Consider the following 144,179-nt stretch of genomic DNA (forward strand, 5'->3'; position numbering starts at 1 on the left):
CTCAGCTCACTGCAACCTCTGCCTCCCGGGTTCAAGCAATTCTCTTATCTCAGCCTCCCGAGTAGCTGGGACTACAGGCATGCGCCACCACGCCCGGCTAATTTTTCTGTTTTTAGTAGAGACAGGGTTTCACCATGTTGGGCAGGCTGGTCTCGAACTCCTGACCTCATGATCTGCCCACCTCACCCTCCCAAAGTGCTGGGATTACAGGCGTGAGCCACCACACCTGGCTTGGACTCATTCGTAAATCTGGACAGCAAGATGGTAAGTTTCTTGAGGCAGAACATGTTATTATTTATCTCATACTCCTCATGGTGCCTGACTCAGAGAAGAGTCTGTGAATACACCATTAGATACATTTTCTAAGTCACCCCTAACAATTTTCAGTGTTAGGGATTATTAAGACTAGACTAGAGTAGGACCAGTAGTTAAGAGACTTTGGTAGGCTTCCCCTCTGCCATCTCTCCAAATGGACATGGCTGTGGAGTGTGTCTGAATGGGAACTCAGGTGTTGGGTGCCCACATGGAAACATGGTGCTTAGATTTTCAGCCCAAGTATTATTTTATCTTAGAGTTGGAAATTCTCAAGAAGCGTTTGCAAAGCCCCACAAAGGGAAAACTTGATGTGTTCAGGGCTTGGATGCCATTCTGATGAGCTCTTTGGAGAGATATGGAGGGGGAAAGTGGAACGTTGTGAAATCAAACCAACAATTACAGTGTCTCGGAACTTCAACGTGGTTGGAAATTATTGATTCAAGTCACGCTCTCCACCGGGCCACTGTCTGTGAGCAGTGTTCTTTAAAAAGAATTATATAGCCACTTGCTAAGTATCTATAAGTCAGGTTTATTTCCAGCTACTCCCATATGTGTCCCCTCCGCCCCAAATGGCTGGCCGTCCTCTGCTCTCGCCTTAGCCTCATTTCTGTGGCTTTGCTGAAGCTGTTTTCTTGCCAAGTAAGCCCTGCCGCTTCTCCAGTCTAGGGACATCTGATGCAGCATTCAAATCCTTCCTGAGTCCTCCTTTCTCACGCCTTGGTCTCTCCTTGTTCAGAGGTGCAAGTTTGATCTTCCCAATTACGTATCACTGACGGTAAACCACAGTCTCCCCTTTTCTTCCATCCCTTAATTCCCAGCAAAGTTTAACAAAGAAGAAAGAGCTTCAGATCAGTGTAGTCAAAACACCACCAGTTTCCAGAATCAAGAATCACCCAATGACATTTTTAAAAAGATCTACTGAGGCCAGACACAGTGGCTTACACCTAGAATCCCAGTGCTTTGGAAAGTCAAGGCAGGACGATCGCTTGTGTCCACAGGTTGAAGACCAGCCTGGGTGATATAGCAAGACCCTGCCACTACAATAAAAAATACATTTAAAAATCTAGCCAGGTGTGATGATGCATTCCTATACTCCCAGCTTCTCAGGAGTCAGAGGTGGGGCAATCGCTTAAGCCCAAGAGTTGAAGACTGGAATGAGCTACAATTGCACCACTGCACTCTAGCCTGGGCAACAGAGTAAGACCATGCTTCTTTTTCTTTCTTTCTTTCTTTTTTTGAGGGGGGCAGTTGGGGGAACTTAGTTTCACTCTTGTTGCCCAGGCTGGAGTGCAATGGTGCCATCTCAGTTCACTGCAACCTCCACCTCCCAGGTTTAAGCGATTCTCTGCCTCAGCCTCCCGAGTGCTGCGATTCCAGCCGCCCACAACCACACCCGGCTAATTTTTGTATTTTTAGTAGAGATGGGGTTTCACCATGTTGGCCAGGCTGGTCTCAAACTCCTGACCTCAGGTGATCTACCTGCCTCGGCCTCCCAAAGTGCTGGAATTACAGACATGAACCACCTTGCCCAGTCAAGACCATGTTTCTAAAAAAATTTAAAAAAAATACACTGAATCAAAATTTCTAGATGTGAAACCCAAGAATCTGCTTTTTAAAAAAGCTTTTCAGGGGTAAGTCTGAGGATAAGACAAGTTTTGAGAACTACCAAAAAGATTTCAGAGGAGTTTGTGTCAAGTCAAAATCTTGGTACCTAGATGGTGGAGGCCAAGAACCCTGGGTGTGGTCCCATGAACCCCAAAAAGCTTTCTTCCCAAGAAGCACTCAGCAAGGTCACACCAATGGAGCCCGTGGGCACTTTTTGCTGCTGTAATGCTGTATACACTGAAATAGTGGCTTTTTGCTCCCTGGAGATATTTACATTTTTATTTTTATATCTACTGATTTTTATATCCTGCATCACATCTACTTCCAAACTAAATGCCACTGCTCTTACCAAGAGCACTTACCACTGGTCACCAGTTTTGTATTGAGAAAAACAGACTTGGCAACTCTCATTCTTTATCCCTCCTACTCTGAAAGATGGTGCTTCTTTGGCCAATGTAGGAGACAGATTCTATTCTGCTTAGTGCTTAGCCATGGTTTTGTTCATGACATGCTCATCAGTTCTCAGAAAGCACAACCCCTGACCACTGTCATTGCCACATGCATTCTTTTTTCCCAGGCAGGGTCTGTTCAAGTGTGGTGTTGGGCTGGGCGTCCGTGCATTTATTCAGCCATTGTCTTGGCTGTGGGCTCCTGCCTTTAGATTTGCTGCAACGCTTGTCTGTAGCCTTCCTAATCTGCGGCTTGGACTGCCCCATCTGCCTCTAATCTTGGGCCCCTTTTGTTGTTGTTGTTTGAAGGCACCAAATTTTACTTCCCATGTAATATCTTCTTGTTTTATTTCAAACCACAGGGAGGATGTGATCTCAGTATCAATAAAACAGTTTACTGAGAACCTAATATGTCTAGGACAATTTACTGGGGCACTGGGCCTTCAAAGATGAGTAAGATAAGGATTTTGCTCTAGAGAGGGCCATATTCTGATGAAAGAGACGAAAACCATTCAGAAAAAAAGCAGTTTACAAGGCCAGACAGCAAGTACAAAATGAATGGCCCACCACTAGCCCCTGTCTGACTCTGGAGGAAGGCTTGACCGTGGAGTACTTGAAAACATCATGGGGAATCCGCATAGCTCAAGGCCTGGTATACAGCAGGGGCTCAATACGTACCTACCAAGTTAATACACAAATGACTTGATGATGCTAAGTTGTGTGAACCCTGAAAATTTGAGACAGGTCTCAGTTAATTTAGAAAGTTTCTTTTGCCAAGGTTGAGAAGGCACACCCATGGCACAGCCTCAGGAAATCCTGATGACATGTGCCCAAGCTAGTCAGGGAACAGCTTAGTTTTATACATTTTAGGGAGACATGAGACATCAATCAATATATGTAAGAAGTACATTGCTTCAGTCTGGAAAGGCAGGACAAACTTGAAGCAAAGGCAGGAAGACTCAAAGTGGAGAGTCGCCTTCCAGGTCACAGGTGGGTGACAGACAAACGGTTGCATTCTTCTGAGTTTCTGATTAGTCTTTCCAAAGGAGGCCATCAGATATGCATCCATCTCAGTGAGCAAAGGGGTGACTTTGAATAGAATGGGAGGTAGGTTGGCCCTAAGCAATTCCCAGCTTGACTTTTCCCATTAGCTTAGTGATTTGGGGACCCCAGATTTATTTACCTTTCACAGTGTTAAATTATGCCCTGAAATATATTCAATGTACACTCAGAAAAGAAACAAACCACACACCACACACAACACACACACAGACACACACATTCTTCACCAAGGAAGCCTGAGCCTGTTTTCCCAGAGAATAACATAGTGAGAAATTTAGAAGCACACCCTCTTGTGAAAGTTAATCTTTATGTTAATGTCAGGGGTCATTTATTGAACAGTGACTAAGTAAATAGGACCTACCGGATACTGTGTATACTCAGTATATGGATTAAACACTAGTGGTGTAAATTTATTGATTCACAATATAACAAGGAGACAAGGGAGATGACCATTCTGTCAGCTGAGCTATGCACAGTAACTACCTGATTTATTTAGTAATCAACTAACTTATATCCCACTTCCTTCCAAAACAGATTTAATGTCAAACCATTTACAAGACCCAATGTAGGAGGCAAGTTATAAAAAAGGTGAGAAATGGGACACCAAAAAAATGACAAAGCTGGGTGCAGTGGCTCATGCCTGTAATCTCAGCACTTTGGGAGGCCAAGGTGGGTGGATCACCCTGAGGTCAGGAGTTCGAGACCAGCCTGGCCAACATGGTGAAACCCCATCTTTACTGAAAATACAAAAATAAGCCAGGCGTGGTGGGATGTGCCTATAATCCCAGCTACTCGGGAGGCTGAGGCAGGAGAATCGTTTGAACTCAGGAGGCAGAGGTTGCAATGAGCCAGGATCACACCACTGTACTCCAGCCTGGGGGACACACAGAGTGATAGTCCATCTCAAAAAGAAAAAAAAAAAAGAAATGACAAGAAGCTGGACTAATTGAGTCTCCTTGCAACTTTGGCTAAAAGGAAGTCACACGGGTTAGTTAGAATGTAAGTTTTGGAGAGGAAAAAGAAGAAATTTTTCTCCTAGTCCGAATTTCAGAAGGAAATTATGTCATGGGGCTATTTCTCTAACCCTAGTCCCTTAATGACTTGCTGCTATCCCTATTTTCATGACTAGTGGGACTCTTACTACCAGGTAGGTAGCTAACTTTCTATGTGGTAGGTGTTGCGTGAATTCCTATACACATACTTTAAAAACATTTAATCCTACACCTGTCCTGTGAGGGGTCCTATGATCTCCTATTATCTTGCAGGCAGCCCTTTTTATGTGTAGCCTTCCTAAAGCAGCTGATGTTCTCCATGAGCAGGTTTTCTGCAGCCTGGGAATTAACATGTGGAGAGAAGCCACTGCAAACAACCGGAAGCCTCCCCAATAGCAGATAAGAAAATCCTGCTCCGGAGACAATTTTTATCTAGAGAGAGGGGCAGGAACACACTGTTGTGTTCTGCCAAAGCAACTCAAGGACATTTAGAAGGATGTCTCAAGACTGTTCAAGGGGCAGTGCCACTTCTGACCATTGGGGACACTGATTTTGATCAACCACTACCTTAGTTGTTTAGAAGCAACCATGGCATGGAAACCAATACGCTAGACTTGAAACCCAAGAAGTTGTTTCGAGGCCTAGCTCTGCCATTGCTAGTGGTATAAATTTGAGCAGGTCACTTAACTTACCTTAGCATCAGTGTTTTCACCTGGTCATTGTGGCAAGAAACAGCTTCACCATCTGCTATGCTGATAACATGGAAACTGTAAAGTATTCAAAATGAAAGCTATAATATGTTATTGACATGGTTTGGATTTGTGTCCCCACCTAAATCTCATGTTGAATTGTAATCCCCATTGTTGGAGGAGAAGCCTGGTGGGAGGTGATTGGATCATAGGGGCGGACTTGCCCCTTGCTGTTCTCTTGATAGTGAGTGAGTTCTCACAATATCTGGTTATTTAAAAGTGTGTAGCACTTCCCCCATTGCTCTCTCTTCTTCCTGCTCTGGACATGTAAGAAGCGTATCCTTCCCTTTCACCTTCCACCACCATAATTGTAAGTTTCCTGAGGCTTCCCCAGTCATGCTTCCTGTACTGTCTGGGGGAACTGTGAACAAATGAATCCTCTTTTCTTTCTCTCTCTTTCTTTCTTTCTTTCTTTCTTTCTTTCTTTCTTTCTTTCTTTCTTTCTTTCTTTCTTTCTTTCTTTCTTTCTCTCTCTCTTTCTCTTTCTTTCTTTTCTTTCTTTCTTTCTTTCTTTCTTTCTTTCTTTCTGTCTTTCTTTCTTTCCTTTTTCTTTTTTAATAAATCACCCAGTCTCCGGTATTTCTTTATAGCAATGCAACAATGAACTAATACAGTTGTTTAGCCCAAATTTTAAAATCCTACATGTTCTTCTTCATATGTAGGCCCTAAGAATCACTAAAATTTCATATTATCTAGTTTCTGCTATTTTAATTTTCTTCTTCTTCATACTCTTTGCTGCCTCCATGCCCTCTTCCCTGTGCCCTAAATCCTGGTGATTGGTTGCCTCTCAGCCCTGCCTCTCTCCTTCTTGTTATCACTTAGTATCACAAGACCCTAGCTAAGAAAGGAAAGGAAAAGGACGGGAAGGCGTATTAGTCTGCTTTCACACTGCTGATAAAGATATACCCAAGACTGAGTCATTTATAAAGAAAGAAAGATTTAATGGACTCACATTTCCACATGGCTGGGGATGCCTCACAGTCATGGAGGAAGGCAAAAGGCACCTCTTACATGGTGGCAGGCAAGAGAGAGTGAGAGTCAGCTGTTATTGTGCATTGTGATTGTGCCTGGGCTACAGAGTGAGACTTTGTCTCAAAAAATAAGTAAGTAAATAAATAAATAAAATAGAGGAAATTTGGTAAGTGAATTGGTTACCCAGATGAAGGAAAAGCAGAGAGGTGCACTGGGGATGGTGAGGCAATGAAGAGGTCAGAAATAGCAGGAAGCCACTACCCCACCTCCCTTCAAGGCTGAAGGACAGAGCCAGAAACACTTGGCAGAAGCTGAGCCCAGGGGACCTGCCCCAGCAGAGCTCAAGTCCCAGAGGACGTAGCCCTGCTGGAGACATGAACTGAGGTTACGGGGGGAGAATACCCTGGTTTCTCCCAACTTCTTGCCTTTTCCCCTCCCACCATGTCTCCCACTGGTGGGACTCAAGTGGAAACCACAACACAGTCTACAATACGCAAGGAGCAGGGCCAGCTCACTGCTGGTCCCCAACACCATGACACAAGGCAAAGAGGAAGAGAGTGAAGAATGAGCCCAAAGGCAAATGAGCCAGGCATTGCTACAAAATCACATTGACATATATTCATTCAAAACTGCATCAAAGCCAGAAAGACAAATCCTGAGAGTTGGTCAAGAAAGCAAAAAGAAACTATATGGTTTTGTTTTCAGTACCCGTATCAACCATACACATTTACACTCTTAGTTGCAAATGATACCACTAGCTTGTTGGAGAAAAAAAAAGTTGATCAAAGGGTATTACTAGGTCACAGAATCTCTAGGAGACTAGAGCCAGGCATGGAAACTGCACAACCAGGAGCACTGAACAAGTGACACACTGAGTCCCCTGCAGCCACAGAGGTGGGGCCAGGCAGACACCAAACAGGACACCAGACTGGCCCTTTCTGAGACCAGCCAGAGAGTTGTGTCCCCCTGCCAGATGGCACTGGCCTCCCATAGCACAGATTCGCTCCCTTTTCTGCCTCCTCCTGGTTCTTACTAGTTGAGTCTCTTGCAGTGCACCTGCTGTGCCCCCTGTAGCACTTGCCTGCGCCCCAGTGGCAAATGAGGCTGGAAAAGAGAGTCCTGGCTTCTACTTTGGGGAAGGGGAACTCAATGTGGGAAGTCCAAGTTCACCAAAGGGAAACTGGTCACCAGATGTGAGGTGGCCATATGTGTGATAACTGTGCAATTTTTGTTCACTACCGAATGTTCCCAGGTTTGCCACAACGTGACCATGAAAATGGATACGAATAAGGGGGGTGATGTCACCCACTGAAATAATGGCATAATGCTAATGACAATGCCACTTGCCATGACCGGGCTGGGTCCTTTCATGCTCTGGGCCTGATGGGGACAAAGCTGCATCCCTTGGCCATGTGATCGCTTTGTCTTCTGAGGGTGTCCTACCAGAGAACACAGATTACTACCAAGCCTTAGAGTTAGTTATTATAGAAGGGAACTCAGGGGGACACCCAGCCTCCTTCCCACCAAACACGACCCTCTTCAGAGTCTCCTGAAAGCTTGACAGCTCTAGCTGTTAGAAAGATCCTTTTCCTAACTGTAGTTGATGCGTATTTCTGCAATGAGGCTCTTCTTTCAGGAGCAAGAGTTAGAAGGATAAGGCCAGGTTCATCCCTGAGGAAGACCATTTTAGGAACCTCATCTTCAGAGACTATCAGGCAACCCTTTTATTCACCACCCTTGAGATTACATTCTGGTAGAGTAAGACTGATTGGGTTATTTTTGTCATAACCATTAATAGAGTATCCCCTCTATGTCTTTGACTGTTTTAGATTCTAGGGATAAAAAGATGAATAAGACATGGTGTTAGCTCTCAGGAAACCCACAGTGTAGTAAGAAAGGCAAAGCCAAAAATAGATAATGGGGGTGTAACTAAGGTAAGAACTACAAGAAGAGAATGAGCAAAATATGATAAGAGGCTGGAGGAAGAAGCCTGAGAAGATCCATAGAGAGCTTGAAAGACAAGGTACCCTTGGGAATGACAAGGAGGAGGCCCTGACAGGGCTCCAAGGCTTCTATATGAGAGACCAGTTGAGAGACAGCCATGTTGAGTTCTTGGAGGTGAGGCCAGGTACTCTGTGTCTGTCCATCAGTGTGGCTAGGCAGGAATGAGAGTATCTGTGTAAAAGACTTTCTCTGATGAGTGAACAAGGAAATTGGAGACTTAAGGCCTGAATATGAGTTGGTGGTGTGAGTAGATGTTCCCTCCATAGTATGATCTTTAGGAATTATTGAAAACAACCTCCTTGTTCCTTTCTTCCACCCATTTAAAAATAAAAATAATGCAAAACGAAACAAAAACCCTCTGTAGCAGAAATTTTTTCTATGAAGGACCAGCTAACAAATAGTTTGGGCCTTGTTGGGCCCCACAGTCTCTGCCACATCTATTCCACGCTGCTGCTGTCATGCAGAAGCAGCCAGATACAGTGTGTAAATGAGTGTGTGGTTTACTGTAAATGAGTGTGTCAATAAAACTTTATTGACAAAAACAGTCAGTGGGCTGCCTTTGGCCGGAGAGCCATGGTTGGCCAACTCCTTTTTTTTTTTTTTTTTTTTTTGAGATGGAGTTTCACCCTTGTTGCCCAGGCTGGAGTACAATGGTGTGATCTTGGTTCACTGCAACCTCTGCCATCTGGATTCAAGCGATTCTCCTGCCTCAGCCTCCCGAGTAGCTGGGATTACAGGCGCCCACCACCACGCCTGGCTAACTTTTTTGTATTTTTAGTAGAGATGGGATTTCACTATGTTGGCCAGGCTGGTCTCAAACTCCTGACCTCAGGTGATCCGCGCGCCTTGGCCTCCCAAGGTACTGGGATTACAGGCGTGAGCCACCACACCTGGCCGGCCAACTCTTCATCTACAGAATCAAATTTGCAAACCATTGCTTACCACTTTGTTTGCTGGCTCTTTTCTGAGTGCACATTTTGAATTTGTGTGTGCAGGTAGGATGGAAAGAGTCCTCTGTGGGAGGGCATAGGGCGACTCCGGAAGAGAAGTGATGGGCAGAATGAAGAGGTCCCACTGAGCTCTGTGAAGAAAAGGATCGGCTACCAGAAAGAAGGACAGGCCCACTCATTTCTCCTTGCGGAGTGCCTCCTGGCCGCGTGTCCTGTTGTCTAACCGTGGTTCCAAACTGACTGGTTGCATCTTGGCCAACTGCTCCTAGGCAGGGCTGCCTTTCGTCCCTGAGGTGACAGTGCACATGATAATTTATATTTTGGTGCAAAAGCACCTCAAGCTCCTTTGAGATGAAAGACTCTATATAAAACTGAGTTATGACCCTGCTTAATAGGAGCACTGCTGTCTTTTTCCAAAAGTGGAGTTAAACCCCTCTGGCATCTGCAAAGGGCTGGCTGTAAAGGATCGTTGGCCCTTTCATCCACCCTCATTTTTGCTGTTGATTCTGCGTGCCATAAATCATTCTCCTCCAAGTCCAAAGGCGGCATTTGTATTTGCCAAAATACTAAGGAGGAGGATCTCCAACTGGTTGAAGCTGAGACTGGATCTTTGCTTTTTAAGTTGTGTGGGAGGTGGGGAACAACACACACACACACACACACACACACACACATTAATAACATTCCAGAATAGCTATTCCCTTACCCTATAACTTCCTATGGATTCTCATGACACTGGTTTTGTTTTTGCACAAAAGATTTGACTTGGTCAGTCACGCTCCTTTGTTATTTTGTACCTTTAAGCCCCTTTCTCTGTGGAGAAAGGCTACCACGAGAAAGGTAATTCTCTTGTCCAAAACCCAGGACCACACAGGCTCAGTACCAAGCTTCTTTTGGGACAGTATTCGACAGGGCATACCAACACGTCTTTTTTTAGAAAAGACCATAAGTGTCTTATCTTACTCCTTTGGAATTTTCCGCAGTTATTTAATCTCTAGTTTAGGAAAAGTTGGTTTGAGGGTTCTTCAAATCTCCTCGAACCTCTTACATCAGATCTGTGAGCTTGATTCACTTGAGGTGGATGGGTGCTGTGTTTGCCAGCATACCTCATTTCCATCTCTCCTCCCTACTGACTAGAAACCTTGTGGTTAAAATAACACACAGCCTCTATTCAGAGCTCAAACTTAGAGCTGCTATCGGAGGAGGATTTTAGATTTAGGAAATTCTCAGCAGAGCATCCGAGGGGCTTTTTGAAAAATTCAATTCTTTAGACGCTCATGAAGAAATCAGGGATTTCCTCAGGTAAATATTTTCTTCCCTTTTCCATTGTTTTGTCGAAAGGATGATGAAGAAAATAGGGCCGGTAATCACTGAAAAACGGCAGCTGCTTTCTAGCTTTTTGCTGGTGAACAGGGCTTGTGATGGTTTCTCTGAAAGGGAAATAAAGTGATAAAACAAGGATCTCCTGGAGGGAGAGCTGCAGAAACAATTCTCTGTGGAGAAAGGGCTGGGTGTTTGAGAAAGAGAGATGCATTGGCGGAGTCAGCACATCGTATTTGGTTGTATACAGGTTACAAAGGTAGAAAATACAGTCTATTGGTCTTATTCACTGTCTGGGGCAGTGGCTCTGAGGTTGGTCACATGACCAGCTCATACAGGAGCAGTTCCCAGAACTATCTTTAGCATCATATGTTCTTATTGAATAAAACTAAACTGCTTCTCCTTCCATGTGGCTGCTCTTCAAGTAATTATGTGCCACTGTTTTTTATCTGTTTATATTTCTATCTATCTATCATCTATTATATATCTATCATCTATCTATATTCTGCGTTAAAATTTTTGTGAAATACAGTTCTATTATCTCATATTTTCATATTTTTTAAACTCATGACTTTCTAAGTGATACATCATTAGAGACTTGTCTTAAATCTATCGCAAAATGTGTTAACATTTTCTTCCAATACCAGTAACTATGGTCTCCTGAACTAAAAGAACAGTTCATTTGCAGAATGAGTCATTTTTCTGAAAAACCTGCCACCACACCTCCTGGTCTTTCTTTTTTTATTGTGCTGTTTTGTGTTTTTTGGTAAACATCTGTGCCTGTGAAAGCTTTCAATATATCTCATTGTGGCTGGACCCGGTATTTTCTAGTTTGCCAATCTATAACTCTCCTGAGACATTATCATTTTTCCTTCACACTTGCATTTGAAGAAAATTTCCTACCTACTTGATGATAAAGCCAAATAATCAATCAATCAGTTGTCAGTCAAACATTTATTCACATGCCTGCATTATATATGCTCTGCATCGAAATAGTTACCAGGGTTGGGGGAAGGCAGTTTCAAAGAAATAAATATCACCCTTGGTGTTTATCCTGTATCTCCCATCTACATTTATCAAATAGTTACAAAATATTATCAGATAGCACAAAATCAAGTGCCAAATTTCAAACTTCAGATTACAGGTGAGGTTGAAGTGGCCATACAGCTACCATTCAGGAGAGCCCACTGTGCACAGGGAACTAAGTCAACCACTTTGCAATCATCTTATTTTATTCTCTCAATAGCCCTTATTTTACATATGAGGAAAGAGAAACTTACAGAGGGGGCTAAGTGCCCAGTGTCATACTGCTGAGGAGTCGTAAACACAATGCTCAAATCTTTAATGCACCCAACCTTTATGAGGCCGAGGCTGGAGAATCATTTGAGGACAGGAGTTTAAGACCATCCTGGGCAACATAGCAAGATCCCATCTCTAAAAGAATTATTTTTAAAAGCAAATGCACCTAAGCAGAAGTGGTCCCTGGGTGGGGTGCCAAAGGGTGTTCAAGTATTCAAAGGGCCAGAAGGAGCAGTGTGCAGATGAGGAACAGGTTGGAAGGGTCCATGGTGTCTGGGGGACAGTGCAACAGTGCATGCCCTGATCAGAGGTAAAAAGGGAAGTACTAAGAAAGAGAGGTGGAGGGGGGTGGGCCCAGAAGGCACCCTGTGAGGAGGGTGGAGCTGAGTTCTGATGAATGCTGCTCTGAGCCATCTGTCTGCTTTGTGCTTCCTTCCTCTCTGCTGGGAAGTTTCTTCTTTTTTATTGAGACAGAGTCTCGCTCTGTCCCCGAGACTGGAGTGCAGTAGCACGATCTTGGCTCACTGCAACCTCTACCTACTGGGTTCAAGCAATTCTCCTCCCTCAGCCTCCCGAGTAGCTGGGATTACAGATGCCCGCCACCAGGCCCGGCTGACTTTTGTATTTTTAGTAGAGACGGAGTTTCACCATGTTGGCCAGACTAGTCTTGAACTCCTGACCTCAGGTGATCTGCTGCCTGCGGCCTCCCAGAGTGCTGGGATTACAGGTGTGAGCCACCACACCTGGCCCTGGGAGGCTTTTTGCCTACCTCACTGAGGTTTCATATCATATCCTCCTGCCTCAGGTCTTTGCCCAAATCTCCACTCATTTGTGAGGCTTTCTTTGATCCTGCTATACAAAGAGAACCCCATGACCACCTTCATTGACTCTCCTTAAAAATTTTGACAAAATACACATAATATATAATTTACCATTTTAACCATTTGTAAAGTGTACAGAGCAGTGATATTTTGTACTGTACATTCACGATGTCATGCAACCGTTGCCACTATCTAGTTCTAGAGCATTTCATCACCCAAAAAGGAAACCCTCTGCCCATTAAGCAGTCACGCCCCATTATCCTCTTTCTCAAGCTCCAGGGAACCCCTGAGCTGCATTTCATCTCTATGGATTTTTTGTTTGTTTGTTTGTTTTTGAGATGGAGTCTCACTCTGTCACCCAGGCTGGAGTCCAGTGGCACAATCTTAGCTCACTGCAACCTCTGCCTCCCAGGTTCAAGTGATTCTCCTGCCTCAGCTTCCTGAGTAGCTGGGATTGCAGGCATGTACCACCATACCCAGCTAATTTTTTGTATTTTTAGTAGAGACGGGGTTTCATCATGTTGGCCAGGCTGTCTCGATCTCCTGACTGCAGGTGATCCACCCATCTCAGCCTCCCAGAGTGCTGGGGTTACAGGCATGAGCCACCGTGCCCAGCCTGGATATTTCATGTAAATGAAATCATACATTACATGACTTTTTGTGTCTGGCTTATTTCACTTAGCATAATAATTGTTTTTGTTTGTTTAAATTTAATTTTTCTAAAGAGACAGGATCTCACTGTGTTGCCAAAGCTGGAGTGCAGTGGCACAATCATAGCTGCCTGCAGTCAGCTTTGAACTCCTAGGCTCAATCAATCTTCCTGTCTCAGGCTCCTGAGTAGCTTGGATGACAGGTGCATGCTGTTGTGCCCAGCTAATTTTTAAAAATTTTTTTGTAGAGACAGTGTCTTGTTTTGTTGCCCAGGCTGGTCTTGAACTCCTGGCTTCAAGTGATCCTTCCACCTCAGCCTCCCAAAGTGCTGGGATTATAGGTGTGAGCCACTGCACCCAGCCCAGCATCATATTCTTAATGTTCGTCCATGAGGTAGCCTGCATCGGTCCTCCATTCTGTTCTATGGCTGAATGATAGTACATTGTGTGTATGTATCATATTTTGTTTATGCTTTATCAGTTCATGGTGATTTGAGTTGTTTCCACTTTTCAGTTATTGTGAATAGTGCTGCCATGAGCATGGGTGGACAAGTTTTCACTTGAACCCATATTTTCAGCTCTATGGGGGCATCTACCTGGGAGTGGAATTGCTGGATCATATGGTGAGTCTATGTTTAACTTTTTGAGGAACTGCCAAACTATTTTCCACAGCAGCTGCACTATTTCACATTCCCACCAGCACTGTAGGAAGGTTCCAATTTCTCCACATTCTTGCCAAAAGTTATTTTCCGGTTATTTTTATGATCGTCATCCTACTGGGTGTGAAGTGTGAGCTCACTGTGGATTTGAATCGCATTTCCCTCATGACTAATGACATAGAGCCTCTTTTCATTTGCTTGTTGGCCATTTGTCCAGTCATTCACTTTGTATTTCCTTTATCTGGCTTTATTTTTCTTTATACATAGCTTTATGATTTACCACGTCATGTCACATCACATTTTTACTTATTTAAATGAATAAATGAAATGTTACCTATCTCCTCCTAGAACTATGAAAGCCTCATGAAGACAGGGATTCTGTCTATTACTGTATCTCAGGACTTAAGACTGTTCATCACTGTGGGAACTCAGTATGTATTTGCAGAATAATTGAAGAGCAAATTATGGTTATTCCCCAGCCCTGGGCCTAAGGTCTCTCCCATCTTCAGATGGGTCAATGGTGGGACAGGATTGCTTGAGGCCAGGAGTTAGAGACCAGCCTGGGCAACATAGCAAGACCCCATCTCTACAAAAACAATTTTTTTGAAGAAAATGCACCCAAGAAGAAGTAACCCCTGGGCTGGGTCCTGAAGGGTTGTGAGGCACTCAAATGGCCAGGAGGAGCAGTGTGCAGGTGAGGAACAGGGTGGAAGGTCCAGAGTGAGTGGAGAGCCACAGCTGGTCCAAACATCAGCAGGGCATACATGAGGGGGTCCACACATCAACCAGTCCATGTATCAGGTCGGGGGGAGAGGCATACTTCAGGATGTTCACCCATCAGCTGGTCTATAAGTCTGCTGGCCCATACATCAGTTAGTCCATATCTCAGTGGGTGCATACATCAGCTGGTCCATACATCAGCGGGTGCATATGTCAGCTGGTCCATATATTGGTGGGTCACACATCAGGAGGTTCACACATCGGTGGTCCATATACCAGGGGTCCATACATCAGCTGCTCTATACATCAGGGGGTCCATACATCACCTGGCCCATACATCAGCTTGTTCCTATATCAGAGGGGGCATACATCAGGAGGTTCACACATCAGCTGGTTCATACATCAGTGCATCCATACGTCAACTGACCCATACATCAGCGGGTCCATACATCATCTGTCCTATACATCAGGGAGTCCATACATCAGCTACTCCATATATCAGGAGGGCACACATCTGGAGGTTCACACATCAGCTGGTCCATACATCAGGGGTCCATACATCAACAGGTCTATACATCAGCTGGTCCATACGCCAGCTGGTCCACACATCAGCTGGTCTATATATCATCTGGCCCATACATCAGGGAGTCTATACATCACCTGGTCCATACATCAGCTGGTCTATACATCACCTGGCCCCTACATCAGGGAGTCTATGCATCACCTGGTCCATACATCAGGGAGTCTATACATCATCTGGCCCACACATCAGCTGGTCTATACATTACCTGGCCCATACATCAGGGAGTCTATACATCATCTGGCCCATACATCAGCTGGTCTATACATTACCTGGTCCATACATCAGCTGGTCTATACATCACCTGGTCCCTACATCAGGGAGTCTGTACATCACCTGGTCCATACATCAGGGAGTCTATACATCATTTGGCCCATACATCAGCTGGTCTATACATCACCTGGCCCATACATCAGGGAGTCTATACATCATCTGGTCCATACATAAGTGAGTGCATACATCCATGGGTTTATACATCAATTGGTCCATATATTGGGGGTCATATATCAGGAGCTTCACACATCAGTTGTCCATACATCAGGGGTGATACATCAGCTGGCCCATATATCAGGGGGTCCATACGTCAGCTGGTCCATACATGGGGGGTTGCATATATCAGCTGGTCCATATATCAACTGACCCATACATCAACTGGTCTACAGATCAGCTAATTCATACATCAGAGGGTCCACACATCAGCTGGTCCATACATTAGGTGGTTCACACATCAGCAGGTCCATACATCAAGGGGCCCATATATCAAGGAGCCCATATATCAGGGAGTCCATACATCAGGGCATCTATACCATATTATCTATCCTCCCCACCCCCAGCTGATGCTGCCGTGGCATAGTATCCTTCCGCCGTCTACCCACTCCTTGGATTATGGAGACAGAGGCTGGAGCAGCAAAGCAATTATTTGGATAATCAAGGTTTGAGATCGTGAGAGCCAGAGCTCAGGAAGCCACAAGGAGAGCAGAGTGACAGGGACAGACAAGAGGGAGACACTGAAGGAGATAAAAAAAACAAGATTAGGTGACTGGTTGGTTGAAACAACAGGGGCTTGAGCTGGAGACAGAGGGCCAAAGTTATTAGAGATAACTTCAAGTTTTGAACTTGGAAGTTAGGGGAAATGGTGGAACCATTAACTAGATAGGGACACTGGGAGCAGGAAAAAGAGAAGGTTTGCTTTGTATTTGAGAAGACAACAAGAGATCTGAGTTTACTCCCCCAGAGAGTGGGGGCAAATACGACCCTGCAGCTGACAGTGGGCTAGGACTTAGGGAGACCAGAATGGAGACCCTGGTTAGAAAGTCAAAAGTGAAGGGTCAAAGGGTATCAGTGAAGTTCAGAGAATGGGCAGGGTTTCCAAAACAAAGATGAGAGGATGAGAGAGACAGAGAGAGAGAGAGACAGAGAGATTTGGCAACTAACTTGCCAGTCCACCTTCTCTCTCTGCTCTTTCCCTCCCTGCAGTCTCCTGAAGCACCATGAAACTAGTCCTACCCCAACTACCTGCTGTTCATGATGCTCTGAGTGAAAGGTCCTTAATGAACCAAGCCTAGACTGCATTTCAGAGGGTCTGTGATGATACCCCTGGTACAGGCAGCCTCAGGAATCCACTGTGGCTTCTTTATCCCATCAAGGCCAATTCCACTCTGCCAATCGTAGTCTCCCTGCTTGGTGGAGGAGTGTACAGAATGGCCTCAATGCACACAGACAGATTATCAAGATAACCAAGCGTGGGGGCTGGGGAGGGGCAGCCTGAGGACGAGGGGAGATGCTGGGTGCCAGGGCATGCAGCAGAGAGCAGCTCTGTGGCCCTCTGTCTCCAGCTTAAGCCCTTGTTGTTTCAACCAGCAAGTTGGGCCAAGGACTCCAAGCTCTGCCTCCTCAAGATTCAGGACAGAGAAAAGTTTACTCTTAAAATGTTCACTGTGGAACATACTTACAAAAACTTGCCAAAAGCATGTGAGAGCTACTTTTTCCTTTTTTTTTTTTTTAATGTTGAGCACATAGAAGGGGCCCTTATACTTCAGGAGGATTTCCCTTCCATAGATGTGTAGACTGAAATGCGAGTTTAGGAAGAAGGCATTTGTTACCCAGGCTGGAGAATTCTGACTTAAGGAAGAAGCATGTAGTGGCTGAAATCTCCTCCCACAGACTTAGTGAAAACTCTAGTGAGGGGATGATCACTGCCATCATTTCTTTCTGGCTTTGGACACCACGAGGGTGCTTATATGTGAGAACTAGATGTTGGGATATCTTCAATGAATGAACGATGAATGATGGGATATCTTCTCCTTATAAGCCCCTTACTTTGAGTGTGTACTATGGTTCTGTGCCTGCAGTCTTTCTGGTAAAATTCTCATCACCCCATTGCAAAGCAGTGTTCCCAAACTCAAGGCTATGTGGTATCCCTCTCCAATTCTGAGCTTGAATAAAGAGAAACCCTCGGGGAGCCAAGTACACTTTCCTGACACCATGACAGCCACCCCTGATAACACCATCACTCTTTTTTTTCTTAAGATGGAGTTTTGCTCTTGTCACCCAGGTTGGAGTGTAATGGCGTGATCTCAGCTCACTGCAACCTCCACCTCCCAGGTTCAAGTGATTTTCCTGCCTCAGCCTCCCAAGTAGCTGGGACTACAGGTGTGCACCACCACGCCCAGCTAATTTTGTATTTTTAGTAGAGATGGGGGTTTCACCATGTTGGCCAGGCTGGTCTCAAACTCATGACCTCAAGTGATCTGCCTGCCTTGGCCTCCCAAAGTCCTGGGATTACAGGAGTGAGCCACTGCACCCGGCTGCCATCATTCTTAAGATAGGGCTCCTGAACATATTTCTGGAACATAACCTACTGATTAAGGGATCCTAGACAGAAAAGGGGCATTCCAGGATAGGGGTGCATATTTTATTAGACATTATGGTCATTTTTTAAAAGTTTTCAGGTCGTTGTTCTTTAGGCAATTGAAAAGGAAATAAGTTTCATCTTCATTCTGAAATGGTGGGGCTTCAGGATTGACTTCCTTGGATGATGTGTTTTCTGATTTCATTCAATCATGTGTTAATTTAGATACCTCGTCATGTTACTTGAAAGGGGTCCCAATTCAGACTCCAAGAGAGGGTTCTTGGACCTCACGCAAGGAAGACTTCGGGCGAGTCCATAGAGTAAAGTGAAAGCAAGTTTATTAAAGAAGTAAAGAAACAAAAGAATGGCTACTTCATAGGCAGAGCAGTGGTGTGGGCTGCTCAACTGATTGTACTTATCGTTACTTCTTGATTATTTGCTAAACAAAGGGTGGATTATTCATGAGTTTTCCAGGAAAGGGCTGGGCAATTTCCAGAACTGAGGTTTCCTCCCCTTGTTAGACCATATAGGGCAACTTCTGGACACTGCCATTGCATCTGAAAACCGTCATGGCGCTGGTGGGAGTGTTTTCTAGCATGCTAAAGCAGTATAATCAGCATATAATGAACAGCAAGGATGATGAGAGATCACTTTCATCACCATCTTGGTTTTGATGGGTTCTGGCTAGCTTCTTTACCGCATGCTGTTTTATCAGTAAGGTCTTTGCGACCTGTATCATGTGACCTCCTATCTCATCCTGTGACTTAGAATGCCTAACTTACTGGAAATGCAGCCCAGTAGGTCCCTGCCTTATTTTACCCAGCCCCTATTCAAGATGGAGTCGCTCTGGTTTAAACATCTCTGACAATTAAATGAGTATTTGTGTAAGCCCACTGAAAACTCATCAACAGTCCCATGCGGAAGGATGTGCAAGGCTCTGCCCCAATTCTCTAGTGTTAATAAAGAATCAGGTCTGCCATGGGACAGTAAGTGACAACAGAAGAGAAATGCATAGAAAGTAGTGCTATGAGGACAGGCATGCAGGGCTGCCTGCACCCAGTCGTGGTCTCCCTACATTTGAGCTGGCGGCCTTCTTAGCATGCCCAGTCAGGAGGAGGATAATTGAGAAATCAAATGGGGAAATGGGCAATTTCCAAGACATTTAAGCTCAAAGAGCTACAATGGGCCAGGCATAGTGGCTCACTCCTGTAATCCCAGCACTTCAGGAGGCCGAGGTGGGCAGATCACCTGAGGTTAGGAGTTCGAGACCAGCCTGGCCAACATGGTGAAACCCTGTCTCTACTGAAAATACAAAAATTAGCTGGGCACATTAGCACGCACCTTTAATCCCAGCTACTCAGGAGGCTGAGGCAGGAGAATCACTTGAACCCAGGAGGCAGAGGTTGCGGTAAGCCAAGATAGTGCCACTGCACTCCAGCCTGGGTGACAAAGCACTATAACATTCATCCAAATTAATCTTCTGTGCTACTGTAGGCTTCACAGTGACAAAGTTCTACAGAGACACATCTGCCTTTTTGCGTTGTCCTTTTTTTTTTTTTTTTTTTTTTTAAGAGACAAGGTATTGCTCTGTTGCCCCATGCAGTCTGCAACTCCTGGGCTCAAGCAATCCTCCTGTCTTAGCCTCCCAAGTAGCAGGGACTACAGGCACACACCATCATGCCCAGATAACTTTTCATAGGTTTTATTTTTTGTAGAGATGGGTTCTCGCTGTGTTGCCCAGACTGATCTTGAACTCCTGGCGTCAAGTGATCCTCCCATCTCAGCATCCCAAAGTGCTGGGATTACAGGTGTGAGCCAACGCGCCCAGCCTGCATCTCTTTAAAATGATGAATGAAGTGTAATCTATAATCGTGGTTCTATTGCTCTGGAATTGTGAAGGAACAAAAATATTGGTTGGGGTCTTAGTACTGGAAGATATTTTATCCTGAAGGGAGTGCTGTATTCCTGCCTAGATGTGATCACTAGGAAATAAATGCTTGGAAGAGTTAGCAGAGTTACATTAATGCTGAGTCTTAACCAATTCAGAATATAGGATGCAAAATCACCATTTTAGATCTTTATACATAAATTGTAAAATCAGCTTTTGATATTGTACACTTATCAAAAGCAGCCATGTCAATTAGTGTCGATGCTAATTTCTCATAGCAGATGATAAAAAATAACACTTTGGCATTAGGTTTTGACAAACATTATGTGAATTATTTTACAATAGCCTTGTTCTTCTGATTCTTAATTTTCTGAAACTAATGTGTGTTTTAATTTAAATTAATTTGGCACTAACTGTTTTGATTTAATTTAATGTAACTTAATTTAGGAGAGCTAAGTAATTAAACATGAGGCCAAAGTACATAAGAAAGTGACAGTCTTTTATTGCAAATATGCATACACTCTCGGACGAGGTTCTCTGGTCCTCAGGTGTGGGGGGCCAGGGAAGTCGCGCCGGCGCTCTCGGGTGATGTTCTCCGGTCCACAAATGCGGGGGCCGAAGAAGTCACGCTGGCTCCTGCCAGTGGCAGACTTTTATGCATTGGTACTGGAAGGGGGAGGGCAGTGGGCAGGATAAGGGCGTGATAGGGGCGTCTCCATAGGCGTGGCCGGGTAAGTTTTGATCTCTTCGGATTGACATCACCTGGAGCATGCTCGGTTGATCTGCATCTTCCCGCGCGCGGGAAAGTTGGTGAGGAAGAACCCGGAAGCAACATGGATTATGCCTTCTTGTTCACCTTCCTCCATCTTGTCCTTTCTCCTTCACCCAAACAATGTGAAAATTATGTTGCATTATTTCAGTACATGCAAACAAAAACTGAGGATTTGGACTAGAAAATAGGCAGAAAGGGCTGGGTTTGGTGGTTTACACCTGTAATCCCAGCACTTTGGGAGGCCAAGGCAGATGAATCGTCTGAGGTCAGGAGTTTGAGACCAGGCTCTCTAAAAATACAAAAATTAGCCAGGTGTGATGGCAGGTGCCTGTAATCCCGGCTAATTGGGAGGCTGAGGCAGGAGGATCACTTGAACCCAGGAAGCAGAGGTTGCAGTGAGCAAGAGAACAATACTGCATTTCAAAAGAAAAAGAAAAAAAAAAGAAGAAAACAGGCAGAGAGAAAGAAGCCCCTTAGCGGTTGAGTGTCACAGTTGCAGGGCTGGTGACAGCACAGTCAATCTCTGCCTTTGTCTTCTTATCATCTTTTCAGATATCTGCCATTATAGGGATGTTGAAAAATTATTTTCACCTCTCTCAATGCATACCTGTCTCAAAGAAATCATTGCTAACTGGATTTAGCAATACAGGGCAGGACAGCAGTTCAGTGAAGAGGGTGCATTTAGGAATTAAAGTGACCTGGATGTTCCTACATCCTGCCTCTTTCTAGCAAGTAACTCAAGCTCTCAAACTGATTTCCTGATCTGTAAAGTAAAAATAATAAAAGCTCCTAGCCTGCAGGAATGTTGTGACAATTAAGTGAGCTAATGTATGCAAAGCTCTTAGCACATTCAATCAATGCTAACTATTATTATCACAGGTAACATGCGAATAACAGAATTGAGCTGCCGTTTTTTTCAGCCAACCCCCAACCCTCTGTTCTTCTCTCTTCTCTGAGTTTAATCATAAAACACAGTTCATTAAACAAAACAAAACAAAACAAAACTTTTGACAAGCATATGTTTTTAATTTTAAAATAATTTCAACTTTCATTTCAGATTCAGGGGGTACATGCACAGGTTGGTTACATGGGTATATTGTGGGATGCTGAGGTTTGGGGTGTGGATGGTCCCATCACCCAAGTAGTGAGCACAGTACCCCACAGGTAGTTGTTTAACATTTGCCCTCCTCCCTCCACGCTCTAGTGGTCCCCAGTGTGTCTATTGTTCCTATGTGTATGTCCATGAGCACTCCATGTTTAGCTCCCACTTATAAGTGAGAACATATGGTATTTGGTTTTCTGTTCTGGCATTAATTTGTTAGGACAATGACCTTCAGCTGCATTCATGTGGTTGCAAAGGACGTGATTTCATTCCTTCTTATGGCTGTATAGTATTCCATGGTGTATATGTACCACATTTTCTTTATCAATCCACTGTTGATGGGCACCTAGGTTGATTCCATGTATAAAGTGCAGCTCTAATAAAGTTACTCTTCTGCTCAAAAACCTGCTACTGAATCAAATCCAAACTCCCTTAACACAACATGTAAAGCACCTTGCGAAATTGCTTCACTCTCCCTCCCACCTGCAACAAACTCAGGCCTTACACTCCTCGACCTCTGAAATCATTTTCCTTTTCCTGAATGAGCCACATGCTCCCAGGCCTCTGTAAGTTAACTTCTCAGTTTCCTCTTTCTAATACCCTTTTTCCTCCCTCTCTGCCTGTAGGCTAGTTCCAAAAGGAACTATTCAAACTAGAGTTCATTTCTTTTCATTTCTATGAAATGATAAGAAGGAAGTTCATTTCTGTGATACTTCCTTTGTGCCTTTGCCATAGACTTACCACTCTCCCATTGAATTGCATTTCTTGTGTTATACGGCAAACTTCTTGAAAATTTAAACTAGGTCTTATTCATTTGGGGGCCTCGTGCAGTACTTTGCAAGCTATTTTGCACATAACCATACAGCAGAAAATGTTGGTTGAATTTAATTGGAAAATTGACTCCCTACATCCGGGCGCGGTGGCTCATGCCTGTAATCCCAGCACTTTGGGAGGCCGAGGCGGGTGGATCACCTGAGGTTAGGACTTCAACACCAGCCTCGCTAACTGGTGAAACCCAGTTTCTACTAAAAATAAAAAAATTAGCCAGGCGTGGTGGTGCATGCCTGTAATCCCAGCTACTCAGGAGGCTGAGGCAGGAGAATCGCTTGAACCCAGGAGGCGGATGTTGCAGTGAACCGAGATTGCATCATTGCACTCCAGCTTGGGCAACAAGAGCAAAACTCTGTCAAAAAAAAAAAAAAAAGAAAGAAAGAAAGACAGAAAAAGAAAAGTTGACTCCCTAAATGTTTATTATCAGTAGGTTATTACAGTAGCAATAGAGAAAGGGCTTATTTGGGATCAAAAGAACTGGCTGTGAGTGTGTGTGTGTGTGTGTGTGTGTGTGTGTGTCTGTACGTGTGTATTTATACAGAAATATACAGGCATTTCCTCATCTACTTTAACATTTGAACAGGTATTTTAACATTTGAACAGGTATTTTCTTATCTATTTTAACATTTATTTTAACATCAATTTTAGCATTAACATTTATTTTAACATTTGACATATAACATTTGAAGTTCCTTCTAACTCTAAGTGTATGAATCTGAATTATTTGCCTTTATCTCCTTACATACACCTTTAAATATTACAGGAAAAGAATAACCAGGATTGTTAGATCATATCATAATTCTACTTTCAATTTTTGAGGAACAACCATATTGTTTTTTGGTAATCCTATTTTTGGGTATATAGCTCAAAGAATTGAAGTCAAGATCTTGAAGTGATAGCTGAGGTAATTGAATCATGGGGGTGGGTCTTTTCCATGCTGTTCTCATGATAGTGAATAAGTCTCATGAGATCGAATGGTTTTATAAAGGGGAGTTCCCCTGCATATGCCCTCTTGCCTGCTGCCATGTAAGATGTGACTTTGCTCTTCATTTGCCTTCTGCCATGATTATGAGGCCTCCCCAACCTTGTGGAACTGTGAGTCCATTAAACCTCTTTCCTTTATAAATTATCCAGTCTTGGGTATGTGTTTATTAGCAGTGTGAGAACAAACTAATACAATAAGCCAGGCACCCGAGGGCAAATACTGTATGATTCTGCGTACATAAGGAATCTAAAATAGTCAGACTCATAGAAGCAGAGAGTAGAATGGTAGTTGCCAGGGTTTGGCGTAGAAAGCGGGAGGTATTGTTGAATAGGTATAAATGTTCAGTTTTGCAAGATGAGTAAGTTCTTTTTTGTTTTGTTTTGTTTTGTTTTGTTTTTTTTGAGACGGAGTCTCGCTCTGTCACCCAGGCTGGAGTGCAGTGGCCGGATCTCAGCTCACTGCAAGCTCCGCCTCCCGGGTTTACGCCATTCTCCTGCCTCAGCCTCCCGAGTAGCTGGGACTACAGGCGCCCGCCACTTCGCCCGGCTAGTTTTTTGTATTTTTTTAGTAGAGACGGGGTTTCACGGGGTTAGCCAGGATGGTCTCGATCTCCTGACCTCGTGATCCGCCCGTCTCGGCCTCCCAAAGTGCTGGGATTACAGGCTTGAGCCACCGCGCCCGGCCTAAGATGAGTAAGTTCTAGAGATCTACTGTGCAACATTATGCCTAAAAGTTAATATTGTAATGTGCACTTAAAAATTTAAGAGGAGAGCCTGGGTGTAGTGGCTCAGGCCTGTAATCCCAGCACTTTGGGAGGCTGAGGCAGATGAATCATCTGAGGTCAGGAGTCCAAGACCAGGCCGGCCAACATGGTGAAACCCTGTCTCTACTAAAAATACAAAAATTAGCTGGACATGGTGGTGGAAAGCACCCACTGTGATCCCAGCTAATCGGGAGGCTGAGGCAGGAGAATTTCTTGAACCCAGGAGGTAGAGGTTGCAGTAAGCCAAGATCATGCCACTGCAATCTAGCCTGGGCGACAGAGCAAGAGTTTGTCTCAAAAAAAGAAAAAAATGTAAAAGGGTATGTTAAGATCTTATGTAAAGTGTTCTTACCATGATAAAATAATAATAAAAATCATAACCAGGATTCTTTCATCTAGAGCCACAGAAAATTGACTAGGTGGGAGGTGAGTTGTGGAGTGGTCTGAAGGGTAGAGTACCAGCTTACCTCTGGCCCTCACTGGCCTTTCTTAGACAAAGGACACACTGGCATCTGCTCATTACTTCAGTCCCACTCCTGAGGTCAGAAGGTTGAAGCTTTCCTGTTCTTCATTGCAACACTGCACATGTATGTTAGAACCTTACCCACAGTAGACACCATGCAAATGTCTCTTGAGTGAATGAGTGGAAAATCTCCCCTTTCACTGGGACACAATAAAGTGAAGTTAAGATTTCTTAAGATGTTTCTGACAGGACTTTATACTTGAAAGACTATGAACCAAAAATAAAATTCCAAGCCCCACAACCATCTCAATGGACCCCTCCTCTCAGCCACAGGCATTCTAAAGTTAGCCTGGGCTGGGCACAGTGGCTCAGGCCTGTCATCCCAGCACTTTGGGAAGCCGAGGCAGGAGAATTGCTTGAGTCCAGGAGTTTGAGACCAGCCTGGGCAACATAGTGAGACCCTGTCTCTAAAAAAATTAATAATAATAAAATAAATAAGTTAGCCTGAAAAACTAGTTTAATGCCATGATAGGAAGGGTGAGTTGGACATGCCTCATGATACCCTCCTCCCTTTTGGAATTACTGATAAAACAGACTCTTTTTTTGAGACCGAGTATCGCTCTGTCACCCAAGCTGGGGTGCAGTGGCGCGATCCCGGCTCACTGCAACCTCCACCTCCCAGTTTCAAGCAATTCTCCTGCTTCAGCCTCCCGAGTAGCTGGGATTACAGGTGGGCACCACCACGCCCAGCTAATTTTTTTTGCATTTTTAGTAGAGACAGGGTTTCACCATATTGGCCAGGCTGGTCTTGAACTCCTGACCCTGTGATCCACCTGCCTTGGCCTCCCAAAGTGCTGGGATTACAGGCGTGAGCCACCACACCAGGCAGAACAGAGTCTTTAAGTCTGATAAGAAACATTTATGATCTATTCTCTCTGAAGCTTGCTACCTGAAGGCTTCCTCTGCGTGATAAAACCTTGATCTCCACAGCTCATTAACTTAACCCAGACATTCCTTTTAATTGATAATAACTCTTTCAACCAATTGCCAGTTAGAAAAATCTTTGAATCTGCCTATGACTTGGAAGCCCCCACTTCCAGTTATCTCACTTTTCTGGCTGAACCAATGCACATCTTACATGTGTTGACTGACGTCTCATGTCTCCCTAATAGGTATAAAACCAAGCTGCACCCTGACTACCTTGGGCACATATTCTCAGGATCTCCCGAGGGCTGTGTCAGGGGCCACTGGTCACTCATATTAGTCCCAATTACTCTCCCTAAATCCAATCAAGTCATTATGCCTCGGACTTTGTTTAAGAATAAAGTAGAATAGGCCTTGGGGGGCTGGCTCACACCTGTAATCCCAGCACTATGAGAGGCCGAGGTGGGCGGATCACCTGAGATCAGGAGTTTGAGGCCAGCATGGCCAACATGGTGAAACCCCGTCTCCACTACAAACAACAAAAAATTAGCCGGGCATGGTGGTGGGTGCCTGTAATACCAGCTACTTGGGAGGCAGAGGCAGGAGAATTGCTTGAACCTGGGAGGCGGAGGTTGCAGTGAGCCAAGATCGTGCCACTATACTCCAGCCTGGGCAACAGAGTGAGATCTGTCTCAAACAACAACTACAACAAAAACCCCAAACAAAACAAGAACAACAAAAATAATAAATCAGAATAAATAAATCATTTCAAATATTTTAGATTTTGACTCATTGTTAACAAAACAAAGTCATAATTTCCACCAAGAATTATCAACCCTTCTCTATGTTATAAATAAAGTTTTGGTGCCGCAAAATAAATATAAATAGCACTTGAATATAAAAGTTTCTTTTTAATTCTCAGCAAGGCAAGCTACTTCTATAGAAGGATGTGCCCTTACGGATGGAGCAATGGTGAGCGCACATTTGGACAAGGGAGGGGAAGGGGTTCTTATCCCTGAGCACGTGGCCCCTGCTGCTGTGTCGTTCCCCTATTGGCTACGGTCAGACCGCGCAGGCTAAACTAATTCCAATTGGCTAATTTAAGGAGAGTTACGGGGTGAATGGTTTGGCAGGAAAAATGGTTATGCAGGGTGGAGAATGAGTCAGGGCAGAACAGGTAGCAGGTAATCGGAATGAGTCAGGGTGGAGTAGATAATTGAAAAAGCTTGCTTTATGAGGAAGTTAAGTTTAAAAGTAGAAGGCAAAGAATTGAACATACTGACATATTGATTCTTTGAAAAGAAATTTAGAACTCATATCTAACATCTATTTTAGTATAAATTCAGATTTTTTTCATTGTATATGGCATTTGGCATATAGATTATTTGTAGATCCTATTATTTAAAATTATATTATATATATTCATATGTTTATTATACCCCTTCCCATTAAATATAATCTCCATGAGGACAGGAATTTTTTTTTTTTCATCTTATTATTCATTGCTATTTCCCTAGCACAGTGCCTGGAACATAGTAAGTGCTTAATAAACACTTACTACAGAGTAGTGTTATTTATATCAAGAATTTGGTACTAAATAAAGTCTATTAGAAAGAGAAAATTATTTAACTAGGGAAGAAACTCATTCTAAAGAAAACAAAGCCTGAGGCATAATGACTTGATTGGATTTAGGGAGGGTAATTAGGACTAATGAGAGTTTTACCCCTGATTCTTTAAGAATGAGACAGAAAATGAGAATTTAGGAATAAATCCCCTGAAGGCTTTGGAAATAATTAACTGAGTTTTTTTTTTTTTGTTTTTTTTTTTGAGACGGAGTCTCGCTCTGTCACCCAGGCTGGAGTTCAGTGGCGCAATCTCAGCTCACTGCAAGCTCTGCCTCCCGGGTTCATGCCATTCTCCTGCCTCAGCCTCCTGAGTAGCTGGGACTACAGGCGCCCGCCACCACGCCCGGCTAATTTTTTGTATTTTTAGTAGAGACAGGGTTCACCGTGTTAGCCAGGATGGAAATCTTTCTTTTGCAATGATGTTTTATGTTTCAAAGATGAGGTGTAAGATGAATTGGGATTAGGTTTACGTTTCATTATCCCCATTTTTAAATAATTTTCTTTAAAATAGAAAGAATAGGAAATAGATTCACAGTTTAGAGAAAGTCTATGGAAAAAATAATAGAAAAATTCTGGGTGAAGGATAAACTACAAATCTCAAAAGATAATGCAGCTATCTAAGTAATAGATACCTAAGTAATTAGTAGCAAGTATAAGGAGCTCAGAGGTTATCATATAAACCAAGTGAAGGAAACTGAAAAAATCAAGGCAAGCACATTGCTAAGAAAAGAACCACAGATGTGATTCAGCTTGCAACATGAGCTCCAAAGGTTTAAAAAAATCAGGAAGTTTTGGGGGGACGATATAGTAAGTGGAGCAAACAAAGGAGAAGTAGGTGGAATTTTAAGGTTGAAGATTTCATGATAATAAGTTATTGGACAGTAAGAACTTTGGAATGGCACTCAAAGAGAATATGAGTCATCCTAGAGCTTAAAGAGATTTTTTAGGAAGATGTGAAAGTGTTACGGATTGGAGGACACTTGTCATGTCGAAAATCTTACAAATAAACTGGAGTTCATTCATTCTTTCATTTTGCATTTATTGAGCACGATCCAGGAACTGAGGACACAAAAGCGAATGAATCAGGACAAACACAATCCCAGCTTTCTTGGAGTTTACAGATGAATAAACGAGTTCATCTCATTGATGCGCGTGTATATTCAAGTAGGTGTTTGTGGAGAAGAAATGCAGGGGGAAGAGTGACTAACAAAGAAACCAGGTCTAGATGTGGTGGGGATGGGTTGGGGATTCAGGGGGCCTTCCAAGGAGCACACTTGAGCTGAGATCTGAGAGTACCTAGGAACCAGCTGGGGGAGAAACGGGGGTAGCATGGAAGAAACCTTCTAGATAGAAGTCTTGCGGAGGAAGGATCACGGCACCTTCGGGAAGCAGAAGGAAGGTCAGCCTAGCTAGAGAACAAAGAGTCAGGAGAAGTCATATACACTGAGGCAGGCTCTGTGGGCAAAGCTACTTTAGGCAGACCTGAGGGTCGCAGTAGTTATCTCTCCCAAGAGCAATAGGACATCACAAGGTGCTATTACGGAGGGACTGAGATGTGACCAGCAGCTGGACTCTCCAGATCACCAAAACTCACCCATTTGTGCACCAATACCGTCCATATTTTACCACCTTTGATGGCCAGAAGTCTGGATTCGGGTTGCTCTTTTCCCTCTATCCCTTCCTGGAGCATCTGTTGTTGAACTCTTAACATTTCCTTGATGACTTTGAGGTAAAGGCTGCTTGTCCTTGGGCTCAGGAATCCCAGGCTGTTTTTCTCCTTTGAGTCTTGTTCCCCTTTCAAACTTTTTCACTTCTTGGGGAGGGGTGCTGCCATTGTACCTGCATCTGCGTCTCTTTTCTTTCTTTTTTTTTTTTTTTTTGAGATGGAGTTTCCATCTGTCGCCCATGCTGGAGTGCAGTGGGGCGATCTCGGCTCACTGCAACCTCCACCTCCTGGGTTCAAGCAATTCTCCTGTCTTAGCCTCTTGAGTAGCTGGGACTACAGGCCCACTACAGTGCACCACTACACCCAGCTGATTTTGTATTTTTAGTGGAGGTGGGGTTTCACCATGTTGGTCAGGCTAGTCTCGAACTCCTGACTCAGGTGATCTGCCCGCCTCAGCCTCTCAAAGTGCTGGGATTATAGGCATGAGCCACCACACCTGGCCCTGCGTCTCTTTTCTAATTGGACGCGTCTGATATGTTGTAGGATGAAAAATAGAGAACTCAGCAAATTGGATTTGCTTTGAGCTTTAGGGTGTGGGCTTTATGGTGCCTTGGGGGCCTTTGACATTTCCTCCTTTGTCCCACTAATACCCCAGACTGCAGGGGGCTTAGAGTAAGCACCACTGGTATCTGTGCTGCTCCATACAGTGGTCACTAGCCACATGTGACTATTTAATTTTAATTATTTAAAATTAAATAAAGTTAAAATTCAGTCCTTAGTTATGCTAGCCGCATGTGGCCAGTGCCCACCATATTAGACAGTGAAGATTTGGTTTGAGCATTTCTATTACTGTAGGAAGTGCCATGGCCAGTACAGTCTTAGAGTACTGTGGATAGGATGGTCTACATTATTGTCATTGATGCTCTTGAGCATCATTTGACAGCAACTCCAGGCATGCTCCAAATACAGAACTGGATGTGGCCTTTCTTATTCTGCTAAGCTTACAAAAATACATCCTGTAACTTATTCCTTTCAGAATTGTTATAATTACTGTAATGCTATTGAAGAAATGCTCAGAGATCTATTTCCAGCAGAGAAATGGACTTGAAGCTAATTAAAATTCTACATTTGCTCGCTGGAAAATCTGAGCTCTTGCTGGATTCACCTTCCCACACTGTCTCCAAATAGAATACAAGTCACACACGTGTCGTGCAGCCTTAATCTATTTGAGACATTCCATGACACCACTTGAGCCTTCATCAATTTATACCTCAACCTCAGGAGAACAGGTACATTCAGGGACCTGAGATGTTGGCACAAACAGATGCTCATTAAAAAAAAAAAAAAAAAAAAAATCCCAGCTCATTGAACTGATGAGCTAGTTATCCTATGTTCTGAGCTCAGAATAGCAAATAAGAAGACACAGATCGAAGACACTTCAGCTGAATGTTACATAAAAGTCATGTCAAGGTGTGATGAATAATGCATTAGTGATTCCTTGATTTTCATTATGTGCTAGCTTGAGAATGTGATTCCTGCCTAGAGATTTCCATAATAATAACAATACTAATAGCATTTTTGCATTACCACTGATCCCTGTAGCAACTCTGCAAGATAGGTGGCATTTTCCACATCTTACAGATGTGGAAACTGAGGCTCAGGGAGGTGGGGTTGGTGGTGCAGCAGGAGTTGAGCTCCAGGCTGATTTGGTGGGGCTGCCCATCATCAATGCTGGTCTGGAATACACGTGCCTCTGTCCCCAGCACCTGGGGCAGTGGGGCAGGTGAATCAGGAAGACACAGAGAGGCAGGGTTACAGAGGAGACCTCAATGGCCCAGGCTGATGGCATCTTTCCTGGCACCTTCTCCATACACTGGCCCCTCTGATGGCTGTGTGGATCCTGTGGACTGAACCTTGACTTTTCCTGACAATAAAACAAAAAAAGCGAAACACTGCATTTTTTTCCCTAACTTGTGGTCAGTGGACTTAACATGCCACAAGATTCAAAGAGAAGTTCCCCCTTACTGAAAAACAAATGAGCAAATAGAAATGCACAAAAAACCCCTGCAAAAAGTCTCTGGGATGAATAGGAACAGCCTATCACTTACTAATGTGGTCATTTTTTTATTACCACTGCTCCAGGAGTGAAGTACTGTCTGGGCTTATAGGACGCTGTAAGGATTCTCCTCTGGGGAATTCAGCTGCTAACCTCATCAATATCTCCTGAGCATCTCTCATGAGCCAGGCACTCAGGATTCTAAGATGAGTGAGATATAGTCCTTGACCATAAGGAGCTTGTGATCCGGCCTGGGAGATCCACAGGTGAGCAAATAATTAAAACACAGCGGGATAAATGCTCCAGTACTCAGATACATGAAATGCAAATGAGAAAAGAACAAAATGCACAATTCCAGCCCCAAATTCAAAGTCAAAGCAGGTCAAATGGGGAGGCAAGCTCAGCAATGGGATGAGATGAAAAGTGGGCTATGGGTTGTTGGGTGGAGCTGAGAAAATACCTCCAAGGCACCTGGGACACTGGTGCCCATTGTTGAGGCCACAGGGTCACTGCAAGCCTGGCCCAGGAATTAATTTAGAATAATAGGTTAAAAAGCCATGACTCATTCCCCCAGGGGTAGAATCAATTTTAATGATCAGTAAATATCTATCAACAAAACTGACAGAGAAGTGAAGAAATGGGTCAGGGATCAGAAAATAACATCAAGAGATGAGAGCCATGAACTTGTCTATCATGGGCAAAATGGGAACTGCAAGTTCTATGCAGGAAAGAAAAATAGAGGCATGAACCAGGGAAGGACCCAGAGTTCTAGGGCACAGAGAATAAACATAAAGTTCGTTCAAGGGCCAGAGGGATGCTAAGGAAAAGGATGAGGTGACCGAAGGGACTCAGAACTACACGCTAGCTGGAGGTGCACCGGCCAAGATCCACCCCGGGCTGAAATTTGAATCACTGGGTCCAACGACCAACTCAGACAATTAATGAAACTAATTTCTGGTGAGAACTAGATGTCCTCCTTTGCACTCCCAAATGGAGGACTTGGTGTGCTTGTTTCAGAGAGTGTAGGAGGAGGAAAAGAAGGGAAACGACTCCACATCTCAGCAAGATCAGGGAGACAGAAATTCGGGAGGAGGTGGGGAAATGAAAATGACGGGGAACAGGTGGGCTAAATCGGTGAGGTGTGTGGGGAAGAAACTAAGTTAGGAGTGGGTGGCTGGTTTTCCCAAAGGCAAGGATGGTGTCTTAGTTGGGAGCAGTAAGAGAACTGATTTCTTTCCATAAGGCTGCCATGCAGTCCCCTCCAGACTGCATAAGGGAAAATGCAGGTAGAAGTAGCTCTTCTGCTTTCAACAAAAGGTGAATATTGTATGTACAGTGGCAGCAGCCCTATGGCACCTGGGCGGCTTTGTTCCTTTGTATTTCCCATATTTCATAATAGCCCTCTGTAAGCAGTTTTCTGTTGTTTTGTTTTTGTTGTGGTTTTTGTCTTTGTTTTGAGATGGAGTCTCTCTCTGTCACCCAGGCTGGAGTGCAATGGCATGATCTTGGTTCACCGCAACCTCCGCCTCCCGGGATCATGCGATTTTCCTGCCTCAGCCTCTGAGTAGCTGGAATGACAAGCACCCACCACTGTGCCTGGCTAATTTTTGTATTTTTTTAAGTGGAGACAGGGTTTCACCATGTTGGCCAGGTTGGTCTCGAACTCCTGACCTCAAGTGATCTGCCTGTTTTGGCCTCCCAAAGTGCTGGGATTACAGGCATGAGCCACTGTGCCAAGTCTGCAGTTGATGAACTTTCATCTTGACTTAACAAAGCAATGACAATGCAGGGAGGCAAGTTCCTAATGATTTTCCTTTATCAACCCCAAAAGAGAATCACACTCTTTTCCTTCCTGTGGCATCAACCATCTCATTGTAAGTCTTCATGAGCTGAGCAAAGTATTATGTGACAAAGACAGAATCCCATGAAGGCCCCAACCTCTTTAGAACAAGATGCGCAAGCTCTCAGGAGAGGACCCAATTAGTCCGGGCAATAGTCAGTCGGCCAATATTCTATACAAGCAAGAAGTTTAGCGTTTATTTTGAAGACTCTTGCAAAAGGACTTGGGTCTGCAAATACTTGCTGATTCTCTGAGCTAGACTCTATCCCCGGGATTCCCATGGCTTTAGTGGTGCCAACCAGAATTAAGTCCTGAGAATCAGAGTGAGGCTCTGATAATAAAAGAGAGCCACATGCAGGGGGCTAGAGCTCAGGACATAATTTGGCAGGAGCTCAGGAACAGAAGGCACCAAGCAATCCTGTAAGAGACTCATCATTGATGCAGCAAGTCAGCCAGCCTCTTTCTCAGTTTGTTCTGCAGTCCTGCAGGGGGCCAGCTGTGAGTCTTATGTCTGTCTCACACCCCTCCACAGGCAGCTTATGTGCCCTGAAATGCCAGTTTCAAATTATCCAAACTGATGTGGGTGCCCAGATGTGAATGCTATCTTGTAAGCAACACGAATACGTGGACACAAAAAGTTATCATAGAATGAGTATGCCATTGGGATCTACATGAAAAAACTAGGAGACTGTGGGTTTTATCAACATTTAAACCACGCCCAGTGTGAATCAATTCCCTTGCTTATAGCTAGAGGTAGATTCCTTCCCTGGCATGGTCTCAGTATCTACCTCAAGAACACAGCTCTTTCCCATCTCAAAGTTGGAAAACACAGTGGTAGACTCAATATCTAGAACCTTAGTGTATCTGCAAAGTTTGAATTCTTTCCATAGTCTATTCTATTCTTTTTTTCCAATTGTTTATTGTGGTAAATCCATTATTTTAAAATTTATCCCGAAGCTCTATTTTCTGGCTAAAACTCATGGCCTACTTAGAGCATTCTGCCGTCTTTTCACTTTCAGAATAAGCATAATTTATTTAGGGATCTCTACTGCCACAGAATATTCTATTTTTCCATAAAACCCCTCCAGAGGTACCAAGCAGAAAAATAGTGAATCCTGAGTTGAAGTGGAGATGCTAAGCAGTAAGCGAGGTTCCTTCACTAGCTAAATGATTCACTCTCACCCTCAAACATTGCTCTTGTACCATTCTAGTCCATGCTCTGGTGAAAGTACAAATTATTACATGTCACAGGTTTGGGGGGTTGTTCAAAGATAGACAAAGCTGGGAACGTTAAAGCTCCCGATGCCAAGCATCCAATGTGCTGGCTGGGTGCTGTTATTCATCCCGCCCACAGGAAGGAGAAAACTTCTTTGTGGAGGACTCTCAAGCCACTCATCGTGTGGACTTCCTGACATAAAACGCTGGGCTGGTGCTCCGTGGTGAGATTCTCTCTTGCCCGCTGTTTCCTAGGTTTGGTCAACTAAGAACAACGCATTGGCCTGCTAGCTTCTGTTTGGAGGACTTGGGAACTAGATGGGAGAGTGGGAGTGGTTGTGATGGTTTTGACAACTATAGAATTTCCCAGTTACTTTGCTTTGTCTACCAGCATAAGCCAGGAGGAGCTGGAGTTCCACACCAACATGAGAATATTTGTCCTCAGTCCTTCCTGCCACTTTGTCACCTTCCTTGGGTCCCCATGCACAGCGACTCACCAGACAAACCCCTCCCCTTCTTCTGCTTCCTTGGCCATTCTCCTTTCTCCTTCCAGAGGATCCCTAGTGTCGTCGATAATCTACTCTTTGCTTTTAGACCTAAAGTAGATAAACTTTAAAGAACTTGCAAAGAGTTTAAAAGTTACTTTAACTTTATATATGAATATATGAGTGTGTATATATATGTGTGTGTATATATATGTGTATATATGTGTGTGTATATATATGTATATATATACTTTTTTTTTTTTTTTTGCGGTGGGGGATTGAACTCACTGCAACCTCTGCCTCCTGGATTTAAGAGATTCTCCTGCCTCAGTCTCCCAAGTAGCTGGGATTATAAGCGCGTGCCACCAGGCCCACCTAATTTTTGTATTTTTAGTAGAGACGGGGTGTAACCATTTGCTCTTGAACTCCTGGCCTCAGGTGATCCACCCACCTTGGCCTCCCAAAGTGCTAGGATTACAAGAGTGAGCCACTGCACCTGGCCTAAAAATATATATATTTTAAAAACTTAGTCCAAAGTAGAGAAAATATTATAAACCACCATAAATGAAGAATTTCAACTGTTTTTAGTATTTTGCCTGTCTTATTTAAAACAATTCTCTGGCATCAAATTATTATGTCCATAGATAATTACGTAGGTATCTCTAAATAGCCAAGGACTTAAATAATTATAAAATTATTTAAAATATACTTATTGAGGTTAAGGTGGGAGGATTGCTTAAGCCCAGGAGTTCAAGACCAGCCTGGCCAACATAGTAAGACTCTGTTAAAAACTAAAAACAAAAAACAAAGAACAGTTATTGCTATTATGAGGAAATTCAAGTCGTTGATAAAGTTATGTTTTCACATCTTCCCACCTTCCTACCTCCTACGCCCCTCCAAGAAAAATCTGACGCCAGTTCTCATGTGTTGTTATAACCTATCTTTATCCTCTCAGCCTTGTTTTTGACAAGAGCTTCCTTTAAAGACAAGAGCTTCCTTTAAAGACAAATTTAGGAAGAGATTCCATTATGTTATTAGAATCTCGTCCAGAATCACATCTATTTTCGAACAATTTTTTCTTAGCTCTGTTTAGTGATCTCTTAATGATGCCAAACAACTGTCAGAAATCATATTGCAAAGCCTGTCATAAACGTACCAGTCAGTTGTCTTTAAGCTACCATGTTGTTACTCCTCCAGAGTTTTGATGATTTTATTTGGCCATGAAGATGACGACCAGCGTGTGCACCTGTGGTCTGAATAAGTCAGTGGGCCTGGAAGATTAATGAGCTTGGCCCAGGCTGGCTATGGGAGGCCCAGCCACGCACCCTGTTGTTTTCCAAGGCTTTGCCTGCATCCGGCTGGCATTTCTAATCCTGCCGTGGGGTTTGGCTCCAGTTCCCTCCCTCGCCCTCCATCTTATTTATCAATAACATGTGAATTAGAGCAGAAGCTAACGGACAGACAATGAGCTGGAAGCAACCAATCCTTCCACCTTGGGAGGACAGCTGTGTCCCAGAGGCCTGGAGGCGCCACGTTCCCTACAGTGACTTGATTTTCAGTTTTTAGGGTCCTGCGTGTCGTGGTCTGATAGGACTTTTGACTGAATATGGAAAGGGATTTAGGAGTAGACAAGAATAAGAAGTAGAATGTTCACATTCTCCTCTCCTCTCCTTTCCTGAGACAGAGTCTCACTCTGTCACTAAGGCTGGAGTGCAGTGGCACAATCTCAGCTCATTGCAACCTCTGGCTCTGGGTTGATGCAATTCTCCTGCTGCAGTATTCCAAGTAGCTGGGATTACAGGCACCCGCCACCTCGCCTGGCTAATTTTTGCTTTTTTAGTAGAGACGGGGTTTCACCGTGCTGGCCATGCTGGTCTCAAACTCCTGACCTCAAGTGATCCACCCGCCTCAGCCTCCCAAAGTGTTGGGATTACAGGCATGAGCCACCGCAACTGGCCTGTGCAAATAAGTTCTTCTCAAAAGTTCTGGAAGAAATCTGCAAGTAACTAAATAGTTCTCATGATGGTTTGGGAGCTTGATGTCCTCTTAGGGTATTTTTTGTGTCATTAGCTTCAGAAACAAAGGAATACAAAGAACACTATTTATCATATTGCTGGGCCCAGCAGTTGTTTGGGTAATAACCTCTAAACAAAAGATGATGGCACTTAGCTAAATAAGCACCCATCAGGTTGAGAAGAAAAATGACCACATATTCTCTAGCTGTTCGTGAAGTTAACTAGGGAATGTATGGACACACACATTCTTTTTGACCATTCTCACCAACATAATTGGGAACAAAACAAATCAGTCATTTTGAATTTATTTTGAAACAATCATGATTTCATGTATTGTGAATCACTTTTATACAGCAGAGCTGATGTGTATGTGTGTGTGTGTACTTTAAAAACCTTAAAATACAGAAAAGCCTTGCTGTTCATTAGACATCTGGCATCTGCTGCTCTATTCCAAGTGATTAACTCATCTGCAATGACTTCTTACCCTTTGGATAAATCAGACAGTGTCACTGGCTACAAGAATGGTGGTGGTAACCCTGTATTCTATGAAGCAATTATCTAATGAACTCTAGATATTTTTATGTATTTCAGAAGGGACTTTTGAAAAGGTCTTCCAACACTTCCATCCCTGACAGCCATTAGTAGAAAAAAAAAAAAAAAAAAAAACCACGGAAGAAGCATCCACACTTCACACCCTCTATCCCTGATGTTCTGCTGGGATTTGACAGATGGAAACACAGCAGTAGTTTGCAAGTGACTGCCAAATGGGGCAGCCAGACTGAGCAGGGCGAGAAGAGGTGTTATTCAATTGCTGGAAGACAGATGCTTTTCTCCGAGCCTCTGCCTTCTCTCCAGTAGCCATTCGCTGACACCACTGTGATGCAGTCACACTCGCCAGGTAGAGGGAGCTGGAGCCAGAGCCCCACCCTCACCACCAAGGGAAGAAAGCTCTCAGCTTCTTCATTTTGCAGAGGACGAAATCTTGATGCGTAGTGGGAAAATGACTTTACCAAGGACATGGTACAGCCTCCACCCCCAGCACAGTGCTCAATCCGTCTTATTTCCAATGATTCACTGCCACCATAGAACCTAAGAGGGATTTAGGATCTGTAAGTCCTTCTGTCATCAATGGTTTCTACAATTTGCACTGAAGAGGGAAAATAAAGCTCCATTTTGGTTAATGAGCATTATTTATTTGTTTTTTGAGATGGCGTCTCGCTCTGTCGCCCAGGCTGGACTGCAGTGGTGCTATCTTGGCTTACTGCAACCTTCACCTCCTGGGTTCAAGGGATTCTCCTGCCTCAGCCTCCCAAGTAACTGGGATTACAAGCATGCGCCACTACCACACCTGGCTAATTTTCGTATTTTTTTAGTAGAGACAGGGTTTCACCAAGTTGGCCAGGCTGGTCTCGAACTCCTGACCTTAGGTGATCCACCTGCCTCAGTCGCCCAAAGTGCTGGGATTATAGGTGTGAGCCACCGCGCCCCACCAATGAGCATTATTTTTGGACTCTGCTTCTCTCCTTGGGATACAGATAAATTATCTGTCCGTTGTTTTCTTTTCTTCCCATGGACCTTATCCAGTTCCTGCCTTTAGGTTATTGTATTTCAGTATCTTATTATTTTTAAAAGAGAAAGAATCTGAAATTGAATCAGGGCCTTTATCTTGCTATCTCCGAAACGATTTGATTTAAAACCTGAACACTAAGCTGACCGATCTCTCTGCTTGCTCTAAGTAAACAAATGAATCAGGAGGCCTGCAGTGAGAACTCCTCCAGCTTTGGCTGAGACCATCAGGATCTGGAACAGGGGTGTGTTCTGGAGCTCCTAGGGTGACTGTTTTAGCTTGAACTTCCCGTGGGGAAAATGACTGCCCTGTTTTCTATTCTAATGCTAATGACCTGTCTTTGGGAGTTCGAAGCTGGATCAATCGTCAAACTAACTTCCTATTTCTAATTTTCACACTCAGCCTACTTTGCTTTTTCACCAGACCCACTCTCCACCTTCACTAATTTTAGGTAAAAATTTGCAGAAGTCGGTTGGGCATGGTGACTCATGCCTGTAATCCCAGCACTTTGGGAGGCCGAGGCAGGTGGATCACGAGGTCAAGAGATCAAGACCATTCTGGCCAACATGGTGAAACCTCGTCTCTACTAAAAATACAAAAATTAGCTGGGCGTGGTGGTGCGCACCTGTAGTCCCAGCTACTCTGGAGGCTGAGGCAGGAGAATGGCTTCAACCTGGGAGGCGGAGGTTGAAGTGAGCTGAGATCACGCCACTGCACTCCAGCCTGGTGACAGAGTGAGACTCTGGTTCAAAAAAAAGAATAAAAAAATTACAGAAATCCAATAAGGTTTCAGATACCATGCTAGACCTTTTCCAATAGGAATGAAAAAGTAATACCCACCTCCCCGCCCCGCTTGTTCTCTTCCCACATTCAGAATTAGTTGAGTTGGGCAATTGTATTACAGAAAAAATGGAGAATTTTTTCTGGAGAATGATGCTTCAGTCTACTGGCCAAGTGGGCTTGTTAATACCATGCCCCTAAATGAGATATACTTTCCGTGCCATGGACAGTGTTACTGCTAAACAACCACAGGCCACCCTCCTTGAGAACCGGCCAAGAGTATGTACTAACTGGTACATTCTAAGAGATGGAGGAGTGAAGTGCTAGACGGTATTCAGCTCCTTCTCCCAGACTTTTTTAATTTTTATTTTTACTTTTATTTTTATTTTTGAGACAGAGTCTCTCTCTGTCACCCAGGCTGGAGTGCAATGGTGTGATCTCGGCTCACTATAACCTCCACCTCCCAGGTTCAAGCGATTCTCCCTCCTCAGCCTCCTGAGTAGCTGGGATTACAGGCACCCACCATCATGCCCAGCTAATTTTTGTATTTTTGTAGAGACAGCGTTTCACCATGTTGGCCACCCTAGTCTTGAACTGACCTCAGGTGATCCGCCCGCCTCGGCCTCCCAAAGTCCTGGGATTACAGGCGTGAGCCACTGTGCCTGGCCTCTTCCCAGACTTGACAATCAGATGCCGCTTAGCCTCTTTGCCTGGGGTAGAGTTTATAAAAAAGTGGAGAGGAGTTTGGAGCAAGACTCTATCTCACTAGCAGGAATAAGGGTTCCCCTACCACACTGTGTGCTTATTTGGGAAGAGTCAGGACTCTCCTCACCCCAAGTCTCTGGACCCTGAGTCTAGGGTTCGGTATACTATATTTATTCCACTGTAACAGGTGACAGCAGGAGCTCTTTAGCAATAAATAAAAATCTACCAACACTAAGAAATCTGCTCTTCCTTTTTAAAAAAGAGAAAAATATCAGTAACCCTTTTAGAAAACTATTTCTGACTTCTCAGACTGATCTAACTTCTTTACTTATAAAAGGTATAGGAGCATTTTCAAATCACATGCATCAGATTGGAAAGAGTTTGAATCCACAGTTTGAAAAGGCTTGGTGGACAGCCCCACCATTGTTTCATCCAGTGTATGTGCCCTGGGAAGTATTGCAGTTTAAAAAGCAAGGATGACTTTTGTTTGTTGGAACGAAGCATTGAACAACTTTTTTCATTAGTAGGATTGGATTTCCACCCAGGGTGGGTGGTAATTAATGATCAGGATTTGTGACATGGCTTTCAGCGTGCTGAATTCACTGCTGAAAATCCAAAGCTGAAGAAACTGGTGCACTCAAACACAGAACTTTCCATCTTCTGTCAACTGACATCATCCTGTAGGCAGCTGCAAACCAAAGGAAGTAAGCTCTCAACTGGATTGTCTAATGCAGCTCATTTCAAACTCAGTAGTAGTTTCTATCTTCTGCCCTGTCAGTGAATGCTCCCTTGGGGATAATGCCCTATATCGCTGACATGCTGGTTACATGAATTTGTCCACTAAGGGTGTGGAGGGGAAAAGTTCAATGTACAAAAGAGGCAGACAATGAGCAGACTTTGCTTCTAGATTTTTTTTTTAAGATAGTTAATCAATAGTGTACTTTGTACATGTTCCTTTTTTGAGGAAAATCCTTTCTTTAAAAAAATAAATTTTTAATGTAATTGTTTTACATTTAATTTAAAAAATTAAAATTAATTTTAATTTTTGGTGATAGTTTAATGCTGACAAAAGTCTTAATTTCCCATTTTCCAATGAGTTAACAGACATATACAGAGTTTTACAAATTTTGCCTACAACTCACCCAATTTGTCACATAATTTTGAATTTTAACATTTCAAAAGACTTCATTAAACAAATAGACTTTCTTGGGGGAAGAACTGGATTGGTGTTTGACATTGGCTAAACAAACACTCGGCGATGTCATAGATTCCCGCTACGCAGATGTGTAGGGCATCGTGCAGTTCATGGATTGGACATCACCTTAAACCCATGGGCACTATTACATAGAATAGGTAACTGAGTCATGGTGGATGCTAGAGATCAGGACTCTCTGCTCAGTTGCAAAGTGGTTGGAGGGCCACTTTTTAGGCTCAACCCATCGCTCCCCATCTCCACTGCCCACCCCCACACATAATTCCCAGCATACATCGTTGGTCTTGAAACCAGTTCTCACTTTTTTGGCTCTCAACTCACATTGCCCCTCTCTGGGAAGCTCTTCCTTCATCCCATCATGTAAGGGCATCTCATCCTTGTCAAGGAGCTTTTCATGATCACACAACTTTCCTTCATCTCTGTCTTCTCAAAGCCTCTGCAAAACCTTTGCCTGTACTGCAATCCAGAATATCTTCTCTCTAGCTCGATGACAAATTTATTGGAAGCAGAAACCACGTATTTTATTTGTTACAGAATCTTTGAGCTAGAAGGAATCTTATGGTAAGAACGAACTTACCATAAGATGAATAAAAGATGAATGTAGAAATACTAGAGAAATGTAAAGACCAATTCAAGGTCACAAAATCATTTTACCTAAGCCTGCTTTTCCCCTGATGTCCCAATTTGAATCATACTGACACCAGGTGTATAAATCACACCAAAAGACAATCAAGTTACTCCTTTGAAATAGGGAAAAATATAACACCAAACCTGAGCTCAAAAAGAAACCAAAAGATTAAAACAAGAAAGGTTATATAACTGAAAGAAAAGAAACTGATGAATATCAGGATACCTACTGCTCTCATATCAGGATTGTTTCTTTATTTTATTAATGTGATGGCAAACCAGTATGAAAACAGTGACTCTATAAACAAGATGAACTTAGATCGAGTGACTATGATTATTTCCGGAGTGCAAATAATTGCCAAATGTATTCATCAGCATGTTCCAGAGAAGCAGAACCAACAGGATGTGTGTGCGTGGGTGGATGGGTGGATAGATAGATACATAGACAGATAGACAGATAGATAGACAGAGATTTGATTTATTATAAGAAATTGCTCATGCCATTATGGAGGCTGACAAGTTGCAAGATTTTCGGGGTGAGTTGAGAATTCTAAGACCCAGGAGAGCCAATGGTATACATTCCAATCTGATGGCCAGCAGGGTTGAGACCTAGAAGAGCCAGTGTTTCACTTTGAGTCTGAAGGTGGGAAAAAGTCAACATCCCAGTTCAAAGGCAGTCAGGCAGGAGGAATTCTCCCTTATTTAGGACAAGGTCAGTCTTTTTGTTCTATTGATTCCTCCAACAGATCGACTGAGGCCCCCACCCACATTAGGGAGGGTGATTTGCTGTACTCAAGTCTATCAATTTAAATGTTCAGCTCATCCAAAAAACAGCCTCACAGGAACACACAGAAGAAAGTTTGACCAAATACCTGGGCTACCCCTTGATTTAGTAAGCTGACACATAAAATTAATCATCACACTATATTTTATATCAAGTCAAATTTCTCTTTCTCACTTCTGAATAATAGTGAAGTTTTCAGATTCTATAAAATTTCTTTGCCTATTTGCATGTTTTCCTTCCTTCCTTCCTTCCTTCCTTCCTTCCTTCCTTCCTTCCTTCCTTCCTTCCTTCCTTCCTTCCTTCCTCCCTCCCTCCCTCCCTCTTTCCTTCTTTCTTTCTTTCTTTCTTTCTTTCTTTCTTTCTTTCTTTCTTTCTTTCTTTCTTTCTTTCTTTCTTTCTTTCTTTCTTTTTCTCTCGCTCCCTTTCTTTCTCTCTCTCTTTCTTTCTTTTTTTCATTCACTCTGTCGCCCAGGCTGGAGTGAAGTGACAAGATCATACCTCACTGCAGCCTTGAATTCCTGGGCTCAAGCTATCCTCACACCTCAACCTCCTCAGTTGGGACTACAGGTGTGTACCACTATGCCCAGCTATTTGTATGTTTTTGTAGAGATGGGGTCTCACTATGTTGCCCAGACTGGTCTGCAACTCATGGGCTTAAGTGATCCTTCTGTCTTGGCCTCTCAAACTTTTGGGATTACAAGCGTAAGTATCATGCCCAGCCACATTTTCTTTCTTATGGCTTAAACACCTATGTTTCTGACTCGTGCCTGACTTGTGCTAGTGCTGATGGACAGAAGTTTCATTTCATTTCCATGTAAAACCATGAATTGCGTTACTTAAATACAGATTTGCTTATAGGCATTTTAGCTTAAATTTAGCTGTCTCTAGACCCTGTATACTGTGGTATACAAAGAACTCTGCTGTCTCTATTGAGTAGAACAGGACATCCGCAAATATATTTGTTTGCCCTGAGAACTGTTTGTGGTCATGCAACATGTTGTTTAAAGATCTTTTATCAAAACATTTTACTTAGTAGAGCCACAAGAACAAACACATACAGAAAATCTGACACGAGTGACTATTTATAGAACCATTCCTTTAGAAAAGGACTGCTGAGCATTTGACGGAGGTGGTAGAAAGGATAAAGGAGAGGAGACTTGACTCCAGCTTCTGCTCTGACTCTAAATAGTTGTCTGACCTTGGACAAATCATTGCGTCATCTCTAGTGATTTCTCTGGCTCTAGAAAACACTACTTCTATAAAATTAGAGATTATTTTTTCCTTCTTCTCATGGTTAAGAAAAAAATGAAAGATTACACAAATGGAGATAGGAAAACTATGTGTATTTGGAAAACTCTGGAAATTTGCACCATTTAATTCCAAATCAATTGTATCACCTTTTTCTGTTTTTGTATTTTTGTTTGTTTGTTTTTTGAGATGGAATCTTGCTCTGTCGCCAGGCTGGAGTGCAGTGGTGCAATCTCGGCTCATTGCAACCTCTGCCTCCCAGGTTCAAGTGATTGTCCTGTTCTCCTGCCTCAGCCTCTTGAGTAGCTAGGAGTACAGGTGCCTGTCACCACTCTTAGCTTTTTTTTTTTTTTTTTTTAGACAGAGTTTCGCTCTTGTTGCCCAGACTGAAGTACAATGGCGTGATCTTGGCTCACGACAACCTCCACCTCCCGGGTTCAAGCGATTCTCCTGCCTCAGCCTCCCAAGTACCTGAGATTACAGGCATGCACCACCACACTAGGCTAATTTTGTGTTTTTAGTAGAGATGGGGTTTCTCCATGTTGGTCAGGCTGGTCTCAAACTCCTGACCTCAGGTGATCCACCCACCTTCGCCTCCCAAAGTGCTGGGATTACAGGCATGAACCACCATGCCTGGCCTAATTTTTGTATTTTTAGTAGAGAGGGGTTTCACCATGTTGGCCAGCATGGTCTTGATCTTTTGACCTAGTGATCTGCTTGCCTCGGCCTCTCAAAGTGCTGGGATTACAGGCGTGAGCCACCGTGCCCAGCCCATATCATCTTTTAAAATATACTTTCAATTAGGTTTTGTGTTGTTTGCTTACAGAATAATATGACTTTTTATTTTATTTTATTTTTTGCACTTTGTGAGTTGTCACAGTTTTCCCATGCCAATTTTTTTTTACAAAATAATCCATAACCTAAGGTATTAGATTAAGTGAGAGCTTTTCTCAGTGCTACCTGAGAACTAACTCTATTTTTCATCCTACGGGAAGCTGGATTTGACAGCTAATGGATCTGTTTTGTTCTAAAACTACCATCTGTTCCAAGGCACTTTTTAAGGTTTTAATCATCACCATTATGTGTGAGATATAAATATATATTCATAATAATTCATTTCAAAGAAAAAGGTAAAAGCACAATTACACTTAGACGTAAAAGATATATTTAAACAAATGTAGCTCAGTTTAGATATCAGCAAATGAGGAAATTTAATGTACCCACTGACCCTCTAGCTATAAACACATTTGATATCTCTAAACACTAAAAGACGTTCTTTGTGCAACAGAATTGTAGGCAATACTGGAGGTTATAATACTACACACAGCTTCCAAGCAAGTGTCTACTAATTTCAGGAGCGCTACGCAGCAGACCTGAGTGATCCCTTTAGGGGCAGCTCTTAGGTACACAGATTTCTTTTCTAGGCAGCAACATGTCGGTACTGCTGCTGGTACCTGCTAGCATTTAAATCTTGGGCTCAGGAGGCCAGGTGCAGTGGCTCAACCTGTAATCCCAGCACTTTGGGAGGCTGAGGTGAGTGGATCACTTAAGGCCAAGAGTTCGAGACCAGCCTGGCCAACATGGCGAAACCCCATCTCTACTAAAAATACAAAAATTAGCCAGGTGTGGTGGCATGTGCCTGTAGACCCAGCTACTCAGGAGATTGAGGCAAGAGAATCGCTTGAACCAGGGAGGCGGAGATTGCAGTGAGCATAGATCGTGCCACTGCACTCCAGCCTGGGTGACAGAGCAAGACTGTCTCAAAAATAAAATGAAAATAAAATAAAAAACAAATGTTGGGCTCAGATTCAGCTCTATGCCTTCACTTACCCAACTTATTCATTCAACCCTTCCTCCAATTCTGTCATTCAATTAAGTCTTCCAAGATAAATTGACCAAAATAGTTCAAACCGGGTTTTTGCCCTTTGTAACCAAAGAAATTCCAGACTGATGTATAACATATCAAAATATAGCTGCCCTTTGTTCTACTCCTTTACCTTTCATGCTCTAGCCAATCTGTTAAAATAATCCATGGTACAAATTCACTAGGTATCAATAATGTCTTATCCCTTCCAGGTAACACAGATGCCTTTTAAGCTTAACTTCAGGAGGCATTTGCCTTCATCTGGGAAATCCCAGGTGGTCAGTAGTAAGGAGATTTGGGGCAGAGAAAAGGTATGTTCCATTGCTCTTTAGAGATTTTGGTATAAGTACACCTGGTGCGAGTCTAAAATAGAGCTGCTTTGGTGAGAAGAGAGAATCTGTTTTCCTCTTTCCCTAAACTGAGAACAAGTCATGAAAGAGGCTTCGGGGGCCATCTGGGTAGCAAACATCATGGACAAGAAGATGCTGTTTGACCATAAGAGGGCAGTTCCTGGAAAGCATGCAGTATGTGCAGGCCCGTGGTTTAATGCTGGGGGATAGCTCCCGGACTTGGGTTGAATAGGGGCACAGGAGTGGGTAATAAGGGGATCATTCCAGAGGGGAAATGGCTGGTAGAAAGACTGATGGGGCAGGGGGCCTGGCTCAGTGGCCTGTAGAGTGGTGAGGTTGGGGGCTGTCCTACTGACTGGGGGTGAGTTAATGAATCATGAGATTGGGGAACTTAAATGTAGGAAGCATGTGATACAGGCATTTGAATTCGACAGTGGCTTGAACATAGATTCGTCAATGGAGAAATGTCATGATTGAAATGGGATTTATGTCAGATTGCTCTCTAGGCTGTGTAAGAAATCTAACTCTGTAGAGTAAGGCCAACGGAAGAGCCCCAGACATAAGACTAGTGCCAAAATTGCAGGGCTATATTGGAAGGGATGGGTCAAGAGGATACAAATACAGGACTCAGAGATGACTCACTATTGGGGAAAGAGAGAGAAGGGCGGGATAGAAGTTGACTCAAAGTCATAAGCCTCAGGAACTGAGAGGCGAGTTCTCTCAATGTTGCTGTTTGAATATGGGAAGGAGGGAACAGGGATTAAGAGAACTCAACACTAAATATTTAAGAAAAAAGATTCAAGTGGTGCTTTGAAACTTGGTAGTTCTTCTAAGATGAGAATTCCAAAAGGGAAAAGGAACTTTTAATTTTTTTTCCCTCACTCACTGACTATTCAACAAAACCACTGGGCAGGAAGAGAATTGGGTCTCCCTGGCCTTCCTCTAGGAAATATCTAAACTACTCAACTCAAGTAGCTCAGTCAGGAAACTATCTTACAGGAGTTTTTTTCTGCCAAGAGACTTATGTAGATATTCTTTATCATTCTTGCTCTCTCTGTGGGAAGAGGGGTTGTTTGAAAAATTAAGTAAATGATGAATAATGATGATTAGGAACAATTGTAAAAGCAAGTAAGGCCTGACCTAAATTATTTTTCTAACACATTCTCATGATCTGCAGAAACCATTCTAAGTTTTAGGCAAGGGAGAAAAATGTGAAGTCCAATTGTCTGGTTTTCCTAAGTGTGGAGTTAGGTATGAATGTATCAGGCCCATCAATTATAGTTGTGATACACAGCCTCTGAAAGAAAAGAAATTATCTTTCCCACTGCCCTCTATTCTTTCAGTAGGAGTAGCCATGTTGTGTGTCATGTGACCAAGCCCCCTCAGCTGATCAGAGCCTGGTGAATCAGCTGACCCAAGGGCAACCAATCCATGACCAGGAACCAGGAAGAGGTTTGCAAAGAAGGTCTGCCTAGACAGGGGCGACGGTGATTAAGTAGACCAATCAAATTATTTCTCTTGGAAATTTTTATTCTTAAAACTCAATAGAGTCCATCTGAAAAAGTAACATCTCCATCACTTCAAAGTTCACTTCTACCTTTTTGATCTCTGTTGCCAATTCACCAGAAGCCCCTGTGATGATTACTATTCTTGACCTACTAACAAGTTCCCCCAGATTTCTAGGCTGGCATTACCAGCAGAGGTGGGTTTCCCTGCTGTTGGCTGGAATAGTCTCACTAAAGTCTGAGCACTAGAGCCTAGAGCCAGATTTGTGGGACACTTACCTACCTACCTTCACAGCACCCAGCTTCAAGGGCACACAAAGAAGACCAGTGTAGCACATGACCTTCTTTTACCAGCATGTACTTGGGAAGGCCAGCCACAAACTTTCTCTCCTGAATGTTGCCAGCATCAGTCCCAGAATCAGGGGCACCATCCTCCTAACTGTCATCAGAGAGATGCCTGCTGCAGCTCAGATACATCTACTTCAAAAAAGGAGTGTACGATTGTCCTGTGACTTTTTATGTCAGTAGTATAAAGGGCACCTGTTGCCGTTAGCTGATCATTAGAGGAGCGACTCGTTCAAGATGCAGCTCTTTCTATCACAGGTATAATTTCATGGTCTTGCTGTCAGATCAGAACAATCATTGTTATCCTCAAAAGCAGTGAGCCCCACAATGGACGCTTTTGTCCAGCCATTCAGCCATTAGAGCAGCTACTTCAACTACCTTCACAGGCTTGATGGGTGAATTGCCTGCTTTGCACTAAATGGCAGTTCTCTGATGCTGGTGTATTAAAGAAAAAGAAAGGAAGAAAGAAAAAGAAAGAAACGCTTCATCCTGCCCCAGAGAGAGTGCAAAGTGCCTTTCTTGATTCAGCCGTTTGCCTTCCTTCAATTCCAATCAGTCTGTGCTGTGTGGTATGACAGTGACAAGGTGAAATCCCTGCTGAGCAGCCCTGAAATCTGTGAAGAAATAGGCTTCACACACACATTGTTTGGTTGACCAAGAGAAGCTACTGGAATTTCAGAGGAAAAGCCATACCTATCTTTAGTAACTAAATTAGAAAAAGTATGGAACGCAAATAAAAACTACAATGAGATACCACTTCATACCCATTAGGATGGCTGTGTAAAAAACAAAACAACCACAAATGTTGGCAGGGATGTGGAGAAACTGGAACCCTCCCTTCACTGCTGGTGGGAATGTGAAATGATACAGTCCTTATGGAAAACAGTTTGCCAGTTCCTCAAAAAGTTAAACATAGAATTGGCATATCAACCAGCCATTCTACTTCTAGGTATATAGCCCAAAGAACTGAAAATAGTGACTCAAACAGATATTTGTGCACCAGTGTTCATAGCAGCATTATTCATAATGGCCAAAGGTGGAAAAAACTTTTGTCCAACAATAGATAAATGGATAAATGTCATATATGTACCATTGAAGATTATTCAGCCTTACAAAGGAGTGAATTCTGTGTGTTGCAACATGAATGAACCTTGAAAACATGCTAAGTGAAATAAGCCAGACATAAAATGAGAAATATTATATGATACCACTTGTCTGAGGTATCCAGAAGAGGTATGTTTGTAAATGGAAAATGGAGTAGAGGTTATCAGGAGCTGAAGGGAATGGGGAGTTATTGTTTAATGAATACAGTTTCTGTTTGGGATGATACAAAGTTTCTGGAAATGAATAGTGGTGATGGTTGTACAACACCATTAATGTACTTACTGCCACTGAAATGTATACTTTAAATGGTTAAACAAAAGTACAGAAAGGTCAGGCATGGTGGTATGCACCTGTAGTCCCAGCTACTCAGGAGGCTGAGGCAGGAGAATCACTTGAACCCAGGAGGAGGAGGCTGCAGTGAGCTGAGATTGCACCAGGGCACTCCAGCCTGGGCAACAGCACGAGACTCCATCTCAAAAAGCAAGCAACAAAAAAGGATAGAAAGGTCAATTCTATTTGATTCTATTTGCTCAATTCCTTGCCAGGAGCTTAGGCATCTCTGTTCCCAATACCGTCTTCTGGCCAGGGGTTTGTAAATACATTACCTTGCACCCAAGAAGACTAGACACTCGGACTCTGTGAAGCTGTTTTTTCGCTGATGCTGTGACCCTGGGAGGCAGGTTTCGGTGGCCCACCCAGGCTGCCTTGCAGAGGCATTAATATACGCTGCAATACCAAATGTCTTCATACGTGTTTCCAAGTTCAATCAAATATGTGTCCATTTTTCTGCCTTCCCTTCTGGGCAAGTGGGTTCTGCTGGGGAATGTGCCTTCTCCACTTGCCGAGAATTCCTTTTAAAATGAGTGAAACGTGGGCCTGAGCAATTCAGCCCTCCTAGCTGGTTTGTACCAGCTTAGAGTATGTCTTTTGTTTCTTTCTACCCTTGACAAGCATGATGGCTTTGCTTTCATGCTGACTTTCATTCCTGTGAAGTTGAAGGTAACAGGCTGTCTGCTGGTACCATCACAGCCGAGTTTTATTTTAAACTCTAATGGATAGCAATGCCATATACCCACATGTGTCCTTACATATTGTTCTAGCTGCATATAGATAATCCTTCCTAATTTCACTTACAACTTAAAAAGGGGTAGCCAAACAGCCCTGGGACACCGCCCTTTTTTGAAAAGGGAAGCCCTGTTTCTCTGTCTGGCTGAGTGTGACCCCCAGACTTGGGGGATTAAGATACAGAAAATCTTGAGGGATAATCCTAGTTCAAAGAAACATAAAATAAGAAAAAAAAAAAGACAATGAAAATCAATTTCACCTGTGGTTTCTACAATCAGCAAACACCTGTACATTGTAACTATTTTGATCAAATAAAAACTTTGATGTTCTAAAATAACTGTCAGATTTCTGTATAGGTACTAAATGCTCAAAAATTCCGTTGGCTGGGCACAGTGGCTCACGCCTGTAATCCCAGCACTTTGGAAGGCCGAGGCAGGTGGATCACCTGAGGTCAGGAGTTTGAGACCAGCCTGGCCAACATGATGAAACCCTGTCTCTACTAAAAATACAAAAACAATTAGCTGGGTGTGGTAGTGGGCGCCTGTAATCCCAGCTACTCAGGAGGCTGAGGCAGGAGAATCGCTTGAACCCAGGAGGTGGAAGTTGCAGTGAGCCTAGATCATGCCTTTGCACTCCAGCCTGGGTGACAGAGTGAGACTCTGTCTCCAAAAAAAAAAAAAAACAAAAGTCCTTGTTTGAACCATATTTACAAGTTGGAAGTAAAATCACATATGCCTCAGGAAGCATCAAGCTAACTCCGTTTGTCATTTTAGTCTAGATGATTCAGAACAAATGACAATGCTTGGAAATAGTGCTATAATATGGTGAGGATACAGCTGTGTCAAGCAAACGGAGTAGACCCAAATGCATGGGAGGTCCTTTGCTTTTCGCCCTCATTCTTCCGAGGGACTTCTTCCTCCCTTTCATGGATATCAGCAAAACAAGAACAACCCTCCCTCATTTCGAATGCATTTTTCCCCTTCCTGCTCACATCACATTTTTCTAGTGCATTGCTTCAGAATCTGACAGCGTGAATTCTGACAGGTTGGCATCTGTTGGTGTTTGATGTTTGGCATTTCTGATGTGATACTGGCTTCATTTTATACAAGAATTTGTATTCAGCGTGGATGTAGCTTCCCAGGGTGGGTTAAAAAAGGGTAGGGCTTTGGACTGAAATCTAACAGTGGGAGGAAACCTTAGGTACACCAGCTCTTTAGCTGACTGTTAGCCCATTTATTAAATAGCAATTATCCTGTATCATTGGTACCAATGTGAATATTAAATCAATTGGGCCATTCCACAGAGTTGGACTAAAGCTACATGAAATGTCATCAGACCTACAGGTTGAATGAGAAGAGCATGTTGTTCCTAAATAACCCAACTAAACACATGTTGGAAGCAACTTGTAAGCTTATATGGGATGAACTTCCTCATAATGTCAAAGGGGAACTAGGATTGTATTGGATCCTCCATTCCTAAAGCTCATTTATTCTCTTCAGAAAGTAGGATAACTCCATAGTCTTTCATTTAGATTCCAAGGCCTTTTTCTTCATAGAAGAATAAGACGTTTCCTAGAATTCTACATATATTTCTAGATTGTGCAATCATAATTTAAACAAAATAATTAAACCCTTCAAAAACAAGTCTGGCCTGGCCTAGTGGCTCATACCTGTAATCCCAACACTTTGGGAGGCTGAGACAGGAGGATCACTTGAGACCAGGGTTGAAGATCAGCCTGGGCAACATAGTGAGACCCTGCCTATACAAAAATTTAAAAATTAGCCATATGTGGCAGCATGTGCCTGTAGTCCTAGCAACTCTGGAGGCTGAGACAAGAGGATCGCTTGAGCCCAGGAGGTTGAGGCTGCAGTGAGCTAAGATGGTGCCACCGCAGTCCAGCTTGGGTAACAGAGGGAGACCTTGTCTCTTATAAAAACAAAAAACAGTAGTATAACATGGGGGATGGAAAGGAGGTATTCCTTCCTATATCAGAAAGCAGTCTTGTGTGGGATGGTGGCCATGCCATAGGAAACACAGGCCTCATGGTCTCCTCTACCACTACCTACCTCTGAGGAGTATAACCACGTCTTCCAGACCCTTTTTGAATTCTCCTTTCATCTACAGCCCTACCACACTGAAAGCACTCAATCTCCTCTGAATTCTCCTCCCATGAGGGGATCGCTGGCAGCTGGAGGTGAGCACAGCTGCAGGTCCTGTTGTCTCTGCCTAGAAGTCATCATTGTGTGTTTAGGTGGGTGCAGAGCTGTGCACATTAGCACCAACCCTCATGACTCCCGATCTGTGAGGGGGATATTATCAGCTTGGCAACATATGGAAGCCAGGCCCGGATAGCTAGGTTGGCTGAGGATTTGAAATCACTGAATCTTTCAGTGAGTTTATAATATGGTCCCATTCCTCTCTGCTTGGCCAGTTGCCTGCTTGGCATCCTCCAATTAAACTTGGAAGAAGTGGTGAAAGGAAGTGAAGTAATGTCTTAGCCACAGGTACAATGTGTGTCAATATCCAATGGAGGAGATGTAAATGTATCCTATATGCCTCAAAGAATACTCCGAATTTACCATCAGAGGGATATTTTGTCCATAGCATTTTTGCCAAGATTTCCAACACCAAGACTACTCTTCTAAACTGTAAAAGCCAGCTTTTACTGCCCTCTTCACACACAGGTGTCACACACACACATGCACATATGCACGCACATGCACTCATAGCCATATGCTCAGATTAAGCTCACATTTCCCGTTACATAAGAATCTTCTCATTAAAGTGTTATCTTGCAGTCTTGTGCTATCTGGGTTCCCTGGCAGAATGGAAGTAGCTCTAAATACCCTGCCTTTTAGGAAATCTTGACCAAACACTTTATGTATTTCAATAGTTTTAAGAAGTCTAAATGCTTTGTTTTAACCTGAAAATGCACATACTATTTGCAGTACTATTACAGAAGGGGGGAGGGGCGCGAGGGAAGGAAGGAAGGAAGGAAGGAAGGAAGGAAGGAAGGAAGGAAGGAAGGGACAATCTTGCTATCCTGTCCATTGCAAATGCTAAATGGAATGGTCCTTCTAAAATTTCTTAATCACCTTCCATCTCTGTAATATTTTTCCCACAAAAAGTAAATGAATATAGAAATAGTAACCCTCCATGTTCTCCATAAATGAGGGAGCTGCTCATTAGTTCTATTTAGTCCCCAGAAATGGAAGCCACCTCCCGTTTGTAGAGTGCCATGATGTTCCAGGTGCTTTGCGTTTCTCTCATTCATTCTCACACAAACTTCATGGAGGGGGCAGCATAAGAACAGCTAATGCTTATAGAATGTTGGCTCTGCACTAAACGGTTTCACCAAATATCTAATTCTCCTAACCAGACTGTGGATCATTATCATGTGAGGAACTGAGGCTGAGACATGAGGTCATTTGCTTGAAGACACACAATGAATGGCAGCATTGAGATCCAACCCAAATCTGTCTGACCCCAAAGCCTACGTACTTCTTCCTCTTCCGGGTTATGTTACCTCCTGATAAACAGGGAAATTGGGAAGCACTTTACTGTGAATACATTCAGCTCCCCAAATGGGGCCATCAATCACTTTGTAGTTCTTGAGATCTACAGGGCGAGTGACCAGGTGTTCCCAAGAGAACCTGTCCCTGTAAAGTGAATGTTAGTTAGTACTGGTCATGCCCCATGGCTCTCAAACTTTGGTGCACATTAGAATCAAAGAAATTGTGGCCGGGTGAGGTGGTTCACGCCTGTAATCCCAGCACTTCAGGAGACCGAGGTGGACACAGGAGTTCGAAATCAGCCTGGTCAATATAGTGAAACCCTGTCTCTACTAAAAATACAAAAACTAGCCAGGTGTGGTGGCAGGCACCTGTAATCTCATCTACTCGGAGGCTGAGGCAGGAGAATCTCTTGGAGGCGAAGGTTGCAGTGAGCTAAGATCGCGCCATTGCACTCCAGCCTGGTCGGCAGAGTGAGACTCTGTCTCAAAAAAAAAAAAAACAGAAATAGTTTAAGATTTGTGGGCCCTACCTCTAGCTTCCTAACCAATAATAACAGCCAACCAGTATTTCTTTTTCTTTTCAAATGATCCATAAATTTACTGATTTATAATTTCATAGATTCAGACTATGACATTTCCAGTCTTAGTTTATTTTGTGAGTAACCATTGTCATCAGATGTCTTCTATTAAAAACTTGCAATCTGGTGTGATGAATGAGATTTTTATGGATATACAAATGCTGCAGGAAGGCATAGACTTATATTGAGATACAGTAGACGTAGTGTCTAATATAGCATAGAACATAAGATAAATCATGTAATCTGGAAAATGGGGATGTTACGTAAATACACATTACTGAAGAACAGAGAGTGTTAATTATGAACTAAAGGAATTTCATGGCCTCTCATCTTTTTCTTTCATTTCTTAGCTTCAGATGGCTTCTAATTTACATGCCTCTAATTTACATCCCTCTCCCCTCCTCCCTTCTTCCCGGCCCTGCCCTGCCCTTCCTTCTTTCCTTCCTTCCAGAATAGTATTACAAACAGCACGTGCCTTTTCAGGTTTTCTGAAAAAGCATTTAGACTTAAAACTATTGAAATACCATAAAGTGTTTCGTCAAGATTTCCTGAGGTTAGGATTATAATCTCAGGTGAACAGAGTATTGAATGAATGGAGCTTATAATATTAACCTCTGTTCACCTGCCTTTATGAGGAAGAGGAGCATATTTTGTTTTCCCAAAGCGATACTGTATTAGTGTCAGAATTCCTTTTTATTGTGTTCATATCAATGTAGTTAGTGTTTCAAATCTACATGTAAAAAACTTGTCTTTTAACTTTACTTATTTATTTATTTATTTATTTATTTTTGAGACAGAACCTCACTCTGTCTCCCAGGCTGGAGTTCAGTGGCGCGATCTCGGCTCACTGCAACCTCTGCCCCCCAGGTTCAAGCAATTCTCCTGCCTCAGCCTCCAGAGTAGCTGGACTAATTTTTGTACTTTTAGTAGAGACTGGATTTCCCCATGTTGTCTAGGCTGGTCGCTAACTCCTGACCTTAGCTGATCTGCCCACCTCGCCCTCCCAAAGTGCTGGGAATACAGCTGTGAGCCACGGCACCTGGCCTTAACTTTTAAGTATATTTTCTTAAACATAGTCATTAAGCCCTTAAAACTGTACATCACGTGGCTTGAAATCAGATTTACCATCCTGCAATGACTTCAACATTAGAAGATTTTTGTCCTCACAGTCCACAGTCTGTCACCATTTCCAGAGGTTTCCCGCGTGCTAGTGCCTCGTTGATACTACACTTCACTGGGAAGGGAGCCGGGAAAAGTAAAAACAACAATAATGATAATATTAGGACAATTTGTCATGTGAGGTCACAGCAAATAATTAGAAGAACTAGGAAATGTTCTTCTACATTTTTATTAATACTTTAGGTCGGGGCGTGGTGGTTCATGCCTGTAATTCCAGCACTTTGGGAGGCCGAGGCAAATGGATCGCTTGAGGCCAGGAGTTCAAGACGAGCCTGGCTAATTATGGTGAAACCTGATCTCTACTAAAAACACAAAAATTAGCCAGACGTGGTGGCGCATGCCTGTAATCCCAGCTATTCGGGAGGCTGAGGCAGGATAATTGCGTGAACTTGGGAGGGGGAGGTTGCAGTGATCCCAGATCGCGCCACTGCACTTCAGCCTGGGCGATTTTTTTGAGACTCCGTCTCAAAAAAAAAAAAAAACAAAACTGTATTAATACTTTAATATATAAAATCCACCATAACCCCATATTTAGATGTGCCTACTGATAAACAGGCCCCTGGAAAATAAATAGGTAGCCCCTGACCCCAAATAAGGTAGTACTGCTTTAAAAAACGTATTGGTTTTGTTTCTGAATAGCGTCTGTTCCAAGATGTATAAAACTATGGCTCCGGCATATGCTGTAGCTGCAGGGAAAAAAACTTGGGGTGGATTTAATGCTACATCTGTGACCAGTTAGTTATAGCAACCTACAGGTATTTGGTGGTTTCAACAAAAGTTCTAATACACATTCCAGGCATCTAGAACTATATGGAAGACTGTAAAAAGATGCGGACAAATAATTCATACATCCACTAATTTGAGACAACTAAAAAGTGCACGTAGTTCCCTGCTGACTTGAAAGTAGTGCTCAATTCATTCTTTTACAAGGAAGTTGCTGTGGGTACCCACGCAAGAATGGAGCCTCTAGGGATGGCAAGTGCAGATGACACAGGACATCCTGCTGGATCTTATCAGCGCCGACTGGGAAAAATGCATTACATTAGCAGGGCAGGGCGGGAGGGGGTCGGAGAAAGGAAACATTGCAACAGTTACCAGGGCCTCAGAGACACTGACCAATTGTTCCAGCTAGATAAGACACTGGCTTTGGACTTTCACAGTTATTTTTCAACTGTGGCTGATAAGCTGACTTTCATTTGATTTATTTTCTTTTCTCGGACTTGTATTTCATGTTTACGGGTGGCCTTCCTACAAACCACTAATTATCCTCTGTAGTCGCTCTTATTTGCACGGTTTGATTGATTTGCTTTAGAAGTTTTGATTTTTGTGGGATTAAACAAAACACACAAATAGCATGCCATCTGCTTGATATACATGTCATTCAGGTCCATAAGAGGCTAACCAATGAGTTTTGGGATGGTTAGCTGGGTTTAAGTTAGAACACAGAAAAAGCAGAAATAAAACTCCCAACAGATTTAAAACAAATTGACAAAGAATTCAAGAGAGCCTAGACATTTTCTAACATTTTCTGGCCATTTTCTTTTTCTTCAGACAGGGTCTCACTCTGTTGCCTAGGTTGGAGTGCATTAGTGCAATCACAGCTCACTGCAACCTTGACATCCCAGGCTCAAGCGATCCTCCTTCCTTGGCCTGTTGAGTAGCTGGGGCTACAGGTGCATGCCACCATGCCTATAGGCACGTCTAAATATGGGGTTGTGGTGGATTTTATATATTAAAGAATTAATACAGTGTTTTTTGGAGGTTTTTCTAGTTGTTTATTTGAGACAGAGTCTCGCTCTATCGCCCAGGCTGGAGTGCAGTGGTGTGATCTCGGCTCATGGCAACCTCTGACTCCCGGGTTGAAGCCATTCTCCTGCCTCAGAATTAACAGTGGCTAATTATTATTTTTTTTTTTTGTAAATTTTCTGTAGAGATGGGGGTTTTGCTATGTTGCCCAGACTGGTCTCAAACTCCTGGGCTCAAGCAATCCTCCTGCCTCATCCTCCCAAAGTGTTGGGATTACACGTATGAGCCACTGCGCCTGGCTGTTCTGGTCATTTTGCCTCATTCCTTTGGTCACCCCCAGTTCTCAGCTAATGCTTTGGCCCTCACTCCTATGGTGAAGAGTCCCCATTCAGGATTTCCACAATGTGAGCTGAAGAGACCATTTCCACTTCAGAGGTATTCAAAAATTCTATTCAACAGACATGTTTCATCTACCTGTCCAAAGGTATGGTGCTAGGCTGTGGTCAACGGAGAAGTTGATTTGTGCCTGGGTCGTAGTTTATAAAGGTGACTAAGTGACATCTGAGAGGCCAATGCTATTGAAAGCAAAGATTAAAGCTACTCACAGTTGACCTATAAACAAGAGGCATCTCAGGCCATGCAAAGCCTGGGGTAAGCACCAGTGCTGGTCAGGAGGCAGAAAGGAGTCAGAAGGCCTTGGCCACAGCCATTACTGGGATTTTCACAGGAAAGGCAAGGAGAGACAAGGGAAAGAGCCTAGAAATGGCCGGTTGGAATAATTCCAGTGGCTTTGGGACACTGTTATCCCTAGTTGTCTGGGACCTGGCCCTGGGTTGATTCAGGGCTGGGAAAATATTGGCTTGCGTGAAAGAGTCAGATAAGGAGGTGGTTGAGAGAGCAGGCTCTGGATCACAGGGGAGGTGTGAGTAACCTTGGCTGTTAGTTTGGTCCTGTGATTAATGAAGGCCAAATAAACAAACTAAGTCTAAACTAAGAAAACACAGTTAGGGCAGGGATGAACAGTGTCTTCCAACAGGTATTTGGAATCCAGTAGCTGAATCAAGAATCATGTAAGCAAATCCAAGATATACCCTGATAAATGCAGTACTGCACCAGCAGCTTCAATGTGTCATGGGAGTTTGAGGGAGGCAGGTGACTAATGAAATGGAAAGTTTTATTTCATGGGAGATTTACATCCTTTTTTTTTTGAGACAGAGTTTTGCTCTTTCACCCAGGCTGGAGTGAAGTGGCACAGTCTTGGCTCACTGCAACATCCGCTTCCTGGTTTCAAGAGATTCTCCTGCCTCAGTCTCCCAAGTAGCTGGGATTATAGACACCCGCCACCATGCCCGGCTAATGTTTTGTATTTTTAGTAGAGATGGGGTTTTGCCATGTTGGCCAGGCTGGTCTCGAACTCCTGACCTCAAGTGATCCACCTGCCTCGGCCTCCCAAAGTGCTAGGATTACAGGCCTGAGCCATCGTGCCCAGCCATACATCCTCTTTTACACTTAACTAGAAGAACCACCATCATGCACTGCATAATACTTCAGCCAACCATGGACCACACCTACGGTGGTGGTCTCATAAGATTATAATATTGTATTTTTACTGTACCTTTTCTATGTTTAGGTACACAAATAACACTGTGTTACAATTGCCTGCAGTATTGAGTAGAGTCACTTGCTGCATGGTTTGCAGCCTAGGAGCAATAGGCTATAGCATGTAGCCTAGGTATGTAGTAGCCTACACCACCTAGGTTTGTGTAAGTGTACTCTAGGAGGTTTGCACAACAATAAAATCACCTACCACTACAATTCTCAGAATGTATTCTCATCATTAAGTGTGCATGACTGTACTTCAAAACCATACAACCCTGCTAATAAGTGCTACCCTTTTGTACATGGAAGGACGTAAGTCAAGGCCTAGCCTAGTGCCTGGTACATAAGAAACATTAAAACAAAGGTAGTTCTCAGCCAGTTGCGGTGGCTCAGGTCTGTAATCCCAGCACTTTGGGAGGCCAAATTGGGAGGATCACCTGAGGTCAGGAGTTTGAGACCAGCCTGGCCAATATGGTGAAGCCCTGTCTCTACTGAAAATACAAAAAATTAGCTGGGTGTGGTGGCACACGCCTGTAAACCCAGCTACTAGGGAGGCTGAGGCAGGAGGATTGTGTGAGGGAGGTGGAGGTTGCAGTGAGCCAAGATTGTGCCACTGCACTCCAGCCTGGGCAACAGAGCAAGACCTTGTCTCAAAAAAAAAAAAAGTAGTTCTCATCTCTCCCTCCCACCTTAATGTCATTTTTGTATTGCTAGACATCACTGACTTAATAAAAGCCTGATACACCATTCTCTCCCCAAATGGAAGCATTCTTTTCACAATTAATGTAGTTCATAGTTATTTGCATAGTTCTTTTTTCTTTTTTTTTTTTTTTTTTGAGACAGAGTCTTGCTGTTTTGCCCAGGTTGGAGTGCAGTGGCATGATCATGGCTCACTGCAGCCTTGAACTCTTAGGCCTAAGCAATCCTCCCACCTCAGCCTCCTGAGTAACCGGAACTATAGGCATGTACCACTATACCTGGCTATTAATTTTTACTTTTTAGTGTTTTGGAAACAGGGTCTCACTCCGTTGCCCAGGCTGGAGTGCAGTGATGCCATCTTGGCTCACTGCAACCTCTGCCCCCTGGGTTCAAGTGATTCTTGTGCCTCAACCTCCCGAGTAGCTGGGACTACAAGCATATATTTTTTAGTAGAGAAGGGATTTCACCATGTTGGCCAGGCTGGTCTCGGACTCCTGACCACAAGTGATCTGCCTGCCTCGGTCTCTCAAAGTGCTGCAATTACAGGTGTGAGCCACGGAGCCCGGCCTATTTCCCATTTTAAAAACAAAAAGTCATATGGGGTTAAAAAATGCTTGGGTTAATTTTGATTCATTCTTGATTAGCAGGTATGGAATGGTGGGAGAGGCAGCCCAGGGAGTGCCCACGTCTGGACCACTCCGGTGCTGGCCACACCCCTGTCTACTTGAAGTCACATTGGCATCCCCCCGGTACCAGCGGGATCCCTGACAGCCACTGCCATTCCTTGGAGGGCACAATGAAATCACCTAACAACACAATTCTCAGAACGTATTCTCATCATTAAGTGATGCATGACTGTGCTTCAAAACCATAAAACCCTGCTAATAAGTGCTACCCTTTTGTACATGGACGGACATAAATCAAGGCCCACTTGAGGGGTTTCCTTATGAATTTGACAAAAAATTTTATAAACTGCAGGCAGGGGGAAGATTGGAATGTCTGTCTACCACTAGTAAATAGCAGCTCTTTGCTACGGTGAGCATGACAGAGAAGTTGTTTTCTATTAATATGTGGCTTTATGTGAGAACAAGCTGACATGAGGAGAGCAATCAATTAGAAATGATTTTTCTCATGCAGTAACTATGCAGATTCAATCTCCTCACAGTGGAGGTATAGGATTGAAAAACTGTCACTCTCTTCTTGGTCCCCAGCGTTGTAGGTTTTGTTTCAGTTAGTGTCAAATCTTCTAAGCCAACAGCAAACATCTAATGCACTTGATTCGTGAAGGACGTTGTTATGTGACTCCCCATCATCATACAATGATGTCGACGGCTGCTGTCTTTGCACTGTATACTATGTGTCAATCAATCCATTCCTCTCTTGACACACATCATTTCTATTTATTGTGCTCCATCCCTGCTTCGCACACTGTACTGTATGTGAGAATCACCTGGGCATTTCCTTAAAGTACACATTCTAGGATCTCAATGGTAGAACTTAGAAATTCTGATTGCATCAGTTTGATGAGGTCCAGGAATTTGGCCTTTAGTCAACTCTCCCTCCCCCAGTTGGTCCTGGTGTAGGTGGTCCATGGAGCAGACTTTGAGAAACAGATTTCTAGTTCTTGGTTACAAATAATTATGCAGGGCTGGGCATGGTAGCTCATGCCTCTAATCCCACTACTTTGGGAGGCCAAGGTGGTAACTTTGCTTGAGCCCAGGAGTTCAAGACCAGACTGGGCAACACAGGGAGGGCCCGTCTCTACAGAAGATACAAAAATTAGCTGGGCATGGTGGTGTGTGTCTATAGTCCCAGTTACTTAGGAGGCTGAGGGAGGAAGATGGCTTGAGCCCAGGAGGTCAAGGCTGCAGTGAGCTGTGATTATACCACTGCCCTCCAGCCTCAATGACAGAGTGAGAGCTCATGTCAAAAAAAAAATATATATATATATGCAGTATAGTCTGTGAATTAATATAAAGCATAGCAATAACTACAAACAAGTTTTATTAGCATTTGTTGACATAAAATCCTTTCTAGATTTTTTCAATGTGACATCTTTTTATTTATTTAATACATATTAGATGTAGATATTTTCAGGATCCATGTAATAATCTGATAAATTCATATAATCAAATCAGGGTAATAGGAACATCCATCACTTTAAATATTTATCTTTTCTTTAAGCTAAGGACATTCAAAGTATTCTCTTCCAGCTATTTTGAAATGAACAATTGGTTAATGTTAACATAGATACCTACTGATGTATCAAATGCCAGGTCTTAATTCTTCTAAGTGTGTATCTGTACCCATTAATCAGTTTCTCTTTATCCAAATCCTTCTCGGCCTCTGGTACCCACCAATCTACTCTCTATCCTCACGAGATCCTTGACAGTTTCCATGTAACCACCATTGCCCGACTTTCTAAAACAAGCCAACAAAAGAGACCTCAAGGTTTTATTGAGAATGTGGGGCTTTGGCTGGGCACGGTGGCTCACGCCTGTGATCCCAGCACCTTGGGAGGATGAGGTGGGTGGATCACGAGGTCAGGAGTTCGAGACCAGCCTGACCAATATGGTGAAACCCCGTCTCTACTAAAAATACAAAAATTATCCAGGCGCGGTGGTGCGTGCCTATAATTCCAGCTATTCAGGAGGTCGAGGCAGGAGAACTGCTTGAACCCGGGAGGTGGAGGTTGCAGTGAGCCGAAATTGTGCCACTGCACTCCAGAAGAGAATGTGGGGTTTTTTTGGTCAATGGGTACAAAGTTTCATTTAGGAGGAATAAGTTCTGGTGTTCTATCACACAGAAGGGTAACTGCAGCTAAGAAGTGTATTGTATATTTCAAAATTGCTAGAAGAGAGGATTTTGAATGTTCTCAACACAAAGAAATGGTAAATGTATAAGGTGATGGTGTATTAGTCCTTCTGTTGCTTATAACAGAATACCTGCAGGTGGGTCATTTATAGAGAAAAGAAATTTCTTGCAGTTACAGAAATTTATTTCTTACAGCTGAGAAGTCCAAGGTCAAGGGGCTGCCTCAGGTAAGATCTTTCTTGCAGGTGGGGGCTCTGCAGAGTCAACCTAACCTATAGGGCATCACATGGTGAGGGGCTGAGCGTGCTCACGTGCTAGCTCATGTCTCTCTTCTTCTTCTTATAAAGCCACCAGTTCCCCGCCATGATAACCCATTAATTCATTAACCCATTAATCTATTAATCCATGAATAGATTAATTAATCTATGAATAGATGAATAGATTAATCCAAGGCAGAACCTTCATGATCCAATGATCTCTTAAAGATCCCATTTCTTGGGCCAGGTGCAGTGGCTCATGCCTGTAATCCCAGCACTTCAGGGAGGCTGAGGCAGGCAGATCACGAGGTCAGGAGTTCGAGACCAGCCTGGCCAACATGGTGAAAACCCATCTCTACTAAAAATGCAAAACATCTCTGGGCGCGATGGTGCTTGTCTGTAATCCCAGCTGTTCAGGAAGCTGAGGCAGGAGAATTGCTTGAACCCTGGGCAAAGAGGTTGCAGTGAGCCGAGATGGCGACACTGCACTCCAGGCTGGGCGACAGAGCAAGACTCTGTCTTGAAAAAAAAAAAAGATCCCATCTCTCGACACTGCCACATTGGGGATTAAGTTTCAACATGAGTTTTGAAGGAAACAAATATTCAAACTATAGCAGATGGATATGCTAAACACCCTGATTTAACTATTACACAATGTATACAAGTATCAAAACATCACAGTGTACCCCATAAATAGGTACAATTATTATATGTCAATGAAGACAACAAATTAATTTTTTTTTTAAAAAAGAGCATTAATCTTTTTAAAAATGAGAACTGGTAGTGTCTTTACAGACTAAGAAAAACAAAATCAATATCTAAATCAGTTAAAGGAAACCTTATAGTCTACAGAGAAGGGCCCTAAAGCAGGGAGGGAGGAGGGTTACTCTAGGTCCTTGAACAGGCAGTAAGTTAGAGAAACAAGATCTTGGCTTTTATTTTTTTTCTTTCTTTAAGCAGGCTGTTAAGCATTATTTCTCTGGTTACTGCACATCTGCCCAATGACTCAATAATCCAAGTTCCTTCCTGAGTCTGTGAAATCCCTTCTCCAGGACTCAAGAAAGGCGGGGACATTGGGCATCCGGGGCTGGCTCTTGGCACATTCTCCCAGGACTATGCCAGACTTCTAACAGTTTCATGTTAAATGCTGTTTTCAATCATAGTTTATATTTTACATCACATAAGCGATAGGTATTTTTTTTCCTGTGTTTATATCTCCCAAGATCAAGTAGGCGGAAGCAAGAGACCCAAATTGCAGGAAAGTGGGAGTGGGTAGGGATAACGGGCAGGAGGTTACACTGGTTTCTTTCACGTCTTGCCCACCATCCCTTGTCCATGTACTGGCGAATGGTGTGGAAACTGGTCCAGTGGATTTTCTTCACTACCTTTTATCTTTATTATCTTCCTACATTTATAATTAATCACCTGTTCATACTTATGCATCTTTTCAACCTTACTCTCTGATATGGTTTGGCTCTGTGTCCCCACCCAAATCTCACCTTGGGTTGTAATAGTCCTTATGTGTTGTGGGAGCAACCCAGTGGGAGGTAATTGAATCATGGGGGCAGGTTTTTCCCATGCTGTTCTCGTGATAGTGAATAAGTCTCATGAGATCTGATGGTTTTATAAAGGGGTGTTCTCCTGCACATGCCCTCTTGCCTGCTGCCATGTAAGACGTGTGTTTGCTTCTCCTTTGCCTTCCACCATGACTGTGATGCTCCCACCATGATTGTGATGCCTCCCCAGCCATGTGAAACTGAGAGTCCATTAAACCTCTTTCCTTAATAAATTACCCAGTCTTGGGTATGTATTTATTAGCAGCATGGGAACAGACGAATACACCCTCTTTCCTGTTTGTTAATTCTATTCCCAGATCTTTAGAAAAACTTTCCACCTTTCTGCTTGCCCCTCTCCCCACATCCCCAGCCTCACCACCATCTTCTCTTCCCATCTTTTCATTCTACTTCTTCATTTGAAATGGTTTTAGTCATGCCAGGAAAACATTAGAGCAGGGCTAGGGATACATCAGTACTGAGGAAAGACGGAAGCCAAACATTTTGAAATGAGGATGTTAGGATAAAGAGCAGGGTCAAGAAACCACAAGCATCTTGAAATTGTGAAGTCATCTTCTCTAGAATCTCCAGTATTTCAATCCCATTACATTCCCCTAATCGAATCTGCCTTTGCCAGCCTTTCTGCTAAAATACAATTTCTTATTAAACTTGATTTGGTTTGGTTTAGCTTAGCTCCTAGCATTGAATCAGCGTTGTTTTCTGATTTACTGCAACTCTTCTCTGTTTTTTTTGCAACTCTGCAGCACTTAGGTACATTATAAAACTTCCATGGGGTTGACCCAGAAACCCAACAATATGACATTGTTCTATGGGAAAACACATCCTAATATCAATTCACTGGCTGATAAATGTTCTAGCAGGAATACTTGACTCCCTAGGTGTCTGCACCATGCTGGGCACATAGAGGTGCTCCACCCCAGCACAAAGTTATTTCATTGAGTTGGCAAATTGAGGAGAAACAGGAATTCTATAAATCACAGAAGCAATCCATCATTGAATGATGCTTTTTTGACAAGAATATCACTGCTGTTAATAACTGTGACTCCCCAGAAAAAAAAAAGAAAAAAAACTTCTGCATTTCCTTTTTTATCTTTTAAATTTTGTTGAATCCTATTTCCCCAGCCTTTGTGCCTCCCCCTAGCCACAGCCCACTTGTCCTTCAAAGTCTTCCCTGGTGGCTCCAACCCAAATAGCAATAGCAGTGCAAGTGCTAATGGTAGTAGCTACCATTTTCTCTTTCTTTCTTTCTTTCTTTTTCTTTCTTTCTCTTTCTTTCTTTTTCTTTCTTTCTTTCTTTTTCTTTCTTTCTTTCTTTCTCTTTCTTTCTTTCTTTCTCTCTCTTTCTTTCTTTCTTTCTTTCTTTCTTTCTTTCTTTCTTTCTTTCTTTCTCTCTCTCTCTCTCTCTCTCTCTCTCTTTCTTTCTTTCTTTCCTTTTTTTTTTTCTTGAGACAATCTCACTCTATTGCCCAGGCTGGAGTGCAGTGGCACAATCCTGGCTCACTGTAACCTCCACCTCCCGGGTTCATGTGATTCTCCTGCCTCAGCATCCCTAGTAGCTGGGATTACAGGCACCTGCCACCACTCCCGACTAATTCTGTATTTTTGGTAGAGATGGGGTTTCACCATCTTACCCAGGCTGGTCTCGAACTCCTGACCTCAGGTGATCTGCCTGCCTTGGCCTCCCAAAGTGCTGGGATTACAGGCGTTAGCCACCATGCCTGGCCACCATTTTCTTCACTGTTACATGTACCTGAACTAAGTGATAAGAAGGTATCATCTCATTGAATTATCATGACTCTCCTATGAGATGCAAACCATCATTACCCCACTTTGTTAGAGAGGAAAGTGAGGCTAACAGGAGTAAAGTATCACATCTAGAAAGTAGCAGAGAAGCCAAGCCCAGGACCCGAGCTACGTGGCTCTCGAGTCCCTGATCACGCTGCCTGCTCCCATCACCGCCATCTGGTTTCCTCCCATGCACTCCCGATAATGCACAATACAACACTCAATTACATTGTTCGTTATTTTCCAGCAATAGTGTGTTTAGCTTTTATGCTCTGTTAGATTATATGTTGCTACTAACCATGAGGAACATACAATTCAAGAGAACAAAGAAACGACCTTGCTCTGGTGGTTCAGAGCAAGGGTCTTGGGCTAGATTCTGCAGCTTGCCATCTGTGCCCTTCCCTGAGCCTGTTCCTCATCTGTAAAGTGATGCCCATATCATCAAACTGTGATGAGGATTAAAAGAAATAATGCATAGGAAGGGCTGAGACATGGTGATAGAGCAAAAAACGTTAGTTATTGGTGTTTTGACAGCAAATACGGTCCTAAAATCATGATGTGGCTAAGTAGTTTTCTGAAAACTCATTTGGCAAGGTCACCAGTCCGCTGTGCCATCCATGTTTTGTCTAGGTGGACTTAACTAATATTCCCTGTCTCTCCCCAATGCATCAGCAATATTTCACATTTTTTGTCTTCTGTCTGCCTTCCAAAATTATGAAAACGTTTGCCCTGAGCACACCCAGGCAGCAGTCTAATCTTTCTGCCCCTTCCCGCTGTAACAGAAACATGGAGTGGGTTTGGTGTCAGGAAACGTTCATTCTGGTCTGAACTCTCCCACTGCCCTCCTATCTCCCCTCCTACCCCTGCCCTGTAGGCAAATCCTACTCCTGGCATCGGTTTCCTCCTCTGCCACAGGAGAGGATGGGCCAGCTGATCTGAAGGTGGCTTCCAGCGCATTAGTTGACTTGAAGACTTTTTTTTTTAAGAAGTATATCTCAAGCTGTTGTCACCATCACTGTTTCCTTCTCTTCATAATATCAATGTGTTATGTGGGTGCGTTTGTGTGTGTGTGTGTATAGCTGTACTGTGTTCCTGCGTATGTATGTATATGTGCCAGTGTGTTTGGCTGCATCTGTGTGTGACTGTGTATGGGTGTTTTTGTGTGCACCTGCGTCTGACTGTATATGAGTGTGTCTGTGTGCACTTGTCTGTGACTGTGTGTTTGTGTGCATCTGTGTGTCCTGTATCTGTGTGTGTGCCTGTTTCCTGTGAGTGTGTTTGTGTGCATCTGTGTGTGGGTGTATATGAGTGTGTTTGCATACATCTTTGTGTGTTTGTGTGTAACTGTGAGTGTATATGAATATGTTTGCTTTGTGTGTATCTGTGAGAGTGTGTGTGTCTTTGGACACTTCCACAGGGTTGACGTGGCCCAAACCCAAGTGACAAGAAAAGAGGGAAGGGTGGTCAGCCTACTTGTGCCTTCCGCGGGACCCACGCGGGCAGACCCCCGAAAGCCTAGGAAGATCCTGGCCTGGATACCGCCCTCAGCGCAAAGGAGGCAGCCCTGGGCGGTGGGCGGGGCGGGCCCGGGCGGTGGGCGGGGCGGACGGCGGTGCTCCGGGCATGCTCGGCCTCGGCGGCTGCAGGCGGGGCGGGTCGCGCTGGTTCCCGGCCGGCCGGAGCGGCGGCGGCGGCGCGAGGCGGCATGAGGGAGCCGCTCGGTAAGTCCCAGCGTCTAACCCTCCTGGCTCCCACCGTCCATTAGGGCCGCTCCCACGGCGCTTCGCTGGCCTCACCCACAGCCTCCCGCACTCCCCCCAACTTCTCAAGCTGGGACGTCGCTCCGGTCCCAGCCACCCCGGCGGTGGGGGGTGTCCGCACCCCCAGTCGCAGCCCCGCCTGGGCCCCCTGCACGGTGCCTGGCCCCGCAGCCTCGGAGTGGAGGGCTCCTGCCAGCCCGGGAGGGGTGTCCCCTCCCCTCAGGTGCCCTGCTCTGGGCGTGGGGGTCCCGGGGCGGGCACTGCGGGCCGCGGCTGGCGTTAGCGCTCGCGTCGCCGCTCGGCGCGCGGAAGGCCTGGGGGGCCGGGGTCACTCACTTCCCTCTCGAAGTCGCCCTCCCCAGCCTGTGTCCAACCCCTCCCGCGCCCTCGCGCCCTCGCGCCCCGACCTCGCGGACCTCACCCCGGAGCTGACAGCCGCCGCGCTGGGTCCCCAAGATCCCAGTTCCCACGCTGTCCGGGCAGTCTGGACTGCCCCGGACGGTGGGGGCTCCTGCGGCGGCCCCGCTCCCGCTTCTGCTCCCGCTCCGGTCTCTGCGCGGTCTGCGCTGGGGATTAGGGCGCTAATCGCGGCTGCCTCCCAGCGAGTGCGGCTCCGGGCTGCGCGTGGGGTGGGAGAAGGGCAGGAGCCCTGCCTAGGAGTGCTGTAAATCCCCTTAATCAGCTCCTTTATGGGATCTGGAGCCCGCCCACCCAGGGTCTCTGCGCTCAGATCTCCGCGGGCACCCTCTGCTTCCCCCATCTCCAGTCGGGGTCCGTTCACCCCCAAAACGCCAGGGTTTACCTCGATGCCCTGGCCACAGTGGGGCCCAGCACTAGCAGCTAAACGGGCCCCTCTTGCTTCCTATCAAGAAGCGGAGCGCCTGGGATTCTTCTGGGCGTTTGTAAAGAAGCTGTGATTTCACTACTGAAGAAAAAAATAAAAATGAGAACTTTAGGCCAGCACTACCTGGGCATGCCCTGGTGTTTGGTCATCCACGCGCTTCAGGAGTAGAGGCCTTGGTGGAATTAGCTTGGGCACATCACCTCCCCACACCCACACTCACTCTACCACCCCCGCACCCACTCCACCCGCCTCACGTGTCCTCATTCCCTCCCCAAATCCAGTAGCTTGGTCTTAGCCTTGGGGAGAGGGGTGGGGCAGTGCAGACCACACAACTCCCAGGGTTTCCTGTCCTGACAGTTTAATGTGATGTTTCTCCCACAACTTGTTTTCCTTCTCCAGCCTTTTGTCTTTTCAGATTTACAAGGAATAGACATCCCAGAGATTGAGGGCTAGGGTTGCAAAATACAGAGATTTGGGGGAAGGGGCCTGACGGGTAGGATTCAGGCAGCCAGAAATGCTCTGGCAAAAAAAGGCAGTCTGCATGGTGTAAACTGAGGGTCATGGGCTGTACAGGTAAAACTTTGGGAATGTCAGTTCATTTTAGAATTTTAAGACCACCCAGCAAAGCAAGGATGCATACAGGCTTTTTTGGAAATCATATGCAGATTCTATTTCATGGGACTTGTGTTGGTTTTCGTGTGAAATTGGGAGTTTGGTAAAGTCGTTTGGTTTTCCATAAGGTTCTGTGGATTGGGACTTAATTATTTACCTTGACATTAGGTGTCTGATTCTTAGTCACCAGCTTAACAAGCTTCCTAAAGTCTCTAAGTGTCACTCTGGGCATGTAGTATGTAGCAAACTGTTAGTCCGCCTGGAGTGGGCGAGCAAATATTTGTTGAACAGAGGCCTTTAATCTGCTGGGCCTTTCTCCTGTAAAACTTCACCCTTTGCTGCAGAGACTGGAAGGTCAGGCCCTTGGCAGGCCCAGGAGAATTAGGGGATTTGGGTGGGTGGAGAAAGCCTGTTTCAGGAAAAAAGAAGTTTGGCCTGAGTGTCCACATGCTCTGGACGACTTGACAAAGTCATCAGGGTTATCTAATAACTCATCTGAGTGGTCACAGATTCCAGAAGCCTGTGGTCTATTGTTCGGCAGCTATAAAATGTAACAGGGTTGGAGGTATACAAGGAAAATAAATAAGGACCAGTTTTTTCACTTAAAAAAAGTAAATATGAAAAGATTCTTGTAGTCTAATTTTTAACATGCAATTTAAAAATAAATCCTAGAAATGTTATCAGTACAGAAAGCCCAGAAGTCTGTGGCTCCCCCAGGTTCTCACTGGCCAGTTTGGGAGGACAGTAAACACCAGTCATCCTTAGGAGTCCGGAGTTTTTCTTTTAATGAGCTTGGCGAAACTCCATGCTAATTAATCTGGAGAGAGTTTAGAACACAGAGCGTTGGAGTGAAACAATTGTTCTATTGTGGTTTTTATTTTGATAAGCAAAGACTCTGTCTCTGAAGTCCTCTGGGCCTATGGCTGAACCCATTACTGCAGTTTACTTGAGTTTTTAACAGATGTTGTTTTTACCCCTTTGGATGAGAAGGGGTTATCTCTCTCATTAAAACCTTGCTCTTGTGCTTTGTTTCAAGGGCCTGCTGATTGAAGGAATGTTGAGGTCCACTGACTTACAAATGCCAGCAGGGAGGGGAGAGGTTGGGCTTTGATATATTCTTTAAACACTAAATGGTGTTTAGAAAAATACAGGAACCCCTCCCCCAGATACTAAAACCTCAATTATCTTGATTTGAATTGAAGGTGTCTTGTTAAAAATTTGGATTATCTAGAACTAAATATCTTTCCCAACAACTTTCTATACATACGCTTGGGAATAGCCTGGCTAAATAGCCTGGCAGATTTATTATCAGATCGTGAAGTATCCTTAGAGTTTTGTGCTTGTTGGTTATCTTTATAGTTGACCTGTAAAGCTTGTTTTTTCTGTATGTAAATGAAAGAATTTAGATACTGTCAGGAAGAAGCACCAAGATATATTCCAAAGAAGGAAAGGAAAAAAAAAAAAAAAAAAAAAGCAAGCAACTTGTCTGTGTAGGAAGAATAGTTGGAGAAACAGAAACCAGATTGTTGCTACTGGTTATCTCTTGGCACAGTGGGATTACTAGGAACTTTTGCTTTTTACTTAAGCACTGAATTTTGCAGTGTTTACTTTTGAAATCACTTTACATGACTTTTGTACATAGAAAATAAATAAAAATGTAAAGATTATATGAAATAATTTAAGTCGAACATTTTGATAAAGACTTGGCTTTTTTTTTTAATTCTGAAGATATTTAAAAACAAAACCAAAAGTAGGGTAAGTTTAATGGACTATTTAAGGTATCTTTACATGTGGAGCTTGACATCTATGATGATAAGGGAATAAAATTCTATCCTATGATAATGTTTTACAGCTATTTTTGCAAACAGCCAAAAATTCCAAAAGATTTAAAAATCTTATCCAGTTTGAGTCCTTTCTTAATGACTTCTAATCTTTCAGAAATATTCATGAGGTACTTAGGGTCTCATAAAAAATATTGCTAGCCAAAGCAATAATTGTGTGACACAGAATTTAGAGATGAAAGAGAAGACAGGAGAAAGAGTGTATGTGTGTAAGTGCATGTGTGTGTGTATTCACATTAGTTGTGGAAAGAAAAGAGGAGTCAGAAGAGATAATAGGAAAAAAATTCAGTGCATAATGTTGGGGACTTTTTTCTTTTTCTTTCTCTTTTTCTGAACAAATGCCTTAATACCAATCCACCCCAGCGAGATTAACGTTCTGAGATCCTTTTGATCTTAGACCCAAGTTTTCCAACTCATTTGTTTTTTTGTCACCTTAAAGAAAGCTAAGGTTGTCCTCCTAAAATGATTACTTCACAGATTAAATATGACTTTTTACATCTTGTGAGATTTTGACAACTTGAGTGCCTTGGCAGAGTTGGTCATCACACGTGTGGCATGGTAACAGCAGTCTGTGAGAACTTGGTGTCCCAGGACTTCAACTGGAACTGTTGCGTTATTTAATAATTAAGACTGGAAAGGGAAATAGCAATTCTATTGTTCATAGGAAAATACACAATTCTACCCTTAGGAAAAAATCTGTGGAAAGCATTAAAAACCTACGTGTCAGTTAGCAACATACTGCATTCTGGTTTGTTTTATGTCTTGGTGATTTACCTCTTGTTTAAAGAAAGTACTTTGTTATATATTAATCATAGCATTAGACCTAAATGTTGTCAGTTGAAAAGATATTTACACTGAACTGCCAACAATTTGAAGGACCAATTACATCTTAAGCATGGAATGTCAGTGAATACAACTGAAAAGTTTTAGGTCTTTTAGAGGAGTAACAATGTCTAATTAAGACCTTTTTACAATGCTGGTTGTAACTTAGATTTCTTCAGCAGCACATGTGATTTTGGCTCCCTGAAAACAGGTTAAGAGTCTCTCTGGCAGATAAGGCACATGTACCATATACTAGAGCCTTATGTAATTTACTATTCATTTATTCTTTTCTTTTCTTCAATGTTTCTTTTATTGTCATTGAGTCTTCCAATTACATAACATATTTTTAAAGATGCGTTTTCCTAATCTAACCTAAGCAGCATTTCATTTATGAAAGTGTTTTTCTGATGATGAAATAGTTATATATAACTTAATTAAGTTATGTAATATGTTGGTAATATATTAAGTTATGAATAATGATGATTGGTGATGAAACAATATTGTTATATTAACATTATATAATAATGTGTATATTATGTATGTTGTTATATATACTTAAGCTAATATTAAGTATATGAAGTTAATATTAAGTATAGTAAGTATATGAAATTGTCAATATTTGACTATTTTTGACATGCAAAATGACAGTTTCATATGATTGGACCTAATACATTTCATGACAGAATATCATAAGATTCAGTAAAGTATAAATCAAGAAATTTTTTAAAAACTCAGAGTCCAGCCGGGCGTGGTGGCTCACGCCTGTAATCCCAGCACTTTGGGAGGCCGAGGTGGGCAGGTCACGAGGTCAGGAGATTGAGACCATCCTGGCTAACACGGTAAAACCCTGTCTCTAATAAAAATACAAAAAAATTAGCTGGGCATGGTGGCGGGCGCCTGTAGTCTCAGCTACTGGGGAGGCTGAGGTAGGAGAATGGCATGAACCCAGGAGGTGGAGCTTGCAGTGAGCTGAGATCGCGTCACTGCACTCCAGCCTGGGCGACAAAGCAAGACTCCATCTCAAAACAAACAAACAAACAAACAAACTAACTCAGAGTCCAATACCTCTGCTGATATTTTGGTATGTTTCCTTTCAGTGTTTTTTCCCCTTTCAAGTACATATGTATATAAACAAATTTGGTATGACATTGAATATAGGGTTCTGTATCCTGTCTTTATTATTTAGTATGGTATCACGAGCATTTCCCTGTGCTGTTGTATACCTGAAAACATAATTTTATGCGTGTGTATACATATTATAGTCCACCATGTGGATGCACCAGAATTTTTTTGTTGTTGTTTTTTTTCCTGAGATGGAGTCTGATTGTCGCCCAGGGTGAGGTGCAATGGCACGATCTCTGCTCACTGCAAGCTCCGCCTCCCAAGTTCAAGCAATTCTCCCACCTCAGCCTCCCGAGTAGCTGGGACTACAGGCGCATGCCACCACACCTGACTAAGTTTTATTGTCTTTTTAATAGAGACGGAGTTTAACTGCATTGACCAGGCTGGTCTCGAACTCCTGACCTTGGGTGATCTGCCCACCTCAGCCTCCCAAAGTGGTGGGATTACAAGTGTGAGCCACTGCACCTGGCCCAGAAGTTTTTTTTCTTTTCTTTTCTTTTTTTTTTTTTTTACTAAATTAGACATTTAGTCTAATTTTGTTATTATAATTAAAACTTGGATAAAGATCCTTATATAAAACTATGTGTATCTCTGATTATTTCATTGGGATGAATCCTAAGAAGTGAGATTATTTCATAGGGTTTCAGATGTTTAAAGATTTTGTTACATATTAATAATTTTTTTTCTTTTCTTTTTTTTTTTTTTTTGAGAGAGTATCTGCTCTGTCACCCAGGCTGGAGTGTGGTGGCACAATCTCCGCTCACTGCAATTTCTGCCTCGGGTTCAAAGGATCCTGCCTCCTCAGCCTGCTAGGTACCTAGGACCACAGGTGAGCGCCACCATGCATGGCTAATTTTTTGTATTTTTAGTAGAGATGGGGTTTCACCATGTTGGCCAGGCTGGTCTCGAACTCCTGACCTCAAGTGATACGCCTGCCTGGGCCTCCCAAAGTGCTGGGATCAAAGGTGTGAGCCAGCAAACCTGGCTAATCACTTTTAAGAAGAGAAATACTCATTTTCATTTACATATAGCCTGCACCCCCCACCCCACCCCCATTTATACACACACAAACAGGAGAACCCTTGTAGCTCCTCATGCCCTTACCAACAACAAGCATTGCTTTTTAAAAGCTTTAATCTCATAAGTGAATAATGGCATTTTGGTTTAATTTGCATTTCTTTGATTACAGGTGAGGATGACCATGCTTTTCATCTTTTTAATAGTATGTTTGTCTCTCTTTTTAAAGTTAATTTTTAGTTTGTGTTCTAGGCCAATTTTAAAAAGGAAAAAAAGCTCTGGTTGATTTAATGAGTTCCTTAATGTTTTGTTTCCTTTCACTGTCTTGAGCGTTGTAACTGTAAATATGAGAATTAAAATGTTTATTTTTATAAATGGAAAGGGAGAAGATGGTACCTGTTAAATGGCATTCATTCGCCAGTCTCAACCTTTAGTGATGAGAGAATCCATAATTGAAATAATACCGTGTAGACCATAGCATTGCAAGGGAGGGTGCTGATGGGGTCTTATTTGTCTTTATATTCTTCAGCCCAGTGCCTGGCACTTCCAATGTAAAACAAGTGCCCTGATGAATTTACACTGGCGTAAGTGTGAAGCACCTGCACTCTGGGATGGAGAATTGCTGGATGTTTCGCTTCTGGCCTGCCTACCCCAACCCACTCCTTTCCTCAGTGGGTGGCCATTTATCTCTGCTCTTTTGGGTGGCCTCTGCATAGGTGCTAATAAGGCCAAGGTCAGAGGTTCTGTCTTCAGATGACCTATTTAGCCCTGCCTGTGTCATGGCCACAAGCTGTACTCTTTTTTCCTGGGGCAGCTGACTTCGATGCCTGCTGCTCATCACAGGCGAGAATAGGCTAGAGAAAGGGGGCTGCTCCCTAGAGCTAGAAGGACTCTAAAGAACCTCTAGTTCAGCCTTCTCATTTTACTCTTTCAGGAGAAGACTGAGACCCAAAGGGTTCTCTCCTTTCCTCCTGTGCAGTGACTCAGGCTTGATTCAGCTCACAGATAAATACCATGCACCATTGAGAAACAGACACTCATCCCAACAGCAAAGCGGGAGGTAACCCAGCCCTATGCTCAATGTCAGTGGATGGTTAACAGCAACTTCCTAATTTTATAATCCCTTCCATTTGAATAGACACCATAGAGCTAATATTTAAAGAACTTTGAAAAGGTGCCATGCAATAAGATCGCTGCACAAGTGGTCTTATTCAGGTTCTTTGGAAGGACACATAATTAATCTTTGATGAAAATCCATTTGATGATGATTTGGGGAAAAGAGAATTTTGTGAGACTAGGTTGGTTAAATCAAAATCAAATGAGCTGTCATCTTCTCAAACCAACAATTATTTCCAGTTTCTATATTTCTATTAATGGAATGATCATTATCCTCGTCACTGAGGCTAAAATCCATTGTACTTCTTCTCCTGAAAATTACTCTTATTATTCCTTTTTTTTCTTATCCCCTCTGCCAGCCCCCTGTGCATGTTACAATAGAAAGGACTTGTAACTACAGGTCCCCCATCTGTTCTCGCTCTATCCACTTTAGTCCTCTGCTTTCCTGCCAGATTTCCCTTGCCCAAACCCATTTGTGGTTTGCTGTTGTCTACTCAAATTAAGTCCAAATTCTATTAATGTTGCAGATAAGAATGGCTATTTCTATATAGGACTTTTTTTTTCTTTAAGAATTTATTTTTTTAAAGTTACTCATCTCCCACTTATTATATATGCATTTCAGTTTCATACAGCATGCTTTATGATAGCCTCATGTTATTTATGAAAAGCTCAAAACCCCAAATGATGAAAGAGGTCTGTTAAGGTCACAAGGCAATTGCATGGTGTATTCGAGAACGAATAATATTACTGAGCATTTAAACATTAACACCAGCGTTGCCATCAAGACGTTATAGTCAAGTGAGGCATCAATTCGTGTGTGTGTGCGCGCGCGCGTGTATGTGCATGTGTGTGTGGTGTGTGAGAAGAGTCATCTAGAAGAGTCATCCTGCTCCTAGAGAATAAAGGAGAATTTTTTTCCTTTTAAATACATGGTTTTTAATTTTAATGCCACTATGCCTTGTATCTTTCCTTATTTATGTTCATGGATTATTTGGTAAATTAGGAAACTTTTTTGATGTTAAGGAAGAAAATATAGATGGGTGAACCTAAATTAGTAGCCTGAACTTTGAAGCTAGACAGATCTAGTTCAAACTTTGGATCTAACACAAGCTGTGTAACCTTGGACTGTCAGCCTCAGTTTTCTTGTGAAAATGGAGAAGTTTCTGTCTACATCGAGAAGTTTGCTGGAAGCATAGAATGAATGAAAGTGTGCCAGTACAGAATCTAGCACATTACAGATGGTCATTAATAGTTGATGTTATTAGATTTCATGTGTGCTGCAATCCTGGGTTTATAGTTCAGGTTTTTCCTTGGAGTTTGTAGAGGAAGAGTTTATTGGGCTGCGGGGGAGGGAAGAATCCATTAACTACGATTGAAAGATATTCTTACTAAATATAATTACCATGCAAACACATAGCCATATTGGACCAACCTATCCAGCCCCAGGAAGAAAATGCCCCACATCTGTGTTTTGTGAGGGTTATGTCTTCTCTGCCATTCTGACAAATGGACTGTAGCACAACCAGCTGTGTGCTGCACATGCCTGTTCCTCAGTGTGTTTGGTGGCCACTTGGAGTACAGTGCAATTTGCTTTTATTTTAAAGAGCCCAGCATAGTAAGAGAGAGAAACTGAGTGTCGTGAGACCTAATGCTAACTTTAACTGTGATGCTGACCCTGTGTGTGATGTTGAACCAGTGAGCCTGGGGACTTTGTTCTAGGCTGCCAGGATTCTGTTACTAAGCCATTTCTTTTCCTTCCTTCCTTCCTTCCTTCCTTCCTTCCTTCCTTCCTTCCTTCCTTTCTTCCTTTCTTTTTTCTTTCTCTTTCTCTCTCTCTCTCTCTTTCTTCCTTTCTTTCTTTCTGACAGCATCTTGCTTTGTCACTCAAGCTGGAGTACAGTGGCATGATCTCGGCTCATGGCCACCTCTGCCTTCTGGGTTCAAGCGATTGTCCTCCTTCAGGCTCTTGAGTAGCTGGGATTACCGGTGTTTGCCATCATGCCTGGCTAATTTTTGTATTTTTAGTAGAGACAGGGTCTCACCATGTTGTCCAGGCTTGTCTCAAACTCCTGGCCTCAAGTGATTCACCCACCTAGCCTCCTAAAGTGCTGGGATTACAGGCGTGAACCACTGTGCCCAGCCTCATTTCTTTACCCTTGGGATAATTCTACTCATAATCTATTTTAAATGCCAGTTCCCCTTCTCATACACATACACATGCTCTTTGCCTAATGAACTCCTAACCATTCTTCAAAACCTAGCTCAAACAGTTCTGTCTCTCATTTGTGCATTTTCTCAACAAGTATTTATTGAGTGCATACTGTGTGCAAGTTGCTGGGGATAAAGTGTCAAACAAACCAAAGACCCTGCCCTAAAGCCTGACTCTGTGTTCCTGAAGCCCTTTGCTTGTGATGGGATCTCATTCCTCTATAATCGCTCACATGGTGGAACTTGCTCTGTTGAGTCGAAGAACAAACTCTTGCTTCTCTGGTCCTTCCTTGTCTGTTGAAGCAAATGACCCAAGTTGTACAACTCCCCGAAAGACATGCAGTAGGAGTGTCAGGAGTGGCAGAGTTGCTATGGAGATTTTTTTACTAGTACAGTAGCTGCCAGAGCTTGTCAGCTTCCATAAAATATAGGGACATAATGGAAAATTATCAACTTTCAAAGTTTGGTACTCTCCATGCTGACAGGCGAGACTTTCCCTACTGTAATCTAGCAGGTGATGAAGAGTGAGGACAGGCACAGCAGAATTGTGCAACGGACCCAAGTAAGAGCTCCCAGTGACAGGAAGCACATGCTGCAGGCATCTTCCTTTCACCTGCACATGGACCAGCAGTCGTTTCCTGGCCATTGTTCGCCATGGCTGCAGCAACTCTATTTCCGTCCACCAGCAAAGTGGGGCTGGAGCTGGCTGAGCTTTTCTGGTGGGGCTGGCTTTTGTGGCTTTTGTGTGCCTCTCACCCAGGCCAGCATTACCATCAGCCCTCGTGGAAGCAGTGGTGGGTGGATCCGGCTGACCAATCTGTCTTACGCCTTATCATCAAAGGGAAGACTTAGGAAGAGGGATGTCCTCATGTAGGAATAAACAGGGCGGCTCTACCTCTTTTGCTTTCAGGTGGGTTTCTGCCCATTTTCATTCTTTGTGGGCACTCTCGTTTTGTGCAGCTTACACTGGAGGAAGTTGCTGCTGTTGATTCAGGTACTATAGCAGGATTTGGGTGTGGACATCCTTGGCTGAGAGATGCAAAAACTTTTCCCCAAGATCTACTAGAAAGAAATTTGATTCATAAAAGTTTAATAAGGAGGCCAGGTGTGGTGGCTCATGCCTGTAATCCCAGCACTTTGGAAGGCAGAGGTGGGTGGATTACCTGAGTTCAGGAGTTCGAGACCAGCCTGGCCAACAGGGTGAAACCCTGTCTCTACGAAAAATACAAAAAATTAGCCAGGCGTGGTGGCGCATGCCTGTATTCCCAGCTACTCGAGAGGCTGAGGCAGGAGAATCGCTTGAACCCAGGAGACGGAAGTTGCAGGGTGTCGAGATCATGCCACTGCACTCCAGCCTGGGCAACAAGAGTGAAACTCTATCTCAAAAAAAAAAAAAAAAAAAAACTTTCATAAGGAAAAGAGAACTTTGGTATTGTATAGTGAGTTGGGTGTGTATGATTGATCAGTGTGTTGTTTGTTTTCTCATCATGAACCCAAAGAATTAAAATCTATTTTTGGTTGCTAGTTAACTGCCATGGAGGGGCTGCCCTGGCAGTTGCTGCTTCAGTCGCTTCCGCTGAAGCATATCATGACTGTGTTGATTAAAGATCTCACTCTCTCGTAGAGAAAGGTATGTCTACAGGATGAAAGCAGGGGCATGTCCTGAGATTAAGCTGGATATTGGTAGTTTCTCTTTTTAGAAACATGAAGGAGTCATTGCAGCTCCCAGATCTGTATTTTTTTCGTCCACACTCCTTCCGCCTGCTCTTTGTGAGTGGGACAAGGGGAAGGTGGACAGTGTTGATGTCACTGCTTAAGCGCCGTGCCACATGCTCTTCTACCAGAGGCAGCCATCGAAGGGTGAGGTCCTCAGGGTTCCACGACGTCCTCTAGAGCCAGAGCCACACCCACTTTCTACATGAATAGAATGGAGAGCAGTTTCAGGCAGAGCCATCCCTGTGTCTCCTCTTTCTGTGCAGGTTCTGTGTTGTGTCCATCACCGTGGTCTGGTTTGGTGGGGGGACCACGGGACGAGGAGGTGTAAGACTGACCCTCAGGGAGACCTGGTCACAAATAGAGCTCTCTGTTGTTCTGCAGTGCTGGGTCCTGCCACCACCATGGTTCCAGCGGTTGAGCTTTGCTGAAGCCTGGGCATCATGTACAGTGTAGAAGACCTCCTGATCTCTCATGGATACAAACCGTCGAGAGACCTCCCGGCACCACGCGAGGATAACCCTAAGGGGCGCCAGGCAGCGAGGACTGGGACACGAGCAGGCCAGGGCCTGCAGAATGGGCATGAGGATGGCCCTGCGGCCCTCGCACATCGTAAGACGTCCACGGGGAAAGGACACGTGAGTGACTCCGAAAGCCGCCGCAGCACACCGAGAGGCCCTGGGGAGCCCCAGAGCACTTCTGCTTCCAGAACCTCAGAGGCGGGGTAAGTTTCACTGTGAACCCACCATTCTCTTTTGACTCAGGAGTTAGCAGTGGGTGATGTGTAGGCAAACTCTTTCAACTCTATGTTTGGCCAGGGCCAATGAGGGATAAATGGTATTAGACACAAGAACACTTTTTTTTTGTTTTTTTGTTTTGTTTTGTTTTGTTTTTGAGACGGAGTCTTGCTCTGTTGCCCAGGTTGGAGTGCAGTGGCACAATCTCAGCTCACTGCAACCACCTCCAGGGTTCGAGTGATTCTCCTGCCTCAGCCTTCTGAGTAGCTGGGATTATAGGCATGCGCCACCACGCCTGGCTAATTTTTCTATTTTTAGTAGAGACAGGGTTTCACCATGTTAGTCAGGCTGGTCTCGAGCTCCTGACCTCGTGATCTGCCTGCCTCGGCCTCCCAAAGTGCTGGGATTAGTAAGCCACCGTGCCTGGCCACTTTTTGTTTTTTTTAGAGACAGGGTCTCACTGTGTTGCCCAGCCTGGAGTGCAGTGGTGCAGTCATAACTCACTGTAGCCTTGGCCTCCTGGGCTCAAGTGATTCTCCCACCTCAGCCTCTCGAATAGCTGGGCCAGGTGCACACAACCACACCTGGCTAATTTTTATTTTTTGTAGAGACAGAGTCTCACTGTGTTGCCCAGGCTGATCTCTAACTCCTGGCCTCATGCAATCCTCCCACCTCAGTCTCCCAGAGCACTGGGATTAGAGGCATGAGCCACCACGCCCAGCCCAAGATCACTTGTTTCCACTGAGATATTCAGGGTGTTCCAGCAGTACTTAGCACAGGGCTTTGCCATAATGGGCCTTCAATAAATAGCAGTGAGTAAACACGTTCTATCATGCTAAATGCCATGTGTTAGGACTCTGCTGCTTGGTTCCCTTGTAATCTCTTCATCTTGCCTCAGTTAGGAGTCATTTTAGAACTTTATAAAAGCTAGTTCACAACCACGCACCCATTCACAGTGTATTTGGCTTTGTTATTGACACAATTCAACATTTTGCAGGTTACGGAGAGTTGAAAAGGGGTCTGTATTCCCCTCAGTTTGTAAGACAAAACCTTTCTTCTGGTATATTCATATCATTCCATTGGCTTCTGACCTATCTTTTCCTTGCACACACACTGGCCCTAATGTGGGATCCCATCTGAATACAGCTGCATCTGTGGGTGTTTCCTTACAACAAAAAGAGAGGGCGGGTTGGCTAGGGGAACAGGATGGTTAAAAAAAAAAAAGAATTTCGGCAGCTTGCCACAGAGCCAGGCTGGGAGAGGAGCCCTGAAGCCCTCTCTCAGGCAGTTTCCACCTGGAGGAAACCTTTGTCATCCCTTCCTAACATTGCATTTGCCTTTAGTGCTGCACTGGGACCAGGCACAGATTGGGGAGGAAGAGCTGTGAGTCCACAGAGTGTGTTATGTAACTGCATGTCAGCAGTTAGATATGGATGAGGGACGGAGACAGAATCAAGGACCTTTCTTTAAGAGAAACAAACACACAAAATGGGCAAGTCTGATGGGAACGAACTCGCCTCCCATGGTTAGAGGTCACCCTTGCAGAGAAAGGACCTTCCTTGTCGGTTGACAGTTTTCAGGCAAAAATCGGAAGGATTTTGTTTCAGAGTCAGAGCACTTAACACATTATTGGAGAAAAGCAAAGGTGAGAGCCCTCATTTTTGCCCAGCGTAGTGAAAGCAGGTTTAAGTTGCCAAGTCAGATTGCTTCTCCAGCGAGGGGCCAGAGGAGTTAGCACTGATGGAGCCAGGCTCAGGGGGAAAAGTCACAATGAAGAAGGGGCTGGAAGCTGTTTCTGTTTCACCTTGCACTTTAGAACTCACACTTCAGTCGACTACTGTCAAGGCCTTCACTTTCTTGACCACCATTTTCCAGCATGGAGCTGGAAGAGGGAGCTTATGGGTGAGTTGGCTGAGGGTTCAGATAACCTTAATGACTACCACACAAACTGGTCCTTGTTTTTTTTTTGTTTGTTTGTTTGTTTTTCATTTAGTTTTGTGCTGAGTATATCCGTATCTTCCAACCTGGATTTCAAGGTACTGAGATTGTACCTTGTCTCGTATCTCTTTTGTTTCTTGTACAGAGTCTTACAGTACTGGGCATATATGGTTATTTAATACATGCTCATGAGTTCAATTTATTCTTTCCCCCATTGTAGCAACTGTTGAAAAGCAGAACGGTCGGTTTCTAATGAAGTAAAGACAGGGCTGTGGAATCCCCGCAGATGGACCATGTAGGTTATGTGGGGTCTCCCTCAAATTTGAGGGGCTGGATCAGAGTTGAGTCGCACGGTGGGAGGCAAGAGACCCCCTTTAGAATTCTGTGTGGGCAGTGTGGCTGCCAACCTCATCCACAACTCGCTTAGGACTTTCTAGCCCCTTGTGTGGTAACAGGTTCCTGAGGACTGTGGCATAATCGGATCTGCAAGCTGCCTTTCTTTCCGTCCTGAGTGAAGGGCTCAGATAAGTGGCCTTGTGTAGCCCTGGGATGTTTTCACACAGATGACAGAGTTCTCGACAGATCTGGCCTCTTGTCCATGTTGCGGAGACTGGCCGATTCACTTAGGTGATGTAGAGTAGCTTTTGGATTGAAGGTTGGTCCTAGGGTAGAAACAGCAAATGCATACATGTTTGCAAACATCCCTCCCAGTGCCCCAAGCCTCAGAGACTGGCTGCGAGGTTCCCTGGGTTGAAATGAAAGACTTTATTTTTTAGGTGCCCAATAGAGAACTGAAAATTGGAGGGAAACAGAAAGGTAGGCATGAAGGAGAATTTTTTTCCCCATCAGAAAGAAAGTGCTTTGGGAAGGTGAGAGAGTGAGAGTGAGATCAAACAAGAGAGGGCTGAACTCATCCTTTTAAAGGGCACCAGTCCCACCCAGGAGGGTGGAACTCTCATGACCTCATCTCCTCTTAAAGGCCCCGCCTCTTAATACTGTTACAATGGCAATTAAATTTCAAAGTAAATAGGTGTCAATAGTAAACAGCTTAAATTTAAAAAAAATAATAATAATAAGAGAAGCCAATACTACTATGGCTTATGTGAATTCTGAATCTGATGGATAAATGGTGCTGTCAGATCCCAGTCTTTGGTTACTCAAAAGCACAGCTGTGGTCTTGCTGCCTCCTCCATCCCACACAGTGACCTCTGCTGGGCTGGCCTCCCGGTCTAGGGGGTGCCTGGAGCCCAGGATAGCCCTGTCCAACTTGAAACCATCAGCGTGGTTGGGAAGGGTCAGGAGGGTTCCTCTTCTGCAGTTTCTTGGTTGAGGGCTGCCTTAAAGTGTGTCCCCACACTTTGGGCCAGTCCTCAGCACCCCACTGATGTCCTGGGAAAGATGGAGGTCAAGGTCGTTTGGAAGGCCACAGGGGCTGATTGAAAATTTGTTTTATTCTGACAGGTTAGTGGCGACCTAGGCATTTTGGCAAGGTTATTGTCTTATAACTGAAGAGCATTGCATTCATCCAATATGTGCTGCTGTTAACAGGCCAGGTAATTTATGACGAATGGAAATTTATCAGTTCACTGTTCTAGAGGCTGGGAAGTCCAAGGTCAAGGTGCTGGTATCTCAGGAGGACCTTCTTGCTGTGTCATCTCATGGTGGAAGGTGAGAGAGTGAGAGTGAGATCAAACAAGAGAGGGCTGAACTCATCCTTTTATAAGGGCACCAGTCCCACCCAGGAGGGTGGAACTCTCATGACCTCATCTCCTCTTAAAGGCCCCGCCTCTTAATACTGTTACAATGGCAATTAAATTTCAACAGGAGTTTTAGATGGAATAAACATTTAAACCATAGCAAACACAAAGTCCAGAGGATGTCACTGGCCATCAATGGCCACTCAGTGCAGCAGTGGAGGGAGCCCAGCTTAGGCCACAACTCCCCCACCCACCCTGGGCTGCCAGAAGCCTTGGGGCTGCCTCCCTGCAGCAGCGCTGGGCCTGGCTGAGCTCTCCCCAGGTAAGGCCTGTTTTCGTTTGAAAGGAGCACTTGATTCTGTGAGCTCCTGGGGTTACCATCACTGGATGGTCTTTTCTCAGTCCCTTGTCCTCCACCCTCTCCCTCGCATGCATGGACGTGTGACAGCTCCCAGAGCCCAGCTGTGTCCCTTTCCTGTCTGGAGAGGCCTATAAAGACTGCATCCTGACCTGTCTACACGAGATAATGCACATAACACTGCTCTTCTGTGGACGTTGTAAAGGGAGCATACATGGAAGGCAGGATTATCCATCATCTGGGGCTTAGCTGGAATATCAGCATTGTCTGGTGAGAATGGTCAGGACTGTTCCTTACCCTCTAATGATTAGTATTAGTTTAGAACAGAGTTTCTGATTTAAGGACCAGCTCTATCTAGTAAAACTTTTTTTTGTCTTTTTCCCTTTCTACTCGAGGGACATCTAGTAAAACTTAAAAAAAAAAAAAAGAAAAAGAAAAAAAACACAAATATGAAGCTTTGATGAGATTTTCGAGCATTCAGGATACGTGTTTCCTAATGTGCTGAGGTGGCTGTTGCTTTGAGCTTTCACTATTAGCAGATCAAGTAGTAGTGAGCATCTAGGACAGGAGAAGAATGACAATTCTGTTGTGAAGGAAGGCAAAGGATCATGTGAACTTGCTAAAAATCTCTTAGGTGTAAGTAGTGGAGAAGGACCAAGAGTTGGTTCTCCTTGTACATAGTTTATCTAAATTGATGAGTAGACAGTAATTGTTTTTGGAAGCTACATGTTAATGTGTTGGGCCATCGTTCGTATGACTGGTAACTTTACCAGCGTTTAAAACACAGCAGATGGACTGTGAAGCCTGACTGTGGGACTCCTGGCTCAGGGGCCTTCCTTGCCCCTGGGCTGAAGACTTCCTAGCAGTAGAGTTTCCCTCCTTGATAGATCCTTTGGAAGGTAGGAAGTGGAACCTACCTGAAAGGAAAGGGAGGGGTCGTTGTAAGGATTCATGGAGAGATTCAGGACCATTCATAGGAAATGGAGAAAGACTGGCTAGCCTCATTAGACGTGGAATGAGAAGGCGTCCCCCTGGACTGTGGGTTGTTCCCCTGGGGACTCATTCATCTCTGTCCCCCATTGCCACCCATCTCTGCGTCTCCGGGTACTTGTTTATGCTCCTCTTCCCTTCCCTGACAGCTTCTGCTTCCCCCTACCTCTGGCTGGCGGAGACTTAGACTCCACCCTTGCTCCTCTTGACGGCTTAGCTTCAGAACCCACTGCTGACAACTGCCCACATCTCTTAGTTGAAACTTTTGAAAAAATTGAGTTTTAGACAGCCAGTGGATGCTTGAGTCTGGGTTAGGGTGTCTGCCCCTTCCGATCAGAGGGGAGGGGCTGGACAAGGGAGTGGGAGGTTGGATGGGGAGGAGGGAATGACCAGGCATGGATGCCTGCGCTTTCCCCGCTGCAGGGGCTGCGGGTGAGGACAGTTTGCAGGCCACAGGGACTGCCTGTGTACCCCAAAACACGTTCTCTTCACAGACCATTTGACAAGTAACACTAAAGACTTGGCATTTTCCCCTTTTTAAGTCATTGACTCCGCGGAGAGCTCATCTAGATGCTAGCCCACTCCTAAATGGTCTCAGTTAACAGAGTGTAGTGATGAAACTGGCTGTAGGCTTTGCATGACAGTCACTTACGTGGTCCAGGAAAAGACCCACAGGCCATGTCCAAAGCTTGCCTGCTCTCACACACACACACACACACACACACACAGATTAAGAGGAAGTGGGCAAAGAGGAAAAACTGTGTTATCTGCACATGGAGGAAACTGCATGCTTAAAATACAAGTAGCCAAAACTAAATAATACTTAACGATCATTAAAATATGTAAAAGGCTGTTATCAGGCACTCAGGGTTTCCTTAATGTGTTTCCTTTGAAATATTATAATCAGAGGAAGCTGTAAAATACTCTTAACATAGCAGAGGTTTGAAGCTGAAAGTTATACCATAATTGGCTCTTCTCTGCATAGCCCCAGGAATTCGGGTAAGATTTTTTTGTTAGTTACCCATGAGAATAACTTGTAATTATCTCCTGTCATCAGCAGCAGTCGTAACTAATGAGAGACTTAGCAACCTAGGGAGAGTCTCTGATGTGGTGGTCTGGGGCCCTCATCTTGGGAGGTTTCTATCTGATCAGTAAACATCCATTCTAGATAGTGCTACTGGATATGGTAAACAGTTCATTTTCAGGGTCTTTTAAAGCTTCTCTTAAATCATATCCTGCTTATAAGGGTTTTCCAAAAACAGAGAATGCTTCAAGTTTAACATCTGTTTCTATGTTCCTCTTTCTTTTACAAACTTATAAATCCACAAACACAATTTGCCTTTTCACCGCTTGTTTCCCATCCTAAGCATTAGCCGTTGGTATTTTGACCTTGTTATGGGGCAAAGCCTGTCTCTCTTGAGGGCTGGCATGCTCATGAACACTAGGAAGAGGCAGGCCGCCTCTTCCCCCACTGTCTTCTGTATGCCCTTCTCCTTGGTCTCGTTCGTAAGTGTGGAAACTTCCAGAAGGGCCTGGAAACTGGTCCTCTCTCCCGCATGTGCCCCATGTGGCTTTTACCAGCACCAGTTTCCCCACTAAAAAGCAGGTTGTGTCCCTTGAACATGAGGCTTCTGGAAGTGCAGTGGTGTGGAGGCACAGGCTTCTGGAATGACAAGGAAGATCCAGCGGCAGCACCGCCGAGGGCCTCATGTGTCTTGGTGGTTATGCCATCCCCAAGAGGAGAGTTGTTCATGTGGAATTCTGCCTTCAGCTAGAGAACTGGATGAGTCCGAGAGCTAGGAAATGCCCCATGGAGAGACACTGAGGGTGGGAATGTGAGACGGGGTCCAAAAGAGACCCGAGTGGGTCTTCCAGTCCAGCCCCTTTGCCTCAAAGATGACTGTGCCTCTGTGTGCTCGATAAAGGACAGGGTGTGGACTGGGGGTGTCACTGGCGGGCTGCTGTGCACCAGCTGTGGGGGCTGGGGGCCTTTAGGCAGCCTCCCTAGGGTGTCATCACCAGAGACCCAGCTGCAGGGTCCTTCAGGCTTTCAGGAACCCACGCATAGTGACCGCCTTTTCTGCCTCTCATAGCCCTCATCTTGGCTTCTGAAGAACCGTGGGTCAGAGGCACCGCAAATACTCCATAAATATTTGTTGAATAAACGAATAAATAAATGAAAGCGAGAGTGGTGCTAGAAAAAGGCAAATGAGAAGCGAGGCTGGTCTTTCTCTGTGTCAGTGATGGCACTGTGGGGTTCACACTGGTGTACGTGGTAAAAATCTGACATGCCCTTATTAAAGAGAAAATGTGAAAATACTGAAATAATCTGCCTTACCTATTAGATACGCATGAGAGAGAATGGATTAGAGCTTCTCTTCCTGCCTTGTTTTAATAAATGAAATACTGGTTTGTTCTACATCCATATTGTGGAAATGGGTGTAGCTTCTTCGTCAGAGACCAGCCATCCCGAGGGGGAACAGCGTCTCGTGATGACAGTCGGCTCTGTCACTCTTTCCTGGCATTGTGAAGGCCTGTTGATTACAACTTAGACAAAGACAATGCCAATCTGAAATAATCATCACCTTCAGACAGACACTTGGTTCTTCACCCTTTCCTGTGTGCCACCCGCACCCCCTTCCCCAGGAGATCAAGCAAACAGAGCTTCAAGATAAGTTGCTCCATTGAGAATGTATTTTAATTGAGTTAATACTAAATGAAACAAGGGCTTCTTACGTGTCAGGCACTGTGCTAAACACTCTGAATGTATCATCTCATTTAATTTCTCCCAGAATACAAAAAAGAAGGCTTAGTCCGTCTCTGCAGTACAGATGAGACATCAGAGGCAGGGGCAGTTAAGGACGCTGCCGAGAGTGTTCCGCTGGACAGCCGTGGTATTGGCCTTTAAACCCACACTGCCCCTCCAGTGCCCAGGGCAGCTGCTCACACTCTGCTGGCAATGTTCCAACACTGCTCCCTGATGGTGTGGTGAGAAGCCAGAAACCACCCCTCTGCAGGTACCCTAAGCCTGGACTATTCCATTGACCCCAGGCAGCTGTCTTTGGGTGTCAACCGGAGGTTCATCGGGCTCCCCAAGGCTGAGCCACAGACATTGTCTTCTCAGCCTGCTTTTCTCCATCTGTACCTTTTCTTCCTCAAGTTAGGGAATCCACAAGAAAGTGATGAATAACAGTTTGAAGGTATTATGTCATTTCATCCCTCCCAGAAAACTCAAAAGGAAGGCTTCTGTCCCTGCAGTACAGATGAGGCATCAGAAGCCGAGGCCAGTCCGGCTACCCAGCCATCAGGTGGGAAGGGCCTCACGTTGTGGGAGGGAACAGTGTCTGCGCTGCGTGCAGTCACCGGGACTTCTCCTAGTCACTCTGGTGGGGAACCATATCTCTAGTGCTTCCTGTCCCTGCCTGTGAAGACACCCTCAGGGGTGGCTTCCAGTAGGCCCTGGGATGCTCCCAGGGTGATCATTGATGTGGAGGGACAGAGTCCTCTATCAGTGGGACCCTAGCGTGGGAGGAGCGTCAGCGTATGGCCCTGTAGGGAGTCTGCCGCTGACTAAGGGCCACCCAGTGTGGCTTCTTGCCTTTGCATTGATTAGAAGGCGCCAGTGTGTCCTTGCCATGTTAATCAGTAAAAGGAGTGGGCTCATTTGAATAGCTGGCGTGAGTCAGAGGTTAGGGGTTTGTGACCCAGCTTTTTTCCCTCAGAAGTGCAGTTGCAGGAAGGATGTTGTTCAGAGATGCCCTGACTTACAGTGAGAGGTTCTAGCACCTTCGTCAGGGACGTGTTACTGCACACAGCTGGCGGCTGCCCCAGGAACCCTCACCAGCTCCACCTACCTTTTCTCCAGGGTATTGTTTTCCTTCTTCCACGTGGACCTATGCCCTTCTTCCTTCATTTGCATCCCTTTGCTCCATCCTGCTTCTCTCTTCTCTCTTTTCTTCTCTCTTTCTCTTTTCTTTTTTTCTTTTTTTTCTTTTCTTTTCTTTTCTTTTTTTTGAGACAGGGTCTCTCTCTGTCACCCAGGCTGGAGTGCAGTGGTGCCATCTCAGCTCACTGTAGCCTTGACCTCCCAGGCTCAAGCAATCCTCTCACCTCATCTTGAGTAGCTAGGACTACAGGCACTCACCATCACATCTAGCTAATTTTTCTTTTTAAATTTTTTTGTAGAGACAGGGTCTCCTTATATTTCCCAGGCTGGTTTCTAACTCCTGGGCTCAAGCGATCCTCCTACCTCAGCCCCTCAAAGTGCTGGGATTACAGGCGTGAACCTCCATGCCGGGTCTCTCTTTGTCTCCTCTACCTGTAGGTTGGTCAGTGGTCCACATCAACGAGGCGTCCCCTTCCATGAGCGATCTCCCAGCCCCTGATTTTGTTACGTGCATTAAAAAGATATACTACTAGAATTACCACGACAGTTTCCAAGCTGGCTCCATCCTTCACATCAGCACCAGCTGTGAATTTACTAATTTATGCAAAGGAAGCAACCACCCAAACCCCAGTCCCAGGGGCGGGGCCCGTGGACCGTGGTCTCCGACTTACTTGCGTGTATAAAAGTTCTTGACTAGACCTTGCAAAATCAAAAGTCTGCTGAAGCCCTAACCCAAAGATGATTCAGAAACCTGCTGGCAACCACAGAAGAGCAATTTGTGTCCATTTCTAGCCATCAGAGTTTAAAAAATATTATGGTCTTGTGGCTGGCCAGGTTGGCACTGTAGTGGTGATGGCTTCCAACTTCTTTTTTTTTTTTTTTTTTTTTTTTAATTTTTCCATTCTGAGCTCATCTTTGTGGAAGCCAGATCCAAGCACAGGAGTTCAAAGCCCGTGCTGTGGAGGAACTGTGACTTCAAGGGCTTCCATCCAGGTCGCTATCAGTGGGTGCCTTTCCAAAATGCCTCCTACTTAATTTCCTCTGTGCACGTTGATAACTCAAGTGCCTTTGAATTGCTTTCCTGTGCCCCTTCTTCAAATGTCCAAATTTAGCATCACTTCTAAGTCCTCAAATTTATCATGCTTCCTCTTCCAGACCCATTATTTTTGTGTGTGTGTGTGTGTGTTTTTTTTTTTTAAATAACAAAACTGTAACCTCCGGAAATAGTCTGCCAGGTACTTTATGTTTTAACTGAATCTGCACCGTCTGTCATCTGGAGTCATTCATTGTGACATCATAAAAAGCAGGCCTGACAACGCATTAGCAGTCCGACTGGGCATTTGTGGATTTTCTAGTTACAATTCTGCCAGTGCAACCTACAATTCTTGTTCAAATTGAACTTTGCTGAAGACTGATATTTATCCATTATATTTTCAGAGCAGTTTTCTCTTTTCTGACTGACCTTTAATTTTATGCTAACCTCTATACTTCAGTCTTCATCTTCTCTGGACCCCAGATTTCCCCTTTCCAAAATTAGCTCATTCGTTACCCTGTGTCAGAGGGACGTTTGCGCTGGGTGGTACTGAATAGACCAAGGCATGCCGAAAAATGAAATTGCAGGCTTCCAGACGCAGAGAGCTTTCAGAGCAAATTCTGGAATGGAACATGGCTGAGGCCATCACAGAAGCATGTTAGGCACCTGACACTGGGGTTGGTGAATATGAGCCACTCTAAAGAGATGCCCAAAGCCCCTTCTGCCAACCAGAAGAGAACGCTGCTCCTGGCTCTTTCAGTGAGACCTACAGCCTTGGTGCTCAGTTTCTGCATCTAGATACCAATGGCTAGATACAGATGCCTGTGGAAGGGGAGTGGGTTTTGAAGGAACAGGCTAGGCCAACATGCCATGACCATCCACTGGTCCAGAACATGACACTAGGGTTGGAAAGCAATAGAAAGCAGTAGGCATCTGCTAGACTGCAGATTTGGGAACCAGGAAGGGATCGCTGGATAAAGGCATGGCTTTAGTGGGGCCTCCCCAGCCCCACCCCAATGACCACAGCAAAGCACAGCTGACTGGACTTTGAGGGCCCCCACGGGAGGACAAGGCTCAGGATTTTGTTCATGCAGCGGGGAAGGGTAACTGTCTGTCTCACTTCCCACAGAACCCCCAGTTCATCAGGCGGGCAGCAAGCCTCTAGCTGATTTTTTAAGTTAATCCACACATCTATCCCGTGCTGCTGGGTATCAGGCCCAGTGCCAGGCTGTAGCTGCCCCAGCGATAACAAGTCAGTGCGGCTCATGAGGACCTTGGAGGCCACTGAGAAGATGGAGAATGTAAGCCAATGGTTACAGGCATTCCAAATGTTGCTATTTTTTTCTTTTCTTTTTTTTTGTTTGAGACGGAGTCTTGCTCTCTACTGCCCAGGCTGGAGTGCAGTGGCACGATCTCAGCTCACTGCAACCTCTACCTCCTGGGTTCAAGCCATTCTTCTGCCTCAGTCTCCCAAGTAGCTGGGATTACAGGCGCCTGCTACCGCGCCTGACTAATTTTTTGTATTTTTAGTAGAGACAGGGTTTCATTCACCATGTTGGTCAGGCTGCTCTCGAACTGCTGACCTCAGGTGATCCGCCCGCCTCAGCCTCCCAGAGTGCTGGGATTACAGGCGTGAGCCACTGTGCCTGGCGCAAATGTTGCCATTCTAAGGAGACTTTCACTTTTTAAAAGAAGGGTATCATTTCCCATTGTGGTTGAGAAGGAGTCGTGTGAACGAACAGAACTGTCTCCTAATTTTTCTCATAATTAGCTGCTGCATATGCAGTGAGTAGATTTGCTCATTTTCCGTTAAACATGTTGTTTTCCACATGCTCATATTTCAGATATTTCCCAAGCAGTTGCTAGCAGTTGTTTCGTTGGCCTCGTCTCTCCTGAGATGAGAGATGGGGCTGTTGGCAAGCGTAACTTCTGTTTCACCTCCGTCCTGTTCGCCCGGGAATTCTGTGTAAAGACCCTGCTTGTCCCATTGAACTCGTGGACACAATTTGTCTGGGCGATCACATTCCACTTTGCTTTCCTTATCTTTTTCCCACCCTGTGTTAATGTGTTCAGCATGTTTTCTTAAAAGTGCCATTGTTAATGTCTTTTAAAATGTAAGATAATTAGTTTCATTTTTCTAAAAAGAAAAATTTGATCTCATTTCCTTCAACGTATCAGAAAATATATTTTTGGCTTTGAAATCATATGCAGCAGTGTACATTTTAACTGGTAATGGGCGTCCTATAGCGAAGCTACTAGACGAGCCATTCTTGCTAACTTGTCTGAAGGAGAAATCTACCAGAGCAATTCCCATGGCGAGTGCGCTTGCACCTGTCAGAGCCTGGCCCTTGCTAGGTACAAAATAGATGTTTATTAATTAAATGGTTTATAGTTTTCTATGATATGTGGACTGTGTTGTAAAGTGGATAATTTAAAATTTCCCAGATGACCTGGGTTTTTATTAAATTGGAATTTTGGCACCTTGTGCAAACAGAAGGAAGTTTAACCCAAAATTCTTAGTTATTTTGGTTTGTTATATGTGGCAGTTTTGACAAAGTTAAAGTGATAATGTAACATTTTTGGGTGGAGAAGAAAACCAACCACGCTCCCTCTGTAGGAAGTGACGGGCTGTTTGTATTCTTGTCCTATTTCTGTCATTTTTTATCTGTCTTCCGATTATGCTCGTGGCGTGTACTTGCACAAGTAGCACCTCAGGATTTTAGCCCCTTCTCTAAGCACACTGTGAAACCCGAATATCAATTGAGAAAATGCATCAAAGCCACATGGTATCATTTCCTCCCTAAAGTCAGGCAATCCAGGAAAGCCCTCACAGGACTGTCAGGAATGAGAACGGTGCTTAATAAAAGCCCACTCACCATCAGCCTAAGAGCAGACAGAGGTGAGAGGGTAGATTGTTTCTGGTGCAAAGCACCAACCACATACTTCCTAATGATTTCTTTTAGCCCTTCGCAGTGGGGTGTAACAATTGTAATGCCTTCTTACATGGTAGTTGTTAAGTCTTGACCTTGGATTTTCTATGGAGTCTGAGAGCCTAGAGACAGTAGGTGCTGAAGACTTTTCAGTGGCTCATGTTCTACAGCATTTCTCAGGCTACTGATGGGCGGTCACACGGGAGTCCCCAAGGGCAGACTCTGCGGCTTCTGGAGCTACAAGCCTGGCTCAGCTAAAGTGGGGAGACAGGGAGGAAAGGGATGTCGAGGGGGGCCAGTGGCGATGGCTTTCAAAATGAATAATCTGCATAGAACCTGACCAGGAAGCCCCCTTCTCAGCACTCAAAACTCAAATGCTCAAAACATAATTTCAATGACAACAAAAGAAAATGACCTCCTACTACTGTGCCCGGTGTTAAGATAGCTTATACCATGTACAGGTTGTTAACACAGAAGCATTGAGGCTGTTCAGTGGCAAATGCCTTACCTCAGATTGATTTTGGGTATTTTCTGGTTTTCCAGCCCATAATTAAGCTTTGCTGTAAGTGGCTGCCTAACAAGTTATCAGGGGGTAGAAGCAGATACAGAATTATTATTATTGTTATTATTATTATTTTTGAGGTACAGTCTTGCTCTGTCGCCTAGGCTGGAGTGCAGTGGCATGGTCTCAGCTCACTGCAACCTCCGCCTCCTAGGTTCAAGCGATTCTCCCACCTCAGCCTCCTGGGTAGCTGGTAGCTAGGATTACAGGCGCCCACCACCACACCCGGCTGATTTTTATATTTTTAGTAGAGATGAGGTTTCACTATGTTGGCCAGGCTGGTCTCGAACTTCTGACCTCAGGTGATCCACCCACCTCAGCCTCCCAGAGTGCTGGGATTACAGGCATGAGCCACTGCACCCGGCGTTGGATAGAGTTTGAGGGTCTATCTTTACCTTTTAAGGCAAAGAGGTAATTCCAAAATAAGAATAGTAGCAATAAAAATAGAAGTTTTTACCAGGGCTCCTGCCCACAGCCTTCTGCTTCTGTGATTGGAAGGGCTCTCCTGCAGCCCAGTCCCCAGCAGGGACTGTTCCCCGGCTTCATGCACTGTTGCTGCATAGAACTGGTGGCCTTGCACCTCCCGGTTTCATGTTGTGTTCACTTGCTGTGCCACCAGCTGAAAAGCAGACTGTGTCACCGGAATCATTTGAAACCACAAAATGTATAACAACACCTAAGCACATGGGGAGAAAGAAATTAACCTCACTAGTAATCAAAGAAATGCAAATTAAAGTAGTGAGAAGTTATGGGGAAAAATAGTTGTAATAACTGGGGATGAAAAGGTTCAAGAAGACCGGCTGTCCTCTGCACGACAGGAGGGCCTATAAATTGGATAGTTTATCTAAGGTCATTTTGACAATATGTGTCACACAACACCCCATGATCTACTCACTTCTTTTCTAAGGACTTACTCTAAATGATCTGAGATCTGCATCCCGTGTTTGTGAACAGTGGTGTGTCTCAAAGTGTTTTAGAATAGAATCCATATCAATGTCCAACACTGGTGAAGGGTTAAGTAAATCCCGTGTGTGTGAGGGAATACAACTCATCCACGAACATTAAGCATCTGAGGGGGTTTACATGACACTGGAAGAAGTAAAACGTGGGGTTAATTGAGCGCTTTAGGTTCCCATTTCTTGGCTTAGAACTCTTTCCCAAATCCTTGCAAGCTGTGCAACTTGGGGAAATCATTTAACCTACCTATGCCTCAGTTTTCTTATCTGTAAAAGTGGGAAATAGTGGTAATTATAACGTTGAAATGAAATAATTTACTTGGCATGCTTAGCACCATGCATTGAGTGCCCAGTAAATGTTAGGACTAAGCAAGTTACTGAACACTTGTGCCTCATTTTCCTCCTCTGTAAAATGGTAATGACCTACCTCAGAAGGATGTTGGTGAAGCTTAAATGAGTAGGCAGAAAGCATGTGGCATGGACCTAGCACACAGCAATCGCTGTGTAAGTGGCTGTTGTTGTTTGTGCTACAAGTGTCAGGAAATGTTGAAATGTTCACATAATACCAGATACCTAGTAGAGAATACTCAGGCTGTTCAAAAATTCACATCCTCACGCACACAGGCGAGAAGATACGTATCAAAGTAACCATCTCTGAGTAGAAAGAGTATAAGCAATTTTTGCTTTTTGTACTTTTTTATATTCTTCCAACATTCATTTTCAACAATGAATCCATTACTGTAATCATTTAAAAAGCAAACAGCTATCTTACACTTGAAACATTTTTCAGTGTCAGCCCAGCCCATGGTTAATCAAAACTATTGAGTCCCCTGAACTTCCCTCCAGTTAATGGTTTTTCCCTATTATATGGCCCTAGTCTCTGATCATTCATGGGTAGTAGCTTAATATTTCTGCACATGATGTTCTTCAGATACTTTCCTTTGGTTGCGTTAGAACTGTGATTCTGAACTCTCCAGGCATGCTAGAGTCAGTTGGGAGATTTTGAAATATACTGGCTTCTCATTAGACCAATTAAATCCAAATATTTGGAGACGGGCCCTGAGCACTGGTATTTTTTAAAGGCTCACAAGGAAATCCTAATGTGTGGCCCGGTAGTGACAACACCCTGCATTTGATACTACCATTTCCTGCCTTGCAGAGAGTTTCAACCCATGAACAGGGCTCCCCTCTTCCTCTAGTCAATCTCAATGTGAGCCCTAGCAGTGTTTCCCAAAATTTAGGATAAGAATCTTCTGAAGTGCTTGTTAAAAATACAGATGGGGCCGGGCGCAGTGGCTCACTCCTGTAATCCCAGCACTTTGGGAGGCCGAGGTGGGCAGAAGACTTGAGGTCAGGAGTTGGAGACCAGCCTGGCCAACATGGTGAAAACTCGTCTCTACTAAAAATACAAAAATTAGCCGGGTGTGGTGGCAGGCGCCTGTAATCCCAGCTACTCGGGAGGCTGAGGCACAAGAATTGCTTGCACCCAGGAGGTGGAGGTTGCAGTGAGCTGAGATTGTGCCACTGCACTCTAGCCTGGGCGAAAGAGCGAGACTCAGTCTCAAAAAAACCAAACAAAACAAAAAACAAACAAACAGATGGACCAGGCATGGTGCTTCATGTCTGTAATCCCAACGCATGAGGAGGCTGAGGTGGGAGGATTTCTTGAGGCCAGGAGATCAAGGCCAGACTGGACAGCACAGCAAAACCCCATGTCTACAAAAACATCTTAAAAATTAGCAAGGCATGGTGAAGTACCTGTAGTCAGTCCCAGCTACTTGGGAGGCTGAAGTGGAAGGATTGCTTGAGCCCAGGAGTTTGAGGCTGCAGTGAGCCATGATTACACCATTGCACCCAGCCTGGGTGATAGAGTAAGACCCTGTCTCAAAAATAAATATATAAATAAAAATATAAATACAAATGCCTGGGCCCTAACCCAGACCTACCAAGTCTGAACTTTCAGAGGGAGAGACTTGGTAATGTGTATACTTTACAAGCCCACTGGGTGATGCTTACCATCAGAGAGATGAGGGGACTCTGCTAGAGACATCTTTCTTAGTCTTGGCTGCACACTGGGAATCCCTGGGGACACTTGGAGAATCTCGGATGCCTGGTTGCCTCCCCCTGCATTTACCACCCACACGTCTTCAGATTGTAATGTAATGTGTCTAGGATACAGCCTGGCATCTGGATTTTTGAAGTCCTCCTGGATTCTAATGTGCAGTCAGAGTGAACAACCACCAGCAATGATGGTTCTCAAAGTAAGGCCCTGGGACCAGCAGCATCAGCATCACCTGGGAACTTGTAGATTATAGAGCCCCTCTCCAGCCCCTCTCCAGATGGGAAGCTGGGGATGGGACCCAGCAATCTGTGTGTTAGCAATTCCAGGACTCAGTGATTCTGATTCTCACTAAAGTTTCAGAACCCCTGCTAAAAAGCAGTGTTTTTAAAAGCAGGTTCCCAGATTCCCTCCCAGAGATTGCACAGAATGTCTGGACTGAGCCAGGAATATGCTGCAAGTGGTCCAAGACCACACCTTGAAAAATGCTGCTGTATGGTTAACCCTCATTCCCTTGGGCATTTTTTCGGTCTTCTTATGAGGCGGGGTCTCACTGTTGCCCAGGCTGGAGTGCAGTGATGCCATCACAGCTCACTACAGTCTCCAACTCCTGGGCTCAAGCAATTCTTCTACCTCATCCTCTGGAGTTGCTGAGATAGGTGGGCACTACCATACCTGGCTGATTTTTAAATTTTGTGTAGAGACAGGGTCTTACTATGTTGCACAGGCTGGTCTCGAACTCCTGGCCTCAAGAGATTCTCCCACCTTGGCCTCCCAAAATGTTGGGATTACAGGCATGCACCATGGTGCCCAGCCTCCCACCGAACATTTTAATGTTTATAAGGACCTTGACATCTCTGGAGTATGCCCAACATCCCTGTATTCTTGTGGGCTGCCCACTGCTGCCCCTTCTTGGCCCTTGATGCCAAAACATGTGGCTGTCTTCCAACCATAATTAATGGGATATGTTTTCTTTCAAGCTGGCAAGTACTGTGGCTGGGAACCAAGTTTTCCAAGTTGCTGACCTGAGTTTGACTTTGAATGCCAGTCACAGAAGCAGATGAAGACATGTTTCTTCTGTGCCTAACGTCTGTGACTCTTTGTTTTGTAGGTTTTATAATCAACCCACCTCAGCACGGTCCTCTCATCCCCCGACTGGTAATGACCAAGCCTACCGGAGAAGAGGACGGCAAGAAGCCAGGAGCCAGAAGCCGAGGGAGCATGAAAACCTGGAGGCCAGAGGAATGGCCCAAGCCCACAGCCTGCCTGTCCACATGAGGGAGGGTCCATGGGAAGTTGGAGGAAGGTCAGAGCATGTGATGAAGAAGCCAGTTTGGGAAGAAGAATTGAGAATGTCGGGTCCTGCCAAGTGGCAGAATGTCAGCCTGGAAAGCTGGAACCAACCAAGGAAATTAGGGAGGCAGATGTCTGATGGGGATGGGGAGAGACTGTTTCAAGACCTGTACCCATTCATTCAAGGAGAACATGTGTTGAATTCTCAAAACAAAGGGAAATCCCGCTCACTGCCTAGAGTTCTTTCCCCCGAGAGTCTGAGTTGCACCGAAATTCCCATTCCATTCAATGAAAGACATTCACCTAAAATGCCACCGTATCCTCCCACTTGCACACCGAATTTGGACTCCACGAGGAATTCTGAGAAGGGTGGCTGCTCAGCCCCATTTCCCCGGCCTAAGTTTGGGAGGCCCCTCAAGCCCCCATCTTACAGCTCGCACCAGCAGTCTAGGGGAGGAGCGGACAGCAGTGACTCTCAGGACAGCCAGCAGATGGACGCCTATGTCCCCAGGCATGAGCTCTGCCTGTCTGACCCTGGATTGGAACCTCCAGTGTACGTGCCTCCGCCCTCATACAGATCGCCCCCACAGAACATCCCAAACCCCTACCTGGAAGACACAACGCCCATAAATGTGTGTGGCGATCACAGTCAACAGCAGTCTCCGACCGAGAAGGCTGGGGCCAGCGGTCAGCCTCCTTCGGGCCCCCCTGGAACTGGGAATGAGTATGGTGCGAGTGCCCGCTCGCCTCAGGGGCTCCCTGCACACCCCCGACCCGTCACTGCCTACGACGGCTTCGTTCAGTACATTCCCTTTGATGATCCACGGTTACGACATTTTAAACTAGCTCAGCCCCAGGGTTTCTGTGAAGACATAAAGCTTGACGATAAATCATATAACTCCAGTCCTGTCACTGCCCAAGAGCCGGCTCATGGAGGAATGCAGCCTGATGGTGCCATTTGGAATCCACAGAGCTTAATAACCCTGTCAGGGGATCAGAGAGGCCCGGTCTTGGCCAGTCCCAGCCCCCGGTGGCTGTGGGGCCAGCCTCCCGGGGATGGGGAAAACAGCGGCCTCCCTGACCAGAGAGGCCGCTGTGTGGCAAGGGGACAGTGGCCTGATGTGAGAGGCAGCCAGCACGGGCACACTGGGAGACAAGTTTCCTCCCCATACTCACAGGGCGAGAGCACCTGCGAAACTCAAACCAAGCTCAAAAAGTTCCAAACTGGGACTCGGACCAAGAAAAGTTCAAAGACAAAAATGAATGAGACTATATTTTGTTTGGTTTCTATCCCAGTGAAATCAGAATCACATCTGCCAGATAGAGATATGGACAACAATGACTTAAAGCCCAGTGCTGATCAAAAGAATGGGTCTGATAAGAGCCCGGCTCTGCAAGAACAGAGTCTGCTGAGCATGTCTTCCACCGACCTGGAGTTGCAGGCCCTCACAGGAAGCATGGGTGGGAGAACGGAGTTCCAAAAACAAGATCTAGGGGAACCAGAAGAAGACAGACAAACAAATGACCTCAGTTTCATCCACCTTACAAAGCACAGAGAACTCAAGCATTCTGGCTCTTGGCCAGGGCACCGGTACAGAGATCAGCAAACACAAACCAGTTTCTCCGAGGAACCCCAAAGTTCACAGCTGCTCCCTGGTGCAAAGCCAGGAGGGCCGAGTTGTGCAGCTTTGAGTCCAAAACGTTCAGACCCTGCTGCCTCCGAAGCTCAGGCGCACACAGCATTCCCTTCTGGCGATCACAAACAGAGGCCAAGTGCCCGTAACCTGAAAGGCCACAGGTCCCTCAGCCCATCCAGCAACAGTGCTTTCTCAAGGACTTCCTTGTCCGTAGATCAGGCACCGATGCCAAAAGCAGGCCGAAGTCAGCCCTGCGTGGATGTCCACGGGCTTGGAGCCCACCCTGGGCCTAAGCGGGAGGTGGTGAAGGGGGAGCCCACAGGCCCGTGCAACAGTAAACAACTCTTTGGGCAGTTTCTCCTGAAACCAGTCAGCCGTCGTCCCTGGGATTTGATCAGTCAGTTAGAAAGTTTTAACAAGGAGCTCCAGGAAGAGGAAGAAAGCAGCAGTAGCAGCAGCAGTAGCAGCAGTGAGGAAAGTGAGGCAGAGCCGCAGCAGGAGAACCGTGCTCACTGCAGACAGGAAGATGTGGGCTTCCGCAGAAACAGCCTGGAAATGAGGGTTGAGCCACAGCCGAGGGTGTGGGTGCCGGAGAGCCCTGTGTGCAGGTCGGGAAGAGGTAAGAGTAAGTCTGAGAGCTGGAGTGAGGAGCTGCAGCCTGGCCACCCACGTGCCTGGCCTCCATCCCCAGGCCGCTTTTGCATGGAAGACAGTGGCGGTGCACCTTTGTGGTCAGCAGATGGAAGCATGAGTGCAGAGAAGAGACACCTGGAGGTTAGCAATGGAATGGACGAGCTGGCAGGTAGCCCATTTCCTGTGATGAGAATGTCAAGATCAAGTGATGCAAAACCACTGCCCCCATCCTATCCAGCTGAACCTAGGGAGCCCCAGGAAAGTCAGAAAATCACCAGTGCTTTCAGCTCTGTGAAACCAAGTGAAGCGGTCCCTCGGAAGGGTGACAGTGGTGGAGAGAGGAGCACAGGGCTCCCGCTGTCCCTGTCTAACAAGAACCGAGGGCTCTCAGCTCCAGACTTACGGTCTGTGGGGCTCACCCCTGGGCAAGAGCAGGGTGCCAGCGAGCTAGAGGGGTCTTTGGGTGAAGCGAGCACAATAGAAATCCCCCCAGGTGAGTCCTTGCAAGCCAGGGCTGCAAGGATCCTGGGCATTGAGGTGGCAGTGGAGTCCCTCCTGCCGGGCACCCAGAGAGTGGCACAGAACCAGCCTGCTGAGCCCGATGCAAGTGCCTACACCCCAGAGTCCCCCCAGGAAGAGTTGCCATCTCGCCCAGCACCGGCAGATGTCCCCAGGGTGTCCACTGATGCCTTTTATGGCAGGAGGAAGTGTGGCTGGACCAAGAGCCCTCTCTTTGTAGGGGACAGGGACAGTGCCAGGCGGGCTCCTCAGGCTTTCGAGCACTCAGATGTGGACGGGGTTGTCACCAGCACAGACCCCATCCCTGAGCCTGAGCCCAGCCCCTTGGAGTCCAAGTTCTTCGAACGAAAGGATGTGGAGACAAAACCACCCTTCAGGTCCACTTTGTTCCATTTTGTAGAAAGAACCCCAAGTGTGGCAGGCTCAGAAAAGAGACTCAGAAGCCCTTCCAAAGTGATTGAAAGTTTACAAGAGAAACTGGCCTCCCCGCCTAGGAGAGCAGACCCTGACCGCCTGATGAGAATGAAAGAGGTGAGCTCAGTGTCACGGATGAGATTCCTGAGCTTCAGGAATGCCGACTCCCAGGAGGAGGCCGAGGAATTGAAGGCCACCACGAGGGGCCAGGCTGGGCTCCCGGGAGGCCTTGTGTCTCCTGGCAGTGGGGACCGGGCTCAGAGAGTGGGCCACTCACTCTCCGTCTCCAAGGGCAGCATCTCCAGGGAAGAGAAGGAGCATCCGGCAGCACAAAAGGAGAAGAGCGTGGATCAAGACTTCTGGTGCCCAGGTGAGGAATCAGGCAGGCAGGCAGGTGCTCGGTATGCATTTGGAGTTTTTAGTCAGTGCACAATACCAGGTTGGTGGATAATGTAAATCTGCATATTCAGAAAAGATCAAGTTGACCCTGGGAATTGTTCTATCAAAAGATTCCTCATTTTCGAAGAATTATCCAGAAGCCATCTTTAAACTTCAAGATCTCGCAGCATATTTATTTTATTTTTTTGAGATAGCATCTCACTTTGTCGCCTGGCTGGAGTGCAGTTGTGCAATCTCTGCTCACTGCAACCTCTGCTGCTTCCCGGCCTCATGCGATCCTCCCTCCTCAGTCTCCCGAGTAGCTGGGGCCACAAGCGTGCGCCACCATTTCCAGCTAATTTTTTAACTTTTTTGTAGAGACGAGATCCCACTATGTTACTCAGGCTAGTCTCAAACTCTTGAGCTCAGGTGATCAGAAGAAGAGTTGAGATAAATGTCAAAAGATCCACATCATAAGCCATGGACTGGATGGGACCTTCTGTCATTTAGTCCAAGCCTGCTCCCCCTCCCCTCCCCTTCCCTCCCCTTCTCCTCCCCTTCCCCTCCCCACCTCTCCTTTCCCCTTCCCTCCCTTTCCCTCCCCTCCCCCTTCCCCTCTTCTCCCCCGTCTCCTCCCCTCCTCTCCTCCTCCCCTCCCCCTTCCGCCTCCCCTACCCTTCCCCTTCCCCTTCCCCTTCCCCTTCCCCTTCCCCTTCCCTTCCCTTCCCCTCTCCTCCTCTTGTCTGCCCTTCCCTTTTTTTTCTTTTTGAGACAGAGTCTCACTCTGTTGCCCAGGCTGGAATGCAGTGGCACGATCTTGGCTCACTGCAACCTCAGCCTCCTGGGTGCAAGCGATTCTCCTACCTCAGCCTCCCGAGTAGCTGGGACTACAGGCGTGTGTCACCATGCCCAGTTTATTTTTGTATTTTTAGTAGAGACAGGGTTTCGCCATATTGGCCAAGCTGGTCTTGAACTCCTGACCTCAGGTAATCTGCCCTCCTTGGCCTCCCAAAGTGCCAGGATTATGGTGTAAGCCACTGAGCCTGGCCCAGTCCAAGCCTTTTTACAATAAGGGAAAAAGAAAACTTGGCCCCCCACCACGAGTTGAGTTAGAGGAATGCTCTCTCCTGAGCCGGGCCCTTCCCTCTTCCTACCCAGTCTTCAACAGGTGGTTCCGCTCCTCCTACCCCTTTCTATTTTCTGTTTTGAAACCCAAGAATATTGAAGCAGATAGAAAAGAGCCATTGTTTCAGTTGGAAGTAGTCAGAGATTTCTGTTGAACAAAAAAATGTACATGGGCACTCTCAAGTTTCCCCCAAATACGGTGGGATTCTTAGGGGTGTTAGCCAGTGTTGCTCCTCTGCTCCCTATGCAAAATACATGATTGAAATAATCCTTCGTCGGGGCTCCTTGGATCCTCTCGTTGGACAAGTTGGGGCTTTGCAGTGGTAGAGAATACTGAGAATGTGAAGGCTTTGCCATTATGGTGGAAAAGAGTTACCTGCCCATTTTTTGAGCTGTCGGGATTTATTGTAGCCTTCAGTGTAATTCCTCTGCAGTCCCCCTTCCTCCTCAAAACATCTGCCCACTAGACTTTAAGGCTAGTTAAAACTTGTCATAGACTTCTAAAGCAAATTTCTTCATCTATAAAATCAGGATGATTTTCTCAGTTCTACATCTTCCTGAAAATTGTAAGGAGTTTAAAATAAGACAAATAAATCCTGTTATAATAAAATACCAGTTCGTAAATATTTCTATGTCTCAGTTCATGGACACCTATTTCAGGGAGGTTTTTGATTGTTTTGAGATAGAGTCTCAATTTGTTGCCCACGCTGGAGTGCCGTGGCATGATCGTAGCTCGCTGTAGCCTTGAACTCCTAGGCTCAAGCGATTGTCCTGCCTCAGCCTCCCAAGTAGCTGGGACTACAGGCATGCACCATCACACTCAGCTGTTTTTTTAGTTATTTGTAGAGATGAGGTCTTGCTACATTGCTCAGGCTGGTCTTGAATTCTTGGCCTCAGGCAATCCTCCTGCCTCAGTTATGGTGCCCAGTCCAGGGAGTATTTGATAACACAAAATTGCCAGTGCAGAAAAGCACTCCCTCATTTTTAGCTTGACTGTTTAGCATGAGAAGGTCCAGTAGGTATCTAAAAACACCCAGGTAATGCAGACTTTCATTTTACAGTTATTAACAACACCTCCCTCATGACCTTTTTGGTTTTTTTTTTAACCATCGCTACTAACAAGCAGAACATTTAATTATTTTTTTCTCTTCTCCATCTGATGCATTTGCTAATACACAATAAAATGGCCAAAAATCTGCAGCTAGAGAGCTACTCGTGTTGACAGCTGCCTCGGGCATTTTCAAATACAGTCATGTGTCGCTTAATGGGGCTGCAGTCTGAGAAACGCATCATTAGTAGTTTCGTCATTGTGTGAACGCCATAGAGAGTGCACTTCCACAAACCTAGATGGTAGAATCTACTAAACACCTAGTCTTCGTGGTAGAGCCTATTGGTCCCATGCTGCAAACCTGTACAGCCTGTTACTGTGTAAAATACTGCAGGCAATTTTAACGCAATGGTAAGCATTTGTGTATCTAAACGTATCTAAAGAAAAGGTACAGGCCAAGCGTGGTGGCTCATGCCTATAATCCCAGCATTTTGGGAGGCCGAGGCGGGTGGATCACTTGAGGTCAGGAGTTCGAGACTGGCGTGGCCAACGTGTTGAAAACCCGTTTCTAACTAAAAACACAAAAGTTAGCCAGGTGTAGTGGCAGTCACCTGTAATCCCAATTACTTGGGAGGCTGAGGCAGGAGAATTGCTTAAACCCGCAAGGCAGAGGTTACAGTGAGCTGAGATTGCACCATTGCACTCCAGCCTCAGCAACAAGAGTGAAACTCCATCTCAAAAAAAAATGCACAGTAAAAATATGGTATAAAATATTAAAAAAAGAAAGGACCACTTTTATAGGGCACTCACCATACATGGAGCTTGCAGAACTGGAAGTTGCTCTGGGCAAGTCAGTGAGTGAGTGGTAACCGAATGTGAAGGCCCAGAGAGCTCCTCTACTCTGCTGTAGACTTTATAAACCCTGTACACTTAGGCTATACCACATTTGTTTAGAAATTGATTGCACTATGATATGACATCACTAGATGATAGGAATGTTTCGACTTCATTATTGTCTCATGGGACCACTGTCATCTATGTGGCCTGTCATTGACCAAAACGTTGTTCTGTGGTGCATGACCATAATTGGAGGGGAGAGCACCGTTAGGGACGATTTCTCACATTTGTTTTGCTCAGGTGGCCCTGTATGGGCCTTTCATGTGATGGTCACCAGGCCTCAATATTCAAAACCACTCGTTTTGAGAACAGCTGAGGTCATATGATGGAGGTAGTAATACTTTTGACATATGTCCACTTTTCCACTCACTGTTGCTTCACAAGTTACAGTAAAGCCTTGTTGTTATGTCACTGATAAGCGCTTGGACTTTGCTTTCCTTTTGATGTATTTAATCATTTTAAACATAAGAATCCTCATCTTTTCCCCACCCCACTGCTGCCCCCATGACCCCAGCATGCTAGAACTGCTTCATTGCTCCTAAATTTGTAGCCCACTTAAATTCAAGCATCTGTTCTGGAACTGTAACACAAGGCCATGCCATGTCTATTCGCACCACCCCATCCTACACACACACCCTTGTGTCATGCCTGTCGTATCATCAAGTGTCTTTATTTTAGGTTAAAGTTGATCGTTTCAGCTCACATGTCTTTAGTGGTCTTTCATGCCTCTGGCTAAGAAATCAGCAGCCCAAAACCAATTCGGGTCACAGACTCCCATCTTTGCTGGATGACTGATGCTCCAATTCGGAAGTGTCATCCCAGGCATTGATCGTACACAGAACCTCCTGGTTCCGTCATCCTCTGTTGCAAGCCCTGTTAATATGAGTCCAGGGGAAGAATGAGAAGAGATATCTGTGTGAGGCCCGAAATGAGAGAAATCGGGGAAGGCTTCATGATGCCAGATCACGCCATGAGAAGGCTGGACATTAGCACCTCTCCGAGGGCATTAATATGTGAAATGCCCACCAGGGCAGTCTTCAGTGAGTTGTCCTCAGCTGAAATGGAACCCACAGGAAACAGGATTCTAAATTCTCCAGGTAACCACCCTACCCTCTAGACCTGTGCTGTCCAATATCGTCGCCCCTCGTCACATACAGCTACTGGGCACTTGAAATATGGCTCATGCAAATTGAGATGTGCTGTAAGTGTAAGATACATGCCAGATTCCAAAGATTTAGTGCAAAAAAAGAATCTAAAATGTCTCAATCATTTTTATATTGGTTACATATTGAAACGATATTTTGAATATATTTGGTGAAATATAGTATTTAAATTAATTTTACCTGTTTACTTTTATTTGTTTTAACATAGCTACTAGAAAATTTAAAATAATGATGGTTGGGTGTGGCGGTTCGTGATTGTAATCCCAGTACTTTGGGAGGCAGAGGTGGGAGGATCATTTGAGCCCAAAACCAGCCTGGGCAACCTAGCGAGATCCCCATCTCTACACAACATGAAAAACAAAATTAGGCATGGTAGTGCATGTCTGTAGTCCCAACTGCTAGGGAGGCTGAGGCAGGAGGATCGCTTGAGTTCAGGAGTTTGAGGCTGCAGTAAGCTGTGATCGTGCCCCTGCACTCTAACCCGGGTGACAGAGTGAGACCCTGTCTCTAAAAAATAATGTTTTGTGGCCCACATTATAATTTTATTGGACCTGGACAGTCCATGAGCTGAAGAAAGAGCCCAGGGGACTGTGGGCAGCAGGTGTGTCCTGTGGAGGTGTCTCTAGGGTGCCTGGCACAGAAGACCACGAAAAAGATGTGAGCTGAAATGACCATCTGTAATCTAAAGACGCTTGATGGTGGGTACAACACAGCACAGATAATAAGGGTCTTGAAGGGTGTGTGTGTTGGGTGGGGTGGTACAGACAGACATGGCATGGCCTGTTCAGTGCCTAGTGTTATGTAATGTGAGGCTTAGCCGGGAAGAAACTAAGCATCTTAATAACAGATGCTCCCACTAGCCGGAAGTGTGACTTCCACACATTCTCATAATTTTGTGACCGCACACCTTATTCTCAATGGAGAAAAAGACAACTTTGCTCACAGGCAGACCCTCTCAGAATGTGAGCACTCTGAGGCTGATTGAGCACAGAAATGAAGCACCCAGCTATTAATGTCTTATATTGTCTCACGGATGTTGTTAAGCATCAACAGTCAGGAAGAACTTATGTGAACTCCCCTTCCTTTTAGCCAGATTACCCCTGCGTGCAGCTGATGATGTTTGAGCAGGCGCAAACTTCTTTTCCTAAATGCAGAGACTGTCCCATCTGGTTAGTAATGTAGGGCTGAAAGTACTCTGAACGCTGTCTCAGTCATCACAGTCATGAGACCTGTCGTATCGCATGTCTGTCTCAGCCAGGTTGTATCAGTCATCACAGTCGTGATACCTGTCATATGGCACGTCTGACTCAGCCAGGTTGTATCAGTCATCACAGTTGTGATACCTGTCGTATGGCACGTCTGTCTCAGCCAGGTTGTATCAGTCATCACAGTCATGAGACCTGTCGTATCGCACGTCTGTCTCAGCCAGGTTGTAAAGGAGTGAGGAGGATGTGTAAGACGCTTTGCTGCTGGAGAAATTGGAATGTCTATGGCCTTTTTAATGCACGTTGTCCAGATGGATTTCAGAAAAGATTGTTTTTCGTTTTTCTTTTTTTTTTTTTTTTTTGAGACTGAGTCTCACCCTGTTGCCCAAGCTGGAGTGCAGTGGTGCGATCTCAGCTCACTGCCACCTCCACCTCCCAGGTTCAAGTGATTCTCGTGCCTCAGCCTCCCGAATAGCTGGAACTACAGGCATGTACCACCACACCTGGCTAATTTTTGTATATTTAGTATTTTAGTAGAGATGGGGTTTCGCCATGTCGGCCAGGCTGGTCTCCAACACAACCTCAGGTGATTCACCTGTTGCAGCCTCCCAAGGTGTTGGGATTACAGGCGTGAGCCACCTCGTTTGGCCAAAAGATTGTTTTTCTAACTTTTCAGATACTTCCAGATTTCCTTTTTTTTTTTTTTTTTTTTTTAATGTGAAACACCTTTTTTGACCATGCTGAGCCTTGCTGTTTTTTTTTTCCTTTTTCTTTTTTCCCTAGCTTTATTGAGGCATGATTGACAAAAATTGCATATATTTAAGGTATAGAACACGGTGTCTTGATTCATCTATAGATTGTGAAATGAGTACCCCAGTCAAGGCAGTTAACATAGTCATCTCCTCTCATAGTTACCAGTTTTTCAAGTGTGTTGAGAACATTGGAGATGTACTCTGTTAGCAAATTCCAAGTGTACATGATGGCATTAGTAACTAAAGTCACCACCCTATGCACTCAGTCTCCAGTACTTACTCATCTTATCGCTTAGGGTTTGTAGCCTTTGGCCAGTATTTCCCCTTTTCCTTTACCCCAGCCCCTGGGCAACCACCCTTCTAATCTCTGTTACTGTAATTTCAGCTTTTTTAAAAAATAAAAAAAAAAAAGATTCCACATATAGGTGAGATCATTCAGTATTTGTCTTTCTGTGTCTGGCTTTTTTGACTTACCATAATGGCCTTAAGTTTCATCCATGTTGTTGTAAAATGGCAGGATTTGCCTATCTTTTAGGGCTGAATAGTATCCCATTGTGTGTGTATATACAATTTCTTTTTCTTTTCTTCTTCTTTTTTTTTTTTTTTTTTTTTTTTTGAGACGGAGTTTCGCTCTTGTTGCCCAGGCTGGAGTGCAATGGCACGATCTCGGCTCACAGCAACCTCCGCCTCCTGGATTCAAGCAATTCTCTTGCCTCAGCCTCCTGAGTAGCGGGGATTACAGGCATGCGCCACCATGCCCGGCTAATTTTTTGTATTTTTAGTAGAGATGGGGTTTCTGCATGTTGGTCAGGCTGGTCTCGAACTCCCAACCTCAGGTTATCTGCCTGTCTCAGCCTCCCAAAGTGCTGGGATTACAGGCGTGAGCCACCGTACCCAGCTATACAATTTCTTTATCCATACATCCAGTGATGAAAACCTCGACGATTAGGTAGTTTCCTATCTTGCCCATTGTAAATAATGCTGCAGTGAACTTGGCTATTGTAAATAATGCTGTAGTGCAGATATCTCTTCCATACTGATGTCCTTTCCTTTGGATACATACCCAGTCATGGGATTGCTGGATCATACGGTAGTTCTATTTTTAATTTTTTTTGAGGACTTCCATAATGTTTCCATAATGGCTGTACTCCTTCCAGATTGCTTAAACATTTTTTCTTTAAAAATTAAGAAGCCTTTGAGCTGCTATGGCAGGAAAATCTTACCACAGGAGGCGCACGCATGAGCCTTAGGTTTGTCTGGATTCCAGACAGACATCTGTGAATTGGAGGTTGTGGGACTTGGCAGCGCCCAGCAGCAGCAGTAGTGGCAGTTTAGGATGATTGCTCTTTTGTATGGTGTCCCGTTTTAGAAATCCAGGTCATCTGGGCACAGATTGGGATTTTTCCATTGCCGGCAGTAGAATGGATCAGTGTGAGGGCCCAGACTCGTACACACCTGTGTTAGAAGGCTCTGGAAGCCTTCCACTGACAGGTGAGCATCCAGCCCTGGGGCTGCCTACTGGTCAGTGGTGATGAGAGACAGAAAGCCTCTCTTTGCCAGCTAGGCATTCAGGATTTGAGGATCCTCACGCCTTCAAGCGACAGCGTTTGATCACAAAGATGCATATTCTAAAGCAAGCTTTCTTTTGAGCTGTAATTTACCAAAAAAAAAAAAAAAAGAAGAAGAAAGAAAGATAAGACTTCTACCTTAGTATCAGCCAGATAAGATGTCTACCTTAATATCAGCCAAACACATCACTGCCAGTTTGGAAACATTGCGTTTAAAGTGACGTATGTTCCACGGTGAACAGGAAGGAGCCGCCGAAGTATTAAGCAGTTCATATTTTCCCATCTGTGTTTGGGTAATGACTATGCACATTCCTTGAAAACAGGCCTTTTTGACAAATATTTTTTTACTCCTTAGTGAAAACATTATTGTTAAAATGTCCAAAAATTAACCTTTATACATTTGTAGCTTTTGTTCCCTAGACAAATTTGTGGTCTAAGGATTAAACAGAAAATAGAGCAGTTGAATATACCGCTGATTTTCTTTTCTTTTCTTTTTTTACAGATTCCTATGACCCTAGCAGAGTGGAGAGGGTGTGAGGAAATGCTGGCGGAGCTTGCATTCCGTTGCTAATTGAGTATTCTCAAGGAGCTGAGAGATTTAGTCTGTCAGCCCACTTCCCCATGTAGAAGCTGGAAGCTGCTGGGTTTTTAGCATCCTGATAACATTCTTTACCACTGCCACTAGGAAACTTGCCATCCTCTCAGAATTGCTTTGTGGCGATAAAGCGATCGTCCGTTGAAACCATCTGTTTTTATAGCATGAAGATTTAATGCCTATAATTAGGAAGGAGTTTTCACAGAAACCCTCCCTCATGACAGATTTGACCAAGCTGGTAAATAGTTGGTGTTGCTCTCGTTCTGGGTGAAGATTTCAACATGGAAGATCCAGCAAACGCTTTGGAAAGGCCTGTGAATGGTGTGCTCCCCTCTGTGTCTCCATGGCCTGCAGTACATGCTCTTGTGAAGGAGTTTGGGACACAGGCTGTTGCCTGGTGTTTCAGCACTTCCAGTTTAGGGGAAATGTGAATCAATAGGTATGATCCATTTCTAATCAATTTGACCTTCTGCTGCTGGAAGTAACTTTACTTATAAGTAACTTGCCAACAGAGAATAAAAGCAATATCTTCTAAGTTCCTGAAAAATTAAAACTTGTACTGTAATATACTAAGGGTATTATTTATCTGGCAGTGAAATATTTTGATCAGTTGCAAACATGCCATTGTCTGCTTTGCACTCAGTATTATCTATTTTTATTTTCTGTATGGGTATTTAGAAATTCTTTATATGAAAAATAATTGCTGGTTTAAAATAGACCATTTTAACAAAGTGACTATTTCTTTTTACGAAAATGCTATTTTTCTATGATGTAAACAATTGTTAGGCGGCAGATTTTTAAGGAAGTATTATTTTATTTAAGAGTCTGTATCCCTTTGTGTGAGAGGAACCCAAAGAGGGTTCACTTTTGCTTTAAAGCTCTGTCCCTTACCCATTGACAGCTCTGCTACTTTTATTTTATCTTAGAAAATGTCAATATAGACATATCACAGGGTTAATAAAATAAACTTTTCACAAAGATTTTTGTACAAATGTAGCTATCAGGTTATATTTGAAAATAACCCTCTCAAAACCAGCCAACATTGTTATGACAATTTTTGCTGCCATATCAACTAGAATTACCAAAAAACATAGTTTTATCTTTGTATGTGTGTGGGGATCTGCCCTGAAACCATACTTTTCTCCCCACCCCGCCATGCCACCCCTTTAAAGAAATATGTATTTTTATCTAGAATGATCTTGAATTAGTCTCTGCATATTTTTAGAAAGTGCTTGGGGACGTTATATATATGACATTACAAAAGTATTATGAGGCCTATGTATTCTACTGTGTTTAATACTGCATTAACCTGCACAAAGTTTATGCATTTTTTCCTTCTTTCTAAGTAAGGTATTCTTCATAGCTAACATTCCCTAAATCACTGCCTTTCCCTCCCTCCCTCCCTCCCTGCCTACCTTCCTTCCTTCCTTCCTCCCTCCCTCCCTCCCTCCCTCCCTTACTACCTCTTACCCTCCTTCCTTACCCCTGTCCTCCTTTTCCCTTTTATTTTTTTCCCCTTCTCTTTCATTTTATTTTCTTTTAGAGAAACCACCTTATCTATTTTTAGACATTTCAAATTCCTAAAATGTGAACCGTTGGGTGATCTGTCCTTTGGCCCTAAAACGGCTGGCCTGGCTCTCCCGGCCTGTTCTCATCTGCACCGTATGATTTTATTTCATAACAACTTTATGTATTTGGACTGTAACAAACAAAACAGAATCTAAGTCGCCCCAAAAAATCTTTCCAAATCTTTTCAAAACACTTATCTGCAGTCCAGAATTCAGCTCTTACGAAAAGTTAGAGTGCACTCCAGCTTTCACAGCAGCAGTATGCGGAGGAAACAAAAAGTTCCTCTTCCCAGGAGAAATTGAGTGGGGAAGAGTTCAGACACTGTTGTCGCTGGTGAATCATTCAAGTCACCTGGTAGTACCAAATGAGGGCTGAGGCGCCTGGAGGTCTTTGTGGGGTCTTACTTCCCTCTTTAAATGCAAACATAAGAAGGTATATGTGTATATACATTTATGTACGTGCACATGTATACATATACGTGTACGCATACATACCCATACATGTATATGAACTCCGTTCTGACTTCCTCTGAAATTTTGTTGATACCATCTAAATACCTCTTTGAATCAAAATAACTGAATTTTAGTTCATTCCTCAAGAGAAAGAGAAGGATCCCCGAGGAAGAAAAACTGTTGTACCTTCTGTGATTCCCAAACCAAAATGCAATGCCCTTGTGTTTTGTTATCTTCAATTGTTATGTCTTTCTGAAACCATTCTGAATTAAGTTGAAATTATCAACATTTATACTTTAACTATTCTAAACTTAAGCCTACATGTAAATCTTTTTTGGGGGGAAGGTAACTTTAAACATTTACCTTGAAAATTTGACCTTTAAACTTTCATATTCTAAGGTAAATAATAGCCTATAACCAACAACAGCTTTCCCAGAGGTCTTGAATTTAACACTAATTATTCAGTTGTTTCTATTTCTCATACATACATAACTTTGTTATTTTTTTGTGGCTGGAAGAAAAAGTTTCTATATTTTGTATTTGTCTTTGTTGTTCTCATGCACACAGTTAACTGTTGGTGTTTAATAATTTGGAGCTCATAAAATTAAAAGTTGTAATTTTGACCATTTGGACTAAACATTATATGAGGGATTACATGCGCAATGGATTAGTATTTCTTGATTTGCAAAAGAAGGGATAAATGATGGTAATTTAGCTCAAATTGCCTTTCTTTGAAGAAAATTTCTGAATGACTGAAAACCAAATATCTATATTATCACTTTCAACCTCATGTTTCTGCAGACTACAGAAAAACTCCTCACTGACAATGCACCCAGCCCCGATTGGGTTTTCAGGATTATGTCCATGTGCATAACTGCTTGGATTTCTTCTTTTAAAGTCCCTAAAACATGAATCTGTTCTTCGAGATCCTGGTTTCCTTAGCAGAGTTCCTTGCTGGTTTCATTCATGTGGAAATTCTAAGTAGAACTTTTGCTGCCCCATTTTACTGTTGGTGAAGGGCCATTGTTAATGGAAGTTTATGTTTTAAAACTCAAATGACTCTGAAACCAGACCCTGATAATTTTTTTTGCAGTAGCAAAATGACTTACTCTGACAGCATCTCGGTTTAGGGCTTCTGAAGAAAAAGGATGAAGCTGATCAGTTGAAACAACTACTTTCCCAACTCAGAGGCAGAAGGGGCTGATGGAAGATAACATTCACCTACCATTTCATCCTGTGACTCCCAAAGATCATGTTTGTGTGTTCTGGCTGAGTTTTTTATTATTGTTTGTTTTAAATGATTAAATAATACACAGTTAAATGTCAGGATAGCATCTCTTGCAAAGGGACCAGTGCAGCAGAATTGTCTCTCTATCCGTATTTGAGCTTAGGGAAACATTTCCCATGTCGTAAGTTCTTAGAAGCAATTAGTTTAGCGTTTGGGAGCATTGTTCTACCAGACCCATTTGTGCAGGGGAGATGAAGCTTAAAAGATGGGATGTGGGGTGGGAGTGTGTTTCTTAAGCCAAAGCTGTTGCAGGCCTGGGGGATTTTTGCATTTTTTGTTTTGTTTTGTTTTTGACTGCAGATTCTGTACATCTGTCTGTGGGAGGAGAGTTGCTACTCAGGACAGGATTTAAGAGACACATTCCAGTGACCTTTAAGAATCTGCATGGCGGGAGGTCCTTCTCCAGGAGTGTGGGTTGGTCCACTCTGGGACCCACCACACTAAGAAGGGGGAGATGATAAAATAACATTAAAGGAAGAATGGCCTCCAGCCTGCAGGTTTTGTTGGAAAGAAATAAAAAGGGAGTCATTAAGACCATAAATTCAGATTGAGGCCTCTTGAAAAGGTTGATGTGGGCTAGCAACCTGCCCGTCGAAACAGTCCTTGGTTCATCAGCCGTGTGAGGAGGCAGCCAAGGCTCCTGCAGATTCCTGACTTTGACCTTGGAAAGGTTCTGTGATACTTGTGTGTACAAATACAGCAGAGGACCGGGAGGTCCTTGTTCTGTGGTCTCTGCTTAGTGACTGAAACTTATACCCAAAGGCAAGTCCAGATTGTCTGGCCGTTCATCCCCATGCCTTGAAGCAAGTGAGGAGGAACCTTTCCGTATGAAAGGCAGGCCCTGCTAGGGCTTACAACCAAGCCAAAGGACCATCTCTTCTTTCTTCCACCTCCCTTCACCCCTGCCCTGCAGCAGAGCCGAGATGTGAGACATTCATTGTCATGGAGCAAGGAGACAAAGGCAAGTGCAAGTTGAGAAGCATATGGCAGCAAACAGAAATGAAAACAATATGTCCCAGCCAGGGGGAAAAGCAGTCATTTCCAGATTATAAAAATCAATGAAGTACTCTCCACCTGGGTCAGCTGAAATTCGAGCCCTCACAGGCCTGTAAAAGAAGTTAAGCAGAAACATCTCGGGGGGACTTCTAAAATTTGGTGAAAACAAGGCCTTGCAACCCCAAAGAAACTTTTTTTTTTCCCCCCTTGAAACAGGGTCTTGCTCTGTTGCCCAGCCTGGAGTGCAGTGATGCAGTCATGGCTCACTGCAGCCTCAAGCTCCTGGGCTCAAGCACTATCCCCACCTCAACCTCCTTAGTAGCTGGGACTACAGGTGTGCACCACCGTGCCCAGCTAACCACAGAAACTTTCATCTGTTTATTCTTTCTTTGGGCACCATTAATACCTAAGACAGGTAGAAAGGGTCCCAGAAAGACACAATTGGTAATGGCCGATTGCTGGCTGCAGTCCCCGCCCCCAGATCAGGCTGGTACAGGATGCCTTAAGGTGATGAGAGGTGAGGGTGCATGAAGAATAATGAGCACAGGGAAGAGAGAAACAGGACAAAGCAACAGATAAAATGCCGGCAAAGCACAGATGAATGTCTTCAAGAAGCTCTTGTATTTCTCTGCACAATGTAAATATCCTTGCTATTTCAGGATGGCGGCTGGCCTGCTCAGTAACATACATGTTCCAAATAAAGATTTTGCATGAAAGTACCTATGTCTGTTGTCTTTTACTGTGGGTGCAAGAGCTGCCCTAGAGGCTGCTTCCTAAAGGGCAGCAGCTCAGATGGTGTGGGTAATGCAGGGACAGGTAGCCCACAGGGTTCCAGCACCTTTGGTCTCCACCGGGATTTCCTGGGAGTTAAAGCTCCTGTTTACATCTCCCCCAAGGCTTACTGACATTGTGGAACGAGGCCAAGAGTTAATTTGGGGACTGGGTGTGAATATCGACTCTCAGTAACCATGTGGCCTTGTACATATCACATCCCTGGCTTCTGTGTCCTCCCCAGCCTCTCCTACCAAAAGAACATCAGAATCCAATATACAGAGAACCTCCAGCACATTGTGGGTGTCGAGTGCATGGCAAATGAAGCTAGAGCAGTGCCTTCTGGGGAAAATACTTGCCTGGCAGTGTTGTAGGTTTTACCCTCCAGGCTTCTGTCTTCTTGTAGGGCAGTTCTGGAAGGGAGGGAGACTCGGTGCAACATCATACTCTCCAATCGTTTCTATCGTCAGACCAATAAACCTCTAAGCTGTTGTTTCTGAGTTTTTAAAAACATGGTCCTTCTTTCCAGTGTAGGCTTCCTCTCTCTCCCGTAAGCTTTTGTAAGCTGTTTTCCTCATTTCTTCCTTGGCTCCACATGTGCAGAGCCCCAAAGCTTGAGGATCCCAGGGCCCTCTAGGTAGTCTGAAATTTCAGATCACATTGAGATGTGGGTTTTAAAGTAAGGACTGTCCCCTAGTTGGTTGATAATTGAATCCACATATTAAAATATAACTGAAAAAATCCCTAGACCACATTAATGCTAGAAGATGAAACACACAACCCAGGAATTGGGGGACTCATCCTGGGCCTGGCTCTGCCATTAACTAGCTGTGACATTGACACCCTTTCCCTGGAACACTTCATCCTGTAAGTGGAGAGGGGGATTGAGCTAAATTAGCTGGTTTCTTCCAACTCTAAGCTTATATAACTATTTTCTGGCAAACCTGAAAGTCCATAGGGTCTTTTGTCCTGCCAGAAGGGTTCAAGAGTAAAAGAATTGGAAAACTACGTCTGTACGTGACTGCGGACTGGGTCATGGCCAGGGTGGGAGTCCTGCCATTTCTCTCACCAGGGTGGTCCACTTCCCCCATTCCAGTAACTTATCATGCGTCTCCCCATCACCGTCGCTATGGCCCAGCCAAGGGACTGACAATACTGAATTCTCCCGACATATTTTTCTTACGTTAGGGCAGGGCACTGGGGTGTTTATAAACTGGGCAGTCAGCCCAAGGCATTAATCTGCAGTCACCCACATAGACTGCTTTTCTCACTATTTGGCTGCTGGGGTCCTTTTAAATGTACTTAGTTTTGGAGATATTTGTGTCTCACCAGCTAAATCGCCTTTCTGCTTCTACCCCACACACCAGTGTTTCCCCAAGTGGTCAGCTTGCAATTGACTGGCTGGAAAAGCTGCCAGTCCTACATTGCTCAGGGTTTTGGGGACCAAAACTCCATGGGAAACCGAGTGCTAACCCATATGAGCTCCAGGGGGCCTCTGGTTTGGTTTCTGCTGGAAAGCCCAGCTTTTCTTGAAGTTAGAGGAGATTTATTTTGGAGACTCTGGTCACTGTTTCTTCTCTTGACTTCCCCACTCTGTCCTGTACATTAACCGTGGTTGTTTGTTTGTTTTAATTTTTTTTTAATTTTAGAGATGGAGTTTTGCCATCTTTCCCAGGCTATTCTCAAACTCCTGGGCTCAGGGGATCTGCCTGCCTCAGCCTCCCGAAGTGCTGAAATTGCAGGTGCAAGCCACCACACCAGGGCCAACCATGGAACCATGGGTATTTCTACCTAATCTAACTCCACTGGTATATGTATGTGTGTGTGTATGTGTGTATATATATATATATATATTTTTTTTTTTTTTTTTTTTGAGACAAACCTTTGCTCTGTCACAAAGGCTGTAGTGCCGTGGTGCAATCTCAGCTCACTGCAACCTCCACCTCCTGGGTTCAAGTGATTCTCCTGCCTCAGCCTCCCAAATACCTGGAATTACAGGCATGCGCCGCCACCACACCCAGCTGATTTTGTATTTTAGGTAGAAACAGGGTTTCACCATGTTGGTCAGGCTAGTCTCAAACTCCTGACCTCAAGTGGTCCATCTGCCTCGGCCTCCCAAAGTGCTGGGATTAGAGGCATGACCACCACACCCAGCCCCACTGGTATATTTCTAAGATTATGATAACAGGGTCAGCTTGTGTGGAAATAAACCCAAATCTGCATTTACGGGTTGAGCACCCCAATCCAATATGTTCCACAATCCAAAACTTTTTTTTTTTTTTTCGAGACGGAGTCTTGCTCTGTCGCCCAGGATGGAGTGCAGTGGTGCCATCTTGGCTCACTGCAAGCTCCACATCCCGGCTTCATGCCATTCTCCTGCCTCAGCCTCCCGAGTAGCTGGGACTACAGGCGCTTGCCACCTCGCCTGGCTAATTTTTTGTATAAATTGGTAGATACGGGGTTTCACCGCATTAGCCAGGATGGTCTCAGTCTCCTGACCTTGTGATCCACCTGCCTCGGCCTCCCAAAGTACTGGGATTACAGGTGTGAGCCACCGCGCCAGGCCAATCCCAAACTTTTTGAATGCCATGATGCCACAAGCGGAAAATTTCACACCTGACCACATGTGATGAGTACACAAAATTATTTAAGATGTTATATAAAGTTCCCTTTAGGCTACATGCCTAAGGTGTGTATGAAACATAAATGAATTTCGTGTTTTGGCCGGTTGCAGTGGCTCATGCCTGTAAGCCTAGCACTTTGGGAGGCCAAGGTGGGCAGATCACTTGAGATCAGGAGTTTGATACCAGCCTGTCCAGCATGGTGAAACCCCCATCTCTACTAAAAATACAACAATTAGCTGGGTGTGGTGGCGCACACCTGTAATTCCAGCTACTCAGGAGCCTGAGGCAGGAGAATTGCTTGAACATGGGAGGCGGAGGTTGCAGTGAGCTGAGATTACGCCACTGCACTCCAGCCTGCATGACAGAGTGAGACTCGTCTCAAAAAAAAAAAAAAAAATTGTTCAGACTTACGTTCCATGATATCTCATTATGTATATGCAGATATCCCAAAGTCCAAAAAATTCTAAAATCCAAAACTCTTCTCTTCCCAAGCATTTTGGATAAGGGATCCTCAATCTATACCTAGAATTTTTTAAGTATTTAAAATAAAATGCACAACATGTTGGTTCCTTACTGTGGGCATCACATATTATATGCATTAATTAATTTAATGCACACCCTTTTGTGGGAGACAAAACAGGTACAGAGAGGCTGAATTACTGCCTGCAGCACACAGCTAGCAGCCAAGCAGGGATTCAGACCTACTCACATTAACCCCAACATCCATGCTGTTCCTTTTAGCTTGTTGCATCCTAGGAGGATGACAGAATGATCCTCTATTTAGTCATGAAATTCAAAGGTAATATTCTTACAATACAAAATGCATTTGTTAGGATTGGGTTAAGCTGTCTATGCCAGAAAATTGAAAATAGCAGCGGTTTAAGTGAAGTGAAAGCTTATTTGTCTCACACTTCAAAGGAGCCCAGAGACAGGCAGTCCAGGGCCAGCACAGAAGCTCCTTGGCAATCAGGGATCTGGGCTCCTTGTATCTTTCTTTTCCAGCATCCTTGCAATGGCTTCCATCCTGAAGGTAAGTAACCTCGTGGTCCAAGATGACTGCTATCGTGCCGGCTATCTTGGACACTTTCTAGGCAGCTGACAAGAGGAAGAATTATCCTCCCAGATGAGTTAGCTTCCTTTAAAGAGACTTCAGGAAGTCCTACACTCTTCTGCATATACAGTCAGCCCTCTATATTCACAGGTTCTGCATCCACAAATTCAACCAACTGCAGATCAAAAACATCAAGAAAAAGAAACAAAATAACAATACAACTTAAGAATACAACTGTTACAGTATAATAACTACATAGCATTTACATTGTATTAACTATCATAAGTTATCTAGAGATGACTTAAAGTTTACAGAAGGACATATAAATGTTATATGCAAATACTGCATCATTTTATATAAGGGACTTAAGCATCCATGGATTTTGGTGTCCTTTGGGGACCTGGAACCAATCCCCTGCATACCCCAGAAGGACTGTATTCCATTTGCAAGAATTCAGTCACATGATCAAGCTGCAAGGGAGTCCTGGAAATGTAGTCCACTTAACTGGGCACCACTGTGGTTCTAAATAAAATCAAAGTTCTGTTGCTAATAAAGAGAGTTACAATAGTTATTCACTGGCAACCAGCAGGCCCTGACACAGTTAAACCATCGATGAGCTGAGTGTTAGCCCCAGGGCAGATGAAAGCTCACTAGATGGCAATACCAAGCAGCTAGTGTGCGTCCTGTGTCTCTATGACTAGCTGATGTGACCAGAACCTCAAAGGCAGCAGGATGATTTTGTCTCACCAAAAAACGAAACATGCTACCACGAAGAAAGGGGTGGTTCATACTTTTAATCCCCCCACTTTGGGATGCCCAGGAAGGAGGATCGCTTGAGGCCAAGAGTTTGAGGCTGCAGTGAGCCAATATCATGCCACTGCACTCCAGCCTAGGCAACAGGGAGACTTTGTCTCAAAAAAAAAAAAAAAAAAAAAAGGTTGGGGGCAGGTTAGTAGTGCCTTCAGTTTAATAAGGGAGCAACCACAAGGCCAAGAGGGTTATCTGTAAGCAGTTGCCTGTGTAATTTAGTTCCAGGGTCTGTCAAGTGCAAACTCTCACATTCCTGGGAGAGGCCCCTTCCATAGAGGAAATGACTTTGCCCAGACAGTGGCCCTTGCTGTTTATAACAGGGATGCATGAGAAGAGGTGAATGGCAAACACAGGGGTCTAGATGCTAAGTTTCTGGGTTCTAGGAACAGCAGACCTCATCCATCCTTGTGTGCTCTACAGAGGAGACCCTTCCCATTTTCTGCAGAGGCTATACATGAGGGTCCTAACATCTTCAGGAGAAAACCATCAGGGCAGCTGGGGCAGGGGCAGCTGGTGGGTGAGACTGGGGCCGGGGGAAGAGGAAAGGTTAGGACTAGATGACACAGAGAGGGATGGAACGACACAGCCCCCTGCATCCTACTAGAAAGTCCCCAGGAAGGGCCTTTGTCGCTGCCTTCCTGCCTGAGATGGAGCCCAGAGCCTTGGAAACCCCAGAACAGACCTCTCTGTTCAGATATTAAGTTTTACTGCTGAATGCTCTGCCTTTCTGTTTCATTCTTTCAGCTGGTCTCAGTTGCAGAGGAAGCGTTCTGAACTCACTTTCCTGGTTATTGAGATTTGTATTTATAGAGATACCTCTATAAATCCAGAGGATGCACCCAGAACAGATTTCAATTTTTTTTTTTTTTTAAATCAGACTCTGTGACTAAAGGCAAAAATGAAACAGGTGCCAGAAGAAAGTGATGAAAGATATCAGGGGCAAAATTGTGTCCAGGGAGAAAGTTCATGCAATACAAATTAACATGGCAGCAAATATTCCAAAGGGTGTAGACTATCCCCTCACGTGGGTCTTCTAGATGAGGGAGGAGAGGCTGGGGGACTATGGGAGAAGACAACTGCTGTATTTCAACACATGCAGAAGATGCGCCATTTTATTTGCTCCATTACAAAAAAGGAAGAAAAGGCTATTGATGAAATTACTACTTGCCATTGATTATAAGTGCATCCCAATTTCAGAGAAATTAAAATGTGAAAAAAAAAAGTGCCCGTGCAGTTGATGAAATACGGTAACTAACCTTCATTCATTTGCTTTTTATGATTCAGCAAATATGCCTGTCCCCCATGCTTCCTGTGGAGTCCCTTGCTGAGCTGGTTCTGGAAGACCCTGTAAGACTTGCACTGCAAGAGCTCCCTGGCCATCACACACAAGCCATGGGGACTCTAGGGCTTTGGCTATCAAACTTCAATGTGTATCCCAGTGCCTGGAATGTGTTAAAAGAGAAGAAGACGCTGATTTAGTGCATCCGGCATGGGGGCCAGAACACTTCAATTTTAACTAGTACATATGTGATTTTAATGCTAGCCGTCCCATAGCCACTTGAGGTGTCTTCAGACACAGTACAATAGACCATCCACCTGCTCTTCTCTGGGTCCTTTATCTTGGCACCTGTGTATGCCACTCATTTGTGCTGGTTGGCCTTCGCCTTCTCTTCTGTCAATTTCCATTCACCAACCATGTCTGTTTGAGCCTCGTGGTCCACAGCATCTCCCCTGACCTGGCCAGGTGAGGTTAGGCGGTTCTGGTTTAGGCTTCCCCTTCATACCATTGTAAAGACTGTAATGGAGAGTGCTGAAAGTATCGAATGTCACTGTCCCCTCCTCCTAGGCAACAGTGTCATGAGGGTTTGGACTGTGTCTGTCTCACAAATCCACAGGGGCTAACAAAATTCCTGGCACATATCAATAACGTGAGTTATCAATAAATATTTATTTTGAAGCAAAGTTGTGTCTAGATATTAGACAAAACAGGGAGGCAGAGTAACCAGGTCCGCTATTTTATTTTGGTAGATCAGGAAGTCAATACCATAGTACAACAAAAGTTTAGAACAAACCTGGACATGTTTTCACCAAAATGTTAACAATAATCACTTCTGGAATTGGGGTTATGGGTATGTAGGTATGAATGGATTGCTTATCTGTATTTACTATAAAAAACAAGTACTGCATGAAAAAAATTGGACACGTGGGATCACAGCAAGTTAAAAAGCCTCTGCATAACAAAGGAAACAATCAACAAAGTGGAGGCAACCCACAGAAGGGGAGAAAATATTTGCAAACTAACCATCTGACAAGGGATTAATAACCAGAATATACAAGGAGCTCAAACAACTCTATAGGAAAAAATCTAATGAGCTGATTTCAAAATGGGCAAAAGATCTGAATAGACATTTCTCAAAAGAAGGCATAGAAATGTCAAACAAGTATATGAAAAGGTGCTCAGTGTCACTGACCATTAGAGATATGCAAATCAAAACTACAGTGAGATATCATCTCATCTCAGTTAAAATAGCTTTTATCCAAAAGACAGGCAGTAACAAATGCTGGCAAGGATGTGCAGAAACAGAATCCACATACACTGTTGGTGGGAATATAAATTAGTACAACCATTATGGAGAACAGTTTGGGGGTTCCTCAAAAAACTAAAAATAAAGCTACCACTTGATCCAGCAATCCTACTACTGGGTATATACCTGAAAGAAAGGAAATCAGTGTATCAAAGAGATATCTGCACTCCCATGTTTATTGCAGTACTATTCACACTAGCCAAGATCTGGAAACAATCCAAGTATTCGTCAGTGGACAAATGGATAAAGAAAACATGGTACATGTACACAATGGAATACTATTCAGCCATAAAAAATAATGAGATCTTTTCATTTGCAATAACATGGATGGAACTGGAGGTCATTATGTTAAGTGAAATAAGTCAGGCACAGGAAGAGAAACTTGGCGTGTTCTCACGTATTTCTGAGAGCTAAAAATAAAAATTGAATTCATGGAGATGGAGAGTAGAAGGATAGTTAAAGTCTGGGGAGGACAGAAGGGAGCAGGAAGTAAGGATGGCTAATGGTTACAAAAAATAGGAAGTATAATAAGAGCTACTATTTGATGGCAGAACCAGGTGACTATAGTCAACAATAATTTAATTGTGCAATTAAAAATAACTAAAAGAGTATAACTGGATCATTTGTAACACAAAGGATAAAAGTGGGCCAGGCAAGGTGGCTCATATCTGTAATCCAAGCACTTTGGGAGGCCACAGTGGGTGGTTCACTTGAGGTCAGGAGTTCGAGACCAGCCTGGCCAACATGGTGAAATGCCATTTCTACTAAAAATACAACAACAACAAAATAGCCAGGCATGGTGGCTCATGCCTATAGTCCCAGCTACTTGGGAGGCTGAGGTGGGAGGATGGTTTGAGCCCAGGAGGCAGAGGTTGCAGTGAGCTGAGATGGTGCCACTCTACTCCAGCCTAGGTAACAGAGCCAGGCTCTGTCTCAAAAAAAAAAAAAAAAAAGAAAGAAAAAGAAAAAGAAAAGAAAAAGAAAAACCCAAAAGAAAACTTGCTGAGTGTAGAAGCTATTGTTTTGCAGAAATAGAAAACTTATTAGGAGGTTTGACCTTGAACCTGAGAAGGTCAGAAAACAAAAGAAAAACTTGTAATTGCTGTAGAGAAAAGAAGAAGTACGAAATGTGGGGCTTGGAGCATTGATTTTGATGGCCTCATAATGTTGCCATAGAACCTGTCTTCTTTGTCTTCAATTATGGAAGTACAAAAAGAAGCCATCGGAAGAGTTATTTCTGCCTACGGGAAATGCCACATGCATGAACTTAGACGGCATGCTATGCTTGAGTTATGCCAACCTTGTGCTACATGATTTATACGAAATTTTTAAAATGGCTGTCTTTATTATAAAGATAAGATCTGTTACTCTGAGGAGATTTCCTGCAGAGTGATAACTGTACCCATATTATATCTGGTTCAAATCCACCCCACATATATAAGGCTGTACCATGAAGAAAAATAAGCTAAACCCAGCAGAAAATGTATTGCATTCACAATAGATCATCTTTATTAAGTTTGAGTGCTTCCAATGAATGATGCCTACAAAGAGTTTCATTTTTCTCTTGATCCAGAGAAGTTTCAAGTTACAGAACCATTGCATAGACCCTGGAATCACATATTATACAATGGAGAGAAGATGCCTTCTGGTGAAAATAAAACGTGGTTGTCAAAGGGCAGGTTTCTTTGATATGCCTTGCTCAAGGCAGCTCTGGGAATCTCGGGGCGACGGAGGCACCGACTTCACAGACTGAGCTCTGCAATCAGGTGAATCTCTTTTGATGTAGTTTTGATTTCTAAAGGAATACTGACATGGGAGAGAATAGAAAATATATGTGAGGTTTGTGAAATCCAAGTTGAAAATCCTGTCAAGTATCAATACTTATCACTAGCCATTGAAATAAATGGCTTCAGAGATGACAGATCATAATAAATGGTGTACAGAAGTCACTTTCAGAGGAAAAAGCTGCTTGTAGAGTGAAGCCTGCTGAAAGTGGCCAGCTGCCCCAGGCAGCACAAAAATGCTCGGGACATTTTCATGCAGGGTTCCTTGCGCTTTGTGTAGGAGAGGCCATTCAGTGGGAAGTGGCCCATTCTTCAGAGTGGGAAATGCCGGGCTCTGTTCTGCTACCCATGGGAAGGCGAGGGACTGATCTCTTGTGCAAGCTGAGCAGAGGTAGCAGCCTGCTGGCGTTTCAACGCTAGAGGGCAGTGTACGTGCACGCCAACGAAGGAAATGTTCACTGAGCCCCACATCCAGGCGGGTTGTGCTAATTGCTTGCTGTTTTTCCTACAAGCAGAACCTGCAGACCTGTCTACCTAAAGATCTAGTTGGAAGTACTTTGCTGCGACAGGCTGGCACAAAAGAGAGGCTTTCAGGGGCTCTGCTCCCTGGACCCCAACTTTATTTCTAAAAATGTGAAGATAACTCACAAGTCCTTTGTTGGAAGCATATCTGGGCCTCAGAGCCAGATAAGATCTGCAACGAGTTGGAGCTTTGTCACTTACCATGCGATGCAAGCATGTCACCCATAGAAAGGATTGTTGTGAGGATTAAATAAGATGATGTGTGCGAGGGGCTTGGCATAGCACAGCGCCTAGCACTTGCTAAGTGTTCAGTGAGTGTCGATCAGCAGTCATACTGTGCACCAGGAAAGAGGTCCGAGCCAAGCTGGAGCCCCGTAGAAGACAGTGTAGGAACTGCGGATCCTACATGTCCCACTCCCACAGGAGCTCAGTGAGAGCCCCTCCAGGGCCAGAGACCCTTGCTGACACTTGCTGAACAACAGGGAGACCTCAAGCCCCAGGCCACAGAACCTTTGAGTCTGTCCCTCTTTCTGGCACAGAAAGAACGGGTATGAACCCTCTTATGCAAAGCAGAAGAGCAGCAACGTCAGTGCGGGTGTGAGGGTCAGCGACTTCCCACTCCCGTACGCCTCAGTCCTGCTCACCACTCTGCAGCTCACGGGGTCTCAATTGCTTCCGAGTGCCCGCAAACTCCCTCGTAACCCCTCGACACCCACATTGGCATGTTGGAGCAGGCTGTGGGAGAATTTTGATAACCCGGAACAAAGCCTGGTTATTTAACACACATTGCCTGCTTTCAAATGAACTCAGCCTTGGAAGCTGCAGAGGTTTCTAATGGTGCTGACTGCTCACTGTTGATGGCCTGTCACAATTTGTAGATTCTAGTGGGAATGAGTGAGACTTGAGGGGCATTAAAGATGATCTTGCCAGTGGTGTAGTAGAAATAGCAGAGGGCCTAGAGCCTAGATCTCTCAGTGCTAGACATGGTGATTCACCAAATAGCTGGGTGGTTTTGGACACATGCTGAACCTCTCATGCCTGACTCTCTTTCCACATAAGCATCATGATAGGGTCATTTTTACCCCCTCCCACCTCACAGGGCAATTGTCAGGGTAAATGAGGTTAAAGTACCTTACACGTACATAGCACTTGCACTTTCTCAATAGTGCTGTGGTGGGGAGAAAATTCTCCGTGGGTCTCTTGCCTGGAAAGGCAGAAGCCTGTTTTGCCAAGAGAGGCACAGACTGCTTTTGTTCTGGACTAGCTTTCCAAGGGTGTTTGTGCAGAGAGCAGCCTGGGAAGATAGAGTCAGTGTCTCTCTCTCCAGAGGAAAGGGTAGGTTTGTTTACTGCCCAGAATAAAGATAATGTCTCTCTCAGGGACAAAGGTCAGGCAGGCTTCCTACCCATTCTAAAAATAAGTGACTTTCCTAAACTCAGCGTTCCTGCCTGGTGTGACCGTCTCACCGGGCCTCTTCACATCGCGCTCTGGGTATTGGAGTCTACAGCTCCCACGCAAGAAAATGCCAAGACTCTGGCTACTGCTGTTGCAGTGAGTAATAAATTCCCTTAGCTCTGACCCAGGAGTCTTGTGTCTTCTATCCCCATTCATGTAACTGGCAGGCCCACTTGTAACCTGACAAATGGGGTAAAAACCTCAGCCCTGTCACAGTCCTTCACAATGCTCAGCTGCTGTTTTCTTTCTGTTTTCACAACAACCCTGAGAGCCAGGCACATCAGGTATTCCTATTTTGCAGATGAGGTAACAGAGGCTTGGGAAGGTTAGGGACGCTTCCAAGGACAGCTAATACCATGGCAGAGTAGACACTGAGGTCTAGAAAATAAATGTTACATAACTAGAAACACTAGTGTCTCCAAACTTCTCTTCCCCAACATGGATGGGGTAACTAGGAGTTACTTTGCTCATTTGCTTTTTTACCATTAATCTGCAGCTCCCTACAGAGAAAAAGTGATGTCAATGGGATTTTGCACAATTATCCTCTTGTCCTGGGGTCCCAAAGTACATGGGGTTTTCCCTCAGCCCTTCATCCTGCATGGAATTTCCCCAGAAAGGTGGTGACTGCTGGAACTGAAGCAGCCACACACCTGGGCACCTGTGTGTGGAGGCAGCTGGTGGCCTCCAGACATCCCCCTCAGGAAAGCTGTCAGCCCATGCCAATCAGCAGCGCCTGCCAACCAAAAGGACTGCAGGCAAGGATCCCGGAGGGTCCTTGTCCCAGGCCTGTGAATGGAAGGTGACAAGGAGGAGCAGAGAGAGGGAGGGCAGAGGCTGAGCTCTGTGTTCCGCCCAGAGAGGAAAGGGCCACTGCTCCCAGGATCACAGCTTCCTCACTAACAAAGAAACTGGCTCTGCCAGGCCTGGAGGGACAGTGACAAGAGGAGGGGCCCTTCCAGGACTTGGCATCTGCTGGCAGCAAGAGGACAAAGTGACGGAGCTTCTCTGAGGGATGTCAGCAAAGGTTGTGAGATGTACAAGGTCCAGCAACCAAGAAATACAGAAGAGCGAGACTGTATCTTCTCTTTATCCTCTGTTTTATGTTGTAGTTTGGATTTTTTTTTTTTGAGACAGAGTCTCACTCTGTTGCCCAGGCTGGAGTGCAGTGGTGTGATCTTGGCTCACTGCAACCTCTGTCTCCCGGGCTCAAGTGATCCTCCTAATTTCAGACTTCAAACTGTGTGTGTGTGTGTGTGTGTGTGTGTGTGTGTGTGAGATGTGAAGGAAGGAGGTACACACTGGAAAGGGAAAATAAATGGGCTAGGCTGGCATTTGGTATTTGGATGACAGCCTCAGGCTTTCAGACAGACTAGAATTAATATAGTAGGGCCTGATCACTGTATTTGTTTGTTGTTTTGTTGTTTTGGGCACAAGAAATTTTTTAATAGCCACTCCCCCACCACCCAGGTGATTCTAACACCCTGCAAGGCCTGAAAACTCTAGTTGGATGGCTGTTCAATATGGCAAGCCCCGGCCACAGGTGGCAACTGAGTGCATAGAGTGCAGGTGGTCCGAATCGAAACATGCTGTGAGTATGGAATACACCCTGGATTTGCAGCCTTCGTACAAAAAGTGAATGTAAATTAGCTCAATCTTTTTATATTACACATTGACTATATATATTACTATTTTGTTTTGTTTTGTTTAGTTTTTTGAGATGGAGTCTTGCCCTGTCGCCCAGGCTGGAGTGCAGGTGGAGCAATCTCTGTTCACTGCAACCTCTGCCTCCCAGGTTCAAGCGATTCTTCTGCCTCAGCCTCCCAAGTAGCTGGAACTACAGGTGCCCGCCACCATGCCTGGCTAATTTTTTTTTTTTGTATGTTTAGTAGATTTGTATTTTTAGTAGAGACGGGGTTTCACCATGTTGGCCAGGCTGGTCTTGAACTCCCGACCTCAGATGATTCTTCCACCTCGGCCTCCCAAAGTGCTGGGATTACAGGCGTGAGACACCATACCTGGCCCTATATATTACTATTTTTGATATGCTGGGTTACATAAAACATATGACTAAAATTAATTTCACCTGCTTCTTTCTCCCGTTTCTAATCGTGTGATTAGAGAGTTTAGTTTGGATTGCATGTGCAGCTCACACTGTATTTCTGCAAGACACTGCTGCTGTAGCAACCACTTCATGTTACAGAAAAGGGGCAGAGACTAAGTGGCAGAGCTAGATCCAGGCAGCGACTTTACTACCCAAGCCCAGCCTCGGAGCCAGGCGGCCACGTGATGGTTCTCAGTCGCAACCCCTTACCCCCACACCATCTTCCACCTCTCGAGTTTTTGAAGGAAGTTTAGTCTTGAAGGAAGAGACATTTCCGTTTTTATCATGGCTGGAAGCACCTAGCAAAATGCCTGGTACATAATAGGCAACTGGATGTAGGTTGTAAAGCTGATGAATCTTTGACACTTGTTGCCTCCTGAGGGAGCATGCCTGTCCTGCAAAGCCTTTGCAATGCTGTCCCCTGCTGGCTAATTATTGAAAGTGCTCAGTGAAGTCCCCAAGAAGCCGGATTGGGTGTGTGCTGCATACACATGTACTGTTGTTTGTGCTGCATGTATGTATGGTGTATATGCATGTGCGTTGTGAGCTTGCAATGAATGCACACGTACTGTGTGTCCTGTGTTGTGTGTGTGTGTGTGAAGTATATGCATGTGCTACGTGTGTTGTGTGAACTTGTGTTGTGTGCACATGTATGGTGTGTCCTGTTTGTTGTATGTGTGTGGTGTGTGTTGAGTGAACATGTATTGTGAATTCTGTGTGTTGCATGTGTGTGTGGTGTGTATGCGTCATGCATGTTGTGAGCTTGCATTGAGTGCACATTGGGTGTTGTGTGTGCAACATGTGTGTTGTGTATACAGGAGTTGTGTGAACTTGAATTATGTGCACATGCACTGTGAATTTTGTGTGTTGCATGTGTGTGTTGTGTAGGCAGGTGTTGTGTGAGCGTGTGTGGAGTACACACGCTCTGGATGTCACGTGTGCTGCAGGTGTGTATACTATATGTGCTGTACGTGAGGGGAATCATGCGTGTACACAACAGTTGCACTTCCATTACCACACCAAAGGCAACAGTGTCCCTTAGCTTAACTCTTTCTCCCATCCTGGGAGTCATGGATGCCCACCCCAAACATCCTCAGGCAGCTGTGAGAAGAGCGCCCTGTTTATAAGTCAGGATCCCCAAACCTCTTGAGGGTCTTGTTGCAGCATTACAAAATTATTCTTCAATACAAAATTATTCTTGTATTAGTTCTCTGCAGGCCTCAAGACGTCTCGAGCCAGAAATTCTAGTTCAAGGCTGTCTTTGCGATTCAGACGTTCCAGGCTCTGCACGAAACAGCTTGCTTTCAGGCCCTGGGGTGATATTTTCTTGAGGAAGGTGGCAGTGACTGATCGAGGGTAGCCATGGGAAAGTAGAATTCTCCAACGTGGAGGGAGCCCTTGTGTTGCGCCTGACAAGGAAAAAAAAAAAAAAAGAGAGAGACATGAATATCTGATGGCTGAGTTTCTTGGTGAGCCCAAAAACATGTGGAACAAATGTTCCTGCATTGGAAACACATGTCAACCACTGGCTGAATGTTCCTTACTCTCCCGCATCTGAGTATGGCACATGGAGAATGCAGGGGGGACCCCAGGTACTCAGATGGCTTTCCTTCCTTCACTTTGTGAGAGACAAATAAAATCACAGTATCTGTAGACACCACAAAACCTATGAATCCACTTTAAAAGACATTATTTTTTTCCTCCAAGGGACAATTATATTGTGGTTTCTGGACAAGAGAATCTAATGACTTGTCTGCAGATAATCTTAAGCAAATCATCTCATTTGCTGAGACTGTTTTCTTATCCATGAAACGTCCCCCTTTACTCGATGGGGTAACTGGAAGATCACTTGAGCTCCCACATGTCAGTGGGTCTTAGTCCTGGAGGCACGTTCAGAAAGACTGCTGTCTGTGTTCCTCCAGACCAACGAAATCAGAATTTCTTGGTGTTTGGATTAGGCCACGGTGATTTGATAAATCTCTACCATGCAGCCACATCTGCTACCCGAAAAAACCCCTCTAAGAACAGAGAACCATGGCAAACTCTACAGGCATGAGAAATTCTGCATATCATTTGTGCGTGGTAACCAGACACTCTCCCCAGATAGAGGATCCAGGGGTGTTCTGGCTGTGCCAGGCTTTCTGTGGTTAATCCACCCTTTCTCCACACCCTGGGCTTGTGACAAGTGTCGCATGACCAGCAGAGCTCCCACGCAACTGTCCCCTTGGGTACTTCCAACAGCAGATGACTGGGGAGTCGGGCTGGCTTTGTGTACATGTTAAATAGGCTGCCTGGCATCTTACTTCACCTGCGTTCAGGGAATCTTGGCGGTGGATTGAACTGGGATCAAATTTCCCCATAGGAAAAACAAGCATCAGGGGCAGGGCACGCAGCCCTCAGTTACCCCTCCCTCTCCCTCACCTCTGACCTGTCCTCTGTCCGCTCCCAGTCTCCTTCCTTTGGTTAGCCCTTCCTGATGTTGTCTAGGAGGTGGGAAAGGAAGGGGCTCATTTCTGTTCCCTTCCTAGTCCTGTCCAGACACGGGTCCCAGGACTCTGCTCAGGAATCTGGACCAAAACCCAAGGGCAAGTGGAGGCTCTCTTGTTCCTTTTCGATTAGTGTTTTTTTTTTTTTTTTTTTTGAGGAGTTTCACTCTGCTGCCCAGGCTGGAGTGCAGTGGCGTGATCTCGGCTCACCGCAGCTTCCGCCTCCTGGATTCAAGCGATTCTCCTGCCTTACCCTCCCAAGTAGCTGGGACTGCAGGTGCCTGCCACCATGTCTGCCTAATTTTTTGTGTTTTTAATAGAGACAGGGTTTCACCATGTTGACCAGGCTGGTCTCGAACTCCTGACCTCAGATGCTCCGCCCATCTCAGCCTCCCAAAGTGAGCTTTTTTTTTTTTTTTTTTTTTGAGACAGAGTCTCACTCTGTCACCTAGGCTGGAATGCAGTGGCATAATCTTGTCTCACTGCAACCTCCGACTCCCAGCTCAAGCGATTCTCCTGCCTCAGCCTCCTGAGTAGCTAGGATTATAGGTGTATACCACCCCACCCAGCTACTGTGTATTTTTAGTAGAGATGAGGTTTCGCTACGTCAGCCAAGCTGGTCTTGAACTCCTAACCTCAAGTGATCCATCTGCCTTTCCCCTCCAAAGTGCTGGGATTATATGCGTGAACTACCCTGCCTGGCCCGTTTTGTTCTTTTTCTACTATTTTCCATTTGCCCTTTGGTTATGTACAGTTAGTTTCGCCCCCAGGCTGGGAGGGTAATTCCTCCGGCACAGAAGTTCTTCAGGGAAGTAGGAAAATGTGGGTCTGCCCATTGCTGACAACCCTCAAAAGCCATAAGGCGATTTTGGCCACATCCCAGCATTGCAAGGAAGGCCCCTGAAGACCTACCAAAAATTCGGACCATCCCCCATCTGCTCTCAAGCAACCCCTGTCCTGGGATGGCTTAACTGTCTCTCCCTCGGGAGTTTGTTTTGGGAGTGACAGAATGCCTGTCTTTGAACAGCCTTTGACCCCAAATCCAAGGACATGCAGGGAGTTTGAGGAGATCAAATACAATCTAGAGAGATTGTGAGAAATGGATTAGTCCTTTTCTGAAGGGTGCTTTACTTTAGGATTCAAACTTGAATTCCTTGTTTGGTAGACATCGCTTTCCTTCTCTGGCCTGTTCTCCCCTACTTCCCCAGTACTTGACCACACAGCTAAAGTCCACCCTCCCCAGCCTTCCGTGTGACTGGGTGTGGCCATATAACCAAGTTCTTTTCAGAGAGACAGGTGCCACTTCTGCCTCACTTGCTCAAGAGGAATTTGCTGTCCCAGACTCTCTTTTTCCCTTCAGTGACATCTCACGACCTGGCCCCAGCCTTGCAGCCAAGGGCAACACCCTAGGAGATGGTGAAATCACAAGACAGACAGCTGGGTCCTTGCCAGTGAGGGTCAATGCTCTGATTTATTTAGCAGAAACAGACCTCCAACGTGGAGACCATTACATGAGAGAGAAATAAACATCTATCTTCCTTCAGGCACCGTCTTTCTGGTCTCTTGGCTACAGCAGCTGAGCCTTTATCTCAAAACGTTCATTATCCACGTGAGTTTCAGGGATCATAACCTCTATGCCACGCTACCACTCTTAGCACTACTGTTAACTCCTCTCTTCTCAAGAACAGCAATTTGCCTACCTCTATTTTCCAAATACTTTGAAATCCATCAGTCTTTCTTATGATCCCAGGAGTGGCCAAAAGTTATGATGATGGAGAGCACCCTACTTATAAATCAGGCCCTATAGTTGGAGGGTAAGATGAAAATCATACAGAGTCAAAGAGATCCTTGAAAAATGCTCTAGGGGGAGGGTGCAGTGGCTCACGCCTGTAATCCCAGCACTTAGGGAGGTCTGGGTGGGAGGATCACTTGGGCCAGGAGTTCAAGACCAGCCTGGGCAATGTAGCCAGACTCCATCTCCTAAACAAACAAACAAAAAAAAGTGTTCTGGAAGTCTCCATGTAAGATCATCTCTCAATAAGCCCAACATGGGGTAGCTTTTTCTTCACCCCATGGTGTGTGGATTATATCCACAAGCTGTGTGGTAGAAGAAATATCTCTGAAACACGTTCACTATGGCAAGATGCTCACAACATGTCAAAGTGTTGAGTTTCGAGACAGAACAGAGAGCAGATTCTCATGGTCAGCTCACCCGGGGCAGTGGTTCTCAACCAGAGGTGATTTTGCCCCCAAGGGGGGACCTGTGGCAATGTCTGGAGATATTTTTATTATGACTGGTGTAGAAGGCTCCTGGCATCTGGTGGGTAAAGGCAGAGATGCCGCAAAATATCCTCCAATGCAAGGGACAACCACCATAACAAAGAGTGATCTGGCCCAAAATGTCAAGAGCTCTGAGGCTGAAAAACCTTTCTCTAAGGCATTGGTTTATTGAGAGGCAAGGCCTGGCAGATCGCTATGTGTAAACACTCCAGAACTCTCCTCAGCCCTTTCCCTGACTTGTCCATGTTTATTTTCACTTCAGCAAGTTAAGTATGCTCCCCTGGCTGCTCTTGAGCCCAACAGGATGAGGATGACAAGATCATGGATCCTTGGCAATATCTTGAGTGTCCTAGAGACTAAAGGTATCCTATCCAGGCTGGTTCAGGGAGTTTCATCAATCACAGTTCACCGTGCTGGATCTTGTCTAATCTGTTGCTTTCTAAATAGTAACCTCCCACTCTCCTATGGAAAGAATGTTCTGCTGACGTGAGGCTTTCCTTGTCAGGGACACCTCCCGCCACAACCAGTCTCAAAGCTTCTCTCCTTCGTTTCATCCTGGAATGTTTCAAGAAACACCCACCCCACGCCAGCCGCACACATCTCATAGTTGCGCTCCCAGGGTGTCCTCTGCTCTCGTGATCCCCCCCTCCAGCCTTGCCTCGTAAATCAGCCCGCGAGCTCGCCTCCCTGGGGCTGCTGCGCTTTTCTGAACTCGCTCCAGTGGGTCCACATCTTTCTGGTAATGAGGTGCCAGACAGGAGCGGAGGGGCCTGCTGCAATCCGTGGGAGCCTTCCAGCCCCGTCCTGGGGAGAGCTGGGGGTGGAGGCCGGTGTCATGGTAGGGAGGGGGCCCTCTGGAAGCTTCAGTGCCTGAAGGACTCACATAAGGCACCTCACTTCTCTATTCTTGCAGAGGCCCTTGATGGTGGGCAGACCCCAGCACGGCCCTGGACAGATTGTGAGGCACAGAGAAGTCACCTGCCACCTCCCCACCATCAGAACAAAGATGGCAGACATCACCAGGTCCTGAGGCTCTCCTGGCCTTTGGGCACTGTCCTTGCTGCCTTACAGACGTGATCTCATTGAACACTCACAACATCATAAGCTTCATTCGGGCATCTATGCTAGACACTGAGGGGACAGCAGAGAGCCAAGCAGACAAAAACCCGACTGTCAGAGAAAGAGATTGCGTTCTAGTGGGGGAAACAGACAAAATAAGGAACACACATGTTCAGTCATAGGTCACTTAATGGTGGGGATATGTTATGAGAAATGTGAAGGCAATTTCATCATTGTGTGAACATCATAGTGTTACAGGAGTTACTAAGAAATTATTTTAGGCAGATAGAGAGGAAAAGGGGATCTTGGAAAGTTTTTGTTTCTTTTAAAGCAGCTAAAGAAATGTTTCTTGTCTAGCAGGAAAGCTCCAGCTCTTAGAGCTAGGCCGGCAACCTCTGATACAAATGCTGGCCATTAGAAACTGGGTCCACCCAAATATGTCCTTGCTCTCACATGTGCCTGACAACATGGCGGTGCCCCCATATCACACGTGTGGAGAACATCATGGCGCCCCACATTTGCATATTAAAAGCTAGAGTGGGAGGGCCAGTTTTTTTTCCAGGGCCACGTGAGTGACATGCCTGGTCAAACCAATCCCCTAAGCCCCATGCAATCAGACACCACCTCCTCCCGCCTCCTCAAATAACTGGCTGGTTTCCACCACACTGGGGTTTCCCTTTGTTGGAATCCCGCGTCCCTGTGTCTCTGTAGAAGGGAGCTGTTTTCCTCTTCCTTCCTCCTTTCTTCTTTATTAAACCCTTTGCTCCTTAAAACCATTCTACTTGCGTCCGTGTGGTTTTTTTCCAGTTCGACTCCAGAGGAAGAACCTGGTGTTCCTCTGCTTGTTGGAGCCGTATCAACAGAGTTCACTGATGTAAACCTAGCTGGTATAGCCAGTTACACACCCACGCTATTGCCTCTAGGCTGAAAACCTGTACAGCACGTGACTGTCCTGAATACTGTAGGCAATTGGAACACAACGGTAAGCATCTGTGTATCTAAACATGCCTAAACATGGAAAAGATACAGTAAAAATAAGGTATAAAAGGTAAAAAATGGTCCACCTCTACAGGGCACTTACCATGCGTGGAGGTGGCAGGATGGAAAGTTGCTCTGGGTGAGTCAGTGAGTGAGTGGTGAGTGAATGTGAAGGCCTAGGGCATGACTGTACACGTATATTGCAGACTTTATAAATACTGGGCACTTGGGCTACACTAAATTTATTAGTAATATTTTTTTCTCCAATAATAAGTTAACCCTAGCTTACTTTTTTGCTTTATGCAATTTTAAGGTTTTTTTTTATTTTTTGACTCTTTGTGATAACACTTAGCTTAAAACATAAACATGTTGTACAGCTGTACAACAATATTTTTTATATTCTTATTCTATACGCTTTTTTCCTATTTCTAATTGGGTTGATGGTGGTGGTGTTAAGAACTAGGACACAGGTTGGGCACAGTGGCTCACGTTTGTCGTCCCAACACTTTGGGAAGCCGAGGTGGAGGATCACTTGAGGTCAGGAGTTTGAGATCAGCCTGGCCAACATGGAGAAACCCCATCTCTACTAAAAATACAAAAATTAGCCAGGCATGATGGCATGTGCACTTGTAATCCCAACTACTGGGGAGGCTGAGGCAGAAGAATTGCTTGAACCTGGGAGGAGGAGGTTGCAATGAGCCAAGATGGTGCCACCGTACTCCAGCCTGGGTAACAGAAAGAGACTTTGTCTTCAGGAAAAAAAAAAAAAAAAGAAGAAGAAGAAGAAGAACTAGGACACATTAGCCTAAGTCTGTACAGGGTCAGGACCATCAATACCACTGTCTTCCATCCCCACATCTTGTCCCACTGAAAGGTCTTAGGGGCAGTAACACACTTGGAGCTGTCATCTCTTATGATAACAATGCCTTCTTCTGGATACTTCCTGAAGGGCCTGCCTGAGCCTATTTCACAGTTAACTCTTTTTTTTCTTAATAAGCAAGAGAACATTCTAAAATAATGATGCGAAGTATAGGATGGTAAAAATATAAACCAGTAATAGTTGTTTAATTATTATCATTATCAAGTATTATGTACTGTACATAATTGTATGTGCTATATTTTTTTTATTTTTTACTTTTATTTTTTTGAGACAGAGTCTTGCTCTGTTGCCCAGTCTGAAGCGCAGGGGCGTGATCTCGGCTCACTGCAACCTCTGCCTCCTGGGTTCAAGCGATTCTCCTGCCTCAGCCTCCCGAGTAGCTGGGATTACAGGCGCCCAGCACCATGCCTGGCTAATTTTTGTATTTTTAGTAGAGACGGGGTTTCTCCATGTTGGCCAGGCTAGTCTCAAACTCCTGACCTCAGGTGATCCACTCACCTTGGCTTCCCAAATTGCTGGAATTACAGGCATGAGCTACTGCGCCCGGACTGGCCCCTTGATTTATGACAATGCAATGGGAAGGATGTTCTTTTCAATCAATGGTGCCTTGGAGTATTCCACATTGCATGTGAAGGAGACATTAATTTTTACCCCTATTAATCCTATTAATAATTTTACCCTTAAAATTTAATTTTTACTATTAATAAAATCAATTCCAGTTGGATTGTAGATCTGAATGTGATAGGTAAATCATAAATTTCTAAAAGCTAGTACAGGAGAATATCTTCATGGCTTTGGATTGGCAGAGTATTCTTATACACATATACACAAACTGACTTAAACATAAGTAAGTTGGGCTACATTAAAACATATAACTTCTGGTCAGGCATGGTGGCTCACGCCTGTAATCCCAGCACTTTGGGAGGCCGAGGCAGGCAGATCACGAGGTCAGGAGATCGAGACTATCCTGGCTAACACGGTGAAACCTCGTCTCTACTAAAAATACAAAAAATTAGCCGGGTGTGGTGGTGGGCACCTGTAGTCCCGGCTACTCGGGAGGCTGAAGCAGGAGAATGGCGTGAACCCGGGAGGCAGAGGTTGCAGTGAGCCAAGATCACACCACTGCACTCCAGCCTGGGCAACAGAGCGAGACTCCGTCTCAAAAAAACAAAAAAACAAACAAACAAAATCTGTTAATCAAAAGATGCAACTAAGAAAATAAAAGTGCAAGCCACAAAGTAGGAGAAGATACTTGCAATACGTTTCCTAACAAAGGATTCAGATCTAAAATATATAAAGAATTCCTACAAATTAATAAGGAAAAGGTAGATTACCCCAAGGAAACCTTACGAAGTCTTGAATAGACACAAAAGACAATATCCAAATGGCCGTTAACATAGGAAAATGTATTCAACCCCATCAGTCATCAAGGAAATGCAAATTAAAACCACAATGAGGCTGGGCGTGGTGGCCCAAGCCTGTAATCCCAGCACTTTGAGAGGCCGAGGCAGGCAGATCAGGAGGTCAGGAGATTGAGACCACCCTGGCTAACATGGTGAAACCCCGTCACTACTAAAAAAATACAAAAAGTCAGCCAGGTATGGTGCGGGGGCAAGCATAGTCCCAGCTACTCAGGAGGCTGAGGCAGGAGAATCACTTGAACCCCGGAGGCATAGGTTGCCATGAGCCGAGATCATGCCACTGCACTCCAACCTGGGCAACAGAGCGAGACTCTGTTTCAAAAAAAAAAAAAAAAAAAAACACTACAATGAAGTGCCTGTACTCACACACCAAATGGTTCAAAATTTTTAAAAGATTGACCGCATAAAGCATTGGCGTGATGGTTAGTTTTAGGTGTCATCTAAACTGTGCCACAAGGTGCCCGCATTAAGCAATATTTCTGGATGTGACTGCGAGGGTTTCTGGATGAGATTAGCATTTGAAGGAATGGACTCAGTGAGGCAGGTTTTCCTCCCCAATGTGGGTAGTTATCATCCAATCCTTTGAGGGCCTGAATGGAACAAAAAAAGCAGAGGAAGAGTGAGTTTGCAAAATTTTGCTTCCAGCCTGCCTGTTTGGGCTGGGACATCAAGTCCTCTGCTGTGCTTGGACTGGGATTTGCGTGATTAGCTCAGGCCTTTGGACTTGGACTTAGACTGGAATCACAGTACTGGTTTTCCTGGGTCTCCAGCTTGCAGATGGCAGATCACAGGATTTCTCAGCCTCTATATTCACGTTAAACCGATTCGTTATAATGAATCTCTTCCTATATATGGCCTATTTGTTCAGTTTATTTGGAGAACCCTGACTAATACAACTGGTGGGGTGTGGGGCAATGGGAACTACTTCCACTGCCTATTCAAGACTTTTGAATGATTCTTTCGGGTTGCCTACCTTTTTCTTATTGATACAAATCAATAAGGAATTCTTTGGAATTGTAGGAATTCTTTACATATTTTAGATACGAATCCTTCGTTAGGAAATGTATTGCAAGGATCTTCTCCCACTTTATGGCTTGCCTCTTCATTTTCTTAGTTATGGCTGTAGTTATATAAATTGGTACAATCACTTTGGAAAACTGGTTCCAAGTATCTATTAAAACTGAACCTATGTGAATCCTAGGACCCAGTAATTCTGTTCTTCAGTATATATGCAATGTGTTCACCAAAAGACATATGCAAGAATAGCCCCAAACTGGAAACAGTGCAAATGGATACCTAAATGATGGGATTTCCATGCAGTGAAATATACACAACAATGAAAATGAGTAAGCTACTATGTCCTACAACAGCAAGGATAAATTCCAAAAATAATATTGAGTGAAAAAAAAAAAAACAACAGACACCAAAAGAATAACATAGTTTACTATTCCATTTATACAAAGTTCAAAAACAGGCAAAGTGAATCTATAATAATATAAGTTGAGGTGGTGGTCACATTTGGAGAGGCAGTGGTGAGTGTGGAGGACTTCTGAGATGCTGGGAATGTCCCGTGTGGAGATGTGGTGTTATGGAGCATGGACATAGCAAAACCCATCAAGCTGTATGCTTAAGCAGAGGGCACTTTATGTAGTTTGCTGTGAGTATGTTGTACCTCAATTTAAAGAATTGATCCATTAAGTAGATTCATAGGGGTAAAAAAAAGTTCTACCAAATTATTCTCCATGCAAGTGGCGTGCAGTGGGGTGACGCACGGTGCAGAAGCAAGGGGTGCAGGGTGTGTATCTACAAGTTGAAGCACAGGGTCTTTTGTAACTTCTGTAACTCCTCACAACCACCTCCTCCACTCCTTCCCAGTGGGAAGCGGGAAACGCCTACTGATCATTTAAACTCGTTCTGCTCACCAAAAGTTGTACACTTTTTCATATCCAGAGTTATTTCTGGGGGAGATGGACACTTTCATACACAGTTGGTGAGAATGAAAATTGGAGGACAATTTGGCACTTATCAGTCACAGTTTTTCAGGTGCACATCTCATTCTGCAATTACGGTTCTCGGCATCTCTATGTGTGTACAGAGACCCTTATACGAGCATGGAGGAGGCTTACTGCAGCACTGAGGGCAACAATAACAAAAAAGCCAACAATCTAAACATCAATAGGAAATGATTAAATAAAACAGAAGCCGGGCACAGTGGCTCACGCTTGTAATCCCAGCACTTTGGGAGGCTGAGGTGGGTGGATCACTAGGTCAGGAGTTCAAGACCAGCCTGGCCAACACAGTGAAACCCCGTCTCTACTAAAAATACAAAAATTAACTGGGCGTGTTGGTGTGTGCCTGTAGTCCCAGCTACTGGGGAGGCTGAGGCAGAAGAATCAATTGAACCCGGGAGGCAGAGGTTGCAGTGAGCCAAGATCATGCCACTGCACTCCAGCCTAGGCAACAGAGCGAGACTCTGCCTCAAAAATAAATAAATAAATAAATAAAAAACCTTACCTGGGCATGGTGGCACATGCCTATAATCCCAGCTACTCGGGAGGCGGAGGTTGCTGTGAGCCGAGATCTCACCACTGCACTCCAGCCTGGGCAACAGAGCAAGACTCCATCTCAAAAATAAAATAAAATAAAAATAAATTAAATAAGACATAGAGCATAACAGAATGAAATTATATGCATTATGCAGGCACTAAAAAGATAAGATGAACTGACATGGAAATACATCCAGAAAATACATCTTTTAATGAAAAATAAAGGTATAGAGTCAACATGAGAAAGAGTCTGATTTAGTGGTTACAAGCAAAAGTTTATGACCAGACCACTGGGGCTCAAACCTTAGCTCTGCCACCTCCCAGCTATGTGAAATTGGACAAGCCAATTAACCTGTGCCTCAGTTTCCTATCTGTAAAATGGGGATACAAATAGTGCTTAGTAGGGTTATTGTGAGAGTAAAATGAGATACTGCATGTAAAGGACTTATAACAGTACAGGTAAGCACTCCTCAAAATGTTAGCCACTACCATACACATAGTATCATCCCAGGACTCAAGCTATCCTCCTACCTCAGCCTCTCAAGTAGTTGGGACTACAGGAGTGCACCATCACACCTTACTAATTTTTTTTTTTTTTTTTTTTTTTTGAGATGGAGTCTTGCTCTGTCGCTCAGGCTGGAGTGCAGTGGCACGACCTCGGCTCACTGCAAGCTCTGCCTCCCGGGTGCACCCCATTCTCCTGCTTCAGCCTCCTAAGTAGCTGGGACTACAGGTGCCCGCCACCACGCCCAGCTAATTTTTTGTATTTTTAGTGGAGATGGGGTTTCACTGTGTTAGCCAGGATGGTCTTGATCTCCTGACCTTGTGATCCATCTGCCTCAGCCTCCCAAAGTACTAGGATTACAGGTGTGAGCCACCACGCCTGGCCCACTAATTTTTTATTTTTTGTAGAGATGGGTCTTGCTGTGTTGCCCAGGCTGGCTCAAACTCCTGGGCTCAAGTGATCCTCCCGCCTCAGCCTCCCAAAGTGCTGGGATTATAGATATGAGCCACTGCACTTGGCCCTAAACCACAGTTTTATACTGAAGTAGCAAATATCCATGGAAGGTTTCCAAATAAGTGACTGACTAGATCAAAATAAATTTAAAATATATGAGTCAAGCCGGGTATGGTGGCTCATGCCTCTAATCCCAGCACTTAGGGAGGCCAAGTGGGGTGGATCGTTTGAGGTCAGGAGTTCAAAACCAACCTGGCCAACATGATGAAATCCCATCTCTACTAAATATACAAAAATTAGCCGGGCATGGTGGTAGGCGCCTGTAATCCCAGCTACTCAGGAGGCTGAGACAGGAGAATTGCTTCAGTCCAGGAGGTGGACATTGCAGTGAGCTGAGATTGTGCCATTGCACTCCAGCCTGGGCGACAGAGCGAGACTCCATCTCAATAAATAAAATAAAGTAAAATAAAATAAAATAAAATAAAATAAAAAAGTCAAGCAGCAGGACCTCTTAATTGCTGGTGGAAAAATACAATGGTGCAGCCTCTTTGGAAAACAATTCAGTGGTTTCTTACAAAACTAAACATACTTTTACCATAAAATCTGGCAATTGCTTTCCTTGGTATTTATCTAGATGAGTTGAAAACTCATGTCCTCACAAAAGTATGCACATGAATTCCTAATTGTCAAAACACGAAAGCAACCAAGATGCCCTTTGATAGGTGAAAGGATGAGCAAACTGTAGTACATCCAGACAATGGATTATTCAGCAATAAAAATAAATGAGTTATCAAACCATGCAAAGACATGGAGGAACCTTAAAAGCATATTGCTAAGTGAAAGCAGATCTGAAAAACACTTTAATATGAATGTACTGGACGACTCTAACTATATGACATCCTGAAGAAGACAAAACCGTGGAGACAGTAAAAATACCAGTGGTTGCCAGGGGTTGGATTTGGAAGCTGGAGGAAAGATGGAGATGGAAGTGGAGCACAAAAAGTTGGGGGGGAGGGGGGACAGTAAAACTACTCTATATGATACCATAATGGTGGACACATGTCATTATGCATTTGTCAAAACCCATAGAATGTGCTACACAAAGAGTGAGCACTGATGTAAACTATAGGGCTTTAATAATCATGTATCAATATTGGTTTGTTTAAAAAATTAACTAAAAATACATATGCATATGAGTCAGACTGGGTGAAAGAGAGTAACAGAGAGAGTCAGGAAGTGAGAGAACAGTGAAGCCAGTACTGCTGATGCCTGGGAATGAGGTTGAGAGGCCTTGAAATACCGTGTTGAAATAGGGCTTAAAGTAGAGAAATGGGTATAAGAGTAATCTGGTGAACTTTTAAAACAAATTTTTTTTTTTTTTGTAGAAATGGGTTCTTGCTATATTGCCCAGGCTGGTCTCGAACTTCTGGTCTCAAGTGATCCTCCTGCCTTGGCCTCTCAAAGTGCTGGGATTATAGGCATGAGCCACTTATATGACTAAATATAGATTTATAGACTAATAAATTAATCTATATTAATAAATAAAGATTCTCTGGGGATTAGGCCTAGGGACTTGTGTTTTTATTAAATTATTCCAGATGATTCAAATGACCAGCCCAAGTAGGAATTCCTGGTCTTGGGGTTCTTAAGATGCTCCTGACTTAGGATTCTTTGACCTTGCTTCTCAGCCCTAAGAGTAGTGGAGAAGTCGCTTCAAAGGCAAGAATTCTTTGCTTGGACTTTTAAAAGCCCTTGCAGGCATGATCCCATTTCAAGCAGATTTCTCCAATTTTTCAATAAGGAAATTGAGTAAATAAAGATTTGCCTAAAATCACTCTGTGAGTTAATTGTGAGTTGATGGGATCTACCCTCTTTTCTCACTCAAGCTTCTGCCTCTGGGTGGATTAACTTACTGTTCACAAGACCTTTCCTTCCTTAGGTTTGGGAACTCCCATGCTCTGTGATGTGTGGAGTACATGAGGTCTCCGGGCTGAGGATGGCAATGACTGTTTCCAAGTCTCTTGCTACAGATACACTGTGTTTAATGCCAAGATCTCTCACCTGTGGCCTGTAGACCCTTGTTACTCCGAGTGTGGTCTGGTGACCAACAGCATCAATGGCACCTGGGAGCTTGTTATGAGTTCTAACTCTCAGACCCCACCCCAGCCCTAATGGGTCTGCATTTTCATAAGATACCTAGACAACTCATTTGCATTCTGGAGCTCTGAGGTCTCCCTTCCACCTGTTGGCTCACCTGCCTTTCTTTTTCAGCTTTGTTTTCACTGCCCACCCCACCTGTGAGCTCTGTTGCCATCACAGAGATTTGGCATGGGTCTCTGAATGTCCATCTCTGAGCCACCAACCCCACCAGCAGCAGCATTTTTCTCATCATCTGCCTATGCAGACCCCATGGTTAGTGAGCAAAAAAACAAGAATCATCACAGGAAAAAAGGGATCTACTATTTGATGCATCTGGGGCTGTTTGAACTCCTTTTCTTCCTTCCTTCCTTCCTTCCTTCCTCCCTCCCTCCCTCCTTCCCTCCCTCCCTCCTTCCCTCCCTCCCTTCCTTCCTTCCTTCTTTCCTTCCTTCCTTCCAAAACCATCCCTATAAACTTTACAAAATTAATCAGGGAAGAAGGGAGGGAGAGAAACAAAAATAAACCAGGCTTGCACACACTCAGCATTAGTTCTGGGGTCAGCTGCTCTCTGACCCTTCCTCATAGTGCTTTGCTGTCTGTTGCCCCAGAATCACACAGAACCTGTTACATTTCCCCTTAACTGCTCTACAGATCACAACTTGAACATTACAAAATGTTGCATTTTCCATTTGAGATATTCTTTCAGGTCCTGGGCACCAGTGAAGCTACTGAGGTCAGCTGGTCTGAAGGAACCTACCAGAAGCTGACTCACTGAAGTACGAGGTTTCACATCCTGATGATTTCACCCTCTCTTACCCTGACCAATCAAAACTCCAGTTCTCCAGCCCCTCACCCTCCATGATCTCCTTTAAAAACCAGCCCAGAACTCCTGGGGGAGACAGGGTCTCTTTCCATCTTGTCAATCGATGTGATCATTAAACTTTTTCTCTGTTGCAAACCTTGCTGTCTCAGCATAATGGTCTGTGACTGCACAGCAGGCATACAAATCTGTTGGTTCTGTAACACTTCCTTCTTTCCTTCCTTTTCTCCCTTCCTCCCTCTGTCCCTCCCTCCATCCCTCCCTTTGTTTCTTCCTTTCTTCTCTCCCTCTTTCCCTTCCTCTCTCCTTCTCTCCCTCTCTCCCTCCTTTATTTCTTCCTTCTTTTATCCCTCCCTTTTTCCCCTCTTCCTTCCTTCCACCCTCCCTGTTTGCCTCCCTGCCCCCTTCCTCTGTCCCTTCCTCTCTCCTTCTTTCTTTCCTTCTCTCTGCTTTTCTTCATCAGTATTTCTCAAAGTGTTGTCTTAGACCAGCAGTATCCACATCACCTGGGAGCTTGTGAGAAATGCAGATTCTCAGGCCCCAGCCCAGTCCCACTGAATCAGAAGCTCTGGGAGGGGAGGCCCAGCGGCCTGTGTTTAACAAGCAAATTCTTCTTTCTTGATCTTCAGGAGTGGCTTTGTATTCAGGCCTCTCATTGAGCAAGGCAGGCCATTTCAAGTGAGGCCACTAGTTTTCTTAAAGTGTCATAATTGGTATATTGACTCCAATCTGTTCCCATGTGTTTATTGATTCGGAAAACAAAATAAAAGATATGCGACTGACTATTGAACTAGCAAATCATAATCTCTCCAGTAGGCTGTTGTTTCTTTCGTACAACAAAAGGCATTTCCGACATCTGACCATTGATTTGAGAAGCTAAGGAGCAATTTCATCCCATTGTGTGGGTCCAGCTCCCTTTGCCTAAATAGGAGGCAATTCTGTCTTCCAGATAATTACAGACCCTCCTCCCCACGCACCCCTTACCCCACATGATGAAAAAATGATCTTTGGGCTGAATATTTTAAGGAAAAGGAATATCAGATTCAGAAGCATTTTTTCTGTGCAAAAGATTTCAGTGTCAAAGGTGTATTTTCTTCTAATAACTACAGGCATCATTTTTGAAAGTCAGAGATGTGTGGCGAGTGAGGATTTTAAAAGCAGCACAGGAACACTTTAATGATGTAATGTATTTCAGAAATTACTTTCCACCTTGATAATGCAGTCTAAGTTCATTGTCATAAGTAACAGGGAGAGATTGCTGGGCCCCTGAAATGAAACCCAGCCTTCTGGGATAATTAAGGCCTCTTTTTGCAGACAAAAAAGGTCCTAGAGGAAACAAATGACAAAAACATTAACAGAGGAAAGGAGTGGATGAGGCTCTTTTCTCTGAAACCAGGGCGCCCCATGGCTCTTCCTGCCTCATGGCCTATGGCCATTTAATCACCATGTCCTGTCTCTAGACTCCCAGCCTGCTTCACCCCAATATATCTTCCTCCATCCTGTGGCTAATTCTTATTCATCCTTCAAGTCTTAGTTTATTTTTTCTTTTATATTTTACTTTTTTAGAGACAGGATCTGGCTCTGTTGCCCAGGCTGGAGTGCAGTGGGATGATCTCACCTCACTGCAGCCTTGAACTCCTGGGCTC

General features: G+C 44.5%; 1 protein-coding gene across 4 annotated transcripts; it reads left to right on the forward strand.

Annotated features, from left to right (window-relative positions):
• Positions 1 to 10,212: 10,212 nt before the first annotated feature.
• JCAD (junctional cadherin 5 associated) lies at positions 10,213 to 113,982 on the forward strand. Of its 4 annotated transcripts, XR_002524217.2 has the most exons (5): positions 67,152 to 67,251; positions 78,970 to 79,309; positions 96,843 to 100,597; positions 104,354 to 104,772; positions 108,866 to 113,982. XR_002524217.2 is itself a non-coding variant. In XM_017962641.3 (4 exons), the coding sequence occupies exons 2-4, from the start codon at positions 79,029 to 79,031 to the stop codon at positions 108,898 to 108,900; spliced, it is 4,071 nt and encodes a 1,356-aa protein (XP_017818130.2). In that variant the 5' UTR covers positions 10,213 to 10,400; positions 78,970 to 79,028; the 3' UTR covers positions 108,901 to 113,982. The 4 variants fall into 4 exon arrangements, 3 of the variants coding, with proteins under 3 accessions (XP_017818130.2, XP_021798851.2, XP_021798852.2); XM_017962641.3 differs by lacking the exons at positions 67,152 to 67,251; positions 104,354 to 104,772 and adding an exon at positions 10,213 to 10,400; XM_021943159.2 differs by lacking the exon at positions 104,354 to 104,772 and having other exon boundaries at positions 67,150 to 67,251.
• The last annotated feature ends 30,197 nt before the right edge of the window (positions 113,983 to 144,179 follow it).

Source organism: Papio anubis, chromosome 11, assembly GCF_008728515.1.
Source record: "Papio anubis isolate 15944 chromosome 11, Panubis1.0, whole genome shotgun sequence".
In the NCBI taxonomy this organism is placed as follows: Eukaryota; Metazoa; Chordata; class Mammalia; order Primates; family Cercopithecidae; genus Papio; species Papio anubis.

Bases quoted from the DNA above. Each gene is read 5' to 3' on its own strand.
- JCAD (XM_017962641.3), top strand. From the start codon at position 79,029: ATGTACAGTGTAGAAGACCTCCTGATCTCTCATGGATACAAACCGTCG. The intron at 79,310-96,842 runs GTAAGTTTCACT...TTTGTTTTGTAG, and splicing joins TCCAGAACCTCAGAGGCGGG to GTTTTATAATCAACCCACCT. The intron at 100,598-108,865 runs GTGAGGAATCAG...CTTTTTTTACAG, and splicing joins TCAAGACTTCTGGTGCCCAG to ATTCCTATGACCCTAGCAGA.